At 36.1% G+C, this 140,198-nt stretch overlaps 17 protein-coding genes, 1 long non-coding RNA gene, 1 other non-coding gene and 1 pseudogene across 23 annotated transcripts in view; 15 read left to right on the top strand and 5 right to left on the bottom strand.

Moving 5' to 3' along the window:
* Window positions 1-9,832: 9,832 nt before the first annotated feature.
* Window positions 9,833-12,700, bottom strand: LOC125209972 (histidine--tRNA ligase, cytoplasmic-like). The gene is made up of 6 exons (XM_089066609.1): window positions 12,446-12,700; window positions 11,973-12,137; window positions 11,623-11,757; window positions 11,188-11,373; window positions 10,560-10,694; window positions 9,833-10,271 (listed from the first exon to the last, which is right to left on the bottom strand). Exons 1-6 carry the CDS (start codon window positions 12,698-12,700, stop codon window positions 9,963-9,965), a joined length of 1,185 nt encoding a protein of 394 aa, XP_088922735.1. The 3' UTR covers window positions 9,833-9,962.
* A 3,835-nt stretch (window positions 12,701-16,535) lies between these two features.
* LOC125214436 (uncharacterized) lies at window positions 16,536-17,333 on the top strand. The gene is made up of 2 exons (XR_007175114.2): window positions 16,536-16,874; window positions 17,080-17,333. It is a non-coding gene; the product is annotated as an uncharacterized LOC125214436 (long non-coding RNA).
* Window positions 17,334-17,562: 229 nt separating this feature from the next.
* On the bottom strand, window positions 17,563-21,135 carry LOC148930765 (histidine--tRNA ligase, cytoplasmic-like; annotated as a pseudogene). Its single transcript, XR_016136268.1, has 4 exons — window positions 20,914-21,135; window positions 18,741-19,928; window positions 17,768-17,947; window positions 17,563-17,689 (listed from the first exon to the last, which is right to left on the bottom strand). The product of XR_016136268.1 is annotated as a histidine--tRNA ligase, cytoplasmic-like (transcript).
* A 32,441-nt stretch (window positions 21,136-53,576) lies between these two features.
* Window positions 53,577-57,154, top strand: LOC125209563 (ATP synthase subunit gamma, mitochondrial). The gene is made up of 9 exons (XM_048109161.2): window positions 53,577-53,760; window positions 54,925-54,968; window positions 55,078-55,230; window positions 55,667-55,780; window positions 55,866-55,993; window positions 56,160-56,282; window positions 56,373-56,492; window positions 56,600-56,721; window positions 56,849-57,154. The coding sequence occupies exons 1-9, from the start codon at window positions 53,660-53,662 to the stop codon at window positions 56,916-56,918; spliced, it is 975 nt and encodes a 324-aa protein (XP_047965118.1). The 5' UTR covers window positions 53,577-53,659; the 3' UTR covers window positions 56,919-57,154.
* Window positions 57,155-57,835: 681 nt separating this feature from the next.
* Window positions 57,836-61,627, top strand: PSP (3-phosphoserine phosphatase). The gene is made up of 8 exons (XM_048112613.2): window positions 57,836-57,975; window positions 59,021-59,261; window positions 59,433-59,565; window positions 59,662-59,769; window positions 60,139-60,232; window positions 60,301-60,450; window positions 60,538-60,591; window positions 61,321-61,627. Exons 2-8 carry the CDS (start codon window positions 59,030-59,032, stop codon window positions 61,444-61,446), a joined length of 897 nt encoding a protein of 298 aa, XP_047968570.1. The 5' UTR covers window positions 57,836-57,975; window positions 59,021-59,029; the 3' UTR covers window positions 61,447-61,627.
* A 2,096-nt stretch (window positions 61,628-63,723) lies between these two features.
* LOC125215722 (uncharacterized) lies at window positions 63,724-67,004 on the top strand. Its single transcript, XM_048117245.2, has 3 exons — window positions 63,724-65,113; window positions 65,639-66,042; window positions 66,250-67,004. The coding sequence occupies exons 1-3, from the start codon at window positions 64,237-64,239 to the stop codon at window positions 66,961-66,963; spliced, it is 1,995 nt and encodes a 664-aa protein (XP_047973202.1). The 5' UTR covers window positions 63,724-64,236; the 3' UTR covers window positions 66,964-67,004.
* Window positions 67,005-67,297: 293 nt separating this feature from the next.
* LOC125210635 (glycine-rich RNA-binding protein 3, mitochondrial-like) lies at window positions 67,298-69,365 on the bottom strand. The gene is made up of 5 exons (XM_048110180.2): window positions 69,242-69,365; window positions 68,598-68,742; window positions 68,443-68,511; window positions 68,009-68,115; window positions 67,298-67,908 (listed from the first exon to the last, which is right to left on the bottom strand). Exons 2-5 carry the CDS (start codon window positions 68,731-68,733, stop codon window positions 67,546-67,548), a joined length of 675 nt encoding a protein of 224 aa, XP_047966137.1. The 5' UTR covers window positions 68,734-68,742; window positions 69,242-69,365; the 3' UTR covers window positions 67,298-67,545.
* A 1,170-nt stretch (window positions 69,366-70,535) lies between these two features.
* Window positions 70,536-72,159, top strand: LOC125212409 (large ribosomal subunit protein eL42). 2 transcript variants are annotated; one of them, XM_048112575.1, is made up of 4 exons: window positions 70,536-70,633; window positions 71,458-71,637; window positions 71,776-71,850; window positions 71,935-72,159. In XM_048112575.1, the coding sequence occupies exons 1-4, from the start codon at window positions 70,631-70,633 to the stop codon at window positions 71,992-71,994; spliced, it is 318 nt and encodes a 105-aa protein (XP_047968532.1). In that variant the 5' UTR covers window positions 70,536-70,630; the 3' UTR covers window positions 71,995-72,159. The 2 variants fall into 2 exon arrangements, with proteins under 2 accessions (XP_047968532.1, XP_088923822.1); XM_089067696.1 differs by having other exon boundaries at window positions 71,776-72,159.
* A 2,804-nt stretch (window positions 72,160-74,963) lies between these two features.
* Window positions 74,964-75,066, top strand: LOC125217306 (U6 spliceosomal RNA). The gene has a single exon (XR_007175719.1). It is a non-coding gene; the product is annotated as a U6 spliceosomal RNA (small nuclear RNA).
* A 2,031-nt stretch (window positions 75,067-77,097) lies between these two features.
* On the top strand, window positions 77,098-79,883 carry LOC125212249 (COBRA-like protein 4). Its single transcript, XM_048112357.2, has 6 exons — window positions 77,098-77,239; window positions 77,315-77,394; window positions 77,511-77,967; window positions 78,340-78,487; window positions 78,613-78,890; window positions 79,448-79,883. Exons 1-6 carry the CDS (start codon window positions 77,173-77,175, stop codon window positions 79,738-79,740), a joined length of 1,323 nt encoding a protein of 440 aa, XP_047968314.1. The 5' UTR covers window positions 77,098-77,172; the 3' UTR covers window positions 79,741-79,883.
* An 882-nt stretch (window positions 79,884-80,765) lies between these two features.
* LOC125212410 (RHOMBOID-like protein 12, mitochondrial) lies at window positions 80,766-84,003 on the top strand. The gene is made up of 8 exons (XM_048112576.2): window positions 80,766-81,223; window positions 82,078-82,198; window positions 82,276-82,395; window positions 82,485-82,598; window positions 82,849-82,890; window positions 83,104-83,208; window positions 83,286-83,327; window positions 83,499-84,003. Exons 1-8 carry the CDS (start codon window positions 80,886-80,888, stop codon window positions 83,595-83,597), a joined length of 981 nt encoding a protein of 326 aa, XP_047968533.1. The 5' UTR covers window positions 80,766-80,885; the 3' UTR covers window positions 83,598-84,003.
* A 1,241-nt stretch (window positions 84,004-85,244) lies between these two features.
* LOC125211480 (RHOMBOID-like protein 12, mitochondrial) lies at window positions 85,245-88,113 on the top strand. Its single transcript, XM_048111297.2, has 8 exons — window positions 85,245-85,630; window positions 86,429-86,549; window positions 86,627-86,746; window positions 86,837-86,950; window positions 87,198-87,239; window positions 87,451-87,555; window positions 87,633-87,674; window positions 87,844-88,113. Exons 1-8 carry the CDS (start codon window positions 85,278-85,280, stop codon window positions 87,940-87,942), a joined length of 996 nt encoding a protein of 331 aa, XP_047967254.1. The 5' UTR covers window positions 85,245-85,277; the 3' UTR covers window positions 87,943-88,113.
* A 1,305-nt stretch (window positions 88,114-89,418) lies between these two features.
* Window positions 89,419-92,285, top strand: LOC125216320 (RHOMBOID-like protein 12, mitochondrial). Of its 2 annotated transcripts, none has more exons than XM_048118011.2 (8): window positions 89,419-90,174; window positions 90,702-90,810; window positions 90,888-91,007; window positions 91,106-91,219; window positions 91,482-91,523; window positions 91,664-91,768; window positions 91,853-91,964; window positions 92,087-92,285. In XM_048118011.2, the coding sequence occupies exons 1-7, from the start codon at window positions 89,846-89,848 to the stop codon at window positions 91,928-91,930; spliced, it is 897 nt and encodes a 298-aa protein (XP_047973968.2). In that variant the 5' UTR covers window positions 89,419-89,845; the 3' UTR covers window positions 91,931-91,964; window positions 92,087-92,285. The 2 variants fall into 2 exon arrangements, with proteins under 2 accessions (XP_047973968.2, XP_047973967.2); XM_048118010.2 differs by having other exon boundaries at window positions 89,421-90,174; window positions 91,853-91,894.
* A 273-nt stretch (window positions 92,286-92,558) lies between these two features.
* Window positions 92,559-94,642, bottom strand: LOC125210853 (protein SPIRAL1-like 1). The gene is made up of 3 exons (XM_048110460.2): window positions 94,494-94,642; window positions 93,287-93,597; window positions 92,559-92,901 (listed from the first exon to the last, which is right to left on the bottom strand). The coding sequence occupies exons 2-3, from the start codon at window positions 93,575-93,577 to the stop codon at window positions 92,824-92,826; spliced, it is 369 nt and encodes a 122-aa protein (XP_047966417.1). The 5' UTR covers window positions 93,578-93,597; window positions 94,494-94,642; the 3' UTR covers window positions 92,559-92,823.
* Window positions 94,643-105,384: 10,742 nt separating this feature from the next.
* Window positions 105,385-109,852, top strand: LOC125215300 (protein LONGIFOLIA 1-like). The gene is made up of 4 exons (XM_048116675.2): window positions 105,385-106,124; window positions 106,559-106,617; window positions 107,046-108,837; window positions 108,919-109,852. The coding sequence occupies exons 1-4, from the start codon at window positions 105,989-105,991 to the stop codon at window positions 109,725-109,727; spliced, it is 2,796 nt and encodes a 931-aa protein (XP_047972632.1). The 5' UTR covers window positions 105,385-105,988; the 3' UTR covers window positions 109,728-109,852.
* Window positions 109,853-110,424: 572 nt separating this feature from the next.
* On the top strand, window positions 110,425-112,132 carry LOC125217156 (Tetratricopeptide repeat (TPR)-like superfamily protein). Its single transcript, XM_048118991.2, has one exon. It carries the CDS (start codon window positions 110,464-110,466, stop codon window positions 111,769-111,771), a length of 1,308 nt encoding a protein of 435 aa, XP_047974948.1. The 5' UTR covers window positions 110,425-110,463; the 3' UTR covers window positions 111,772-112,132.
* Window positions 112,133-117,302: 5,170 nt separating this feature from the next.
* On the top strand, window positions 117,303-119,128 carry LOC125212741 (uncharacterized). The gene is made up of 2 exons (XM_048112983.2): window positions 117,303-117,697; window positions 117,939-119,128. Exon 2 carries the CDS (start codon window positions 117,978-117,980, stop codon window positions 118,812-118,814), a length of 837 nt encoding a protein of 278 aa, XP_047968940.1. The 5' UTR covers window positions 117,303-117,697; window positions 117,939-117,977; the 3' UTR covers window positions 118,815-119,128.
* A 5,120-nt stretch (window positions 119,129-124,248) lies between these two features.
* Window positions 124,249-126,403, top strand: LOC125210962 (uncharacterized). Of its 2 annotated transcripts, none has more exons than XM_048110613.1 (3): window positions 124,249-124,380; window positions 125,709-125,835; window positions 125,913-126,403. In XM_048110613.1, exons 2-3 carry the CDS (start codon window positions 125,722-125,724, stop codon window positions 126,303-126,305), a joined length of 507 nt encoding a protein of 168 aa, XP_047966570.1. In that variant the 5' UTR covers window positions 124,249-124,380; window positions 125,709-125,721; the 3' UTR covers window positions 126,306-126,403. The 2 variants fall into 2 exon arrangements, with proteins under 2 accessions (XP_047966570.1, XP_047966571.1); XM_048110614.2 differs by having other exon boundaries at window positions 124,258-124,380; window positions 125,714-125,835.
* Window positions 126,381-126,989, bottom strand: LOC125210963 (uncharacterized). The gene is made up of 2 exons (XM_048110616.2): window positions 126,840-126,989; window positions 126,381-126,772 (listed from the first exon to the last, which is right to left on the bottom strand). Exons 1-2 carry the CDS (start codon window positions 126,927-126,929, stop codon window positions 126,401-126,403), a joined length of 462 nt encoding a protein of 153 aa, XP_047966573.1. The 5' UTR covers window positions 126,930-126,989; the 3' UTR covers window positions 126,381-126,400.
* A 6,688-nt stretch (window positions 126,990-133,677) lies between these two features.
* The window catches only part of LOC125211846 (agamous-like MADS-box protein AGL8 homolog), a 7,811-nt gene continuing 1,290 nt past the window's right edge, over window positions 133,678-140,198 (top strand). Inside the window, exons 1-7 of the mRNA XM_048111786.2 lie at window positions 133,678-133,941; window positions 135,941-136,019; window positions 136,612-136,676; window positions 136,788-136,887; window positions 138,346-138,387; window positions 139,139-139,180; window positions 139,562-139,695. Of these exons, the coding sequence (XP_047967743.1) occupies window positions 133,757-133,941; window positions 135,941-136,019; window positions 136,612-136,676; window positions 136,788-136,887; window positions 138,346-138,387; window positions 139,139-139,180; window positions 139,562-139,695 (647 nt within the window). The 5' untranslated portion in view covers window positions 133,678-133,756. The remainder of the gene's footprint in view (window positions 133,942-135,940; window positions 136,020-136,611; window positions 136,677-136,787; window positions 136,888-138,345; window positions 138,388-139,138; window positions 139,181-139,561; window positions 139,696-140,198) is intronic.

Below are 140,198 nucleotides of genomic sequence, written 5' to 3'. Positions count from 1 at the left end.
TTCCAAAAACACTGAAGGTTGTGTTGAAGATGCTTATCTTCACCAATATTACTATTTTTATTTTCCTTGCATCAGTACTTACACCCCAAGCTTTTCTTCACTCAAAACGATGGGAATTCACAATGTTAAGTCATTGTGTTTTCATTTGAGATATTTTGTATTTTCATGGATTTTTGTAAGTTTGTTTCATTAGGAACTTGTTTTTAGTTTCATATATTTATTGTACTGAGTATTTCTTTCGGATTCAATCCAAATGTATCACAATATATAATTTCGCGTGATGTACTTTGTTTCCAACTTGGCAAAATAGTAGTAGTAGTAATTAGGAACATTAGATATAAATAGGGGTGCTTAAACGGTTCTCCGGTTCTCGGTTAATCGGAATTGGAACCGGAACCGATCGGTTAATTGAGGAACCGGAACCGGATTTTCCGGTTCCGGTTCCAACTTTTTAAATAACACCGGTTCCGGTTCGGAACCGGAACCGGATTATAATTTTTTTTATAATTTAATATACTGAAAAATCTAATTTATTGAATTAATTTTGAATTAAAGTAAAATAGTTTGAAACATTGAGTGATTTTTAGATTTAAATGTTTAATCTGTGATACTTTGAATCTATAATTATTTCCCTAATCCATTTTTTATGAACTAACTACAATGAGTAGAACATCATAAGTTTGTTTTTAGTTTTCAAAAAAACTTATACAAATACAATATCATTTCATATGATATATTTATTACAAATTTATGTAACAATTCATTTAACATACGATTTTAACATATTTGTGAATAATTTATTAAGTGTTCCGGTATAAACCAAATAGTCACAACAATATCAATTAGTATTGGAAATTCCAATGAATACCATGTTTAGCCAAAAAAGGGAAAATGAAATTAAATTTTAAAACTCATTTTTTTTAGAAAAATTGCTAAAGTTTAGAACTCCTATTTTTGTATTAGTAAAAAATTGCTAACATAAACTAGTCCGACCCGACCTACTACACTTGGCATCACTCTTATCCATATATGAATATTATTGTATTGTTGGTTTGTATTTTGTGTATTTATTTTAATTTTTAGGTATTATTTGTTATAATTCTAGATGTTGGATTATTATTGGAGAAGTATTGAACTATTTAAAATTATAAATAAATTCGGATTAAAATTACACATCGGTTCCGGTTCGGAACCGGAATAGACCGGTTCTTAACCAGCCGGTTCCAAACCGGAACCGATCGGTTCCGGTTCCGATTCCGGAATTTATGAAAATTTAAAACCGGTTAACCGGTCAACCGGTCCGGTTAGAACTGGAACCGGCCGAATAAGCAGGCCTAGATATAAAGGCCCAGCCTTAATAGTTAATACCTCAGGTTCTTATAAGTGATTTATTATGGTAATTTATTGATTTTTGTACGTGAAACAACGCAATGCAAGAGCTTAAAGTACACATTAATTGGAGAAAAAATGCAATTCCTTTTATTAATGGCAGAGGATCTTGCTAAGAGGCAGAGAAACCATGAGAAGACATCAATGTTATTAATGGCGTATCCAAAAAAACATGATGATGATGGCCGTTCTGCTCCAGTCGGGTGATGCCTCGATGGCATTGCCATTCACAGCAAAGCATGCTGAGAAGTACTACATGCCAGAGGAATGCATCGAACCTAACTCAGAGTTCCACCCGAATACCGTTTGTCCGTTTCCTATATGTTGGCCACCCTTCCTCTCAGAGTTCTAGATCGGTCTTTAAAATTAGTTCAACAATATCACAATTTTCATGATTTTGCACTATAATAATATATTACTACATCTTAATTTAAATAAAATGCATAAAGTTAGTTGTAGTATTTATTAGACTGGTAGACCACACCAAATCTATGAGTCCAACTAAATAGAAAAAAAAAATAGATTTAATTTCATCCATTTGCATCCTCACTAGTACAATATTTTTTTTTCAAAGACATGTATCTCTATCCGACATTATTTATGACATACTCCCATGGCATTACTCTGTTTTCATGATTTTTCACTATAATTTACGTAAAATTACTTATTACAACTTGATCCGAGTAAAATGCATATAGTTGTCTATATTTTAATATTAAACTTGATATAAGATTAAAGAGGCATTGGGTTGCTGTATCAAGGCAATGATCGGTAAGAGTGTGAGAATTAATGAACACAGTGACCAAATGCTATCTATAGTATATAAAAGATCTATAGTATATAAAAGAGGAGTTTTAGGAGGTTTTGAATAATCATTTTATGCTGAGGAATGAAAATGCAATTAATATAAAATTCAAAAATTAATTTTAATAAATATATAATCCTACTTAATTAGTTTTCCACGTTTCTTTTTAATAATGGAGATTAATTTCTCATATTTCATATATACGTGAATAGGAGGCTAGCAAAGATAATTTGATTCAATATAATAAATACCGAAGCAAACGTGTGAAAGGGAACTGACCCCATCTCTGATCTCTCTCTGCTACTCATCAATTTTCATTATCAATAAATAAATATTTGATGCTTACTATATTTCCCCTCTGGTTCTTGCTTTCAAGAAACGATTTTTGTTGATGGGTTTTAGGCTAAAAATCAAATGGGGCGGTCTTTCAGTTCAGTCGCCTCTCTCCACAAGTTCTTCATCTTTGCTGCCTTCATATTCTTATGAGTCTCGTCACGGGAACAACAACTTTCATCGACATTATCGTGACTATTCTTCTTCCTCCACTTGATGTTTTACTCAAGTTTGGCTATGAGTGTCTATTTATCTTTCTAATTAATATTCTTTTAATTTGATAGTATACAATTATTTCTATATTTATATATATTCTCACCCAGTAGACATTCACCTCCCTCTCACATTCTCAGGTAAATAAATACTTTTATTCTCTATTTATCACTTTGATTGATGTTAATTTGTAGTCACTATAACTTTATCTTCTTGATTTGGATGGCTAGGGAATCCTATACAAAATTATATGGTGTGAATTGTTCGATTGTGTACTTTCATGGGTTTCATACATCTTATGTTTTTGCTCTACGGATGATCGTTTTAATACATATTGATCTTTGATTTTGTGCATTGATTTTGTGCATTGCATATTGATTTTGTTCTTTATATTATTGTAGTTTTAGGTGAGGCAGACGACTTTACCTACGAGTTCTGTTGAAGAGTAATGAAATATGAAGAATTGAAGGTTTTAGTTTATAATGATGATTTTAATTTTAAAGTTAATGTAGTGTATAAAGAAGTTTTAAAAATGATAAGTAATTATTCATTATATTTAATTCTTTATTGTGATAGATTTTCATCTTCCTATTCCATGATTTATTATTTAAACATTATATTATGTGATTTGTTTCAAATTTATTATACTTCAATGTTGATTTGTATAGATTTTTTATTCTCATATAACTAAAATTGTTACTCATATTGTTCATTGTTAATGTTGATTCTAATTTATTTAATAAATTGAAAATTGAAAATTAATGTTGTAAAAATATATTAATATGTGCATAGCATATGCGTGATACTGGTAACAATAATATCGAATATGAATTTATTCCTGAAGGATCACAACTTCAAGGATATAGTGCGAAAAAAACATGGAGATGTATGAGTGAGGCCCTAAGAATTGAGTAAAAATTCCATGACATCTATTAATCATGGAAAGTGGCATTATATTACTACTATTCCTAATAAATATGGAAATTATCATTATCAAATAGGCGTACAAAAATACTATATGCATATTGACCTCTTAATATATTAATATTTTACACATAAAAATAATAATATAATATTACTTTTGATGTTAAGGGAAAAATATTACTTCATATAATATTCCATCTGTCCCATAAGAATATGCACTTTTTTCCTTTTTAGTCCGTCCCACAAGAAAATGCACCTTCTACTTTTGGAAACTTTTTTCTCTCTATTGAGGTGAGACTCATTATTTACTAACAATACTTTAATTACTTTTTCTCTATAGCTCTTTCTTACTTTACTAATTTTACATTAAAACTCGTGCCGAACCCAAAGTGCATATTCTTTGGAAACAGAGGGAGTAACTCTTTTTGATAGTACTATTTTGTTATTTAATATATATCCTCTTCTAATTTGTTGTATCAAACATAAATTTAATATAACAATCGAAATTACAAAATTTAAATGCTATTATTAGAATTTATTGAAAGCGGTCAAAAACAAAATTTTCGAACCGGCTATTCGTTGTCAAGTTTCGTCCAATTTTGTTCGATTATATCTTCTTGGAGTTGGATTGGGGGTTGGCATCGCGCGTCAATTCTAGAATGTTTATCTTCTCGCGCAATGATGTTGGTGCACCCTGGCGTGGGGGACTGCTTGCGATTGAGCTTCTGGGGTATCATAGTCGAACCAATTTGCCGCAGCCGGTCCTTCGTCCTCAACTACAACTAAGTATGATTCAAAAATAAAAAAAATTTAAAAAAAAAGGAGGAAAAGGAACATACGGAGTCACAACAGACATGGTGAGAAAGGAAAATGAGATCTTTGAGCCCAACCACCTTAGACAAATGTCGGCGTAGTAGTAGTAAGAGCATCCGCAACGCTGCCTCGTTGCGGTCTCGAGCAGCGTTGCGGTCTCGATCTCGTCTCGACGAGACGAGACGGCATCGAGACAGCGTTGCGGCTCCCGTCTCGTCTCGATGAGACGAGATGTCTCGACGCCCGACGCGTCCTAGCGAGGCCAGCCTCGCGCTGGCGAGACACGCGCCCGGCGCCACGTGGCGCGCGCGGGCGGCTGGCGTGACGCCCCCTCGCCGACCCGCGAGTGGGCGTCAGATTTATGACGTCATAATTCAATTTTTTTTAAAAAAAATCAGATTTTTCGAAAAAAAAAATTTTTTTTTAATAAAAAAACGGTAATATGACCGTTGAACGGTCATATTTTTAATTTTTTTTTTTATATTCTATATATACTCTTCTCCATTCTCCATTTTACACACAAACACACATCTATTCTCTCATCTCTCTTTCTTTCCTCTCCAATCACTTCTATAAAATCATTCTTTTATTTTTTTCTTCTCCCAAATTTAATCAATTATGGATCCATTTGAGCAAATGCGTCGAATAATGGAAGAATCGCTAGAAGAAGATCGACGTAGGGAGGAGGAAGCCGCCGCGCCTCCTAGGCGACGCCAGACATACATCCACCGTAACCGGGAGGAAGCCGCCGCAAGGTTGGAACGTGATTACTTCAGTCCGAACCCGGTGTGGGGAGATATCTACTTCCTTCGCCGTTTCCGTATGTCACGCCCGCTATTTTTGCATATCGCGAGTACATTGGCGGCACAGGAAGAGTTCTTTAGAGAAGGGTTCGACGCTGTTGGCCGTCCTAGCCACACGACGCTCCAGAAATGTACTGCGGCGATCCGTCAGCTTGCTACTGGACAAACGGCGGATGCGTTCGACGAATACCTACACGTCGGAGAATCCACTGGGCGACTTTGTTTGTTGAACTTCTGCAAAGGCGTCCCGGCAGCCTTCACCGCCGAATTTCTGAAGAAGCCAACCACCGCAGATTGTCAGTTTCTGCTCCGTCTTCACGAACAAGTGCACGGATTCCCCGGGATGCTCGGGAGTGTCGATTGCATGCATTGGCAATGGAAGAATTGCCCTGTGGCGTTGAGGGGGTCATACACGAGCGGCCACAAAGGCACCCACCCCACCGTTATACTCGAGGCCGTCGCCGACTACCGGCTATGGATTTGGCATGCGTATTTCGGGGTTCCCTGCTCGAACAACGACGTCAACGTGCTCAACAACTCCGACCTCTTCGCTGAAGTTCTGAATGGTAAAGCGCCGGCCATCAACTTCGTCGCTAACAATCGCCAGTATAAAATGAGGTACTATCTTGCCGACGGCATCTATCCGAAGTGGCCAACCTTCGTGAAGACGTTCAACAGGCCTGCGGACGAAAAGCAGTCTCTTTTTGAGCAGAAGCAAGAGTCTGCTCGCAAGGATGTGGAGAGAGCGTTCGGGGTTCTCCAAGCTCGATGGAACATTATCAAAGCCCCGTCTCGACAGTGGTTTATGGAGAATATGGTTGACATCATGTATACGTGCATAATCTTGCACAACATGATTGTCGCCGACGAAGGACCTGAGGGCGGGAAATTGGTTCGACCCTGAAACCCCGGGAAGCTCAACCGCAAGTAGTCCGCCTCGAACGGGAGTGCATCCGTCTTTGCAAGAGCGGTTGTCTATTCGGGTAAGGACACGTGATTCTACCGCCCACGCCCAACTCCAGGAGGATCTAATGGAGCACATTTGGGCAAAATTTGGCAACCGTTAGATGATCGTCACTAGAGAACTCCTTCTGCTTCTTTGCCTCCATTTTTTTTATTTGAGTTTAAGTGTGCAATTTGTAATTTCTAGTTTTTTAATTATTTCTTTTTTATTTTTTTAGGTATTTAAATTGTAATTTTATTTTATTTATAATGAAGTGTGTTTTTTATTAATTGAATTTGTTGGAATTAAAAAAAAATGAAATTGAATGAATAGTTAAGAGATGGTTAACAGATGGAGGGATGTAGGTGTTGTCTCTTAGTTAAGAGATGAGGTGAAAAGTACAGTGGGGCCCATGAATAATGAAGAGATGAGACGGTTAAGAGACGGATAAGAGATAGCGTTGCGGATGCCCTAAGAATCACTCAAATGACATTAAATTAAATTTTTTTTAGTGTTTTTACTTTTTATAATGGTTCAAAGCTTCTTGGGAAGCCAACTTTATTTTAAAAATTATATTTTGAACTTGGCACAAGAATTTTTTATTGGACCGAATTTTATTATTTTGCATGCTCTCTTTCTTGGTATATGTTTTAACAATAAATCTTGTTTATAAATTGGAACACATGGCTCAAGGAATGGCTTTTGCAGTAAATTATTTTACCAATGAATAATTTTGTACTATCAATAGGCAGTTGGTTTCCTCAATGAATAATTAATACTCCCTCCGTCCCATAAAAGTTGAGACAAAACTTTTAGGCAAAGAGATTAAGAATTTATATTAAATAAATAGGAGAGATGAAAAAAGCAGGAAAGATAAGAGAGAGTAAAGTAAATGATAGAATGAAGTAAGAGTGATTAGATGTTTTGTCTTTAGTTAAAAAAGAAAATGACTCAACTTTGTTGGGACGGACTAAAAAAGAATACGACTCAACTTTTATGGGACGGAGGGAGTACTATCAATGTGCAATTGGCTTTTTCAGTAGATGTACTATTATAACTTTAAATCACGAATAAATAAAGTTTGTCCACATTTTATCATGTTTCCCGCTAAAAATGATTTTAGAAAACTGTCACTTTATATACTTCATTCGTCCCGCTTAAAATGACACGTTTTCCTCTTTAGTTTGTCTCAATTAAGATGACACATTTCATTTTTTGGTAACTTTCTCTCTCCAATTAATACACTCAACCACTTTTTTTCTTACTCCTATTAAAATATTCATCTTTCTTTATCTCTCTACTTTAATACTTACATTCACCTTCTATCTCTCCAATTAAACAATTTAAGCAATAACTCCTAAAATCCTGTGCCGGCTAAGCAATGTGTCATCTTAGCCGGGACGGAAGGAGTAGTATACTATCTCCGTCCCACATAATTTGGGACATTTTGATCCAGAATTAATTTTAAGAAATCTAATGGAAAGTGAGTTGAGAAAGTTGGTGGGATGTAGGTCCTACTTTTAAAATATTAGTTTTATAATAAAATGTGAGTAGAAATGAGTTAGTGAAATATGAGGTCCACTACCAAAAATGGTAAAAGTGAAATGAGACAAATTATGTGGGACGGTGCAAAACGAAATACTGGGTCAAATTATGTGGGACGGATGGAGTAATAGATAGATTATCACTTTATTTAGTCTAATCCTTAGTCTTATTTTTTTTATGTAGTTATTCTCTCTTTTTTTCAATTTAATTATACAAAATCTTTTTCTTTCTACATTTTTTTCATATTTTTTATTAGGAAAAATTAATGATATAAATATGCATAAGAATACACTATACATTGAAGGAATGTGATCAAATGCAAACTCTAAATATTGTACAAACTCCAAACTATGATCTGCACCATTAGAAAATGTCAACATACGATAAAATAATAGCAACAAAAAATGTCAACACAATATCAACGGTTGATGTTGTGTTGAAATTGTGTTGACATCAAAATCTTGAAATTTTACATTGTGTTGAAGTTGTGTTGATACTGTGTTGGAAAGTGTGGAGTTTGTACAATATATGAGTTTACATTTTATCACTGCCCGTACATTGAATATGTAATTTAATTATATAGATCATTCAATAGTCGTTTTCATAATTTGAAACTTTAAAAAGTATTAATAATAAAATAATTTGATATGAATGACTATAATTATTTCATTTGATGATATCACTAAGAAATTAAGTATATGCATGTAGTCATTTTTTTAATTCATAAATTTAAAAGTTATTTAATACTAGTAAAATAATTAGATGTGAAATACTAATATGATTTCTTTGGGTGATAACACGAAAAAGAGTAAGTATACCTGCATGAGTCATTTTTATAACTTGGAATTTTAAAAATTATTTAATAACAAAATCAGTGGATGCGAATGACTGTGGTATTTCATTTGATGATACCACTAATAAATTAAGTATATATACATGTAATCAATTTTCAATTTAAAAAATTAAAAGTTATTTAATAATAAAATAATTGGATGTGAATGAGTATGATTATTTCGTTTGATGATAACACGAAAAAATTAAGTATATGTGCATGTAGTCATTTTTTATAATTAGAAATTAAAAAAATATTTTAAAATAAAATAATTAGATGTGAAATACTATTATTATTTCTTTGGATGATAACATTAAGAAATTAAGTATATATGCATGTAGTCATTTTCATAATTTTAAATTTTAAAAAATATTAATAATAAAAAAATTAGATGTGAATGACTATGATTATTTAATTTGATGATAAAACTAAGAATTAAGTATATGTGCGTGTAGTCATTTTTAAAACTATTTTGTTATTTTATGGGTAAGACTTTTTTTTCTTGTTTTATATCTATATTTATACAAAAATTTTACAAAATTTAAAAAGTACTATCCTCGTCCACAAAAAATAAAATACGTTTACCATTTTGGGCCGTCCACTAAATTTAGACTAATTTTAAATATGAAAAATTTTAAACCAAGTATTAACCTTACACATTATTTAAATACGGACCTCGAAATCCATTAACACTGCTTCCATACTTTTTTCCCTCCATCACTTTTATTTTATCAATTGCGCATTAAAATCATGTCATTTACAATTTTTTCTATTTTGTTTGGATCAATGTAGTATAACTTATACTTTTGTTAGCATACTAAATTATCAATTATAATTTTTAATATTGTCTTATTACCTTCGTTCTACAGTAATGAAGACGTTTCTTTTCGGCATGGAGATTAAGAAAAATTATGTTAGGTGAGTTAAGTAAAGGGAGAATAAAGTGAAAAATGAAAAAAAGTTGAGAGATAAAGAGAGAAAAAAGTAAGAGAGAGTAAAGTAAGTGTAGAAAAATGTGTTGACTTTTACTAAAAAAAGGGAAATGACTCTATTACTATGGAACGTACTAAAATGACAAAATGACTCTATTACTATGGAACGGAGGGACTAAGAAGTACCATATAAAAAAATAAGAAATTTTAAAAATAAGCAAATCAAAAATCCAAAACGAAAAATTTTAGTGCTCCGTATCATATTATTTTAAAATAGAATGGCTTGATGATCACGAAAAGTTTAGTCATGTCAAAATAGTTGTTCAGATGCCTTGAATTCTGTGTCTATTTACATTCTTTTGTTTTTCGATTCACAATTGCCCTATTTGTCACAACAATAGTACTATCAAAGAGTGATCTTGGCTGTCTATTAAGGTGAGATGTTCAACCGTCTCTGTAGCTCTGCCACGAGTCCGGTTCTTGGAACTTCGTCCTTGGTTGCGGCAGTGACATCTCTCAGTGTGACGACGCCTTTACTGAGCTCCTGGTCGCCTACTATCACCATGTAGGGTATCTTGGACCCTCTGGTGGCACGGTCTATGTGCTTTTTTAATCTCTGATGCACCATAACTTCAGCCTTTAGCTTGGCATCCCACAGCTCACTCGCCAGTTCGGCGCCTAGTGAGATGTCGTCGCCTAGGATGCTCACCAGAACCTGAGTTTCAGTTGCTCGTATTTCCTGAGACGAGGGCACATAGGATGTCAGAGGTCCGAAACTAAGAGTTTACTGACCTAAGAGAAAACACTCAGTCACAAGCAAAAACTATAGGAAATTTTTAAGAGCATGCTTCAAACAGTGAACACAAGTTAGCTGCATCAGAATTCTATGAGGTTGGCATATTGAAGTTGCACTATGAGACTACCTCATAAACTCGACATGTCTTTTAATTTATTCAGATGAGACAGAGTTCGAATGCATTTCTTTTCCTTGATAAAGGTAGATTTGTAAATAATGAGAAATGCATACCTGGTCATTTTGGAGTTGCTCCATGATAGCAAATACTCTCTCTATTCCTAAGCTGACTCCAACAGCAGGAACCTGCTTTGTGCCGAACATACCTATAAGATTGTCGTAGCGTCCACCGGCAGCAACTGAACCAACCTGAACAAAGTTTTTTTAGAATCCTTCAAATAAGACTCGTGTGGTATGATTCACATTATAACTAAAAAGAAGAGCAATTGGATAAGGAAGGGAGAAGCAATGTTGCAGCAGACAACTAAACAATTCTCCATTGTGACGAAAAACAATGAAGAATACCAGTACAAGTTCTTGCAAGAGTTATAGGTGTAATAAGTTGATTGAGTACTGAGCAGATTCAATTTTTCGAATTCATGTTAACGAATGATGGATAGATAAAAAATATCCAAGCTAATCTACCATTTTTACTTTGATGAATTGATTGATTCTGAACTTATTTGATCTTCTTTTCCTTCAAATACTCAATCATATGTTATAGGAGTAGTATATACTCCTGTTTTTGATAGATAGTAGTAGTATCTAGTACTATCTATCCTATCAAGTAAATGCCCCTTAAATCGTCAAAATGCTCCTGTTTTTGAGGCAATAATTAAATGTACATAAAATTGATATTTACCTGTGCACCCCCCCCTTTAAAAACAGTTTCAAATATGACTCCTGTGTAGTAATCCAGACCCCTTGCCAGACTCAAGTCGAAAACTACTTTGTTTATGCACTTGGACTTCAGTAGAGCTTTAAATAAAATCTCCAATTCATTCAATGCAAGCTCTGCTTCACTGTTTGATAAGAACTCACTGCCTTCCTGTTTTAACTTGGACAGTAACTCCATAGGCGATCCTCTATTTTCAACAAAACTTCCAATTTTATTGGCTGTCTCCTCTCAGTCAAACCTTTTTCTTCCACCTGTAAAATTGAAATGTATGCAGTCTATGAATCCACAAAGGATAGGATAATCCCACAAAATGAAAATCAAATATCATGTCATGTAATGGGATAGCTATTCTGCCAGTTTCACTTTGTCAACCTCTCGTGATCAGATCCACGCACTCACCATTTCCTTTTTAACCTTCTCAAATGTTTGCTTGTCTAGCTTGTCAATACTTGAACAAATAGTTCTAAATTTCTCTTGTGGCACCCCACAGATAGCCAACATGCCATCAAGTAACTTCCGGTGGTTTAGCTTCACCTGAAATGAATACTTGATACGGTTAAACACGAAATAATTTCCTTAACTATTAGCAACACAACCAAAACTTCAGAGGTCCATAAAGCAACGTGAGCAAATAATTTCACACAAGTAAAATATTTATTCAGATACAGTGTACAAGATAGAAAACGTATAGTGTCATCCAATTTTGTATTACTAAAATAACACTATCATAAAAAAATAGTTCTTTTAACCTCGTAATCTCCAATAGCTAGTTCATCAAGCAACTCTGTCAAGATTTTTATGACCTCAAAGTCTGGCAACATTTTTCCAAATTGACCAGCAAAGTCAAAGTCACATTGATAGAATTCACGATAACGTCCCTTTGATGGATTGTCCCGTCTGTTAAATTTTGCAATCTGGTACCTTTTGAAGGATGTCAAGCCATTCATAGCAACATATCAAGCAAAAGGTATTGAAAGAAGATGTAGGAGACAATGTATTGTGTTGTGTTTTCATTAGAATGATCCATCCCCCTCAATATAGGAGTTGTTACACTGTAATTACGGCATACAATCATTCTAATTCTTAGGCAAATATGCTCCCTATCAATTACATATTTCTCCTTTAATTATGTCTCCTTATTTGGTAAGTTGGGAGTATGGTATATTTGACACTCCCCCTCAAGTTGAGCAACGGCATCCCCGATACTCAACTTGCCTAGTACCTCAATTAAGGTTTTGGGATTCACTGCCTTCGTGAGAATGTCTGCTAGTCGTTCTTCTGATCGGACGAATGGGAGCTCTATGACTCCCCCTTCGATTTTTTCCTTGATAAAATGGCGGTCAACCTCCACATGTTTAGTCCTATCATGTTGGACTGGATTTTCTAAAATGCTGATCACTGCTTTGTTGTCGCAGAAAAGCTGACTTTTCCTCATCGGTGGAAATCCAATCTCAGTGAGTAATCTCCTAAGCCACATTATCTCCGTTAGACCACTCTTGATTCCTCGGAACTCTGCCTCTGCACTGGATAAAGCTACTACTTTCTGCTTCTTGCTTTTCCAAGTAACCAGGTTTCCTCCTACAAACGTGAAGTATCCCCCAGTGGACTTCCGATCTACAGGATTACTAGCCCAATCAGCATCAGTCTATCCATCTATCTCGAGATCTTCACTCTTCCTAAGTAGCACTCCATATCCCGTGGTTCCCTTGAGATAGCGTACGATCCTCAATGCAACATCTAAGTGATTTTGTTGAGGACGATGCATGAATTGGCTTACCACTCCAACCGCATATGAAATGTCAGGTCTTGTGTGAGACAGATAAATGAGTTTGCCTACCAACCGTTGATATTCTTCTCGGTTTGCTAACTTAGCGCCGTCTTCAAATTTCAATCCATGGTTCACCATCATTGGAATGTCTGCTGATTTACAGTCCAACAGTCCAACTTCTGCCAGTAGATCAAGCACATACTTCTTCTGTCGTAAAAATATCCCTTTCTTTGACCGAAGCACTTCTATTCCTAGAAAATATTTGAGGGGCCCAAGATCTTTCATCTCAAACTCCTGAAATAAGTTTGCTCGGAGATTACTGATTTCCTCTTCATCATCCCCCGAAATGATCATGTCGTCCACATAAATTAGCAGACAAGTCATTTTCTCCCCTCGCTTCTTCAAGAAAAGGGTATGATCTGAATGGCTTTGGATGTACCCATACTTCTGCATTGCTTGTGAGAATCTACCAAACCATACTCTTGGTGACTGTTTTAGTCCGTACAATGTTTTCTTAAGTCTGCACACCTTTCTTCCCCCTGAGTATCCAGGTGGCATCTCCATGTACACTTCTTCATTTTTTTTCAGTTCACCATGCAGAAATGCGTTGGTCACATCAAACTGGTGTAGAGGCCAATCTTTACTTGCAGCAACTGCCAGCAGTGTTCTGACTGTGCTCATTTTTGCTACTGGGGAGAAAGTCTCTTCGTAGTCTACTCCATACGTCTGCGTGTACCCTTTTGCCACCAGTCTGGCCTTGTATCTCTCAATCGATCCGTCAGCTCGTCTCTTGATGGTGAATATCCATCGGCATCCTACTGGTTTCTTTCCTTCTGGCAAATTGCATTCTTCCCAAGTGCCATTTCTGATAAGTGCATCCATTTCCTTCTTCATTGCCTCCCGCCAGTGTTTATGCTTCATTGCCTCTATCCATGAACACGGAATCTCCTCGTCTTCATATAGAGCTGCCTCAAATGCCTGTGCCATTTCTGTTAGGTAGCCTTGTGCAGAATTGACAATGGAATATTGGGTTTTCCTTCCTTTCCACTCTGGGGAGTATCTCTTGGGACGTATCCCCCTTTTTCTTCGTAGGGGAAGTATAAATCCTCCCATGTCGCTTCCACTTATTTCCACTGGTTCACTGTTTGCAGCAGTTTCCTGTCTCAGATCATCAATATCAACAATATCGCTTACCATAGGAATCGCAGGCGGGGAAGATGGTGTAGGAATGTCACTCAACTCCTCAGGCTGTGTATGAGACTCTGTAGACGGCCCGTTGGTACTGCAGTTCACTTCGTCTGGTGGACCAACTTCAGTCACATGGTCTGTATTTGGTAAGCTATGGAGATTTACGGTTTGAGGTAGGGAACAACTGAGCGGGCCACTAAGTGGAATATTATCACTCTCCTCCCCTTGACCGCGAGGTTGGGTAAAGAAATACTCAATCTCAACGAAATCACAATTCATTGTGGTGTACAGGCTATTGGCTTTTGGATCATAGCAGCGATATCCTTTTTGATTTGTTCCGTACCCCAAGAAAACACACTTAACAGAGCGGGGAGCAAGCTTGGATCGGTTATGTTTTGGGATATGGACATAAACAGAACAACCAAAGATCCGCGGTTCAAGGTTAAGAGGTGGTGGTATTTGGTGCATAGATGACATAACATCGATGGGTTTTTTGAGATTTAGGATGCGGGTAGGTAATCTGTTGATAAGGTAGACTGAAGTGACTAAAGCTTCGGGCCAGAAATTTTTGGGGACCCTAGATTCAATCACAAGGGCTCTAGTCATTTCGAGTAGAGTCCTATTCTTTCGTTCAGCTACCCCATTTTGTTCTGGTGTGTGTGGACAGGTTGTTTGATGGATTATCCCTCGTTCAGAAAAAAAGTTTTGCATATTGGCATTAACAAATTCACCCCCATTGTCTGACCTAAGGATTTTAATTGTTTTTCCATATTGATTATGCACTAGAGTATAAAACATACAGAATTTGTCAAAGACCTCAGATTTTGACCGTAGAAAGTAAACCCAAGTCATACGCGTGCAATCATCAATAAAGAGAACGAAATATTTAAACCCTAGACCACCCACCACAGGGGCAGACCCCAAACATCAGAGTGAACAATGGAAAAAGGAACCTTCTCACGGGTATTACTAAATTTAAACGTGTGTCTGTGGCTCTTGGCCAAAAAACAAGTTTCACAATTCAAATGGGAAAGATTGCTAGTAAGTTTAGGAAACAGAAGACGTAAATATCCTATAGACGGATGTCCTAACCGGCGATGCCAAATCAAGGCTTGTGATGAAGTCGGTCCGTGAGTCAGCATCGCAGTACCGTGGTGGGCCATCCTGTCTACATAATAAAGCCCTTGTTTTTCAGTGCCACGCCCAATCATCATCCCCGTCTTGATATCCTGTAATTCACAGAAATTGGACTGCATTAGTAGTTTACAATGGAGTTCTCTGGTAATATGACTGACCGAGACCAATTTATTTGCCAAAGAAGGGACATAGAGACAGTTCGAAAGTCTCAAAGTGGGTGACAGTGTGATAGTGCCGGCTCCTGCAACAGGTATTGCATGCCCATTTGTTGTGCGAACAAAACTTTTACGAGAATCAGATATGTCAGTGAAATCAGATGCCTCAAAAGACATCGTGTCTGTCGCACCACAGTCAAAAATCCAATTTTTATCTTTGTTTATGGAAGTAGTCACGGAGGAATTTGCTAGGGCCTGGAATGAATTGTTGCAGCTGATATTTGGTGTAAAATCAAGTTTTGGGGTATTTTGTAATGTGTTTTCGGATTTATGTAGAGTTGGGACTTTTTTTGGCAATAAGTTGGGGCTTGGAGGGGGTCTTTGTAATTTTTGGTGTTTTGTGGGGTGGGTTTGGGAGATATTTCCTGGATGGGGTATCTGATGTAATTTGTTTGTTTCTGTGGGGCTGCTTTGTAAGGGAGTTAAATGGTGGGGTTCGAAAAGATATTTGTCACAACTATTGGGGTCAAATGATAACTTCTCATGAGTTGGGGGTTTTATCCCCAAAATCATACCTGACATTGACATAGCCCTAGCCGTGGAGCACACAACCTCCTCACTGCCGCGCTGTTCGTTTCCTGTTCCGCCGTGCGTCGCACCGGCGCTGCCCGCCGTGCCCCCGGCGTCGGTAGCCCGGTCTCCGACCACAGTGGCGACCTTTCCTCCTCGATTCGCGGCAGCTCTTGTTGCTCTGTGGTACACGGAAGAGAAAGAAGATAAATAAGTGCGAGATGAGAACAAGAATAAGCTGTTGCGGAGGTGCACGAGAGTGCATGCAGCACGTAAACCAGACGATCTAGATCACCATACGCACACGTGGCAAGGATTCAAGTTAGTTAGTCAGTTAGAAGTTGTTATAGTTGGTTAATTGTTGCTTACGTGGACATGAGAGGTTATATATATACCGAGCATGATTGTAATTCAGATATTATGTGAATGAATTGATGCAAGTTGTTTCTCTCTCTTCCCTCTCTTCTCCTTCTAGTGGTTCATTGCGTATCGGTGCAATACCGGTCTCTGTTCCTATCACCGGAGGCCCCTATTCCGCACCACTCTGTTTCGCTTCATTTCGTCCCACCAATCGGGAAATCCGATTAGTAGGAAACAACCATCTTTGGTGTGCTTTTTACCACCACAATGGGTACAGGTAAGTCGGCTTCGATCTTCGTCCGGTCGTTTCTGCCATGGGCGTTGAGTCGCCTGCTGTCCAGTGGTTGAGCGGTTTCGAGCGGTGGCTGCGAGGCCAGAGGCGAGGCCGGCTGGATTCTGTGAGGAGCCTATGCCCTGGATTTGGTTGTTGACTGATTCTCGTCTGACGCGTGCGTATGCCTCGCGCGCCGATGGTAATGGGTCAAGCCGGATGATTTCCTTTTTGACAGATTCATACTTGTCATCCAGTGCGGTGACGAATTGATAAAGCCGTAACCTTTCCTTTGTCATTGGTATTATCTCTCTGCGATCTATCGAGATCCACAGAGATTGGAACTTATTCCAGAGGCTCTCGAGGGACATTTCATCTTGTTTGAGTGTGTTTGTCTGTCGGTACAGGTCGTATACTTGAACGGGGTCTGCGCCGCTGCCGTAGGTGATGGCCAGCCCGTCCCAAAGATCCTTGGCCGTTGCATATTGTGAAACCTCATTCACAAGATCCGCCGCCATGTTGTTGATAATCCAAGTAAAGACGCAGTGGTCTCGTTGCTGCCATTGTTGATATGTTGGGTCATTTCGGGATGGAGGGACAGAAACTCCATTGATGTGAGATGTCAGTCCCCTCCCCCCAATTGCCCGGTCCATGAGATCGGCCCAAAGTGGGTAATTATCCCCATCCAGTTTCGCTCTGACTGTGATATCACCCAACGATTCGGGGTGATGAGTCTTTTCTGGAGTTTTGTTGGGGATCGAACTCATGCTCAGCCGCAGGAACTCCGCAAATTGTGCGGCGAGTTCCGCAGGGAAGGGTGAAGGGTTTGGGTGGGAATCGGTGTTTTTGTTGTTGGTTGTTTCTGACATGTTTTCTGTTTCAGAATCTGACATATTGCTTGTGTTTGCTGTAGGATTGAAAAGAAGGTTAGGAGAGGTATATTACGGGCGGTGATGAAATTTTTCTGAGCCCGAACCTGCTCGTGATACCATATCGGAGTGAACAGAGTTCGCCACCCTGCAAAGTAGATGGTATTTGTATTGAAGTTAGACCGAAGACAAAAAAGAGAAGGTTCGGTGGAAACAAGAAGCTCACCTGATCAGCAAGGTCATAGATCAATTTTGAGTCTTCTCCATACTTTCCCATAAGAGTCTCTCTCATTTCAAAGACCGGGGTATCTAAAGCTGTGGCGCCATGCCTTTTAAAAACCTCAGTTATAATTTTGAAAGCTTCCTCTCTGACTGCCATCTGCTCTTTTGCAAAATCACGGGTACCCTGCACATGAAAGCAAGAGTCTATAATATAATGCATAACGTCTTTGTTTTCCATGTTGTCTTAAGGTACAATATGAGCAGATACACGAATGACAGTCAAATCATGGGCACACAAAATGAACCACAAGACAAAAAGGAAGGGGAAGCCACATTCATGGAGTGCCATTGCTCATAAACTAAAACACCTCAGTAAGTTTGAGATTGTAGTAATACTTTTAAAATGAACACAACAACCAAGCATTCACAGATCATCTCTTCAATCAAGTATATTTTATAGAAAAGAAATCCAGGCTTTGTTATGCATAACTAATAATGTGATAACACTCCTCCGACCATAAATGAGAAATCAGAGTAACATGGAAATCAGTTCCAATGGCAGAAGTAAAGTTGAATTTTTGTACTATCTTAGTTTAAACAACTTCTCTCTGTATCATTATATCTTCCTCTTGAAAATGGCATGATTTGTGCAATGCAGAGGAGTGTGATAGCAAATTTGTTTGCTTCACTTCTTGAAAATAAATAGGCCATATATAAGAAACATAATAAAACAGTCCGTCCTTTACATGAATAATTTGAGATAAAATACTACTATCGGCTTTTCTAGAGCAATGCTTATGGTTTCTTCTAAAGGGAATCAATTTTGCTTGATCATCAAGAGATTAAATATGCCACCTCGATTATTCAAGATACATAAATTTTGCAATCAATCCAACAAGAGAATGCTTACGCTTACCAAATATTGTAACAATGACAGACCATATACAAATACCCAAAAAAAAATGTCAACATTATACCTTAGGTAGCTTCGGAAGCCTTCAACTTTCATTGGTTTCCACAATCTCTTTTACTTTCACGACGAGATCATCAAAACATGGACCCTCTGCATCCAGTAATGACTGGAAAAACTGAGCGAATTTTTCCAAGTCAAAATTTGCAGCTCCCCTGAGCAACAGCAACCTGTCTTTGATAAACTTCATAAGAGAAATTGTTCCCTTCCCCATATCAACTTCATTCTTCTCACTTTCCTTATCAGCTTTAGGATTATCCCCAATTTTAGGCTCACTCAAACTCCCATTGTCCCCTTGAATTCTATCGCCAAAAATCTCGCTTCCTCCAAGTGAAATGAACGCAGCTGCAGCCTCCCACGAAACTACATTCGTCACCACGTCGAGTAATTCATAAATTTTGTGGACGAATAACAGACAATCCTCTTCCAAACGAGCAGTTTGAGAGGATGCGTACAGCTCCTCCAGAGCAGTTCGTTTGGAAGAGGATGCGTACAGCTCCTCCAGAGCAGGGCGCAAGGATTTAGCAGCTATCATTTCCGAGAGACGAGAACACAATTCCACATCAGAAATTGAACTGGAGAGAAGAAGATGGGTTGACGCACGAAGCCAAATTCCCCAATGCCATCGACAAAACCTTGGCCGAGCCAGCTCCGAATCCGGAATTCAACTGAACTCTAGCTCTCAAGTGCAGCGATCGAGAAACATCCCTGAAATCCCCATGGAGCGACGGAATCTCCGCCACGGAATTGTCCGAAAGCTTCTTCCCTGAATTAACCAGGTTTGAACCGTTAAAAAACACCTTGAAATCAGCTGCCACAGCAACGGCGAAGGTCGCCGTTGAACCATCTCCGGAGTCCGTCAAATTGAAGGGCGACACGTCAGCTCGAAGCGCCTCACACGATAAAGCTGCAACGGCATCAACAATAGAGACCAATGCAGAAGTTCGGTGATCCAGAATCGCAGAAACGTCAGCAAGCGCAGCAGCTGAGTAATCGACCATATAGCCAGATCATCCGATGCAACATTGTCGATTGTATAGTCCAAACCTAAAACATTCTGTTCGAGAATTTCCACCAATTGAGCACAGGCGGAGGAGGAAGAGGAAGAGAGCAGCAGCTTATTCAATAGAAGGATTAGAGACGCCCTAGCTTCCTTCGCCGTGAAATATTCAGGAATTGATGTGAATCTCCAAAATTAGGTCAAGACTTGTTCTTGTAAAAGCAACGACACAATTAAAAACTAGTACAAACTAAAAACACTACAACAATAATATAAAAACACGTTACATTGAAACTTAAATAAATATTACACTAAAAAGGATAGGCGTTCCATCCCACAAAAAGATAGAACAAAAATAGAAAGGGCGAAGGGGATCGAAATGGAAGAAATTGAGGAATGAACAAATGACCTCTTGAAGACCGAAGGACCTCCACCAAAAAGATGATGGCAACCCTTGGCAACTTTCATCCAAGTAACCATTTATATCGACTCACTCGCTAGCTACACGACACTAGGGTATACTTTCGTTCGAGCTCCGCCACTAGAGGTATACTCTTTCGAGCTCCGCCCCTAGGGTATACTCTCACTCAAGCTCCGCCACTAGCTACATGGTGCTAGTTGTGAATTTACCAAGTGGCTAACCCTGGACTAACCACAAAGTAACCATAGCCCGGCCATGGATTTTTCCAAAACATTCATATCACCCAACATGGGGAGGGACTCTCACAAAGGAGACACTCTTTTTTTCTAAACTCAACTCTAATCTCTAATCTATTACAAAAGATACAAAAGACCCTATTTATAGATGTGGGAGATTGGAAGATGAAAAGTCACTCAAACTAGGGTTGGAATATGAAAAGGCACTCAAAATAATTCAAAATCCCGCCTTTTTGAAGTCTTCTCGGACATAAAACGCTCGGCCGGGCGTTTTGGGGCCTTGCCCGGGAGTTTTCACTGTCGTCGGGCGTTTTGCTTGTTGGACTGCGCAGTGTTTGTAAAACGACCATAACTTTCTCATCCGAGCTCCGATTGAGGCGTGCAAGGTATCCACGCGAAGCTCTTTCGATGGAGAAGAAAATGGTGGTCTTTGAAAAGCATTTGAACATCATATGGATAGGCGAATCTTTGCTCGAATCTGACCCCAGTTGCGGCTTGGCTCTTTGTCACCTCTTCACCTCACTTTCCTTGGTTTAGCGCTACCCGGATTCGTATCAGGAATGGTAAAGGAGAACTTTGCAGCGGAGCTGGTTGAAGAGGAGGAGCGACGACGAGAGAGTGCTGAGGAGTCAATTGTGGCGCGAGCTTTGCCGATCGCCACGTCGAAAACGGAGGATGAGGTCAGCGAAGATCCTTTTCCGCCGAGAGTCACCGTGCGTCCCTCTGCCGCCGCCGCCATCGCCATCGCTTGCTGAGAAACTATATAGAAAAGGTATACTATGTATTTACTTTATAAAAAGTGAAATAAACATTCTAAAAAGTACTAACATATTCCATAGATAAAAGTGTATAGAAAGGTAACGTATTTTTTTTAAAAATAAATAATAGTAAAAAATGCATAAACAAAACATAAAATATAGTAATACATTCTCAAATACCTTTGCCTTTGGAAAAGTGTTTTTCATGAAAAAAAGAAGGCAAATATGGTAGTTATAGAATTTTACCTCTCCATTGATGGCAATGTAAAGATAATTGAAAAAAGTATAATACCTTCTCAAATACATCCCCCCTTAGAGCATGTGAGAAGTAGTATGGAGAGACATCCTTCCACGGGATGCAAGAAATATGTATACCGCAAGAAATATGGACAGATATCCTTGCGAGACTCTCGATCAGATGCATCATGAGGTGTTAGAGCGTTTGTAAGTCATGGCGCGATCTTATAAAATCGGATGGTCGGTTTGCAAAACAATTCATGGCTTTCGTTTCTCAAGACAATATGGGGTATGGAGTTGCTGATGAGGACGGCCAGCCACTTTTCCGATTCGACTTGCCCTCTTGTCCAACTCCTCCTCACCATCGTTTGGTAATTAGTTCCGTTAATGGGTTGTTTTTGTTGTGGGATGGATTATATGATTATAATGATTTTCTTTCAATAGTCAATCCAATGACTTGTGAATATATTGAGCTTCCTCCTCAGCCTACATGTAGGTGTATATATGGATTTGGAGTGAGCAAATTAAGTGGAGAATATAAGATTTTATGTATCGATGAATCTAGGTTCTGTCATGTGTATACTCTAGAAGGAGAATGTTCGTGGAGAAGGATCCCAGCACCACCGACAACTAGATTGCCTACCATACCATCATCGATGGGCTTTACACCTAGACCGTCACTCGATTCTGCTATATTTTATAATGGAAATATTCACTGGGTTGTTTGTGATTTTGAGAAGAATTTTTTGGTTTGTTGCTTGATCTTGAAACGGAGCTCTTTACCAATTTTCCTCTTCCGCCCCTAAATGAGCAAATCTTGATTCATCCTGAGCATATCTGTTTGGCTTTATTATATTGGGGATATCGGTAGGGATGTCAATCTAGCCCGAAACCTGCGGGTCGACCCGAATAATTCGGTAAATCATAGGGTTAGGGCCGAAAAATCGCAACCCAGATACATAATAGGGCTACACGGGCTAACCAGTTCGGGTCAGCAGGTTATGCGGGCTGGCCCGGGTGGGTTGCGGGTTAGCCCATGGGTTGAGCATTTAAAATAAAAATATAATTAAAATTTTGGGTTATATACTTTATACATATATGAAGTATATATGGTAATTACAACATTAAAAGCAACATTGATATGAAGTATATATACTAATTATGTATTCTCTCTCAAATTGAAAGTTAGGGTCATATGGATTATAGATGTTATTGATATTTACTCATATTAAATGCCGCATTACGTCTTTCCTCTTGAAAAGAATGATCCGGTCGAAGCTTCAAAAGTTATTGATGTAGAAGAATGTCATTCAACTTCATAGATTTTATTTTTGACTTACTACTATCTATACTATCTTTTTTAACTACCTATAATTTATTTTATGGGTATATAATTAAGAATGCCATTCAACTCCTTTTAAATGCATGATTTCCATTTAATTGTAGTCGGATTCACGTGCACTACTAATTAGTGATATGTTTATGTATATTGTTTCAATTTTCAATTGTTATTATTTTATTTCTCTTGATTACTATTTGTGATAATCTGTAGTATTTTTTTTATAAGTTAGAATATTGAATTGGATAGAAAGTAACACATAAGATCACTTTTGGCCCGAATAGCCCGTGGGTTAGCTCGAAACCCGAAGATATAGGGTTAGGGCCGAAAATTTATAGCCCGAAAAATTTACAACCTGAATAACCCGCACCCAAATAGCCCGACAACCCGAGTGAGTTGGCCCGACCCGAGCGGGTTAGCCCAATTGACATCCCTAGATATATCGGCTATGCATTTTAGAGGACAAGCTATGGTTATGCGATACATCATATCCCGTAGATAATCCTAAAATTTGGAAGATGGACAACTATGGAGATGCAAGTTCTTGGATAATGGAATATAACTTCAAACCACCAATGGAACCTAACACTCCGATCAAAGTTTTGATGAATGGTGATTTGTTGTTCTGTGGCCAAGGTTCATTATTTATCTATTCCAAAAACACTGAAGGTTATGCGAAAGATGCTTATCTTCACCAATATTCCTATTATTACTTTCCTTGCATCAGTACTTACACCCCAAGCTTTTCTTCACTCAAAACGGTGGGAATTCACAATGTTAAGTCATTATGTTTTCATTAGAGATATTTTATACTTTCATGGATTTTTGTAAGTTTGTTTCATTAGGAACTTGTTTTTAGTTTCATATATTTATTGTACTATTTCTTTCAGATTCATATAATTAGGAACATTAGATATAAAGGCCCAGCCTTAATAGTTAGTACCTCAGGTTCTTATAAGTGATATATTGAGTATAGTAATTTATTGATGTATTGAGACTTGAACTCCACCCAAATAAATTATTTATAATCTCTCAATCTATCTATTAATATATTAAGTGAGAGTTGTCGAGAAAATCACAGAAATGCCATTATGACCACTTCTGAAGTGGGGCTTCAATAAGTATTGGATCTTAGTATGAGCGCATGATGTATGTCAAAGCCCAATATTTAATAGGCTTTACATTATTTAATTTTTTATAATATTTTTGATTATTAATAAAGTTGCATAATGATCAATTCCGTAAATGCATACCATTTTCAAATTCTACCAGTATTCTAACAATTAATTAAACCCATTTTATATCTATCTATACATATATAAAGCCTCAGTTTTTGTAGACCCATTTTTGCGGCCAAATATCATGAAATATTTGATGATCATATTACATAATATAGTAAACATTAGTATTATCACTTCTGGATCTAAAAGTTGAATTTATATGGCATGATAGGAGCCATCAGATCATGGGGACTTTAAATTTTCTAATTTCAATGTACATAGCAGAATTTATCATCGTCATTTCTGTAAGTAATTCTTGTATTCATCTAATGAGCGTAGCGGAAATTGCATACATGAATAACTGATCTAGATTCATAAAGTAGTTGAGCATGTAAAACACAATAGAACTAAATCTTACTTGTTGTGTTGTTTTCTTCTACGATTGAATCCTGCAAATTGAATCCACTACTATAGAGGTCCACGTGCAATCCAATCCGATGCAGGAACTATCGTAGTACAACTGCTCCTTAGAAGAATGCTAGGAATTCTCTCTACAAAGCTTTACGTATTTTCTCTCTAATGTTACACTATTTCTCATGCCGCACAATAGAGAATAAATAACCATTAAATAGATGAAGAGTCACTAAGGTTCCATGATTGTTCGGCTTATGGACTAATATTATTGTAGCCCAACTATAATTATTTAATCCATATTAATCTAGTTCTAGCTCATTTCCTTTCAACTTCAACTTCATAATTTTTTTGGTTAAATTTTATTTTATGAGCTGTGAAAAAACTCAAAAACTTCTTAGAATATTTCTTCTTTTGCATATATTGAGTATTGTGCAAAGCATTGAGGCAAATTTTATCAGCTTTTGATCAATCGAGTAATTTACAATCAATCAAAATATATAATTGCACATTGGTTAAGGTATAGTACTCCTAAACAATAAGCGACGCCCATATAATGTCTTTGCACATGTATTAATTGCACATTGTTTAAGGTATAGTACCATAGATGACAAAAACAATATGAATTACATGAGACAAACAATAAGAATTTCGACAAATAGATGACAAAATGTCGTACCATTACCATATGTAAAATGTTGTACCATAGATGATAAATAGAGAAATAACAAAAATCAGAAGGCAGTATTCAAAACAACATTTTCATTTCCTTAATGAGCACATTTGCCATTTTTGGTTATCCACGAAAAATAGAGCACATCTAAAAAAAGAAAGTTTTCAACAACTTCTCTCTTACTTTTTCCATTCTCTCTTACTAATAATATGGAGCATCACATTCCACTAACACTTAGCACTATATACGATGTAGCCACTGGATACTATAATAGTTGTGGTGCTTAAGTTAAATATACTGATAAATCTTGAGATCTCACTAAATATCATTTTGTAGATAAGGGTCCAAATCCCATTTACTAGCGTCAAGCCAAATACATTGTTATAAAAAGAACATACGATAGGAGAATGACATTATTTCATTGGTGCGATTTTTAATTCATTCAAGAAATGCGACTAACAAAAGTTACTTTGAAATTGAATAACGATTTTTGTACTGAACAAAAAATAATCAATTACTGTGCTAGTATTTGATAATGTTTTGCCTGCCGAAAGAAGATAGAGATAAGCAATAAGATGACTTCACAACTATTAAAAGGATTGATCAAAGATTAGATATTAGAGAGACATAAATAAAGTGGGCTATTTGTGTATAGTGTGTGTAAAGTGTGTACTGTGTGTCTAGTGTGGGTACTTTGAGGAAATCGATACTTTGAGGAATTCGATAGAGGTTTCTGAGTAATTAATCAAGGGTTTAGGTTTAGAGCATGGATGAGGCTTTGGGTTGGGAGAAGGTTCTGTTCGGTTATTGTGGGCCTGGTCAGATTAATGGCCACACCTGTAACTCCCAAGGTGAATTTATATATGTTTTTAGTGGTCGCGGGAATGATCATCGTTTGACCAATCGCCTACATGTACTCAATACAGGTACTTTCTCCAAATATTTTATTTCTTTAATGATTTTTTATCATGAATGGTTGAAAAGGTGTATACTTAGTGACCTCTGCTACTATGTGTTGGGAGGAACCCAATGTGATTGGTACACCACCAACCCCAAGAATTGGTCATAGCTGCACAATAGTTAAAGATGTTCTTCTCGTGTTTGGTGGACTTGCTGAAGAAAATATTCTAATGAATGATTTGCATATTTTCAGAATTTGTAAGTCTTTATACATCATTAAAACTTTGTTTGGTGAATACTCCTTATAGCTTCCAATGAGTGGATTGCACCGGTTGTCAGGGGTTTTATTCCACCAGCAAGGAAATTCCACAATGCAACTTTTATAGATAGAAATCTAATATTCATATTTGGTGGAGTTGGATATGGTGTTAGCTATGACGATACACTTTATGTTTTAAATACTGGTATGTATTTGTTCTTTGTTTCTTGAGCTTGCCACCCAACCTACACACTAATGATCATATTTTATATTCTTTAAAATGTAGATACTTATGAGTGGCGACATGTTATCTAGTGGTACTCCTCCATTTGCAAGAGTGGGTCATACTAGCACTGCATGTGCAAATAAAATTATTGTTTTTTGGTGGATTTGAGTCTCTTGACTCTTATGAACTTTGCCCATTTCATGTATACATATTTGATAAATGTAAAAATCTATTTTACTTAATTTGTTGTGGATTCTTATAAAAATTATCTTCACAGTGCTTCATTCATTGAATAAACAATTTCTCTTGCATGGATCAAGTTAAAGATTGTTGGCCAACTATTGCCACCCTGAGCTATGCATACATCATTTTGTATGGGGAGAGATGTGTTTATATTTGGTGGATCATCAAATGATTGGAGTTTACACAACGATATTTATAAGATCAACATTCGTAAATAGCTAGTGTGTTTTGACTATGCTTTTTTGATGTAAACTTTGGCTACATAATATAATATCTAGCTGCAATATGCAAGAACCGGTGCTTGTGTCAAAGTATTACTGTTGGAGTAGGCTCGTACTCCAGATTTGGAATGGTTGGTTGTACTTTAAGTCCACATATGCCCACATATGCATGGAGTTTTATTAATAGGCGGCTGCATTGGAAGGAAAAGTAGTAGACGACATGTATTACTTGCATATTATATAGTACGTAATTATAGTATAATCTGTTTGCAATACTCCAGGTTCCATCATAGAGATGGTTTGGGGCCACACATGCAATGCGATTGCAGAGGGTAAATTTCTTTATATCTTTGGTGGCAACAGGGATGACGACCTTCGCTCGAATCAAGTCCATGTTCTTTATACAAGTGATGCTCTTGTTGACTTCTTGCTGATTCCACAATTGAGATGTGTGGTTATCTTATGATTTTTGACCCATTTTTTTTTGTCTTAGGTCGTATATAATTAATCAATGTGTAGAGTTGATTGTCATATAGCAAAATTCTTGGTTATGGAAAATGTGTGGCCAATAGATTTGTGCTTAGATGGCTTGAATCAAAGTTGCTCGCTGACTGTTGTATCTCGTACGCAGTTAATATGCATTGGAGCAGCCCTGTTGTGCTTGGTCAACCACCTACACCAAGAGATAATCACAGCTGCACCACAGTTGGACAAAATATGTTTGTCTTCGGTGGTACAGATGGAATAAGGCAACTCAATAATTTACATATCTTCAAAACTTGTACTTTAATCCTCTTTGTTTCTTTGTGTGTTAATTCACGAGTTAAAGTTTTAGACATACTTTTATTTATTTTTCCTTTTTATTCTTCAATGTCTATATATAAACTGACAGTTTTTGCTCATTATAGACTCCAATAGGTGGATCACACCATTCGTTACCGGTGATGTTCCTCAACCAAGAGAAGGCCATGGTGCCGTACTTATTGATAAAAGACTTTTTATTTTTGGGACGTAGCATCCTTAACAACAATAAAGTATTTTACAATGATGTTTATACGTTTCATACTGGTATGAATGAAATATTATCCCGTCTGAATTACCAAAAGACATATTCAGGCTTATGTTCTTTTTTGGTGTTCCTCCAAGTGCAAGGTTTGCACATACATTCACATCTTCGAGCAACCAAATCATTGTTGTTGGGGGCCAAGACTCTGCAAATAATTACCTAGCTGGTGTACACACACTTGAGGCATGTATACTTGAAGATCCTTTGTTGAAAGTTAATTAATAATCAAGGTGGATTCTAATAAAATTATGTTTGGTAATTAAATTTACACTTATATGATTATATTTCCTTTTTGAACAAATAGATCATTATATTTGGTTCATGTTGCACACTTTTGGCCAGAATTTGTCACCTTGAGCTGGGCACACATCAATTTGTTTGAGAAATAGATTGTTTGTCTTTGGTGGTTTCTTAGATAATTGGAACTTATATGATGATCTTCATATTCTTGAAATTGGTAAGTTGTATTCTTATATGTATAAACTGGTGGGGCTTTTATTAATATGTAGCACTCTTCTGTCTGGAATATTGAGAAGAATTCAACTGTTGGGGTGAAACCATCTTTAGGAGTAAGTTTGACTGGACAAGTTTTAGAGCATATGAATGATGTTTTGATTTTTATTGGTGGTCGGAGATACCTTGATCCACTGAATGAAGTCTCTTACCTACTAACCGGTACTACTTTCTCATCTTTAATCATCTTAAGTGGTATTTAGTCACTACGTGTTATTAACTCATAAGTCACCAGGTATAGTAGATGGAGCAGACGAAATATACAAACCAGTGGTAGATGGGATGGTAGTCTTTTTACATACTGAGGCTACATTGTTTTTTTTTGGAATGGTATCCATATGTGACCTATTTTAATTTGTTTAAACCACTTCTCATACAAAGCACCTTCGATGGGTTATCATACATAATTAGGGCAGGGTCGATACGACATACTGTATCAAAAATTTTGTATAGTTATCGTATCGAAAATATCGATATAAAAGAATTTCATATCGTTATCGTATCAAAAGTTTCGGTATACCGTATTTCAGTATGGATAATATCTATATCGTTATCGTATCGAAATTTTGGTATATTGTACCGAACTTGGGTATACTGTTGGAAGGTATATCGAAATTAAATGGATATCTATTTATATATTTTTAACTTTTAATCTTAAAAAAATTAAATTATATTATTATTATTATCAATATAAATGGTATGTATCGATAATTCAATACGTATTGATTTTTGATATATTTCGATACACCGATAAATATCGATACATATTGTATATTCGATATAAAACGATATACCGCAGTATAAGAAAATTCATATCGTAATCGTATCGAAAACTTACGATACGGTATTGTATCGTACCAAAAATTTCGGCATACCAAAAATTCGATATTTTTCGGTACGATACGGTCGATATACCATTTTTTCGGTATATTTTACCAACCCTATACATAATGGAGTTTGAGTTGTCAGAGGATTTAACTTCTCTTAAACTAAGAGGATATGCTTGGGAGAGTTGTTTGAACGTATCATTTCGAAGAATTGCTGGTGGAATGATTGAAATGTATCCCATACATGTTTTTGACTTTTAGATGCATTATGTAAACTGTTTTTCTTCATCTCGGTCTTTTGTGATACCTAGGATAAGAGTCATGCTCTATTTCTAAGAAGTTTTTTTCTTTTGCAGGCTGACATGCTGATATTTGATAGGGTTAAATGTTAAGAATTTTGTTGCTGAAAAATAACTAATTTAGTATATTTTAATATTATTTCTAATTCTCATGAAAATTTCTTTTTGAAAATACTTATTCCGTACATGATGGTTCTGTTACTAATTATCGTTGAGTTTAATTGTAGTACTATTACTGATTTATATGGAGTTTTCTTGTTGAAAATACTTATTAAGATGATTAAGAAGTACTCTTTCTTGTTGAAAATACTATTACTGATTTATATAGTAGTCTTTCTTGTTGAAAATACTTATATGGAGTTTTCTTGTTGAAAATACTTATCTTGCCAAATCTAAGAAGATCTTGCCATATCCTAATTAAATTAGGATTTGATTTTTATTCCTTGTGAGAAGAGGCAAAAATCGCCTATTTCCTTTTATTCGGAGGGGATTTAATTATTTATTTTCTTGCTCCGTGATATATTATTCTACTCCGTGAAATATTTGAATTAATTATAGACTAATTAAAATAGCCTATAATTTTCGAAAATCCCCTTACTTCTCAACTAAATCAACGCCATTCTCTACTATCAAATCTCTCCAAATCTTCCAAATCTTAATTTATTTAATTATTGGAGTATATCTTGCACTCTATAAATAAGAGGAGAGAAATCAAAACCCTAGCACTACAGAAAACCGCCCCCACTCCCAAAAATCTCGACATCTCTCTTTCTCCCACTCTTTCAATTTTTTCTTCTACTTTCTCCATTAATTCTTCATCTTTTGGAGAAGAATTGAAGCTGCAATTCAAGAATTCATTGAAGAATCAAGATTTTACTTGTTTCTACCGTTTGTTTTCGCAAGAAAAGGTACTTCTATGTATGCATGTATGTGTGTGTGTGTGTATGTGCATGCCTCGGTAGGCGTGCACATGTGTGTGTGCGTGTGCATGTGTTGTGTGGAGAAAAGCACTCATGCGTGACACGATTTGATGATAAATCTGGATTTGTTGTGTGAATAAAAACGATATGATAATCGTACTTTGATTTTGATTGTTGATTTTGAAAATAATCGAAGGGAAAAGGAAAACGTGAGATCATGCATAATTTTAATCTATGATTTGAGACTTATTTGAAAAATATGAACTAAAGGTGATAGTTCGCGTTCCCGGTGGGATATCAAGAAGAAGTGCATTTTTGTTGAACTCGAAGGAAATCGAGGTGGGCTTTATTCTAAACTCTCTTCTATGTGCAAATTTATGATGTTGGAGAAATAAGGGTGGATTGAACTGTTATGCCATGCCTATAAATTATTTTGGATATTGTGAGTGCCTGATGCCTAGATTGTGAGTACGCTCCAGTAGGCTACAGTGGCTATATAAACGAATTCGGGTCTGAGTAGGGCCGCAAACCCTACCAGGCTGTGTACACGGTGGGATCGGGAGCCGTCCTTGCTAGTCGGCCGGTCTCGTGGGCGAAAAGTGTGGCCACACTTTCGTCGCACTATGAAATGATGATTGATGAGAAAATGGGAGGTATTATTTGACTGGCCAGTCCATGATATATATTTTGTGATACTTGATGCTTATCTTTAAATAAATGCAAAACCTCGAGTTCACTATGGTAAGGGTGGCATAACTATAAAATGTTTTGGCATGAGTCCACTGAGTATGTTTAAAATACTCAGCCCTGCATGTGTTTTCCCTATGTGCAGGTTGAGCGGCGATGGGCGGTCGGTGGTGTTGAGAAGATTGAATCGAATAAAATGGATGTTTGGAACTATAAGTGTAGTCGTGTCTTCATACATGGCTCCGCTTTCTCTTGATATGCTTCCGCTGAATTTTTTTTGGAAAACTTATTATCTTTGGTTGTGGTGAACTTAAATTCTTTATTTTGGAATGAGGGGAATTATTGCGTTTTGTTGGAATTAGGCTAAACCTTTGACTTTTGAACCTAATCTATTAAGTCTTGATTCTCGTAAGTTAGCCGTTGACTTATTGCCTTGATCTTCATTAATTGCTAGGGTAAATCTCTTTAATTGAAACCCTAGTCTCTGTTCTTGTTGTTTTTAAGTTCGCCTTAGTAGCAGTCGCTGCATTTATTATACCCTAGAAATGCCGGACTGTTACATAAATATTTATACACACTACTTTCTTCTTCACTCTCCCGAAATACATCACCTTTCTAAACTGTGATCTGCCTCATCCCACCTCCTCCATAGGCTCGTTGCGCCCCTAAAGATCCACCACACAAGAATAATGCATCTCTGAAGGCCTCACTCATACGTCTCCATTTTCTATACATATCTATTTATGATGACAAACACAATCCATGTTTTTTTTCACACTAAATCCTTGAAGTTGTAATCCTTCTTGAATAAATTCATCTTCGATATTATTGGTAGGAGAGCATTGGTCATGGTGTTAATTAATTCTCACACCCTCACTGTTCATAACCTTGAAACAACCCAATGCCTCTTTCGTTAAATCCCTATACGAATATATCAAGTTTAATAGTAAAATATAGACAACTATATACATTTTACTCAAATCAAGCCGTAATACGTAATTTTATTGTAAATTATAGTGAAAATCATGAAAATAGAGTAATGGGAGAACGTCATAAATAATTTCTGATAGTCATGTCTTTGAAAAAAAAAAATTTCTAGTGAGGATGCAAATGGATTAAATTAAATCTAAATTTTTTTTATGCAGTTGGACTCTTTAGGACTTGTTCACTTAGCCATTTAGAAAAACTCATATATATAACTAGGACGGAATTGAATATGGGTGTCCCACCAATTAATGGGTCAAATATGTTCATTCGGTATATGAGATTTGGGTGAGTTATCACGTGGGCCCCACCAATTCTGGTTCAACTTTCAAGCATAGAATTGAAAATCACGGACTTCAGGAGTTTTCAAACTGGAGAATGCTTAGATGAATAGTGCGGGCCGTGATTCATATATTGGGCTTCACAGTTTTATAACTCAAGGGTGTGTTTGGTTCAGTTTATGAGCTTTTATTAAATATCCACATAAACCTTTTTGCAGTGATAATAAATAAGTAATACGACTTTATCCTTCATTTGGTAGAATTTGGTTGACTTTCTTTTCTCACTTAATCCTTCATTTGGTAGAAATAGACATTGTGCAGACAAAATACAAAAAACATTGTGAAGACTTTTATGTCCCTATTTTTTTTAAGGAAATTACTCGTACACCCTCGTCGTCCCTGCTACATTTGCAGAGTGGCGCGGATTCCTCTCCACTTTCGCGCCATCTTCTCCACCTTACCACCATGTAAGCACCTTCTCCTTGCATTCCTTCCACCGCAAATCCACTTTGAAGAGTATCGTCCAAGTGAAGCTACTTCGATCTTCACCTTCCAAAGACGTGGCGACCCCTTTAAAGTTCTTCACGATCAACTTGTGCAAATCCTCACCGGACCAAATGGGGAAAATGCAGACATTCATGACTAAGCAGACACCAGCGCCAACTGCGATCAACACCAGTCTCAAAACAGTAGTCTGAAGAAACTCCGATGAATCAGAAACCAGCACGATGCAGAACGTCAGCATGAACACCCTGAATCCATATTCATACTGCTTCACGGCCGGATGCAGCTTCAGATAACTAGACAAACATAATCAGCTTAAATTTGCTCAAATTTGGCAGAGGTCTGGTGCAAAAATACAAACCCCCAAGCTTCACATTACTCTAATCAATTACCAAAGAAAACAAAAACAAAGAAACCGAAATCCAAACAAAAGCCAAGTGATCAAAATTGAGAATTTCACTTGAACTCAATTACAACTACAACAATCGAACACAAACAAACCTAAATCAAAACAAAATCACAACACCCAGCACAAGTGATAAAAAATTGTTGAGTTTTACCTATGATGAACTCGAAAACAACTACTACTCCGTACAACAGTGAGAATGGCTACTCTATCAATCACCATAGAAATAGAACACAAAGAAACCTAAATCCAAAACAAAATCACAACACCAATCCCAACTGATCAAACAGAGTTTTACCCTTTTTCCCAACAAAGATGACTACTTTTTTTTTTCTAAATACGAAGATGACTGACTACTTAATTCTCTCTCCTACTTTATTCATCTCTATTAACACACAAAACATAAAATCTGGTGATCAAATTAACATATCAATTAGGAAATAGATTCAACACAAATGAAAACAAAATGAAGAAACCTGAAATAATCGACACTACACCACTGTGTGAAACCCAAAAATTGAAAATTGAAGGTTTCATACAAGCTTCAGTGTGGCGGCTTACCTTACCTGTGGTCTGTGGAGGTCAGAAACCTGAATCTCACCGCGACTGAGCGTATTGTGAATGTTAGGTATTGTGCTGTTTAGACGAGGATTGCAAATAGAAGGGTGGAAGGTCAGGTTTTCTTTCGGGTTTTCGTATGTAATTGGGAGTGTATCCAACTGATCAGGAAGAGATTCCCGACCCAGCTGAGTCGTTGGTACGACAACCGGGACCTGGCTCCAACAAGTTTCCTCAACCCACTTCTACTAATCAGTATAATGGAGATAAGGGTCAAATCCCACGAGGATGGACACGTTTTGATAACTGCGGTGACTTTCCTGGGTGTTTTGGTTAGCTACCACGCTTGGGTTGAGATTTTACCTAGGCGAGAAATAAAGGTGGTACTCTACTGACTAGTAGGCGTGAAAATAACAAGCATGTGGTGGTGTGCGTGAAAATAGGGGACAAGGTGTCTTAGAGGTATATGGAAAGTAGACAGTTACTAAAATAGGAAAATTAGACAACAAGGTATATCTGGTGGCTGGTGGCTCTCTGACAGGTCTGGATAGTACAACTGAAAAGTAGGGAACAAAAGCAAAAGTAACTTAAAAGTAAAAGTGGTCCAAACTAAAGTTGATTTTAACGTTTTGTTCTTCACCAAGTATTGACAAAAAATCATATGAACACAAACACCATAACTAAACTCAGATTCATAACCTCAAACTCAAGATCCATTGATTTAAAAATGCTCAACTTAGGATAAACAGCGAAACTGCAATTTTACTTCTACTGACTGACATGCAAGGCGGTGATTATAATGCAACGCGAAGACTTCAAGCACGAAGATTAAACTAAACATAACTACAACTTCAGATCGACAACTCCATGCAAGAAAGCACTTAGAAATTAAAAGCAACAACTAGATCTAATTTTCCTAGGCAGAATGAAGCAAACTCGAACCAAAGCGACATACGAAATAGAAACTTCATAATTTAAGCGTTGGAACTTCACAAAGTATTTCAAAAGGCAACAACTATGAGTGTTTGCAACAAAACCAACAACGAAAGCAAGTAAATATTAAACTAGAAAGCGAATAACGATTGTTTGGTCACTCCGGGCGATGATACTGCTATACTACTACGATAACTAGCTGGAATGGTGGATCGATGACTTCTCCGGCAGACTCTGGACGTCAAGTGACATGGCTGTGGCGAGGAACGAGAGATTGGACAATGCTGAAGGAACTGATCTTCTAGAGAGAATTCTACTAAGTGTATCTTTGAACCGAGAACTAAAAACCGAGCTCTCAAAAATGAACCCTCTCTCTCTCCAAGTGGCTTCTTTTATAGGGAGGCTTTCCCTTGCTTTTAGGGTAGACTTCCTTCAAGTTTTGACTTTTATGCCCTTGTTAATGATCATCCCAGCTATCCTTCTTCTCCATCTCGAGCCTTTTCTCTGGCATGCATCCTGGTCAGTATTGCACCCTTCTAGCACCCTTTTCACTTGCGTCACCTGAATCGTCTCCTACTGACTTGGATCCCTTAATCCTGCACACTTGAGCAACTATTTTGCAGATAATACATGCATTTCACTACATACTGACCAGTAACCAAGGCTCAGAATACGACTTATCAAACTGCTCACACTTACCACATGCTTGTCCTCAAGCGTTAAGACAAACAAAAAGAAATAAGTCGAATTCGAGCCTGGTTACTCCCCCTGACCGACTCTACCTAACTAGACTCAAGTCTCTGATGCAAAAGAAAAGAAAACAAACAACGACACAAACACATAACACATATAGTTAACTTAAACACATAGAACAGGCTATATTTTCAACCACCCTTTCCCTCGAGATCAGGTGCAATCCGGCCTTAGGCAGCCTTGAACTTTCGCCGCCCCCCTTTTCTTCCCCAGTCAGTATATCTGCTTGTCAGGATCACCCAATCCTAGGCCAAACACTAGGTTCACTCAGTCACTCATTCCTCACAGGGGATGTTCAGACTGTTTTCTCTCAATGCTAAACCACAGATGTTTCGGACTCAGATCTCACGTGCAGCTCCTGAAGGTCTTTAAGGCTTGTAACGGGGCTATTGGTTTGTAATGTTTGGGGTAGTTGTCCCTAGGGCTCTAGGGTTCAAAAACTAACTACTTATTTGATGAGGGAGAACTGTGTGCATTCGGGCTTCTGGCTAGGGCTTCTTCTTCGGCTGGACAATTTCTGACATTGGCTTCCAACTGGTCAGTAGCTTCCTTGTGGCTTCGCCACCCTTATTCCTTCTTCTTCCTTTTTCTTTTTGTGGTCAAGTATCTGCGACCATTTTCTTCAATTTTCTTTTCTGTGGCTTTGCCACCCTTATTCCTTCTTCTATTTTTTTGGATCTGGAAATTTTCAAATCAATTTTCTCCTTCTTTCTTTGCTTTTCTTTTCTTCAGCTGGTTCCTTTTGTATGTCCTCCTGGGCAGTTGCTTCCTTGCCTTATGCCTTGCACGCACACAGTTTCAGTGGCTGATGGGTTATTTCGGGGTATAAGTCAGGTTAGAAAATGAGGTTCTAAGGGTAGTTTTTTTTTTTTTTTTTTTTTTTGGGGGGGGGGGGGGCGGGGTTTCCTACTACCTTCAGGGTTTGCTACACGCGGTCACCTTGCCCTAGACATCATGTGGTAGCCTCTCTTCTTTTTTCAGTATTTAGTGGAAAGTAGTTCCACTTTGGGGTTTCTAACTCACCTTTTAAGAGGGCTTTCGTGTCTGACCTAAGGGATGGGTTTTTCCTTCATACTTGCATCATCTATACTGACTAGGGGTTACTGGAGGGGGTGGTTTCTGTTTTCCGGCATGCCTTATCTCCCTCAATTCCCCTCACCGTCAGTTCGAGGCAGTTGAGTTTTAAGCCCATTCATGAAACATAACACATAATTCCTAGACCTAAACAAACCCTAAAAAAAAACTAACATGCACTGACTCAAGTAACACATATATACATGTCATACTGGCCATTTGTTCCCCCCTCTCACTTCACAAGTGTCTGCCCCAGATACGGGCTGTGAAGTGAAAATTGGGAATGGCTAGTGTGACAGACACATATTTACAACAAACACATATTATATCTAAAAACTTCTCACACTTGGACTATGCAATAGGCTAAGTGGGAGAGTCTCAGATATATACCTAGATTTATAAAACGAAGCAGAATATTTTACAAACATGTTATATAAACATATAAACTCCTCACACTTAGACTACGCAGTAGGCTAAGTGTGAGTTAACATGCTTATGACACAACACAAAAACATAAAAAAACATATGCACCGAAGTAGCAAACCCTTTACTTCTCACACTTAGACTATTAAATAGGCTAAGTGTTATGAATGGGGTTTGCTAGCAATTAATACACATAATACTACCTATTTAATAAAAGTAAGAAAACATAAACAAAAGAAAAACTTAAAAATTAAAAAGAAAACTAACTGGTCAGTTGGGGGTGGTTCGATCAGATGTTCCTCCTGCTCCTTCTTGGTGCAGGGGTCTGTGCAGATGGGTCCGTTGGTTCTTCTTCAGTAGGTCCGGGTTGGTTGTCATCGTCCTACTCTTGTTCATCACCTTCTTCTTCCTCAGGTCCGGTGGGTTCTTCTTCCTGTCCTCCATGTCCGCTTGTTCCAGCTCCAGTGCTTGCCTTTCCTCTTTCCAATTCCTTTAGGATGCTCTCCATTAGGGTTGTCAGCTTCGCCATCTCTGCCCGTGATTGTCTATTCTCCTCAGCCAGCTCAGTCACTGCCCTCTCCAGATTTTCTTGCCTCAGCCTTTGCGCTTGGTCGATCTGCTCAGCTTGCACCTCCTGGCCTTGTTGTGCCCTTCCCCCAGGGGCCTCTCCCATTGGGTAGAACTGGGGTACTCCTTCTCTGTAGTATACCAAGTTGGTGCGGACGAAGAAGGGTATATCAAACAGGCCAGGAGCGTCGACCATGTACATTGGAGATAGGTCTTCTGCCTCTGTTATGATGATGTTGTTGCGCACGAAGGCTCCTAGTATGTGGCAGAGGGACAGTTTCTGGCTGGGTAGGTGGCTATCAGGTGGCATTGGTAGGCTGTCCAAAATCCTAAGTGCAGTTTTCTTCCACGCTTAGCGCACCATACCAAGTACAATTCGGTCATGGACGTTCTTGCAGCTGAATTACTCTACCCTAGTAGGTTATAGCCTAAGTAGAGTTGCACCAATCTCAGCATGGAATTGTTGAAGTGGGTGGATCTAGATTTAGTGGAGGCGAACTGGCCAGCATCGGGGTGGGTTAGCTCCTCCCAGGCTTCCTGGGGCTCAAATTCTATATGTCTCCTTGGTGCCCCCCTCTCACGGCTTCTCCAGTCCGGTCCTATAGCCTCCTCCAGGCTACACATACCCAGTCGCACAGTCCACTCTATCAGACTCATGGACAGTTCTCCACCGAATATCCTAAAGGAAATTGACACCTCGTCTAGGTCCGTAGTGAGTTGGAACCTAAACGTGATGAAGAACTCCTTTGCTAATCTCACAGATATTTACGGGTCCCTATTCTCTAACAGCCATTCAAAACCCAATGCTTCCATACTGGCCAGGAAGGAATCACGAACAGATAACTCATCCAAAGAGGGTATGTGGAGTACCTTTCCGCATTTGACTTGCTTGCTACTGTCGTACTTGTCGTCAAATGCGTCTTGAAGCTTTTTGGTGTCGTAGTGCTTCATGTCCTCCATAAGCTCATCAATGAGCGTTACCCTCCACCGCCGGTACACGATCCTCTCTACTGGAGGATGGACTAGTTCAAGGTGGTTGTCGGGGAGCTGCTGCTCATGGTATTCTTCTCCTTCTAGAGAGATATCACTCTCCAAGTCAGACTCCTCGCTGGAAGTGTAGTCGCTGTCGCTTGATCTCCCTCTCTCTTCCGGCTCTCTGATCACTATGCTGGCATTGGCAGTGCGCTGTTTCTTCATGACTTGTTTCTTCTTGACAGGGGCTTTCCCCTTTCTTTTCCTTTCTTGGATTTACTTGGTTTCTTCGATTTCCATTGCCTCTGCTTCTTCGTCGGCTTGTGTTGAAACGTCCTCCTGGGTGGTAGGCTTGGTCACCACCCGGGTACTAGTATCACTTCTTGCTGCCTCCACCCGACCTACTGACTCTGATGCGAGGTCCAGACCCTCAGCCACCTTGTCAGTATTCTCCTTCTGGTCAGTCGGCGTTGATGATACTGTTCCTGTTGCCATTTGGGTGTCCTCCTGGCTAGCTTTCGAGGGCTCCTCCCCAGGTTTTGTAGGAGTAGTCTTCTCGTCTTCACTCGAAACCTCCACTGCATCTGCTGCTGTGTTTGCTCCTGCCTTGTTGGACTTCCACTTTCCTAAGCATCTCTGTGACACTCTTTGGGGTTTCTGCCTCTCTGCCTTGGGATCGTTTTTCAACACTAGCCTCCTCTTTACTGGCTTGGGTTTAGTTACCACTGAGGCTTCCTCTTGATGTGTTTCTGGCTCTTGCCTCTCCTCCTCAAGTTGTTCGGCCTTTTCCGGTTGTTCGTCTGTCTTCTCCTCCACTGATTGGTGGACTACCCCTTCCGACCTTTCCGCTTCCGTTGTTGCTTCCCCCCTCCCTACTGTCTGGGATGCAAGGTCCAGTACCTCAGCCACCCCTTCAAGGTTTACCACGATCCTATCCCCCTTGCCCAAAACCGCTTGGAATTCATCATCCGTCATTAACCCTTGCTTTCTGGCCATTTCGTTCAGATCTATCTCTTCCCTCTCTGCTTTATCGATTTTGGCCTCAGTGGCCATTATCTCCTCTGCTTCACCTTTCTCGTTCTCGCTTGCTCTCCCCCCACTCTCCTTTTCTTCTGTTTCTCCCCAATTGGGATCTTGATAGGCGGAAAGAGGGCTGACGTCGAGCGGCTCTGTTTGTTGTTGTATGGGAGAAGGGTGGGAGGGTTCTGATTGTGCAGTTACTATTGGGGAGGTCCTTTGGGATGTCGGAATTGAGGTTTTTGGGGTGGTGGTGGGTGGGTTTTCTGTGGTTGCAGTTGGGGTAGGGTTTGATGTCGCCGGCATTCGTCCGGTCAGGCTAAATCCGGCCAGGGTTGTTGTCCAGTCTTTGTTGGGGTCTTGTTGCCTTAGATACGCTGCCAGTGCGTCTAAAGGAACCATCGCCGGAATTTGTGTCGTCGGCGGTGGTTGTGATCGTTGTGGGCTTGGCGGCTGTGACTCGGCTGTTGCTTGGACTCCTGACGGGGCTTCGCCGGTGGTAGATGCTGGGTTGTTGGTTGCCTTTCTCTTTGCCATGGCTATACCGGTGGTGGTTCTCTTTTTCCGGTAGTGGTTCACGGTGGTTTTCGTAGTGGGTGTTAGTTTTCGGAGTGGGATAGCGGTTGTGGGTGAGAGAATGCAGGCAAGGGTTTGTAAAGTGAAGGGGAGTAGGCGGTGGGGTGTTTTATAGAGGGGTGGGTAGTTGAGGGTTTTGACCGGTGGTAGGCAGTTACCAGGTTGCGACGCTTCGTGTGGAAGGCGGTTGCGAGTTCTTGCAGCTGATTGGACGTTGCCTGTCACGTACCTGCTCCACGCGCCCTCCCAGTCTCTGCACTCGCCTGCAAAGCTGCAACACGCACCAAAATTCAAAATTTACTCATCTCCCCCTTCTCAATTAGCTAGAAATAGAAATAAAGCAAATAAATGGCTCTTTAATATAATTTAGAGTTTCACCCAAGTGGTATCCTCGTGGTCAGTACGAACTCCAAATTAATATTTAAGATCCGAAAAATCTTTTTGTTGTTTTTCCTTCTTAACTTAAGTTAAATTACTGAATATTTACAATATTTACATCATTACTAGGGGTATTTGAAGTTTTACCCGGTCAGTAAGTACAAATCATATGACGTTGACCAGGTGGAACCTATCAATATAGTTGACTGCTAGATAAAGCAATTGCGAAGAAAATATATTACAATGATAAAAGTTCTTTGGAAAAATCACGGAATAGAAGAGGCGACTTGGGAAACAGAGGAAAAGATGAGGAAAAACTATCCACATATATTTATGGATTAGCAATTTCTTTGAGTACGTTAACATAGAGAGGAATGAATTTTGCGGACAAAATTCTTAAAGGAGGGAAGATTTGTAACATCCCTAACCCGAAACATGCATCATTTTGCATTATTGCATATTTTATTTATCATTGAATATTTTTTTGTGTTATTTGGATAATTATGTGTTATATGTATAAGTGTGTATTTTTATGTATTAGTTTGTAGCTCAAGTGTTTAAAAAAACTACACGGTTTTAGTTCTTCTATTATACGTGTCTTCCTTAGAAATATATATAACAAATAGAAGTAACAACTATATATATGAGAGTGGTAAACGAAGAGAAGGAATCGAGCTTTTGAGTAGTTTACCTATCTTAATCAGGTATGTATAAATCATACTTTTAATTTTACATATATTATGTGATGGATTGTTATGTGTTAAATTGGAGTAAATATTTGAATTATATGATGTGAGCCTGAAATGGTTATGTGTGGAGTATTTGATATTGATGTTGTGAATGATGGATATGTGATTTGTGCAATGAATATGTTTATCTATAGTATTGAAGTTATTGATGGATTATATGGATATGTAATTGGTGCAATGGATATGTTTAATGCATGGTATTGGAATTATTCGAGTCATGAGATTAAATAGGATATGTGACTGTCTTGCTCTGGATCTGATATACAATGACAAAAGACCTACAGGTCATATACAATGATAATGGACCTACGGGTCAAAGAAAATATGCAAAGAGGGGCCTTCGTGGAAAGGTCAAATCAAAGAGGGGCCTTCGTGGAAAGGTCAAATAAATAAAAAGGAACCTGCATGTCGTATACAATGGAAATCCCGGGCAGATACCAGGCTTGTTCAGTCACAGAATATTAAAAGGATCATAGAGGCATATGCATATGAATATTAAATTATTTATGATATTTATTATTTCTGGGGATATATTTTGGTGAAAGAATGTGTTTGATATTTGTGTGTGAAATTAAAGGTAAGGTTTATATGCACTGAGTTGTGGCTCATATAAACCACTAATATTTTTCAGGAATAAGATATCAATGATGCGTGGGTTGATGTGAGTTACAGTTATTATAAGGGTCGGCGGCTGACGCGTTTTGGCAACCTTCTCCTCCTCATCATTTTTGCATGTAGATAAATGTGTAGTACATAGAGTGGCGAGAGGGTCCCACTACGGTTTAGAATGATTTGAAATATGTACATGATATAATATGTGGATTTTATATAGTTGACACGTGGATGATTTATTTTAAAATTTTAATTTATTTATAATAAGTGCATAAGTCATAGGAGTTGGGGTGTGACAGCAGCACCCATCTGATCAGTCGGGGTTTTGACTCCTTCTACGCAATGAGATACTTAATCGTCGCATGATCAGTATAGACGATGACTCTGGATCCCAGTAGGTACTGCCTGAACTTTTTGAAGGAATAGACAACCGCCAACATCTCCTTCTCGTTGGTGTCATAATTCCGTTGGGCTTGATTCAAGGTCTTGGATGCATAGAATATCACGTACTTTTTCCCATCGATCTTCTGACCCAGTACGGCCCCCACTGCATAGTCACTAGCATCGCACATCACCTCGAATGGGTGATCCCAGTTAGGAACCTAAATAATCGGTGCAGAAATCAATTTTTCCTTAAGGAGGTTGAAAGCAGCCTTGCAATGTTCGTCGAAAACGAACTCCACCTCGTTCTGGAGAAGTCTGGTAAGGGGTTGGGCAATCTTGGCGAAATCCTTGATAAATCTCCGATAAGATCCAACATGGCCAAGAAAACCTCTTATTCCTTTCTGATCAGTAGGGAATGGTAGTTTGGATATGACATCCACTTTAGCTTGATCCACCTGGATCCCCTTTTCTGACACCACGTGTCCTAAGACAATTCCTTCTGTAACCATAAAGTGGCATTTCTCAAAATTTAAAACCAGACTCTTTGCTTGGCACCTTTCTAGTACCACATCCAAATGTTGCAAGCACGAGTCGAAAGAGTCTCCATAGACAGTGAAATCATCCATAAAGATCTCTATACAATCTTCAATCAAATCCGAGAATATGCTCATCATGCACCGTTGGAAAGTACCGGGGCCGTTGCATAGGCCAAATGGCATACGCCTATACGCATAGGTTCCAAACGGGCATGTGAATGTGGTCTTATCTTGGTCCTCCGGGTTCACGTAAATTTGAAAGTAACCACTGTACCCATCCAAAAAGCAGAAGTATTTCCTCCCAGCCAGTCGCTCCAGCATTTGATCGATGAATGGCAGGGGAAAATGGTCCTTCCTGGTTGCAGTGTTCAGCTTTCGGTAATCTATACACATTCGCCACCCAGTAACTAGTCTGGTGGGCACTAGCTCATTCCTCTCATTCTTGACCACCTGGATCCCTGATTTCTTGGGGACCATATGGATTGGGCTGACCCATTCACTAGTGGTACCGAGTATATAATGCCCAGTGAGAGCAACTTCAAGATTTCCTTCAGTATCTCTTCCCGCATGTTTGGGTTCACCTTTCTTTGAGAGTCTCTATGTGCCTTGGCTCCATCCTCCAGCCTAATGTGGTGCATGCAGACGTCCGGGCTTATACCTACCAGGTCCGTAAGGCTCTATCCAATAGCCTTCTTGTTTTTGCCCAGCACAGTTAGTAGTCTTGCCTCTTGCTCTTCAGTCAGCCCGTTATTGATGATTACAGGGAATGAGTCTTCCTCCCCTAGGTAGGCATACTTAAGGTTCGCTGGCAACTTTTTCAACTCCACTTGCGGGGGTAGTGTGTCTGTAGGTAGAGGGTTCTTCTTTGAATCCTCCTCTTGCTCTTGTTCAGCATCTGATTTTTCCTCCATACTGGCCGGTACCACGGCCCCTACGGATCCCGCTAGTTCTGACTTCTGACAAAATTCCGTAATTGCTTCTTCGATCTCTTCGTCAGTCAACCCTCGGCTACTGATCAGATCACACCATGCAGCTGCTTCCACATCAGCCTGGGCATACACATCCAAAGCTTGGAGCTTTTCCTGCAATAATTCGGTCTCAAGAAATTCTTGGACTAAGGGATCAATTACATCAACACAACATAGATTTTTAGAATCTATTGGTTTTTTCATGGCTTCATTGATGTCAAAGATAAATTTCTCACCATTAAAGTCAATGCAGATTGTCCCTTCAGCCATATCCACAATTGTCTTAGTCGTTCTTAAAAATGGTCTTCCTAACAATATCCCGCTAGACTCCCTAGCTTCTGGTTCACTCATTTTTATGACATAAAAATCAGCGGGATAAGTAAAGTTTTGTATCCTGACCAACACATTTTCTAAGACACCCTCAGGATGTATACATGACCTATCAGCCAGTTGGATTAACACCCTAGTATTTGACAACCTTACCCCCTTTAACCGATTATAGATGGATAACGGCATAACATTGATTGATTCTCCTAAATCACACATTGCATGCTCGATTTTCACATCTCCAATTGTTATGGGTAGGGTAAACATACCTGGGTCGGCTCTCTTGGGTGGTAGTTTCTCCTGTACAATGGCTGACGCTATTCCTTCCACCATGATTTTCCCATCCTCCTGGGCCTTTCCGGCTATAAACTCCTTTATAAACTTCCCCAGAGGGGGCAGTCTCACGGCTTGGAGGAATGGTATGGTGACATCCAGTTTCCCAAAGATCGACATGAAATCCACAGGGTTTTCCTTCTTCCTCTTCGTCACAAACCGATATGGAAACGGTTTTTCTCCCTTAGCCTCTCCAGTCAGTCCTTGTGGACTTTCCCTTGGTGCCTCCTGGGTTTGAGGTTCCGATGTGGGCATTGTTCCTTCCGGTTACTCATTTCCAGGTTGTGTTTCTCCCTCCTTTCCTTCCACAGTAGGCTTCTCGTTTAGAAAAAACGGATCCTCCATCTAAGGCAGAGGCCTCTTGAGTTCTTCTGCTGAGATGGTGTCGCTCAGCACCCTTTCTCTACTAGACTCCCCAACAGGGTTCTTGAGTTGAGGTCCATTGTAGGTTGTTCCAGATTGTAATCTTACTCACATTTGCCTTTTCAGGTACATGGACTGTAGATGGGAGTTTCCCTGATTTCCCTTTCATTTCGCCCACCGAGTTAGTGAGCTGGGCCAACTGCCTGTTCATCATATCCATATTTGCCCTATGCTCCTTCTGGGCACTTTGCATTCCTTGCATAGTTTCATTACTGGACTGCAAGTCGTTTTTAATGCTTTGCTGCGAGGCAAGCATCTCTCCCATCATGTCCTCCATAGACCTCCTCGGCCTGTTTGGGTGATGGAATTGGTTTGAGCCCTGGTGCTGGTTATACTGGGGTGGTAGGTTTGACTGGTAGCCCGAGAAATTTTGTTGGTTTTGGTTCTGTGGGTACTGGTTATACTGGGCATGAGGGTTGTACTGGTCGTGGTTGTGCTGGTACTGATTTTGGTTTTGGTTGTGGGTGTTATGTTGAGGCCCTGGGTTAAATTGGTTCTGGTTTTGGTTCTGGTTGTTTCGCTGATGGGGTGGCACATAGACGGGGTTCGGGTTCTGGTTTTGAGGGTTTTGGTTCTGAGGATGCTGATTTCTTCCTACCCAGTTAGACTGGTAATCGGGGTTTGTTGGGCCACGATTGGGATTTTGGTTCGGGTGGGGATTGGGTTGATTTGGAGACTGATTTTGGTTCTGATTTTGATTTCCATCTCCCCAACGGAAATTTTGGTGGTCCCTCCACGGTGCATCCCTCTGCCTTCCTGGAATCCAATTGCCGTTGGAATTTTAGTATCCTGCGGCATTTGCTTGCTCCACATCCAGCGAGTTGTCCGGCTGGTCATATGGTGGTTCTGGGGCCTCCTTGCCTCCAGTCGGAGAAGGTGGTGGAGTGTTCTGCTTGATTGCAGTCAGCAATTCCTTCTTTAATTCCTCCATCTTCAAATCCATCCGCTCCTCCTGGTCAGTAGCCGAAGCACTTGCTACCCTTTCTCTGTTGTACCCATCCCTCGCGTTGTCGTACGTCTTCTTCGCATTCAACAGCTTGCGTAACACTTTTTTGGCTTCACTTACTCTCAACTGGGTGAAATCGCCTCCAGACGATGAATTCGCCAATCCTTGGTTTCCTTGTTCATCCCCTCATAGAAGGTGTGGTGCACCTCTATCTCCTTCATGCAATGGTTGGGGCATGACTCCAGAAGGCTCATGTACTTCTCCCAGTACTCGCTCAGGGTTTCATCATATTCTTGCCTTATGCACGATATTTTCCTCTTCAATGCACTTGTCTTTGAAGACGGGAAGAACTCGGCTAGAAAAACTGACTTGAAATCGGCCCATATATTGATAGAGTCGGCTGGCAGGCGCATGAACCAAGTGTTGGCCTCTCCCTTTAGGACAAAAGGTAGGGCCTTCAGTCTGTAATCGTCCTCGCTTGCTCCTGCTGGCCGCCTCTGCGCCTTACAGATTTTGCAGAACTCATTTAAGAATTCGTATGGTCCCTCGTAGCTCTTCCCACAGTACGTCGGTAGGATTGCGATAACGTGGGGTTTCACATCACAGGCAGTCTGGCCTAGGGTAACCACTATGGCTTGTGGGGGATCTCCGTCGGCGTGTGCGGTAAGTGTTGCGAGCTCGGGATCGTCCTCACCTTGGTCAGCCATTCTCACTAGTGTTCTTACTGGTTGGGGTGGAAGCTCTGGGAATTGGTACTCTAGCTCCTCTTTCTCCTCGTCGCTACTCGTGCCTAGGTCGGACAGTGCTGTCGACATGCCAGAACGAGTGGTAACGAGTATTGTTCCTCAGGGAAGTATCTTTGGTCTCGGAGCCGAGCCACTTCTCATAAACTGAAAACAAAAAGAAAAGGAAAATTATAAACAGTATGTACACCAAAAAAGATCACACACAATAACAGGTATGAACGCCATCCATCCCCGGCAACGGCGCCATTTTGGAAGGTCAGGTTTTCTTTCGGGTTTTCGTATGTAATTGGGAGTGTATCCAACTGATCAGGAAGAGATTCCCGACCCAGCTGAGTCGTTGGTACGACAATCGGGACCTGGCTCCAACAAGTTTCCTCAACCCACTTCTACTAATCAGTATAATGGAGGTAAGGGTCGAATCCCACGAGGATGGACACGTTTTGATAACTGCGGTGACTTTCCTGGGTGTTTTGGTTAGCTACCACGCTTGGGTTGAGATTTTACCTAGGCGAGAAATAAAGGTGGTACTCTACTGACTAGTAGGCGTGAAAATAACAGGCATGTGGTGGTGTGCGTGAAAATAGGGGACAAGGTGTCTTAGAGGTATATGGAAAGTAGACAGTTACTAAAAGAGGAAAATTAGACAACAAGGTATATCTGGTGGCTGGTGGCTCTCTGACAGGTCTGGATAATACAACTGAAAAGTAGGGAACAAAAGCAAAAGTAACTTAAAAGTAAAAGTGGTCCAAACTAAAGTTGATTTTGACGTTTTCTTCTTCACTAAGTATTGACAAAAAATCATATGAACACAAACACCATAACTAAACTCGGATTCATAACCTCAAACTCAAGATCCATTGATTTAAAAATGCTCAACTTAGGATAAACAGCGAAACTGCAATTTTACTTCTACTGACTGACATGGAAGGCGGTGATTATAATGCAACGCGAAGACTTCAAGCATGAAGATTAAACTAAACATAACTACAACTTCAGATCGACAACTCCATGCAAGAAAGCACTTAGAAATTAAAAGCAACAACTAGATCTAATTTTCCTAGACAGAATGAAGCAAACTCGAACCAAAGCGACATACGAAATAGAAACTTCATAATTTAAGCGTTGGAACTTCACAAAGTATTTCAAAAGGCAACAACTATGAGTGTTTGCAACAAAACCAACAACGAAAGCAAGTAAATATTAAACTAGAAAGCGAATAACGATTGTTTGGCCACTCCGGGCGATGATACTGCTATACTACTACGATAACTGGCTGGAACGGTGGATCGATGACTTCTCCGGCAGACTCTGGACGTCAAGTGACATGGCTGTGGCGAGGAACGAGAGATTGGACAATGCTGAAGGAACTGATCTTCTAGAGAGAATTCTACTAAGTGTATCTTTGAACCGAGAACTAAAAACCGAGCTCTCAAAAACGAACCCTCTCTCTCTCTCTCCAAGTGGCTTCTTTTATAGGGAGGCTTGCCCTTGCTTTTAGGGTAGACTTCTTTCAAGTTTTGACTTTTATGCCCTTGTTAATGATCATCCCAGCTATCTTTCTTCTCCATCTCGAGCCTTTTCTCTGGCATGCATCCTGGTCAGTATTGCACCCTTCTAGCGCCCTTTTCACTTGCGTCACCTGAATCGTCTCCTACTGACTTGGATGCCTTAATCCTGCACACTTGAGCAACTGTTTTGCAGATAATACATGCATTTCACTACATACTGACCAGTAACCAAGGCTCAGAATACGACTTATCAAAGGGCAATTTGGGCATAAATCTGGAGAACACGAATCGGCGAATTGGAGAATATGTTATACCACAACATTACCCCGATAGTGATATGCCGGATTCGCCGATTTTATTACGCAATTCACTGAGATCCGAAACTTTTGTACCGGGTTCGCTGATAAAATCGGCTGCTACCAAATGCTGGAGAAGGTGAGATATTGACCACTTTTTGGGCCTTTTTTAGGATAATATGAGTTTATACGAGCTACCAAACGAACCCTAAAAGGTGAACACCCATATTTCACCAGTTTTGAGGCCAAAACTGACCAAAACTGACAGTGAACGAGTCCTTATATTTGGTGAGGTCTACTAGTCTAATAAATACAACTATATGATTTTTATTTAAATTAAGATGTAGTAATATATTATTATTGTGCAAAATCATGAAAGTTGTGATTATTGTCGAACTAATTTTAAAGGCCCAACTAAAGACCAAATTAGGGCCATTAGATCTAGTTTTTTGATGATATGTAAATTATTTCGGTATTCATTACAAACTCATTTTACTTAATTGGAGTAGGTTTATTTCTTTATTTCCGTGCATAATACCTTGAAAATAAATACTACAGTATAGGGGTGGCAAATCGTGCTTCGTGTCGACACGATAACAACAAACACGAACACGGCCCGTTATAAAAAAATCAAACACGAACACGAACACGAACACGACCCGCTACCCTCAGACACGAAAACGACACGAACCCATTAATGACAAGAACCACTTCGGGTCAACACGACACGATAACAACACATATATTACACAACACAATAACGACACTATAATAATACGAAAAATGAAAACTATATTTTCACGCTAATACTAAGTGCTCCATTAGACTAAACCTAATTTAAGTTTTAAAATAAATTAAAAAATAATAATATTATAATATATTAATATTATTTCTTAACGTGTAACAGAACACGACACGAAATATTCATGTCGTTATCGTGTCGACACGATAAGGACACGAACCCAATAAGCTTTGACACATACCCATTATTTTCACGCAGGTTCGTGTCGTATTATCGTGTCGTGCTAAAAATTGTCAGCCCGCTATAGTATGTTTTTACTTTTACTTCCAGTAGGTTTGAAATAATTCAACAATCAACACATGCTTCATTCGAATTCATTGTACTGGAATTTTGTTTTATTTATTTTAAAAAATACATTTTATTCCAGTAGGTTTATCACTTCATTCAAAAACATTATTACTTTACTGAACAAGTTTTTACTTTATTTCAGTAGGATTTTAAATGATTTTACACATACTTGAATACTTCATTCAAATAGTTTATCACAACATTCCATGTGTTTATTACTCCATTCAAATAGGCAGAGCTATCACTTCATTTTATTGTCACAACTGGAATTTTTGGAATTTTGGGACTATCACAGCATCGACGGGATGGCCTTAATGTCTCCGTTCGCCAACTCTAGCCGAGAGAACGAATGAACCGATCATGCTAGAGGGGGTTTTATCTTTGTTTTCGGAGGCCGTCGATCTCGTTGGCAGCAGTCAAATGAGCTACATATACTGAATTCCAGTAAGAACTGCCGAACTTTACCGTTTTCTTTACAAGTCTTTAGCTTGGATTATGTTTTCTTCATATGAGTCAACTTTAAATGACGAGGAAGTGTTTTCTATTTGCCTTTTTTTAACCACTTTTGTTTGGGTTTTTATTTTCTCTTTATGATACCGTGATAATTTTCTTTGGCTATTTTTGTTTGGGTTTGTTTTCTTGATAAATTGTCCACAACTTATAAAGTTATACTCCCTCCGTCCCGGATTAGGAGTCACTAATTGTTATGACTCGGATTTTAAGAAATAGTTGAAGTGTGTAATAAATGAAATGAGATGGTGGAGTGTGTAATAAATGAAGTGAGTTGTTGAAGGTGGGTCCCTTTTGACTTTTTGGATTTTTATTTTTGTTTTGGTTTATTTTAATGTAAATAATGACATTTTGATGTAATTTTGATGAACAATGAGGTAAAATTGTATGACCAAATTAATATGAAAAATTCTAAATGTAACTCTTAAATTGGGACGGACTTTTATGGCAAAAAGTGACTTTTAATCTGAGATGAAGGGAGTAATGTTTTGTGAAGATTATTTAGCTAACATGATTTGGGACGATTCAAATCAACTGCGATTGGTACGCCTAGCGAGACTTGGACATAGTGCCACAATTTTTAGAGATGAATTGTTTGTTTTTGGGGGACGCGATAAGCGAAATAATCTGTTGAATGACATACGCGTATATAACATTTGTGAGTTCTTGAAACTTCAAGTTGACTCTTGATCAATTATAATATGTTGAGCGACCTACTTTAATTTTCTCTGCCCATGTAGCTCTCAATGTTTGGCATTAGGCCTGTCAAATCGGATATCTGCGAATACTCGATCCCGAATTTTCTAGAATCTAGTACCCAATATCCGATCCAATTTTGATTTCGGGTACCCGGATACCCGACTCGGGTACCCAATTCCGAAAGATCGGGTATCTAGTCCCGATTTCAATTTCAATTTTGATTTTTTTATTTAAATATTAACTACAAACTTTTAAAAATTCAAGCATGTAACTCGAATTTAATAGTACAAACTTAATGTAATAGTCTTTAAGAGAAAATAACTACAAAAATTTAAACATATAGATTCATACATTATTTTAATTACTTAGTAACATTAATTTAGTAACGGTAACCCTAATATTTACTTACTTCAATTTAAAAAAAATAGAATTAATACATTCTTTTAAAACCTATAACTATGAGCAGTTAGACTATTAAGCGGAGAATTGGGTTTGTAAAAGTACAGTAAAAATATTCTTAGTACCTAGGAAAATTAGAATTAATACAGTCACCTCGCTGTCTTCAATATTTAATTATTTAACTTTTAGAAAATTAGAATAAATATGTTATATATATTAATTTTAAAAAAAATCGGGTAATTCGGGTATACACGATTGGGTATCAGGTTACCCGATATCCGAAAATCCAAAGTTCTCAATACCCGATTCCGATCCGAAATCCGAAAAATCGGATTTCGGTATCCAATTACCCGATTTTTCGGATTTGGATAGCGGGTATTGGATACCCGCTATCCATTTTGACAGGCCTACTTGGCATGCACCTATCGTTAAAGGTTGTGTTCCTCGAGGAACACAATATCATAATGCGGCATTATTAGGAATCATGTTGTACATTTTTGGCGAGACGAGTGTTGATGGTTATCAGGATACCCTCTACCAATTAAACACTGGTATGCATTCCTTTAATCGTTAATTTAAATGAATTATCATTATACACCGTAATTTGAATCCTCCCACATCATGTTTGCAGATAATTTCACCTGGTCTCGTGTGAGTCCTGCTGGCGGTCGTCCATCTGCCATACAGGCTTAGCATTTAATAATAAACTTTATATCACTGGGGGAGTGGATGCCACTATGTTGATCAGTGTAGATTCTTAAAAAATATATTTGCATTGCCATAACCAACTCTCATTCTTTTAAAAATAGATACACATGAATGGACAAAACTAAGTTTGTTTGGCCAATAATTGGCTCCACGGGCTATGCACACATCAGTGTGTGTGGAGAACACTTTGTTGCTTTTCGCTGGAGCATCAAATGACAAGACACTTTATAATGAAATTTACGCCATCAATCTTCGCAAGCTTTTCTTTTTTTATCATAATTATTTTTATTTTGTTCAAACTATTTAGATATCTTTGGTTTCGTTTGTGCAGAGACGGGTTTTTCCTTTGGGTCTGGGCCGTCCAATAGATATAGAGTGTTGGGATGTATCTTGGATCCGCTTCCTGGTGTAATGTTTTTCATTGGCGGTTGCACAATGTTTACGTTGCACACTGCTCCTATTAAGGAGTTGGTTTGGCTGAAAGCCCAGGTACTTGGTTGGCCATCGAGGATATGGGGCCATACTTTGAATAATGTTGGAGATGGGAACACACTTTTTATGTATTATCTTTTTGTTTGAATTAATCTATTTGCTTATTAATCTGTTTGTATCCAGAGTAGGCAACTTCTCAAGACGTATTCTTTATGTTTGCATGAAAGATTTGTGAAGTAATATATGGAGACATCATTCCACGAGTTTTTAATATTTTTTCACTCATAATTCTAAAATATTCTATAATTCTAAAAATTTACTCATAATTCTAAATATTCTATAATTCTAAAAATTTCCCAAAAAATTATTAGGGCATGATTAACAGTTTTTGATTTTTTTTTTCTTAATGTAGCATGTAATAAATTCGAGATTTTTTCTAAAAAAATTATGAAATACTATTAAATATAACTATATGCATTTTATTTATATTAAGATGTAGTAATTTATTATCATGAAAGTTGGTGATTATTGTCGAACTAATTTTAAAGGTTGAACTAAAGACCAAATTAGGGCTATTAGATCTAGTTTTTTGATGAGATTTAAATTATTTCGGTCTTCATTACAAACTCATTTTTCTTCATTGTAGTAGGTTTATTACTTCATTTTTGTACATAATACCTTGAAAATAAATACTATAGTACGTTTTTACTTTTACTTACAGTAGATTTGAAATAATTCAACACATGTTTCATTCGAATTTATTGAACTGGATTCTTACTTTATTTATTTTAAAAAATACATTTTATTCCAGTAGGTTTATCACTTATTATAGACGTTGATGTATGTGGAGTCGATTCACATCAGCGGCCAGAGAGCGCCGCAACGGCGATTGTAGACGTTGGAGAGAGAAAGACAGGTACATGACGATGAAACTGTCTGTACGTGCTGGAATGAAGTACCTAAGTAATATATTCTGAATGAAGTTAAATCCTCTTAATATATTATCACTTATTTGCCCTGGGCTGAAATGAAATAGGTTTGTGATGAAGGCGAAAATAATTTATATATCAGCGCATCTCATTCATAAAAACTAGTTCTAAGAACTTTAATTTAGTCTTTAATTATGCAGCTATGTAATAAAATAGTGGATTTGTATATAATGTGATTTTATTTAATGCAATCAAAGAAGGATACAATTTGATATACAGATATTAAAGATTCCAATTAATTCGATTAATTATAGTAATTCGTCCGGAGTCAAACGATGTCGTAGCATCATAGAAGTAGTCATAATCAGTCCTCACCACTTCCATTTCAAAGCAATTCACAGAAACCCTAAAGCTCGCATTTTTCCGATCTAATTTTGAAGAGTTACCAAATGGCGATGGCTGCTTTGAGGCGCGAGGGCAGGCGGATCGCCGCCCCTATCATTTCCCCCCGCCCTATCAATCCCCTCCGCTCGTCTATCGTGCCTTCTGAGTACGATTCGATCTGTTTTGCTTTCACTTATTGCTCTGTATGTGTTGTTGTTGTTTTTGATGATAATGATATATATGCTCTCGCGTGTGCGTTTGTTTGATTCCGTTTTAGCTTCACTTTTTTTGGCTCTAGCTTCACTTGGATTTGTGCCATTCTTCGCCGTTGCAACCAATGTTAGGGGTATCTGATTTGTTCTTCATCGCGTTATTAATTGCGAATTTGTGTTAATTTTACTGGTATGTTGGTAAAGCAGAAGATTTGGTGTCAATGTGGCACCTCTTGTAGCTTAATTGTCTCCCTTCCCTGTCTCTGATTGCTAGTTTTTTTGTGAAGCTCATTCTTTTGTGATCTCTGGTTTCCATGTGTGGCTATGGGTAGTAGACATATAGTTGTTGTCTCATATGGAGAAAACTTTGGTTGATAATTTTGAGGTTGTGCCAATGAAAAGAAGTATAGCAGTATATATTTTTTCCTGTTTCGTCGGGTTACATGGTTGTGAAATGTGCAGATGTAATGGGGTTCCTCACATTTGTTTCTTTGGCCTCATCTATTTTGTTGGGCCAGTGGCTTGTATCGAAGTTGGAAATCGTTCTATTGATGTTGTTTAGAACCTTGACCGAGGCATATCTTATATTCTGAATTAATTATTCACATCTCAAATATATCAGTGCTATGTGTATTCAAATCTTCTCGATGTTACTTGTTAGCCCGGGAAACATTACATCTAAGGATATGTTTTGAAAATGTTTAGCTAAAAGCAAAAGTATGATGCTCAAAGTATGGGGATAAGTTGTTTCTGATTATAAACTGGAGGATGATAAGCTACACAATTATAGACTAAGCGCATTGATGGAAAGGTGGAGCCAGGATTTAACTGATACTAAATGAGTAAAATCATAAGAAATAGATAGCTTCAAAGAAAATATTAGCTGTTTACATTGATTAGATAAATATAACAATATTGGACCTACGCCGTGTATTTTATAAAGAACATGTTACTCAAGGTGACGCAAAGAATAATCATTATTGTATATACGACTCCCCATATGTTATTTATGGGCTATCAATGTTTTCACTTTGTTTGCATTAGAGAAGTTGCATATAATATTCATAATTGCTTCACCTCTTTGTTTCTAACTAAATATGCTCATTTCATGCCAACAGGGATCAATCTTTCTTGGGAGTTCGATCTGTGTCAACTCAAATCGGTAAGATGACTCTTGAACCACCAATGATTTCATCAGCCAGTTAGCAAAATATTATGACCTTTTTATGTTTGACTGAACTATTGTGATGGAAAAACCCACATACCTACAGTCCGCAATCGTATGAAGAGTGTCAAGAATATTCAAAAAATCACAAAGGCTATGAAGATGGTTGCAGCTTCAAAGCTCCGAGCTATTCAGTCAAAAACTGAAAACTCACGTGGTCTGTGGCAACCATTCACTGCTCTTCTTGGTGACCTTCCAAGTAAGTTTGTGTACAAACATTTTGGTCTCTAATTGGGCTCAGTGCATCATGCTGTCTACGGAAACATCTATGATGGCTTCTGGACATGACTTTGTCATTAGGGGGGAAATTTAATCTTTCAAAAAAATCTGTATGGTGTATGTGTGAATATTAATAGTTCAGTACAATTCTGTATCATCATTTGTTTTCTATGTTTTGGTAGCACTTGGACTCATCTCAAGAGCATCACATTATCTTTTTCTCATGGCATAACTTACCTATGACAGTGATCTGGAACAATCCTTATCCATCCTACAAAATATGTTTCCAAGCATTAGATGTCATTAAGATTACTTCCATCAGATTTTATGATTTACTCATTTGGAGTTAGGACCATCCCTGCCAAGCTCTTATATTTTTTAATTTTAGACTTATTGACTTCCATCATTTACATAAGGTGTTGATGTGAAGAAGACTGTCGTGGTTACAATTTCCTCAGACAAAGGTCTGTGTGGTGGTATCAATTCTACTTCAGTGAAAGTAAGCAGAGGCCTCAGGAAGTTAAACTCTGGTATCTTCTGTCCCTCCTTTCTTTCTTCCTTCCTTCCTATAGCAAAATAAGCTAGTAAGTAGTAACCATAAGTCACGTTGTTTAGGTCCTGACAAGGAATGCAAGTATGTTATTGTGGGAGAGAAAGCCAAGGCCCAACTTGTGCGAGACTCCAAGAATGACATTGAGCTAGCCCTGACTGAGTTGCAGAAGAATGCTCTGAACTATACTCAGGTTGTCTTTTCTCCATGCTTTATCCCCCCCCCCCCCTGTGATTGCCTCTCTCTCATATCAATCTCCTAGATTAGATGAAAATTCTGACCATCTAATTCTCGAATCTGAATCAAGTTTTCTCCTGCCACTTACTGGCTTAATATTCTAATCCTACTGGTCTGTGCAGGTTGCTGTGCTTGCTGATGACATCTTAAAGAATGTAGAATATGATGCATTAAGGATTGTGTACAATAAGTTCCAATCAGTGGTCCAGTTTATTCCATCAGTATCTACTATTTTATCCCCTGAGGTCAGTTATTGCATCGAATGAATTTAATGACAACTCATTTCGTGAAAGTATACACATGCTGCATGCTAATTGCTTCCAATGATGGTATAGATTGTTGAGAGAGAATCTGAAGCTGGGGGTCAACTTGGGGAATTGGATTCTTACGAAGTCGAAGGTGCTGAAACAAAGTCTGAAGTGCTTCAGAATCTGACAGAGTTCCAATTCTCTTGTGTATGTTTTACCTTTCGGAATCTTATTAAATACTGGATTCGATAAAATAAGGCTAGGACTGATTTCTACTTCAGACCTGATATTTAAACTCTTAATATGTCTTTCAGGTTATGTTCAATGCTGTCTTAGAAAATGCTTGCAGTGAACAGGGAGCTAGAATGTCTGCTATGGACAGCTCAAGCAGAAATGCCGGAGAGATGCTTGACCGCCTCACGCTTACTTATAACAGGTTTCATGCATTTCTCTTTGCATTATTATTAATACAAAGGGCAAGGGGGTGTTTACTTTGCTGATTGGTTTCGTTTTGTTCAAATCTTCGCCAACCAATCTGATTGCTCTTTTTTGTTTACAATCAGGACTCGTCAAGCGACTATCACTACAGAACTGATAGAGATTATATCTGGAGCATCGGCATTGGAGGGCTAATTCAGCAAAGGATTCAATTGCTTCTCTAGTGAGAAATTGATGAAATAATATTTCTTGTTTTGCACTTTTGGCGATCCCTCCATTTGAGGTTTCCGGATACCTGAAATAATCCCCTTGCTACCTTTATGCAAGGGATACTGGTTTGTGCCTTTTAACTATGAGAGGTCTGTTTGTAATCTATTGTACTAAAAAAGTGTTCTTGAATTTCGAAAATACATCTTGCTTGTTTTCGACTATCGATATTGTCTGTTGGTGTGTGGGTATGACTCTCGTAGAGTTCTTTTTTTTGCCAAAATATGGGACTTGCACATACTCCATATAGTAAAGGCATAGTTTTTATCAGAAGTAATCACATGTATATAAATATGTTATTAGACTATGGAATTCCATTTTGAATTTTGATCAGGAAGACAATTTTTACAAGAGCCCTTATGTATTGAGTGCATATTTTATACATTTAGTTCTTGAAACTGTTAAATGGGATTATGTTTTTTACTCTAATTAGGTAAATACTACCTTTGAAAAAGTGAAAACTGCCTTCCACGTTGTAAAGTTGTTTAATCTGGTTGCTAACTGTAATGAGTATAGGATCAATCCTGATTTTTATTAAATTTATCATAAATCATATATATAAATTAAATAATTTATTAAGTTGACTTGAGATTAGCAATGGAAATATATAAACTAACTTGTTTTCTGTTCATAAAACTGTCTCATTTTCTCATTTTATTCGTCCACAAAAATCAATCTCATTTTATTAAAATATGTATAGCCCATAAATAAAGCTTTTTTTTTAAGGAGGGAGCATTAAGTTGAGGTATACCTGATCAAAAAATTAAATTAGATTAGACTAAATAGATTCTAATTTTGCCTTTCTTCTTTTTCTTATAAAAATGGAATACTAACAATATTAGTATTTCTAAAATAAAGAAATGAAAAAGTGTAGCTATATGGTTGGTGGGTTTAGCATCATAAATTCAGAGAGCAAAGATCCCATTCATAATCACTCTCCCTCTTCCACTGCAAGAGATCTACATTTCTAAGAAAAGAAAAAAGGGTAATCTCTATTTCCTCAATCTCGTTATTATTCGTTGAGTTATTTCTTCAATCGAGTTCCTGTATTTCTTCCTTCAATAAAAGATTTGATTTTTTTTGGTATGTGAATACAATTCAAGGCGTAATTTGGTTTGAATTTGTGTGTGAGATTTTTGTTTAGCTAGCACGAGCTGAGCTTGATTCAAACAAGCCTCTGCGGCGCTGCATTCTGCATTTTTTCCTGAGAAAGTTTGATTCTTTATTCACGAAGTTATTATTTGGATTAAGTTGTCCTCATTTTTTCCGTGATGGAAAAAGCCCTACTGAATTGTGTTTATAACTCCTAAATTCAGGAGCTTGTTCGAAAAAAATAATTGAAGGGGAATGTATTATCTACTGTTAGAGTTAGAGATTTTGAAAATATAATTTTCATGTGAATTGGCTTTTGCATCATGATTCGCATAAATATATGAGTAATTTGTCGATTTTATAGAATAAGGCATGAAGCTGAGCTATCCCGACCATTTCCAATGCAGCTATATGTATGCGGTTCTTAGGCATGATTTTGTGTTCCTTTTTTCTTTTAGCCGATGGAGAAAGCGTATGTACTGAATTGTGTTTATTACTCTGTCTTTCATGTAATAACGTCAGGACCTTAAGCGGAAATAATCATTGAAGGGGAATGTGTTTTGTGTAGTTACTAGTTAGAGTTTGAGATTTTGAAAGGACATTTTTTCGTGTGACTTGGTTTGGTGGGGAGGGTCTATTGCATCATAGTAATTATTAATTCGCGTCGTGAATATATGAGCAATTTGGTGATTATTTGAAAAGAAAATATGGCATGGAGCTGAGCTATGCTGGCCGTTTCCAATGTAGCATCCCACTCTCGTTTTATGAATGTATTTCCATGTGGTTCTTAGTTGTTTGGCTTATTGAGAATGAAGATTGTGTATGTTGATGGGCTCGGAAAAACATGTTTCAGGCAGTCTTAGTGAGCATGAAGATTTTGTATGTTGTTTTTGTTTTTTTTGGTGGTGTATGTGCTCACTTTTGATATGTTACGACAGATACTTTTGATGGAGAGTTTGATGTGTGCTCGGATCAATTTGACTCCGGTTCGCTCTCTCTGTAGTTGCAAAAACAACCCAATACACGTTCCTTTATTGGCTCCCAGAGTTACAAGGAGAGTGTTGGTTTCTCCAACTGTGGTAATGGGAAGCCCAAAATCATTCAATTCGGTTGCTGCTTCTGTTCAGCCAGTGGAGGACTCAGCAACGAGCCGTTTTGACAACACGTTGCCTTCTAAAGGTACATCTAGACCTGGACTTTAAGTAGTCTTTTATTTGCTTTATGTTCAGAAAGGTTTCGATTCTAGTAATGGCCAAAACGACTGCTTGAATTTCCTCACAAATTTAACGATGGTTTGTGCGGTTGTGCCTAATACATGCTGTTATTAATTGCTTTGTTCTATTGTGTAAGAGATCCTTGATGTGTGGAGAAATGCGAATGCTGTATGCTTCGACGTGGATAGCACTGTGTGTGTGGACGAGGGAATCGATGAGCTGGCAGAGTTCTGTGGAGCCGGAGAGGCTGTTGCAGAATGGACTGCCAGGTTTAGTGGCTTTCTCTTCATTATCTTCTTGTTGTTTTAGTTTTGCCGAAAAGTTTTGAACCCAACAACATAATCTGTATGTTGTTGGATTGATAGGGCAATGGGCGGTTCTGTTCCTTTCGAGCAAGCACTGGCTGCCAGATTATCTCTTTTTAGCCCATCCCAGTCCCTGGTTCAGGAGTTCCTCGAGAAGAGACCTCCAAGGTACAAATGTTTATATTCCGAAGCTTTGCTTTTCGAATTAATGCGAGATTTACTGGACTAGAGTCTATTTAGTACTACTACTACTAGTTTACACGTACATAAATTTGGAAGTAGGAAACGAAATATGCCATCATTTTTACATCGCACTTGATCTCACATACATAAATTCAAAATAGGCAGTTTGTCTTGCTGTGCTCGACTGCTCGTGCCATGCTTGGTGCACAGTCTGGACTAACCGACTCCATATGTATTTATGAGAAAATTTTTGCACATTGCTATTACTTTTGTGAATGTTTAGAAGTAAACAACTTCCAAACATTTGCCTTTCCTCTGATAATAAACGAGGCTTAATTGCTTTCCGTTATATAGGCTCTCGCCTGGAATCGAGGCACTTGTGAAGAAGCTGCATGAAAAGAACAAGACTGTCTATCTCGTGTCTGGAGGATTTCGTCAAATGATAAACGTAAGCTGAAAGTCTCTACTTTTCGTTTTTCCATTTCTAAGATATGTTCTACGAAAATCATTTTGAAGCCCATCGCTACACTACTTGGGATACCACTCGAGAACATATACGCCAATCAACTTCTCTTTGGAAGCTCTGGGGAGTTTTCGGGTTTTGATCCCAACGAGCCTACTTCAAGAAGTGGTGGGAAAGCCGTTGCTGTTCAGCAGATTAGGAAGGTCTGTCTATGATCTCACATTTCCTGCTTTCGATACTTCTTTCGTCTGTTTTCAGCCCTCGTCAAAACTTTCCCCTTCCGTTTCCAGGCCCGAGGTTTCAAGTCTCTAGTCATGATTGGAGACGGCGCAACTGATCTTGAGGTGAGAAATATCATATCTCTCTAATCATGGTTCGATATCTAAACTATTGCCTTTTGAACGAAAATGTCCTGAACAATACATTATTGCAATTAACTACAAAACCTATTGACAATCCAGCAAAAAAAGTTATAAAACATACATAATTAAACTACCAAATTTAACTTCACCCATAAAAAGATTACATGGCTCTGTTAGATTTTATCATCATCTTTGGTTTAGGAAGCGAACGACGTTGCTTCAATGTTCGCTCATGTTTGTGTTAAAATCCCTGACACGGTGACACCGTACATCATATGCAATCTTTCCCTTGTCAGAGATTGAATTTTGGTTAATTTTTGTTAGTCTTGTGACAATCCTTTCATTAAAATGACTATAGTTAGGATACCTAATTTGTTATTGGACCCGTTCGGCTCCCACTATTGCTCATAATTCGAATTTAGAGGCCGTGTTTATTCTTATCTCGGCCTGTCTCCTAAGTGCTAAGATTACATAGTATATCTGCCCGTCTCCACTAATTTAGAGGCCGTGTTTATTCTTATCTCGGTATTATCTAATCTAGTGCATCGACTGTCGCCATTATGTATAGTTCATGACTTCTATGTTAAAAAAGTAGTTTATGCATCAAATCATTATGTTCCCTATATTTGCATTTATATCTATTTTTCCCTTCTTTCTAAAGCATATTTGTGCATTGTCGTATTTATCGTCTTGTGTTCATCGCTGTTTCAGGCTCGGAAGCCCGGTGGGGCCGACTTGTTTGTATGCTATGCTGGAGTTGTGCTCCGAGAGCCGGTTGCAGCTAAAGCTGATTGGCTGGTCTTCAATTTCAAAGACTTGATCAACTCACTGGACTAGGCATGGTTGAATAACCCTTCATTTTCTGTTTTCTTCATTTTTCTCTTTTTCATTATTCTATAATTATTCAGTGAGTTTCCCTATATTGATGTTTTTATTCTCGCATATTTGTCTGATTTTTTAGCCATAGTGAAGAAATTTAGGTCCAGTTTTTGGACAAATGAAAGTGATAATTAGCTTATGATGATTGTGTTAGCAAAAATAAATCTTGATGTTATATGATCTTGGACAAATGAAAGCTCAATTTGTTCATATTTTTTATTTTATTCATTTATTTGAAGTAATAGAGAACACAAACAAATCAAGCTTTGAATTTTATGAATTTTAGAAAATTATTGCTCTCTCCGTCCCTTAATAAGAGTTACTAATTTCCATTTTGGTCCGTCCTCAATTAAGAGTAGCACTTCATTTTTATCATAAATGGTAAGTATGTCTCACATTCCACTAACTCATTTCACTCACATTTTATTATAAAATTAATATAAAAAAGTGAGTCTCACATTTCACTAACTTTTTCAATCAACTTTTCTTTACATTTCTTAAAATTCGTCCCGGTCAAAGTGTTACTCCTAATGGGGAACGGAGGGAGTAATACTAATATTTTTAATATATTAATATTAAACTAAATATATAAAATAAATTAAGCTAGAGGTGTACAAACAATTTATTTTTGTTATTTTAATACGTCTATAAATATTAATCACTTTTATTTACAGATACTATCCCCAATCATGTTATCAATAAAATATTTATGTATTTACATTTTTTATCATATGCATTCATTTTTTTTTATATGGTGAGTTAATTTCTTTATTCTTAAAATCAGTATTTTAAAACTGGTGTACCCATTCTTGTTTATATTAAAGAAAGAAAGGTGAAGGGGACGTTTTAAAAGAAAAAAAAAAAAGCAAAATACAATGTGGGTGCCATGATTTGATTCATAGCCAACTTTAGTTGTTGGAAATTTGGAATGAAAAGGTTGCTTTATGGTCTCATTATTTGGTTGGACTCTTTTAATGAGATCGACATGTGTATATGTGGGGTTGGTTTAATTAATTCATCAATCAATTCTCATGATTTAATTCTATTTAATTTTATTTAGTTTATGTCAAAATCATTGCAATTCACTTTAATTTCTTCTTTAATAGTGCATTAACTGTAATTCCATTAGTATATAAACATGCTTAATAATTATATTTGAAACTAACACACTTTCTTTTTTTCACTACTGATGCAAGAGATATACCAAATCGGTTTTAAGCCTAATTATATAGTTTCTTATTTAGGTTTAATTAGTCAAATATTATGTGTTTTTTTCCTTAATTATTGTGATTCTATTCCAAAATTTACAAAACAATAATCATATATCTTACCATAGTTAAGTTGATTTCTCAAACATGATATACCTTGCATGATATTTTCAACATTACAATAATGAATCCAGATTATTCGTATAGCTATATTTAGTATTGTGTCATGCACTAGTTGTTTGGTGCACCCATGTAAACCGTAAGAAATAAAAACATATATTTCATTCATTCATAAAAATATGTAAATGCTTCGGTAAGTTTCAGTGAATAATTAATAAAGTATGAGGGAGAAAATTAAAGAGAGTGAGAAATAAATAGTGAAAAGTTTTTATAAAAAGAAATATGATTAATTTTGGTGGACAAACTTAAATGGAAAAAATTCCTTTCACAATAAAAGTTATTTTTATTATTTTGATTCATTCCATTATAAGAGTTATTTTTCATTTTTACTATAAATGGAAGTAAGTTTTAGAATCTACTAATCCTATGTCATTTCACTCATATTTTATTATAACAATAATACTTTGTAGGTGTATATAAAAGTAAGACACATACTTCCTCCGTCCGTGAAATGTTGTCTAATTTTGCCATTTCGGTCCTTTCGTGAAGTGTTGTCCACTTTACTTTTTTACCTTTTTTTAGTAAATGAACCTCACTTTCCACTAACTCATTACACTCACATTCTATTATAAAACTAATAACTGTGGAGCATATATTTCATTAACTTTTTCCACTCACTTTTCTTCACATTTCTTAAAACCCGTGCCGAGTTAAACATGGACAATATTTTACGAACGAACGGAGTATTATATATTTACTTTTTCCATTATTTTTCTGCCCTTTTCTTTAAACTCGCCGAGTCAACGGCGAGCTTAAAAGTAAATATCCATAAGGTTAAAGCCCAGTGGGCCTACTTCCTTCAACTCATTATCTTCTCGGCCCACTCTCTCTGTTTTTCTCTCTCACACACAACATTTCTACCTCCGTCACCAACTATTCCCATTGTCGCTCTATCCATTTTTCTCATCAATCCCAGTCAAAGCTCGCTTCAACTCCTCATTTTCCTCTTTTCCAATCCGTTGATTGTTTTGTCTGCGTAGATTCGTCGCTTATGCCTTTGGATTAGATGTTTCAGTTTGCAGTTTATCGCGCGGGATTAATCTCTTTCAATGTTATTGCCGATACTTCAGTTTATGCTAATTCGAGATTTTTCGTGTAGCTGGATGGTCAGTTTGTGAAAATCTAAGCTGTGGTTAGTTTTTGGCTTTAATGCTTGATGTGTGCGAGTTATTGTGCTAATCATGTTGACTCGTTTGAGAATTTGGATTTGGGAATTTAGTTGAGTTTTGATGTGTGGTTTGTTTGACCTAAGCTACATTGGATTTGGCTTTGTTAATTTAGTTGGTGGTGATGGATTAGGAAGCTGAAATATTAGGGTTGAATTTGTATGGTGATTTAGAAGTTTGTTTATTTGGGGGAAATGGATGTTTGGGTGGTTGCTGCAGCTGCTGGTGCTGGCTATGTAGTTCAACGTCTCAAGAATCTCGGTGGGGGTAAGAATAAATGGGTAGATTTGTCGTCTGAGAATCTTAACGGTGTTAAAACTAAGTCCTCCGGTAGCAGACACAGGCTCGGGGACAAGACCGGTCCATTTAATAGTGTGTTGTCGAGGAAAAGTAATGGGGAGGAAATGTCCAACAGAGAACGAGACAAGGGTTGTGAAGCTGTTTCTGACCTTGAAATCACTTCTACTAGTGGATATGAAGATGATAACATGGTAATGGGAAGTTCTTTAGCTCAGAATCCAGACGTTGAAGACGCTCAAGGGGATTTGGAAAGTAGATTACCTTTCGACAGTAGTGGAGGTTTTGCTAGTGATATATCGCCTCGTCGTTTATCAAGTGAGATAGTGTTTTCCTCTAGTTCTAGTAGGAGAAGGAGAAGTGGCCTGAAGAGTCGGAGATTTGATAGTCAATCCATAAAGCCACAGACTTCTCTCCAGAGTTGTCTTATGGCCCAGTTGTACGAGGAATGCGATGAAAGTGAAGAATATGCGCGCAATTCATTGGGGAAACCACGTTTGAGGCCATTTCTTGTCACTGATGGAAGTAGGATAATTAGCACGGCACCGTGTGAATCCCTCACTGAACCAATTGGAACAGCAGGAGGGGAACGGTGGGTAAGGAAGGATGGGTACTCACAAGTAAATTCGGCTGTATGTGGCATTCCAGCACTGCCTAATATCGAACCTGCAGAGTTTGGGAAGAGAGCTAAAACAAGAGAGAAACAGAAGCATGTGTTTCAAGGAATTCACTCTAGCAAAGCTTCCCATGGTGATCACCACGCCAATGCACAAGGTGGTTTTTTATCGAACCATTACCTCAGTTTCTGTTAGTGATAGAGAATAGGCATGTGGTTTATCTTTTAGGAGAGAATAGATTCAAACTTGCTTTATTTAACATGGTTAAGATTTAGTTATCCTTATTGCCAATGCTAATTCACCAATGATTTCTCACTTTGTCAAATTGTTTTGTTATTGCATACTGCCTGTGGAATTTATAATAATAGGGCATTTCTATGCGCGCTATTTTTGAAGGATCAAAGCCAGTTCAGAACATTGTTTCATCACTATGGTGATGAGAAGTGAGAACTGCTGCATTCTTCATTATGTCGGAACTTTTAAAGGAACTTCTGTCATGGTGGAACAGAATCTTGTTTTCTTTTAGTATATGAATTTACAGAATGTAGCTTAATAGGGACCCTATTCTAATTGTGACATTTTTTTTACCAGAAGTATTTGATTTATTAAATAATCCACCAATCATGTTGCTATTTTTATGTTTGTAAATGTTATTCCTAATATCCTTTCCTTTCTTTATCAGGACCATCCAACAGGGCTCTTCTTTTCTATTTCGGGCTAACGTTGGGTGTAGTATCTTCTTTCATGGCAAACAAACAAGAAGTCGAACGGATGAAAAGCTTGTTGAAGCAGAATGAGAATCTGGTCCAAGATCTACAGGAGGAACTTGAGATGAAAGATTCCTTAACTGTAAAGGAGCTTGCTACGAATAATTACGAATCAAATGATGTACATGTTGATTATTGCACCAATGATACAGTGCTTCCTTCATCTCTCAAAGAGAAATTTGATGAAGAGTCTTGCCATGAGAAACCCGAGGAGCAATCATTATATGCAATCGAAGCAGAGCTTGAAGTGGAGTTGCAGAGATTGGAATCAAGCATGAATTCATCCAGTTTGGAAGGGAAACTTTACAATCTATCAGGGGTAAGCGCGTACATTTGTTCTTCCTGATTGCTGTCTTTGATCGAATAGTATGTCAAATAATATTGGTTCTGGCATCTTTGAATTTTAGATATTCTTGTGTAATATTTGTTGGATGCAGTCGATTGCTAACACGGATTTAAGCGTATTATTTCTTCGGAGTGGTTTTTGACAGTTATGTAATGGGGCTTAATATGTTGCACTATGCAGTTTGATCCAGACTTTGTATCAGATTTTCACGAGGGAAAGTTGAGGTCTCGCTCGTTTGCTGCCGAGTTTCATGGTGAGAGTGATGAAAGCCGAAGCTCCACCCCACGCTCTTGCCCCTATCCAGTGTCCCCTAGAGAGCTGAGTTTGCGTCTGCATCAAGTCATCCAATCAAGACTAGAAGATCGGATAAAGGAGCTTGAGACGGCGCTTCAGAACAGTCAGCAGAAGTCGAAGTACATGGGATCCAAGCATGTCCATCCCTGGAGAGAGCTATCAGGCTCTGGAACACAAAACTCTTCTACACGCGACAGCCCAATTGCTAGAAGCGGACACGAGTCCATGGATGAACCTGTCGTCATCAGTTTATCAGGGGAAGCACTGGCTGCCTACAATGAGGCCTATGAAGTGTTCACAAAGGTCTCTGAGTCAGACGACGAAGATTTCCAAGCTGGGTTCGAGAATGGATATCATGCCGAGTATGATTTGAATGAGGTTCAGGAAACGGTGTTTGATCAGCGAACGGAGGAAGATCTTTATTCACCGCAGAACAATGCCTTGGGCTGCAGAAGGGACGAAAGCGAAGATTGTGACGAGGACGACGAGATAGAGAGACTGCTGATAAAGCAAATAGTAGAGAAGGCTAAACAAGGCTCTCCTGCAGTTTTGAAAGCTCAGAGAGAATTTTTGTTGTTGAATATTGAAAATGAGCATTGACATAAAGAGTAATAGAGGCTAATCTGCATAAAGTTTAATTACTGAGTTTTCAATGTTGTTTGTTGCTTGATTTTAAAAATGATTATTTTAAAAAAAACAATCGAAGAGAAATACGTATTTATTTTGATTCGAATATAAACATATCAAACAATCTAACACAAGACACTCCTTTTTTTTTAGACACATTTAGTTCTTTCACATTATATGAAGTCAGAGTAATCGGAACTTGATTAAATGACTTGAGTAATTCAATTAAAAAAAATTGCATTAAAACAGCTGATTATATCATTTGATGAAAACAATCAAAATCAAAATAAAGAGTAACGAACAGCTGTTAAAACTTAAAAGTAAAACATTTGGATGAATAATGTCGTTATTTCAAACACCAAATATAGATCCAAAAGCTTAATACTAAAAAACCTAATAATATAAACTAAACGTGACCAGACAAAAAATTGAAACATAACAAGAAAAGTTCTAGGAATTCTGGAAGATTACACAATCAGATAATTTCATATATCAGTGAATAATATCTCTTGCAGCTTCCATTCTTGCTCGAACCAATTAGAGGGGATCGCTATATCAACCCCGTTTATCAGCAAAATTTTCCGGGGCATCGTAGTCTCTGTAGCTTCCACTATCCGCTGCGCCTGAGGCATAGCTACCAGAATCGCCACCGTATCCCTGAGCATCACCACTGGTTTGGCTCTCTCCAGCTGCAGGATAGCCTCCACCACCATAACCGCCACCAGCTCCACCATAGCCGCCGCCACCTCCATTGTAGCCGCCACCACCATAACCGCCACCACCTCCACTGTAGCCTCCACCACCATAACCACCGCCGCCTCCACCATAGCCACCGCCACCACCTCCAAAACCTCCACCACCGAAGCCTCGTGGCCTATCATTTGCATAGTTGACCTTCACTTGACGACCATGGAGTTCCTAGAGGTAATCAAAAAGAAATTATGATAAGCAGTCAGATTGAGAAATTACGAGAACCCAACTGTTAGAAACAAGAAGGAACAAAGCATTGTTAGCAAACCTGCTGATCCAGAGCCTGAATGGCAGCTGATGCCTCCTCAGCAGTAGCAAACGTAACAAACCCGAATCCTCTGGATCTCTGAGTTTCACGGTCAAGAATCACCCGTGCTGCATAAAAACACATTATCTTCAATCATTTAGCAATACAAGATGGAAAACCCTTACCGGTTTACCAAATATCAATACAGAAAGATAAATAACTAGGCACGGGTCAAACACTTGTCATTAAGAACAGCCACTAATAATGCAGTTTTTAAGAGTCATGCTACGAGCTTACATCGAACATCTAATTGTTTTTAATTCTTTGAGGAAAATTTGAAAAATGAGTAAGAAAGACGCATATACAAATGCAAGAAACCTATACAAATCAAGAAAGTTCCAACTATTCTACAGAATTCACAGGTTTACAAATCAAGAAAGTTCTAATTATCTTACCTTCCACAACTTGTCCATACTTGTCAAAAGCCTCTCTAAGACTGTTTTCATCTGTCTGGTAAGAAAGTCCTGCGACACGAATCAAAGGGAAGTCATAAGAAATTCCACAGAGCAGTGGACAAGTCATTTACTGCTAGAGACAAATGGCGACATACCTCCTACAAAAACCTTTGAACTTGACATGCATCTTATTGCTTGAAAAATCGAGGGGTTGGACACTGATGTTTCCCGACTCACTCGGCTGCCCACGGTCCTCCCCAAAAGACTCGCAGCTTTTCTAAACAAAGCCATCGCTGCAACCTGAAAAGATTGACAAAGATTATCAGGCAAAGCAGAAGCACTCCATTGATATATGTCAAAATCTAGATCCAACTCCTCTCACATCATATGCAAAAATAAACTGATAATCGAGAAACAATACAATCCTCATACCAGAAAATCGAACAGTGAAGCCGAATTCAAGCATTTTCGTTGGCTCAAAACAGTAAGCACTTTTTAAAATTGAACGGAAATGCACATCAACATAAAAACACAAGCAAAATCATACACAAATTGAAATATAAACATGCTTTCATTCTTATTTATTCAGCTCACTTCCAAAACATAAAAAATTACAGCTAATGCCGAAGCCACAGATATTAAACTAATCGGAAATCAATCCGATACCAAACACGGATAGTAAACGGAAAACAATTCACTAAACAAACAGCAGATAAATCGGACTCATATGCGAAAGCTCATGCTGCGATTGGGAATGGTTTGCTGATCAAAAAGAGGAAAGAGAAAACGAAAATGATACCTGCAGCCCTTGGATCGTAGAGAGAGAGAGAGAGATGTTAAACCCTAGAGTGAGAAAGGGGAAGGGTTTTAGGAGTGAGTGTGGAAATGAGAGGATTTATATATGCAAAGCGGATGGGTAGCTGCCAGCCGTTGGATGGAGAGATCATGATGATTTTGTGATAATTGTACCATTTTAATTTGGTGTGAGTTTTAAAAAAATTGTGAATAAATAGATGAAATTATCTGTGAAATGTGAATCTCGTTTTTCATATATTATTAATAATAATGTTTTATTATGAATAGTGATTAGTAAGTGTAACTGTGCAATGCTTTTGTGTGGAGTGTATAAGATCATAATATCTAAAATAAAAAATAATAAATGACTTAATTAAAGTAGTTAAGTGGGCTGGGTTGGGCTGTCACAAGCGAAAGAGGCCCACTTGATTAGAGGTTAGGCCTAGTTTGAGTCTATGTCTGAACTGGGCTAGGCTATATTGAATTTTTATCTGTTTCTATACAATTGTAAAAGTGATTTTTATTTTCTTGAAGACAATAGGATTAATTAGAGCAGATTACTTGGTTGGGGTTTCGATGAATTGTTCGCGGTTTGATATTCTTGTGGATATGGTCGTAGGCTGTTTATAAGTTTATGAACAAGCCTTGATGGAACCTTTAAGTGTCACCAGGTCAACCCATACTCGCTTCATTTATCTGATGGATTAGGCTAAGGCTTGATGCGAATTAGGCTAAGATGGCTAGACCTAGTTGACAATTCTATTTTTAATTGCGAATGCACCAATAATTGCTATATTCATGGTATTCTCCTGTACGAGCGCTTTCCATCGGAGATTGAGTTGGCAGGAGTGGAGGCGGGTGGGGTGAAGGCAACATCGATAGAGGCAGGAAGATGAGAGAAGAATATGTGTCATATGTACACTGAGTGCATTTGTATTATATCCAATCCATTCTCATCAATTTTATTTTATTTTTCCTAAAAAAAAAGGAGGCAAATCTTGATTATAAATTAACGGATGTAAGAAACATACAACTATAATCTCGTTCGATTAATAATTTTGCTTTTAAAAACTACATTAATCCTAAAATAAATGATATGTATTGTTAATGTGACTTTCAAGCTAAAGTCACATTTAATTTTTTATAAAATGACTTTTTAACCATATTTTATTGGATCTCGATATACTAGTATTATTTTATTTTACTTTATTATCTTTCAATTAGTTTATTAAAGTAGTATATAGTATTTTATTAATTATTTACAAAATGAAATGCATATATCTTTATAAGTGGGCCGGCCCATATTAAGCACCATTTTATATCACTCTAAACCCTAATTATACTTCTTCGTTTGCAAACCGAATTTCTGCAGAGATCTACCTAGCTGTAAATCATGGTAGATGCCTTCTCCATTGTCTCGCGATATATAGTTTTCTACGATTGCGTTTGTTTTGTTTGCTACTATTGAATTAGTTGTTTCATCGTCTACTTTGTTGGATTATCGGAATTAGGATTTAAACAGAAAAATCAGTTTGTATGTCAGTTTCACCGAATTTGGTGCTTCCGATTTATGTGGATTTTGAATTGCGCTGGAAATTTTGTTTAATATGTTCATTTTCGGTAGTTTGCGACAGATATACTTGTTGAGCTGGAAGCTTTGTTAGATTTGCTTTATGAACAATTATTTTCATAGTTTAGTTGGATTATGTGTTTATCTTTGGTAACGATTTTGTTAATACTGTCAGTGAAAATGTGCTTAGGCGTTTGCAAAACTAGCAATTCAAATTTATATTGATTTTGTAAGGGAGTGCTGATTTGTTTGTGATGTTAGTTCTGATTTGTGAACATTGAATTTCATTGTGAACATCTTCTTGACTGAAATTAGGCATTCAATCTAGAAGCTAATTTGGTGTTATTTTGCACAAGAGCTTAATAGAAATGCCTGAACAACAAGCAATATTTTGGATGCTAAGTTAGTGTATTAGATGCAGATGGGGAATTAATCCCTTCTCTGGCTTGTGAAATTGCATCTTTTTTGCTCGTTCGAAATATTTAGGAAGAGTGTTCAAACTTTCAATCTTTTTTTCTTCGTGTCAGATTTTGTGCATGGTTTTAAATTTCTGTGCATCTTGTGCTTGAGTTTTGCAATTCAGAATTACTTTCTATCTGGCCTTTGTTTTAAATATCGGTAAGTGATTAATTCTGGTTTCAAATTTGCAGGTGAACGTTCCAAAGACCAAAAAGACTTACTGCAAGTCAAAGGAGTGCAAGAAGCACACCTTGCATAAGGTCACCCAGTATAAGAAGGGAAAGGACAGCTTAGCTGCTCAAGGGAAGAGGCGTTATGATCGCAAGCAGTCAGGCTATGGTGGCCAGACCAAGCCCGTCTTCCACAAGAAGGTGAAATGTTCATTCTTCCTTGTTATGTTTTATCAAACTATTAAGCTCGGCAGCGACTAAGATAATGAAGTAAATCCCATTGGCTCTCAATATTATGATTGTGAACCGGGCATGCTAATAACAACGATTCTTGTCTAGGCCAAAACAACCAAGAAGATTGTGTTGAGGCTGCAGTGCCAGGGCTGCAAGCATGTCTCCCAACACCCGATCAAGGTATGTGCCCTTTTACATACATCTGCTCTGATGCATCTCACTCCTCGTGCTAATGGGGCCTCGTTTGCCATCTATTCTTTGCAGAGGTGCAAGCATTTCGAAATCGGTGGGGACAAAAAGGGCAAGGGAACGTCCCTCTTCTAATATGGTAAATGGAACCCTTGGATTTGCTTTGTTATGTGGGATGATTATAGTGACATTTTTGTGTTTTTGCTTATAATGTTTGGTGAAATATGAGACATCTTGTAACTGACATTGATTAGTTTCCAAATTTTATTCTATTAAGTATTCAGCATCAATTTTCTTCAACATTTTGTTTGTTTGCTTAATTTTTGATTAAGTGCATTAGGTGAGGTTTTAGTGTTATTTCTTAGAGCTTGAGTTCACAAGTTTAACAATTTTTCAATAAAAGTAGTTGAAAATTTTAAATTTAAAATGATCTTTCATCTCAATATTATGTAATTAGATATTTAAATATAACATAATAAAATGAATGCCTATCTACATTTGTTTTACAACACGACTAGTTTGATTATAACTTTTGAAATTCTTAGTTTATAATTTATGTAGATCTATAATCTTATTAATGATGAAAGCGTAGCTTAGTTGATAAATGTTTTTTCTACAATCAATAGGTAAATGTTTTTTCTACAATCAATAGGTTGAGAGTTTGAGTTTATTTCTTGTGAGTGCTGCAACTCTGAAAAATGTGTATTTTATAATCTTCTTAAAACAAACTATGTCTCTTCTAATGTTATAAGACGTCTATATTAGTTGACTAGTCTTCTAATTTTACCACCCTAATTATGACTTTGGAGTAATCCCAATTGAAACAAATTATATTTTTTGGATTGCACATTGACTCATAGGTGAAAATTTTATGTCCAATTAAACGAAAAAACACCCTCAATGGCTGAACCGAGTTGGGCTGTCTTAAGCTAAAAACAGCCTAGTCTAGCATACGAAAGCCTTAACCGACCAAATTTGGCCAGTCGAGCCTGTGTGTAATAGTCCGGTTCGGCCCGAAACAACGTTTAATTTTGTTAAATCAGGCCGAACGGGATTTCAAGGGCATGAAGAAAATTGCAAAAGACAGATCGATGATGAGACATGGTATAAAATAAAAATGGCATGTAGTTACAAGTTGCAATTAGTTAAGAAAATAAATAAGTAAAATCAAAGGAGATGCAATTAATATGATTAATAGCATATTCTTTGGTATATACTATAGTATTAAATCCGGCTTACAAAAACAAGGTGCGGAAAAGCGGTAGTGTCAATACCACTTATAAATATAATTGTCTGTACGTCTTCGACTTGCTTCTTCTCACAAATCACAAAATATCCTTAAAAGTAGAAAAAAAAAAAAAGAAACTCACTATATGTGCTTTATCTTATATTTTTTTCATCCTTTAAAAATATATTTATGGATGTGACACAAATTTTAATGAATAATATTGATATATTGTGAATTGAAACCACACATTTTCCTTAAAAGTAGAAATACCCACTATATGTGTTTTAGGTCTTATAATTATATAAATATCTTATATTTTTTTCATCCTTTAAAAATAGATTTATGGGGTGTGACACAAATATTAATTAATAATATTGATATCTTGTGAATTGAGAAAGTATCTTCCTATTTTATCATTAGTTAGTGCTAGTTGGGACATAGTGGGATTGGTATGTAGATTAATGTAGACTATATAAAGTGGAGGCTTGAGGTTGAATTTTAAGTTATATTCTTTTTATCTTATGGATTTTATTTTTTTATCAAGTTGTTTAATGTTTAAGTGATGAAAAATTTACTACTACTATGCTAGTAGAGAATAAAATGGAGAAAATAATATATATTTTTTATTTTAGAAATGTGTGACTTTGAGTTGGTCATTCATAAAATGTAAACGTGTTATTTTGAATATGACAGAAGTGTATACTAAGTTTAATTTTATATTAGTATATATTTGCTAGACTTTTCTTCTCTAATTAATAAGTTAAATATTCGAATCACCTAAAAATGATTAGTGTGTGAGTGTTTTATTTATCTGATTGTAATATTTATGAACTCTTACATGTTAAGGTGACCAAGAAAGACAGACTTTTTATTCGCCTTTAGAAAAACCAAACCACATAAATACATAGTACAAATAGTAAGATAAGAAATTGAATAGTATTTATAGATATAAAGGGACCACAAAATTTCTTGTGTTAGGTAAAAACAACAGCATTGATATAACAAAAAACTATATATTATAATAAAGAAAGAAAATTATTGTTGGACAAAGCAACCAACAAATCAACGCCTAATCTTTATCCATTAGCCTCTCATCTCTTTATATAGACATGTATCATTCATTCTTCATTGCCTCTCATCTCTCTCTCTCTCTCTCTCTCTCTAAAATGCAGATACATCTTTGGGCCGAGAGGTGAAATGGGGGTTGATTTCGGGCCGAAATCTGTCGGGATCGGGTGGATTGGAAATCGAACTTGCAATTGCAATTGTCTTCTTAAATTTGATTTCCAACTCCACCCATTCCGACGGATTTCGGGGTTTCCCCTCATTTGGTCTCTCTGTTTTCTTCCTCATTTTTTTACGTGAGTATTGTTTTCGGATGTCTTAAAGTTTGTGTTGGCGCTTGTGTTATTGTTTAATTGTAGTGTGAGATTGTTGCATGAATTATTAGTCCTGTCGTAATTCCACTTAAACATTTTACCTTATAAAAAGATTGTGTAAATATTCTTTGTTCAACTGAATGTACTTTATTTTTCTCAATGAGTTCTTTGTTTTGTGAAATCCTTTAGTAAACTATCTCATTTTTAAAAATAAAATACTGTCTAAAACAAATTTAGAATTTGAGATCTCGCACCTTCAAAGAGAAAATATATTAATTTTATTTTAATCGAATGAGTTGGAATAGTGATAATTGAAATTTTCTATTGACTCCAATTATAAGTCAATGCATATAGGAAAGTCGTGTTGGGTGAAGCTGCCTCACTATAATAGAATTTTCACTCCTTCTAGACCAACGATAAGGTCGGTTGACCCATATGACATTGTAACATGTGAAGAATTAAAATTATAATCATGTGAAGAATTAAAATATAATTTAGTACCCTCGGGGACATCTGATAAAATTGGAACGATACAGAGAAGATTAGCATGACTCCTGCACAAGGATGACACATATAAATCAAGAATTAAAATTATAATTTATAAGTATATCAATTAAGTTTTTCGGACCTCGTAGGCTGGCGATAAGATTGGTGTGTAAGTGTATTAGTATCGGTGATTTGATTAGACTAAAACTATCACTAAATTAATCACCAATCTATGTATTTTTCCTTCATGGCATATGTACAACAAAAGTTCTAAATAATTTTGGGTTGATTTAATTTGTAATTTTAATATGAACTTTGAATTCACTTTAAACATGTAAGCAGCAAATTAGACACGTTCGAATTTTTTCAACCACTCTAAGTGGAGAAAAATCTATAGGACGACTATATATGTCCCAATTCATCTCACAATATTTGTGGAGCAACAATTTGAAATAAATATCTACTATGATCTTGAGTGGCTGAAAAAAGTAGGTGTATATTTTAACATTTAAAAAATTATAAACTGAATTAATAAGATTGGTGTGTAAGTGTATTTTGTACTCCTTTTCACGGACCAATTCGCTCGCAAATTATTCGGAGTAAGACTAGACGAGAGCTCGTTCAATATTCGTTCATATAGTAATGAGTCGTATTCAAACCTCAACTCTAGCTCGATAAGGTTGTCGTTGTCGAGCCTAGCTTGAGCCTTCCTGTGTCCGATTGAAATTTAAGCGATCATGTTCACAAATAATATGTTTATTAGCATGATCACACGTCTGCTCGCAAGCATATTCGTGATTATATTGCAAACGAAGCGAACAAATTCGCGAAAATGAAATAAATTTTCAAAATAATTTAAATCAAGGATAAATTAACTATCATTCACTAGTAACTAAACAAAAAGCAATAACAATTGATAATAACAACAAATTTAAATTGTTTACACATATTATTATGATAATCATATTAAATCATAAAAATGAAAATTTTAGGCAATGAAAGTATGAAACATATGTCAAATGGAAACAAATATTGACATGATTAATGCTCATGCTCCTTATTCTATGTTTTTGAGCTCAAACCTAAAATAGCATGTTTCACTATAATATATGAGCTCGATCTTAAGACAAACAAATAATTGTTGAATTGAACTCGAACCAATTTCGAGCTCATTATCCAATCGCCAAGCCGAGCTTGAGCCGGCCCAATATAAATTTTCGTTAGCCGAGTCCAACCTTGCCGGCTCGGTTTGGTCCACCAACAACCCTACATGAGAATTTAAAATAGAAATGTGGTGTGACTTTATCCCATTATCATTTTAGCTTAGAAATTAATCTACATATTATTTTGAATTGACCGAAGGCCCGAAAAAGCCTATTCTTTTTTGTAATTATCAAACTTTTCGCGTATTAAAATAATCACAACAAATGATTACTTATGATTGGTAAAATCTTTAAACAATTTTTTTAGACTCATTGGTGAATGTAAGTTGAAAAATATGATTGGCAATTTCAAATTTAAATTTGTTTTGATCCAACCAAGTCAAATTCATTTCTCAAAGCTGTGACAACTCAAAAGTTGGCAATGTAAAGACATGTTATTTTCTTTTTTATGATTGCAATATGCCAAAGTTAAAAGATTGTAGTAATTTAGAATAGAAATGGTGAAATTAGATACTTCTCATTTCCAAACTTAAATGAGACATTTTATTTAGAACAAGAACTAAGACAAATGTGTTTTAGTAAATTAAATGGAGATAACATGAAGTAGGAGAACAAATTAGATTTTTAGAAATTAAGTAAAAATGAAAAGAAACTATATATGCCTAGGTGTTGGGAACAAAATATCATTATATTGAATAATCTATACATAACTTAAATTGATCACACTAATTCCTAATTTCGAAAAAGTAAGTAAAAAATGATTGCAATTTATCAGTATGATAAAATGATGTAGCACCACTAAGACGTGACGCTAATTGTGTTTTTATTAAGTTCAAGTGTCTCATCTCTCCCTCCTATTTTCTCCACAGCCAATTATCAATTATCAAATTAATAATCACACACAATCAAATGAAATTTCAACAACTATTAGGTGTGACATGAAATCATTGGGCATACCAATTCATCATCACACACAACTACATAACACTCCCAATCTTCATAAAATCTCTTCACTACTTAGAACCACTTGCAATAATAGAAAAAAAAAATCTTCCAAATGAATCAAAATATATTGAAGTTCACCTTATGGGCTATATTGTTGTCCATGATCATTTCTAATGCAGGTATTTTTTCTTGAACTTTTTAGTATTAATCTTTCTATTTTTGTGTAATTTATATCCTTTCTTGAAATTTTCTAGACTCGTACGACCCGTTGGATCCATTCGGGAACGTAACAATCAAATGGGATGTAATATCTTGGACCGCCGATGGATACGTGGTGAGCCTTGTGACGCGACTCGTTTACACCCCTAATTTACGCACAGACATAATGAATGGGTGCAATTTCAATTTGAAAGCATGGCACGTGACTAAAATCAGTATATATGTCGACAGGCGCTGGTGACGATGTTCAACTTCCAAATGTATCGACACTTCATGAGCCCCGGGTGGACTATGACGTGGGGTTGGGCCAAGAAGGAGGTGATATGGTCGATGGTCGGGGCCCAGACGACCGAGCAAGGCGATTGCTCGAAATTCAAGGGAAATGTGCCACATTGTTGCAAGAGGGTTCCCACGGTTGTTGATTTGCTTCCTGGGGTTCCGTACAACCAACAAATTGCCAACTGCTGCAAAGGCGGGGTCATGGCCTCGTGGGGCCAGGACCCTGCATCAGCCGTTTCGGCCTTTCAGGTTAGTGTCGGTCTTTCTGGGACCACCAACAAGACAGTCAAGCTCCCCACCAACTTCACCCTCCTAGGCCCCGGACCGGGATACACTTGTGGCCCCGCCAAAATCGTGCCTTCCACCGTGTACCTAACTCCGGACCGGAGAAGAAAAACCCAGGCTCTAAGTAAGCATGCTTTTGCGTTATTTTATTAAAAAATTTATTCCATTATTTATTCATTTCATGCACAAACTAAAATTTCCTTCTCTCACGGTTTTTTTTCCTGCATTTTTACCTTCACAAACTTTGGTATATTTTGTACTTCAATTATTTGTGTTATAGTTTTTACTAAATTTTATTTTTATTGTATATTGAATATATAAATATTTTTTATTAAAAGATAATATTTAATGAAGTTGAGTTGGGGTCACAGCTAGAAGTAAAATTTATATGGAGTATTAGGTTCCTTAAATGATAAATGAGATCGGGTCGGGCAAGTTTCAACAACGATTGTGGATAAACTAATGAAGTAATCGGATAGTATTCGTGTTCATGCAGTGACGTGGAATGTGACGTGCACTTACTCACAACTCCTGGTGTCGAGGCACCCGAGCTGTTGCGTCTCGTTGTCGTCCTTCTACAACGAGACCATCACTCCTTGCTCCAAATGCTCCTGCGGCTGCCGCAACAAAAAGGACTGTATCAAGTAAGACCTAAATCAATCCTCAATATGAACATTGCATACACACACACAATATTGATAATTCTAATGCATAACTAGAGACCAAACCACGCGAATAATTTTTTCTGCGTGATCACTCTTGTATACAGGCCCGATTCGAACAAGCTGAAGATGTTGGGAATCAACACGCCAAAGAAGGACAACACCCCCTTACTGCAGTGCACGCACCACATGTGCCCGATACGAGTCCACTGGCACGTGAAGGTGAACTACAAAGACTACTGGCGAGTGAAGATCGCCATCACCAACTTCAACTACAGGATGAACTTCACACAGTGGACCCTCGTGGCTCAGCACCCGAATCTCAACAACGTCACCCAAGTCTTCAGCTTCGACTACAAACCCATCGTCCCTTACCAGTCCATCAGTGAGTCCTCTGTTACAAAACTCTAATATCTCATATCTGATGTAGGATTTATACACCAAATTCACCCTCTTTCCTAATAGGTTATTCTTTCGAGATAAGTTTTCATGTTTGGTCTTTAATATACTCCACATAAGTCAATTGATGTGAAGTTTATAAACGAAACGGTTGATATTGGACAATTAATTAGGAGTTAAATTACCCAATAGGCTCTCTATTCCAATAAACTAGTCTTTTGGGATGATTTCTCATGTTTGGTCTATAATACATACTTAGTCTTTTGGTATGAATTCTCATTTTTTGTCTCCCACACATTTATAACGCATGGCCTTATTTTCGCGTAACTAATGAGCTAGTAGTTTTTTGGATGAGTTCTAACATACTCCACACATATCGATACAAGACAATTAATGTGAGGTATATAGACCAAACGGGCTACTTGTCCTAGCATGTCAATCGTTCTATGTTTAGTCTGTAACATTATATTCTCCCACACGTAAATAACATATGGCCTTATTTTCGACCATCTAACTTGTCGATGTGTTTGGATTGATCGCCAGATGACACGGCCATGTTCTATGGGATGAAGTTCTACAACGACCTGCTGATGGAGGCCGGGGAGTCGGGGAATGTTCAGACAGAGATACTGCTGAAGAAGGACAAGGATGAGTTCACTTTCAAGCAGGGATGGGCTTTTCCGAGGAAGATCTACTTCAATGGGGATGAATGCATGCTTCCACCACCTGATGCTTACCCCATTTTACCAAACTCTGCATATATAAAAATTCTAACCCCATTTTCAAGATTTGCAGCTTTCTTGCTTTTGATCATTGCTGCTTCACAATTTCTGTAGCATTTTCTGTGAAATTATCTTTTAGTTTTGTATTGCAAAAGGTTTTATATTTGCTCTTCTCTTGATTTTTGAATATTAAAGAGTGGTTGATGTATATGATATGAATATGAAATTAATGATTTCTTTGAGCCATAAGCATACTACGCTACTCACCTATTTTTTCACATTCTTGTTATTTGTAATTCTTTCTTATTTATAAATTTCAATTAAATTGGTTTACGAATAAACAAAAATTACTAAATAACATTAGAGCAATGAAATTTACATAATTTTAGAAAATGACGAATTTTAGTAGGAGGTGAGCTTGAATTCCATGGTATTAGTTGACCACACCTTATAGTCGATGAGGTTAAATATAGCAGTGATTGCGCTCTGGTTTTATTGATTTCATATCTAAGATTGAGAAATTTCAAGAATATGCAAAAAAATGAACTTAGATTTTTAAAATGTGAAGGAGCAATTTAATGAACTAGGGAATGAGAGTATTTACAAGTGAAAAATATTAGATGCTCCATTGTTAATTGGTCTTAGAATATGCGCTCTTAAGCATGTAATCGCCACGTCCTTTACACTCTGTAAATCGATCCAATTTTTGTCATTTTTTATTTTACATGTAAATTTGCCTATGCAAATACGAACTTTCGTCAAATGTTGATTTTGCCTATTAATTGGCCATAGTCGATAAGAACCTTCGTCAAAGTTTGATTTTGTCTATTATTTGAAGAGTGCATCCCCACGTGCCCTAAACGCCGCAACATCGATCAGTTAGAAGGAGACGCGTTCGTGTATTATACCCATAATATTTGGTCAAATTTTTATTTTACATATAAATTGGCCTATGCAAATAAGAACTTTTGTCAAATTATAATTTTACCTAGCCATGCAAACTTTAGTCAAAATTTTGATTTTGTCTTAATTAGCCGTTAAAGATTTGAGAAAAACCCGGTGCAAAATATATGAACAAATGAAACAGAGAGAAAGAGAATAAACAGACTGAATCCATTATTGAGTCTTAGTATTTGGTTGATGCATGATAGTTTAAGTGTTTTTCTTTTTTTTTACGTTCGTTAGTGTGTAATCGGGCTTCGTTTGCTTTTCTTACCCAAAAAAAAAGAAAAAGGGGATAAATAGAGCGAAAACAAAAAATGCGAAGGCAGCTCACTAAAGTCGCCAAAAATGGGGATTCAACAAACTCATTGCTGCAAAAATCCGCGTCTCCATCGCCATTTCTGAAGCTCGATTCGAGCCGATTTCATCACCAACGCTCTTCCTCGGAGTATTCCACTCTCTCACGTTCCAATTTATGGAAATTATGCAGTTCTAATGGAGTTAGAGGGACGATCCAAAATGGGGTTTTTCCGAACTCCGTCCTCGCAAAAAGGGTTTTTTCAAGCGCCCTTTTGCAGGGGCGATCGAAATTTCCTGTTGCGATGCGTGACAGAAGATTATTCAGCTCGGTTTCACTCGACCACCTCCGCCGCGGGTACTTCTCTCAGTTTTAATTTGTTGAAATTGATGCTGAATTTTATTGTGATGGTGATTGAGATTTTTCGTGAATTGTGGAAGTGATTGGATCTCTCTTTCTCAGTTTGGATTTGTTGAAATTATGGAATTGTATGTTGGTATTAATTGATTTGTGAATATGGTTAATTGGTGTGATCAGCCATGATTCTATAATTCTATACAATGGTGTCAAATTAGAGTTTTGTGATGAACTTGATTTGTAAATCATGTACTATATTAGTTTGTGTTTAAGGCTTTCTTTTGTTTTTTTGTTAATTGTTTTTTTATATGTAAGAGAAGGCCAATGCAAGTTGGTGGATAAGGGATTTTTAATGATAATTTCACTGATTGAATGAGTAATTTCAAAATTGTGGGCAGTCTTTCTTGCACATTGTTAGCATTTTAGAAGTTTCTATAGATAATAGATATTGTGATGCGTCGAATGAGTAAGATATAGGGATCTTAGATATGAAACTTTCTTGTACATTTGTACTAGGAATATTTCACAGTCTGTACTATAAAGAGGATCATGCTTCGTTTTGTTTTCAATTGGAAGAAAATTGTTTTGACGGAGACATCAATGGGAACTTCAAACATCACTATTCGGTCATCTTTGTCTATATCTGATTCTTCGTGTTATCCAACCCTGTCACGTCCCTCAACAGTCGAGTTTCTTGGTTGTATACCTAAAATGTGCATATATGACTTCAAGTATTACTTTACTCTTTGGTGATAACGAGTGAGTATCTGTCTGCCTATGCCTCCTTGATTCTATCTCGCATAGGCATTGAAATTACACGAGTGAGAACATCATTGTTCTTTTTCACATTACAGGGGTTCATTTTTCAGAAGATTTACAGCCAATGGAGTTGTGCTAGGATTAATAGCGACGAATGTTGCTGTCTTTATACTATGGAAGGTTGCAGGAAATTCGTTTATGGGGAAGAATTTTATGGTAGGTTGTTCATAGCATGTGTGTTTTTAAAAAAGCCGACACTAGAATTGTTTATTCCGACTATTGTTACTTCTCAGATATCTGTAGACCACATTCTAAGTGGCCGGCTCCACACGCTAATAACCAATGCATTCAGCCACAGAGACGCGATTCACCTATTTTCAAATATGATCGGACTCTACTTCTTTGGAGCAAGTGTAAGATGAATTGAGTGCCTTTCGTTATTTGATTCAGTTCTTTCTTCATCATAATTATTTTATAGTAATATACTGTATTTCATTCACAGATAGCACAAACTTTTGGACCGCAATATTTGCTTACGTTGTATCTAGCCGGTGCACTTGGTGGCTCAATATTTTATTTGGTATATCAAGCTTTCATAGCACCATCAATCTACAGGGTAAGGTTGTCGAACGCATTTAAATTCATAGTTTTCTTGCAGTTGTGAATGTAATATAGTTGTAATGAACTCAATCATAGTTTGTCCTTTAGTGATTAGTCTCTTCTATCGAGCACTTCTATTTCGTCTCATCTGGAAATTGGTATCACGGTCATCATACAAACCGTTGTATAGAATAGACCAGACTATGCAATCTTGACATTAAGAACTTCGATATACTTATTCTTGTTCACTCTTTTTTCATCTCTAGGATGATCTGCAAGGTGTTTCCCACTCGAGAGTTTCAACAATGGTATGCAATTCTAATCAATTTTGCCTTGTTTTCTTCTCGGTCCACGTTGTCTTGCCCATTCAAGATCTCCCGTGAAACTCTTCCAACTCTTGCATCCGTGAAACGGAAATCTGCCTTCAAATTTATTTCATGATGATAAATCGTTCTTTAAGCATGAATCAAACTGACCCTTTTATTATTTGGCTGAAAATGATATTTTTATATAATTTGTAGGGTTCAAAAGCTGCTACGTCTGCGATAATGCTGCTTGATATCTTTCTATTTCCAAAAAGGATCATCTTTCTCGATTTCATTTACCCACTTCCTGCTTTTTTAGTGGTGAGGTTAAGATTACTTCTCTATGAAGAAAAGGAAAAATGTCGATCTTCTCATTTCTCGTCCTAATGTTTTTCCAGGGGGGCTTTATCGTTGGCAAGGACATTTTGATGGTACTGCAGGTACGTTTACCATTGAAATTCGATTCATCGTTGTAATACTCAATAGTTGAAACGCGTATTTAGTAATGCTGGTCCTCCGTCTGCTCGTGCTCATATAATTGTCTCTTTGTATGAAACTTTTGAGTATGTTTGCTGCTCTGATATTAGCATTGCTGTCTTCTTTCATGTCAGGGCGACCGAGAAGTTGCCGCGTCTGCTCATTTAGGTGGAGCGGCAGTGGCTACCGTTGCGTGGCTGCAGAAGAGGAAGGGACGCTTAGGACGATTCTGAGATTTCTCTTTAATATATTAAATAGAGTATTTGATTTTACATGGTACTCCCTCCGTCCCACCACACATGATGGATTTCTTTTGGGCACGGAATTTTAAAAAATGATATATCGTGAGTTAAAGTGGAGAGAATAAAAGTGGAGAGAATAAAATATTTGAGAGGAAAAAGTAAGAGAGAGAAAGAGAGAATAAAGTAATAAAGAGAGAATAAAGTAAGAGAGAAGAATATAGGAAGAGAGAGTTAAAGTTTTTTTTTTGTTAAAAAGGGAAATTGATCACTTATGGTAGGATAACCCAAAATGGAAAGTTGATCACTTGTGGTGGGATGTTTATGATTTTTTGCATGAGCAAGTCATTGTATGAAATTTTTTGGTAGTGTTGAATTAAACAATTGGTTTTGATATTCATTCATGTTATTAATCACAATATACAAGCCCTCTTGAGAAACATATAAACATGGTAAGACTTGCTCTATAAACAAAAAAGACAATTTTCTAATTTACGTGATCATCAAATCTTTCCTTCTTTAATTGATTTCTTTTCAACACTCTCCCCTCAAATTAAGTAATGGGATCACTCATTCTTAACTTTTCCGAATATCCGCCAATTGGTCTTAAGATTTCACAAAAGGAAGTTCCACTGTCTTGGCTTCTATGTTGTCCTTGATGAAATGACGATCCACCTCCACATGTTTTGTACGGTCATGTGGATTGGATTTTCAGATATACTAATCGCCGCCTTATTGTCGCAGAATAACTTACACGAATTCCGTGAATTCAAGTTCAATTCTGTCATCAATTTCTTCAACCATAGAATCTCAGTCAATCCACTTTTGATTCCTTATAATTCTGCTTCAGCATTGGATAATGCTACTACCTATTGTTTTTTGCTTCGCCATGTGACAAAATTTTCCCCTACGAAGTGAAATAACCAGCAGTTGATTTCCTGTCAGTTGGATTTTCTGCCCAGACAGCATCTGTAAATCCATGAATCTCCAAATGTCCATGATTCTCGAACCGAATTCCATGGCATGCTGTTCCCTTTAGGTATCGCACAATCTTCAGTGCTGCTTCCCAGTGAGCTACTTGAGGTGCATGCATGAACTGACTAACTACTCCAACTGCATAAGCTATGTCAAGTCTTGTGTGTGATAAGTATATCAGCTTCCCAATCAGACGCTGATATTGGTACGGTGAGTAGCTTCAGCTCCTTCTACTATTCGCAGACTGAGATTCTGGACCATAGGGGTCTTAGCTGGCTTACAGTCAAGTAGTCCTGTTTCGGCCAACAAATCAAGAACATACTTTTTTGACTGATTTTGATTATTATACAAATCAAGAACATACGTTCGAGTATTATACTCTAAATGAACTTTTATCAAATTTTAATTTTACATATAATTGGCCATAGTCAATAAGAACTTTTGTCAAATGTTGATTTTGTCTACCAATTGAAGAGTGCATCGTCGACTCAATTAAGAAGATACACGTTTGTGTATTATACATAAATTTTGTCAAATTTTGATTTTATATAAAAATTGACCTATGCAAATAAGAACTATCATCAAATTATAATTTTATCCATTAATTTGCCATATAAACTTTAGTCAAATTTTGATTTTGTGGGTTTGAATCAAATAAAACAGAGAGAGAGAGAGAGAAAATAAACAGAGTGTAAAAAAATGCGAAGGCAGCTCGGCGTGGGGCTGCTCACTAAAATCGCAAAAAATGGGGGTTTAACAAACTCATTGCTGCCAAAATCCGCGTCTCCATCGCCATTTCTGAAGCCCGATTCGAGCCTATTTTCTCACCAACGCTCTTTCTCGGAGTATTCCACTCTCTCAAATTCCAATTTATGGAAATTATACAGTTCTAATGGCGCTAGAGGGACGATCCAAAAAGGGGGTTTTCCGAGCTCCTTCCTCGCAAGAAGGGTTTTTTCAAGCGCCCTTTTGCAGGGGCGATCGAAATTTCCTGTTGCGATGCGTGGCAGAAGATTATTCAGCTCGTTTTCACTTGACCAACGCCGCCGCGGGTACTTCTCTCAGTTTGAATTTGTTGAAATTGATGAATAATTTTATTCTGATAGTGATGGGGTTTTTCTGTGAATTGTGGAAGTGATTGAATTTCTCTTTCTTAGTTTGGATTTGTTGAAATTATGGAATTATTATTATTTGTTGTTAGTAATTGATTTGTAAATATTGTTAATTGGTGTGATCAGACATGTTTCCATTCAATGGTGTTAAATTAGAGTTTTGGGATGAACTTGATTTGTGAATCAGGTACATATAATAATTTGTGTTTAAAGCTTTCTTTGTTTTTTTGTTTGTTTTTTTAATATGTAAGAGAAGGCCAATGCAAGTTGGTGGATAAGGGAATTTTAATGACAATTTCACTGATTAAATGAGTAATTTCAAAATTGTGGCGAGCCTTTCTTGCATAACATTGTTTGTGTTTTAGTAGTTTCGATAGATAATAGATATTGTGATGCTTCAAATGAGTAAGATATAGGGATCTTAGATATGAAACTTTCTTGTACATTTGTAGTATTTCACAGTCTGTACTATAAAGAGGATCATGCTTCGTTTTGTTCTCAATTGGAAGAAAATAGTTTGACGGAGACATCGATGGGAACTTCAAACATCACTATTCGGTCATCTTTGTCTATATCTGATTCCTCGTCATTGGTTCAACAATTAGTTATCCAACCCCGTCACGTCCCTCAACAGTCGAATTTCTTGGTTGTATACCTAAAATGTGTATATATGACTTGTTCCGCATAGGCATTGAAATTACATGAGTAAGAAAATCATTGTTCTTTTTCACGTTACAGGGGTTCATTTTTCAGAAGATTTACAGCCGATGGAGTTGTGCTAGGATTAATAGCGACAAATGTTGCTGTCTTTATACTATGGAAGGTTGCAGACAATTCGTTTATGGTGAAGAATTTTATGGTAGGTTGTTCATAGCATTTTTGTTTCTAACAGATGCAACACTAGAATTGTTTATTCCGATTATTGTTACTTCTCAGATATCTGTAGACCACATTCTAAGTGGCCGGCTCCACACTCTGATAACCAGTGCTTTCAGCCATAGAGACGCGATTCACCTTTTTTCAAATATGATCGGACTCTACTTCTTTGGAACAAGTGTAAGATGAATTAAGTGCCTTTCGTTATTTGATTCAGTTCTTTCTTCGTCAGAATTATTTTATACTAATGTACTGGTATTCATTGCACAGATAGCACAAACTTTTGGACCGCAATATTTGCTTAAGTTGTATCTAGCCGGTGCACTTACTGGCTCAATATTTTATTTGTTATATCAAGCTTTCATAGCACCATCAATCTACAGGGTAAGGTTGTCGAACTCGTTTAAATTCGTAGTTTTCTTGCAGTGAATGTAATGTAGTTGTAATAAACTCAATCATAGTTTGTCCTTTAGTGATTAGGCTCTTCTATCGAGCACTTCTGTTTTTTCTCGTCTGGAAATTGGTATCACGGTCATCATGCAAACCGTTGTATAGAATAGACCAGACTATGCAATCTTCACATTATGAACTTCGATATACTTATTCCTGTTCATTCTTTTTTCATCTCTAGGATGATCTGCGAGGTGTTTCCCACTCGAGACTTCCAGCACTGGTATGCAATTCTAATCAATTTTGCCTTGTTTTCTTCCCAATCCACGTTGCTGCCCATTCAAGATCTCCCGTGAAATTCTTCCAACTCTTGCATCCGTGAAACTGAAATCGGCCTTCAAATTTATTTCATGATGATAAATCTTTCTTTAAGCATGAATCAAACTGACCCCTTTTTTTATTTGGCTGAAAATTCTATATATATATAATTTTAGGGTGCAAGTGCTGCTACGAGTGCGATAATGCTGCTTGATATCTTTCTATATCCAAAAAGGATCATCTTACTTGATCTCATTTTCCCAGTTCCTGCATTTTTAATGGTGAGCTTAAGATTACTTCTCTATGAAGAAAAGAAAAAATGCCGATCCACTCATTTCTCGTCCTAATGTTTTTCCAGGGGGTCTTTATCGTTGGCAAGGACATTTTGAGCGTAATGCAGGTACGTTTACCATTGAAATTCGATTCATTGTCATAATACTCAATTGTTGAAACGCGTATTTATTTAGTAATGCTGGTCCTCCGTCTGCTCGTGCTCATATAATTGTCTATGAAACTTTGAGTCTGTTTGCTACTCTGATATTTAGCATTGCTGTCTTCTTTCATGTCAGGGCGACCGAGAAGTTGGCGGATCTGCTCATTTAGGTGGAGCGGCGGTGGCTGCCGTTGCGTGGCTGCAGAAGAGGAAGGGACGCTTTGGACGATTCTGAGATTTCTCTTTAGAATATTAAACAGAGTAGTATTTGATTTATCGAGATATGATTTTTTGCATGAGCAAGTCATTGTCTGAAATTCTTTGGTAGTTCAATGAAAGGTGAATTAATGTGGTTAATAACTGACTCTTAAATTCTTAATTAATTGATTAGGGGTGTTTTTGTGAATTTTAGGATATGTATATTGTTTAAGGTAATATATAGATTTATTTTTAATAAAAAATAATAATTTATGGTGATGGGATAAGGCTATAATAATTCCTAAAAAATGAGTTATTTTAATTAAAATTAAATTCGATTGATTTCATTGCCTATATCGGTTGGCACGTCAATGATGGGCATATGCCCGACTTCAAGAAAAATAACTCGTGGGGTTAAACGCAATGAACGTTGTTGTTGATAGAAGTGTTTCTCTTTTCACGGTTGTGTCAGACGTGATGAGGTTTGAGATCATGCTGAGGGATCTCTGAAAAATGAAGAAGGGGACGATGTTGGAGATTGTATCGCATGCAACATGTGTCCCGATGGAGAAGATCTTAGGCGTGACATATGTCAACCCCACTACAGAAATGCACATCTTCCTAGTAAAGCATCCCATACATACAAAAATATAATCATACAATAATATCCAAGCTTCTGTATTTATGCATTTAAAACATCTTAAAAAGAGAATTAGTTATTCATTCCGGATTATTAGGGTGCGTTTATAAACTATAAGCTTGCAAATATGATACTATTGACCTGTATACGTTTGCATACCACAATGTAGGCATCATTATTAATACTCTTACAAAATTACAATAAAAGTACGTATCTTAGGTATGATAATTGATAACTCCATGATAAGGGAGTTATCTACCATAGCAAATGAACTTTTAGGGATGTGATCATATCATAACCTATATTTATAGTGATAATCTAATAACCCTCATTTTATGGACGAAAAATATCATTTTATGGAATAAACGTATCATTTTATGCATGCTGAAAAAATATCATTTTATCGTGTATAAGTATCATTTTTAGTAAAAAAGATACTTTTGACCCATAAAATGATAGGGTTATTAGGTTATCACATAAATATGAGTTATGATATGATCGCACCCCTGAACTTTTAAGTATATTTAATTTTACTACTACTATATTATAATGAAATTATGTACTATCACTTAAAACGAATTAAGCCATTGTTGGATTAATTGGGCCGCTTGGAATTTACATTGGACCCATAGATGATGGGCCGAAAGGCCCAATTCATCAATTCAAATCGTTAATGATTTTCATAAAAGCCTCGCGCCAAAGTGTATTGAGATAGAGAGAGAGAGAGAGAGACTGAAAAATGAGGAGGCAGCTCGGCGTTTGTCCAGCTCCATTTCACTCGATCACCGCCGCTGGTAACCGATTCTTCTTCTCTGGAAAGTGAATGCTAAATCTTAATCCAATATTGATAGAGAATTTGAAATTGTTGTAACTAATTGTGGAATTGAATTAATTAGGGTTTTGTTGGTGAAATAATTAGTGAAGATGATTTGATTGGTGTGATCATACTACATGGTTCCGTTTTGGTATTCAACTGCGATTTCTCGAATTAAACACCAAAAGTTGTTTTCAATTGTACTAGTTATAGCATGCTCAACGGCGTCAAATTTCGGTTTGACGGCACAGTTTCCATTTTTGTGTTTCTCTCTCTGTACCAACTCCGAAATCTCCTGTTGTTTTAACTAGAATAAGATCTCTCTTTATTTCTCTCTCTCTCTCTGACACTCATGCATTCTAGCTTGGTTGTTCATACTATAATTGTTTTACCTATCCATCCCTTTCTAAAATTCTAATTTAAAATCCATTACATGCTTTTTCAATCATACATAGTAGAGAGAAAGAGTTAACAGAGTGAAAAAAAATGAGAAGGCAGCTCACTAAAATCGTTGGAAATGGTCGTTTAACCAAATTGGTGTGGCCAACATCTGTGTATTCATCGTCATTTCTGAAACCCCCATTCCATCAATGCTCTTTCTCGGAGTATTCCACTCTTTCGAGTTCCCATTTATGGAAAATGTGCAGTCCCCATGGCGTTAGTGTTAGGGGGACGATCCAAAGTGGGGCTTTTCCCAGCTCCCTTCTTGCAAGAAGGGTTTTCTCAAACTCACTTTTGCAGGGGCAACACAGATTTCCGGTTAAGCATTGTAACAGAAGATCATTCAGCTCCTCTTCACTCTACCACCGCCTTTGGTACTCTCTCTCTCTATGTATATGTATGATATGTATATTAGTTTTTTTTTTTGGGGGAGGGAGTGCTAAATCTTGTTCTAATATTGGTGGAGATTTTCCCTGGTGAATTGTGTTTCTTTCTCAGTTTGGATTTGTTGAAATTATGGTGTACTATTATTTGAGTTTTGTAGTAAAATTAATTTGTAAAGATGATTGATAGGTGAGATCAGACATGCCTCATTTTGTCTCAATTAAAAGGAAAATAGTTTTGACAAAGACATCAATGAAAACTTCAAACATCACTTTGCTGGACCGTTTCTTCATCATTGGTGAAGCAACTAGTTATCTGTTTTTTGTTGTAGTTGTCTAGTCTTGATACATTGGGATTGGCTTGTGCAGGGTGATGGCAATGATTCAGTTGAGTTTCTTAGCTGTGTACCCAAAAAATGTGTATATGTGAATGTTTATTGTAGACCTTCTTGATGCTATCTTGCATAGGCATTGAAGTGATATGAGTAAGAAAACCATGATTCTTTTTCGTGTTATAGGAGAAGGCTTACAACCAATGGAGTTGTGCTAGGATTGATAGTGACAAATGTTGCCGTCTTTATACTATGGAGGGTTGCAGGCATTCCGTTTATGGTGAAGAATTTCATGGTAAGTTGTTCATAGCATGTGAGTTTTTAAAGAAGGTGACACTAGAAGTGTTTATTTTGTTTATTTTTACTTCTCAGATTTCTGTAGACAACATTCGAAGTGGCCGGCTGCACACGCTAATTACCAATGCTTTCAGTCATATAAAACAGCTTGACATTATTTCAAATATGATCACACTCTACTTCTTTGGAACAGCTGTAAGATGACATGGCTTTCGTTATTTGATTTTCAGTTCTTCTTTGTTAGGGTTATTCTGTAGTGATGTATTTCAGCTGACTGCAATCTCATTTCACAGATAGGAAGATATTTTGGACCACAATATTTGCTGAAGTTGTATCTAGCTGGTGCACTTGCTGGCTCGATCTTCTATGTGGCATATAAGGCTTTCGTAGCACCATTATTCCACAAGGTAAGGCTGTCGAATTCGTTGAAATTTGTAGTTTCTTCTATCGAGCTCTTATGTTTCTTCTCGTCTGGAAATTGGGACCACGGCCATGATACAACCCGTTTATATGTTTCAAATCATAAAACGTTATATAGAATAGACCAAATTATGTGAACTTGACATTATTAAATAACATACTTGTTGAGTAATGTCGTCAACTGTGCAGTACTTGCTAACAAATTTTGCAAATGATGTCTTATTCTTGTTCATTCTTTTTTGTGCCTAGATTGATAAGCGAGGTTTTCCCCACTCGCATGCTCCAGCACTGGTACACTATTCTAATCAATTTTTTCTTGTTTTCTTCTTGATCACATTTGCCATGATAGATCTTCTTTTAAGCATGAATGAAACTGGCTGAAAATGAGACTGCGATAACAACATTAGTGATTCTGTCCCTCACTTTTTTAGGGTGCAAGTGGTGCTACGACTGCGATACTGCTGCTCTATATATTTCTATTTCCAAAAAAGACCATCTTTGTCGATTTCATTATACCAGTTCCTGCTGCTTTAGTGGTAAGGTTAAGAAAGACTTCTATATGAAAACAAATTAGAGGAAAAATGTTGATCCACTCATTTTTCTTCCTAATGTTTTGCTAGGGGGTTCTTATCATTGGCAAGGACATTTGGAGGGTACTGCAGGTACGTTTACCATTGAAATTTGATTCATCGTCATAATACTCAATAGTTGAAACGTGTCTTTGTAATGCTGGTAAAGTCCTCCATCTGCTTGTGTTCTAATGCTAGCTAATGTAATTATCTCATTGTCTGAAACTTGAGTCCTTTGCTGCTCTGAATCTCTGATATTAGCGTTGTCATCTCCCTTCATATCAGGGTGACCGAGAAATTGCAGGATCCACTCATTTAGGTGGAGCAGCAGTGGCTACCGTTGTGTGGCTGCAGAAGAGGAAGGGACGCTTTGGTCGATTCTGAGATTTCTAACTCATTATAGTCTAGATCCATTGTCTTATTGGATTATCTTTCACTGGCTATGAGATTTTAATTATGAAATGAGTTGCTTGCATTTTGCCAATTTTATGCTCTTTCGCATTCCCTGCTCGAGCTGAATTCGTGCCGGATCTAATATTAAAACGGGACAAGTGCTAAATACACGAACTTTCGCTTCATTCTAGTTTTATGCATGAACTAAGTTGTCTCTGAGTGAACGAAGGGAGTAATACTTTACAATGTTGGCAAACATAAATTATAAAGTTGAATAATAACACCCTAACTTTGTAGTGTAGCTTTATTATCCACCATTATTGGTTAAAAGAATTAGTGATTGATAAACATAATACTCATAAACTCATCAACACAATCGACATTTCAATATGAGAAGCAAGCTATTACAGTGAATAATCTGCCATTAAGCATCCAGACAGCAGCAATTAACTTCTTCGTTCGAGGAGCAAGGGAAGAAGCAACACTCGATTTAGGAAACAGAAAATAACATTATATTACAATTCACAATGTCTGAAGCTACTAGATGCCGGCTCCCTACATCAGATGGGAACCAAGCAAACACAGCAAACGACAATTTCTTCTTTGAATTGGTAGAGGGGTCGAAGATACTACTTGCCATCTCCGAAAAGATATCCCAGTGAAGATCCGCCTCCTGGCGCAGCATGGACTTTGGTGGATGGTCGGTCCTGTCAAACAAAGTTTATCGCACATCATTCAGATGAAAACCTCTCAAGAATGACACAGTCAGCCCCCACAAATATCATCAATTGCATCAAAATCAAAAAGTAAGAAGCAACAAATCCAAAGCTGACTTATATTTGATGGGAATGTGTCATATAGTGATTCAAACAAAAATTTATGCAGATTTACTGGATACACATTGTTATATATGCCATAAAGCTTTGCGGGAGAACAAAGAAGTCTGAAGATGATCTACTGTGCAATGAAATGACGAGCATTCCAACTAAATGAAAACTAGCAAACCCAAATCAAGTATCACTTGCACACGGACAGAAAGCTTAACAAAATAAACTTAAAAGACACAATATGTTAACAGAGGCAGAAATATACCGTGAGGAAGTTGCCGGTGTTCTGACCATCAGCGCGGAAATAGTTGTTGTTTGTCTGGCTGCCTTGGATGCCAGCTGGAATCTGCTTGGGGGCATCACCACCAGATGGTGCTGCAGCAGATGGCTTCACAGCAGTTGGGGGTGGGGCTGCATTCCTCGTAGGAGCTGAATTCCTAGTAGGTGCGGGCGCCTCCACATTGGTTGCAGCTGGTCTTGGTGCAGGAGCTTCGTTGCCTCCGAATAGGTACCCCAGAGAACTCTGACCTCCACCGCTACTAACTCCACGACCCATTATCTCTCAAAATTCCTGAACTGCACCAAGCAATCGCACGAGATTCAATCAGTTCCTTTACCAATTACTCCAGATCACAGGATTCAACATGGTAAACAGAGTATTAACACTAGAAATAAATAAACAAATGAAGCAACAACACAAATTTTCATTCAGTTAGACATAATTCTTTATCTTCATATCAATCAAAAAATTGGTACCGAATCCTGCGAATCAAACATTAATCCTTAAAACTCCTAACTTTTTGCACAAAAGCTTGAGTTTTTCCACATTTTGCCTCTGATTTCCACCAATCAGTAGTCCACAATTACAATTATTCAGCAAAATCAACTTGCAGCTCACATAATTTGTAATAATTTTACATCATCACTGTTGATTGAAAGAGATCCACCAAATGACAAATGAAACAGCACAAATTTACATTCAATTATACATAATTATTTATCTTCATATCAATCAAAATTGGTACCAAACTCTGTGAATCAAACATTAATCCCTAAAACATATTTTTTACACTCAGCTTGAATTTTCCCCCATTTTACCTCTACTTTTCCACCAATCAGTAGTCCACAATTACAATATTCCGCAAAATCAACTTTACCAGCTCATAAACACAACTTTTAATAATTTTACATCATCACTGTTGATTGAAAGAGATCCACCAAATCACAAAAAAAGCGAAAAAATAAATAATGATGATAACAGTAGTAATAACAAAATTAAACAATAGAACACCAATTAAAACATAATCAAATAGAAAATGACAGCGGTTTCCACAAAAAATGTTGTCTACACATTAAAATCGGCACCTAAAACGGTAGATCTGGAAACAAACAGCTGAAACAAACGCAAATTGCAACGAATACAGTTCAAATGAATAAAAATAGCAAGAGAGAGAAGCAGAAAGACGACTGACCTAGATCGAAATTCAGATCTACAGTGAGAAGTTGCAATCAAATGTAGAGAGAGAGAGAGAGAGAGATAATAGCTGTGAACTGAGGTGTGAAATGAAAGCTAACTCCACATACATTGTATTTAAAAGAGATAATTTGAATATATTCCCGTTAGATTAAGTTGATTTTTTTAATTATATTGTAACTGTAAATATAAATGGAACACAGCTGCAATTTAAATTTTCAAATGAACTCATCCACAAATAATTTGATAAATTTTACTACTATCATTTAATTGTATAGTATAATAAATTCTTAGGAAATTAATAGAGAATAAAATATAAAAGAAACAATAATCCCCATTATTCGAATCATTCGTTCATTCTAAAACTAGTTTATTTTTGTCGTTTTGATAGCACATAAAAAAATTACTAGTTGATTTAGAACATATTATCATGAATATATTAAAAAGAGATAGTGTCTCTTCTTATGATTATTATTTATAAATGAAAAGATATAGAATGTAAAAGTAAAGGTATTAAAAAATTGCACTAATTGATACGATAAAGTACATAGAATTTGATTCGCAAAATACTTATTTGAATTAATTTTTTGTTCTTTTGTAAAGGGGATTCCAAGAGAAAACATTGCTTAAATAATTAATTTTTAGATTGGAAAGTTTTCATTACTAGTATAATAACTGTCGGTTAGTGTAGTTGACTTTGATATAATGAAGACATAATGTTAGTACTTGGGTAATGTCAAAATTATATGTGAAATATGTTCCACTTCAAGTTATAATATTTTCAGAGGTGGTCGAAAAATGAGATCATTGAGAGAAGCATTGTTGATGACAAATCGTTGCCTAAAATCACATGAAGAATGATTGAAATCTAGCCGATTGTAAATGCTTTGGACCTTCACTAAAAAAACTAACGTAATACATGAATAAATATAGATGTGATTTGCGAGCATGCGAACACACATTGTATTGCACCTTCGAACATTTTTATTTGTCGTAACATATAGCATGTCGCTTACAACTACTCATATTACCCGGTTTGAATATAAGTACTTGTACACACAAAAATATTATGCGTACCTACTACTTTAAGACATGCACAAATTCATTCTTTTTCATTTCATCTATATTATATTTAGTTGGGAAAATTTATTGAAAACACTACCTCCATTAAATTTACACAATAGAGATAAAATATAAAATCATAAAATTAGTGGAGTACATAACTTTGCATAAAAATTTATACATATTTGAGCTAATCGAAATAAATAGACTAAAAAATACATTTGTGGATATTGTGGTTAGGGTCATATTCTAATGCTTGTAGCAGCACCCTAATCCTAAATCAAGACAGAATCTCTATCCATAGATTTTAAAATGAGTAGATGAGATTAAATCTTACGAATCTCAATAAATAGTACATAAAATATCAACAAAAGGGTAATATCGTTATTATGTTATCATATGATAATTTTCGTGAATGTTTTTTTATATCAACATAGTGTATTACAAATATCAACAATATGACATAAGAATATAAACACTAGTACAAGAAAATATCAACACATATTTATTGAGATTTTTACATGGTTTTATTGAGATTTTTTGATATATTTGTTGATAAAAATCTTGTTATCAACATTTACGAAAACTAAAATAAAAAATATCAAATTTCATCATCCGAACGTCGTCGGAACATATGCAATTGATCTCGTTGGAATCCTTATAAAATTATCTTTAATTTGATATATTTTTTGCGAAAAAATAATTTAAATCGTGAAAGTTACGTAAATTTAAAGTTTTAAGATGATTTTAATGAGAGGGAATTGACATTAATACCCTCTAATTTTATTTATTAATTTTTTTAGTTAAAAATATAATGCATGTGACATTATTTCAACCACTAGATCTTCTAATCTAATGTCTAAAATTTAGTCTTAGTTTGAGATTGTTAATTAGTTAGCAATTTATCACTCCCCATGGTCATATATATCCATAAATTATAATTTTTAATATATAATTAAAGCATGAGCATCATCCATCTCTCGACTTCAGCTTTTGGTTTCTCGATTCCCTACTTAACTTTTTTCTTCTCTAGAAAAGTTATATCGTATGTTCCGCAGTTCTACTATGTTTAGTAAATGGATGGTTAATTCAATGTGTTATGGTGTATGATGAGATAGTGATTTTCAATTGGAAGACATACAAAAGAAATACTACTATAAATTGGTGGAAGAAATGGGTGATGTGGTATGTGTTTAAAAAAAATGCCACAGTACATAAAATGATTTCAGTGTGGAAAATTAATTTACTAAAATTAATACCTCAATTACTCAATAAATTTAGCCATTATTTATTGCTACAAGTAGTGTTTAGAAGTTGTTAAATCAATCACAATACAATTCCATTGTAGTTGGATCCAAAACTCTACTCTCCTCTTTGTGGTATCTTTTCATTTGTGTTTATTTCCTTTTGTTACTTTTAATTTCTTTTTCATTGTTTTATGATTATAGTAGTGTCAGAACAAAACCATTTCTCTTTGGATTGTCTAGACAGTAGTCGAAATTTGTTCGTGGTACTTGAGAGGATATAATCTTGTCTCTGTGGGAGACGATACTCTTGCTTGCTAATTGTTACACTAGCCCCGTACACTTGTGGGTATTATTTGTGTTAAAATAAGTTGAGTCAACTATGAACCATCAACTGGATTGTTTGGATTGTTCGGCAGGTAAAAGTACGTTTGGATTTGGTGGTTTCTCTGACAAGCAAATAATGAACATGAAGCTGCACTGTCTCGAATTTTGTAAGTAGTTCGTTGTACGTTTTAGTCTTGATAGTTGTTTGATCTTAATTTTTTATTTTATTTTTTTTGTAGGGTTGGATGCTTGGGGTAAAGTTCCAATTATTGGCGAAGTCCCCCGTGAATGATATTCACTGAGTGATGATGGTTTGATGCTGGCTATGCTTGTCTCTGGTGTTCCTTGTGAAAAGGGTTATGCTACATTTGATCACGTGCATTGCTTGCACCCAGGTAATACACCTTTTCTTTGTGTTTATTAGTTATCTTTTCATTATAGAATAAATTTACTAACACATTGTCTTCATCATCAACAGATGATGAAAACATTATTTTCTTCACACACTCATATGTAGTGGATGAATTTCAGAGAGAGATGTTGTAGCCCTTTTCAACATGGGCCGTAGAAATGAGTTGACATTGTTTTCTATGGAGTACAGATACTTTTTATATCACTTATGCGGTTGATAATGTCAATTAGTGTTTGCTTTATGTTGGCGCCACGGGTTGAATGAATTCAAAGGGGATTTGTTGTATTCTCAGTGATGGAATTGCCTTAGAGAAAAACAATCACATTTTTTCCTCTTATGCTTTTGCTATAGATATATCAAATAATGATAGATTTATGCTCTGGACATGAATATCATTTACTTCTAATACTAATTTAGTCTTTTTCCTCTAATGCTTTTGCTATAGATCTATCAAATAACCATAGATTTATGCTCCGGACATGAATATCATATACTCCTACTATTAATTAGTCATTCAAAGTTAAATGAATAACTTTATTTGTTAGCCCCAACTTTTGGTCAAGATTTTCTACTATTTTAATTTCTTGTATTTAGATATTTTTCAGTTTTTGTGACAATATTACAAAAGTTTTTGTAGAAAAAATGCAGAACGATGTAAAAGTTTTGACAATGTAAATTGTGTATTTTAATTGCAAATACAGATTTCCACTTCGTTCATATTATTTCAGCCCATTTCATTAATTTATTTCTTCATGTATTAAAATCACTATTTCAAATGATCTAAATAAAGAGAAACTCGCTTATTTGAGAAACGAAACCTGCTTATTTGAGAAATAAAAGAATAATACCAGTAGGACTTTACTATTTTACCCCTTCCGTTAATTCTCTTTTGTATTCTTTCACCATCTATTGTGTTACTTTTATTTATGATGTTAATGTATAGCATAGTTTTGATTTTTCTCTCATAATAATATCATATACTTATCTCATCTTTTGATTAATATTTCCTAGTTTTCTTAGATTTTCGCGCGTTATTTGTTTAGTTTCGGTTTCAGATTCATGTCTTTGAGAATTAATTGTGCATCATTGTATAATTATACTATTATATTCATTATTTTATACTATTAGTTTTATCTTAAATATTAAAAAAACACATGCATTTCAAATTACCATATTAATACACAAAAAGACGACATGATGCGTTCATTTTAAGTGGTATGAAATACACACACATTGTAGTTCAATCTCTCCATTTCTCTCTCTCAATCCCTCCCTTCTCTTCTCCTTCAGATTAGGTTTCTTCTCTATTATAAATTTATAATTTTCCTAGCATCACTATTTCCACCCCAAGTTTTTTTTTTTCGCTCATAACATATTTGGGCTTTACGATGTTCAGTCATTGTGTTTTCAGTTATTACGTGATCCTTAGGAACACTTTTGTAGTTTTAAAGATTTTGTAATTTTGTTCAACCATTTAAGTTTCCCTTAGGAACAATTTTTTACTTCTATAGATTTTTTGTAGTACTATTTCTTTCGGTATTCAATCCACATACATCACATTATACGATGTATTTTTTCCAGTAGAATCTACATGCAGGTTGATTATTGGATTCATTCATGTATGATTAAGATAAAGTGGCAATTTCCTTTTAGTGGATTATAAAATTTGAATCTTAAACCTTGCTTCTTGCAAATTTAAATTGATGACATGTTTTGTTGGGGACATAATTTCACTTTCATTAGTTAGAAAATACATACTCCCTCCTCCGTTCACAAACAATAGATCATTTTTGCCATTTGGGACGTCCAAAAAAAATAGATCACTTTCTTAAAATGAAAAGTTTACCTCTCATATTTTTCCTACTTTTTTTTCCTCTCTCCTACCTTACTCACTTTTTCTCCCTATCTCTCTTACTTTACCTACTTTTTTTCCCCCTCTCTCTTACTTTACCAATTGTACATTAAAACTCGTGCCATACACAAAGTGATCTATTTTTTGTGGACGGAGGAAGTATAAAATTTCAACCCCAACCGGCTGAGCTACTTGGGCCAAAAAGTTTTCGGAAACAAACTCTCATAGAACGAGGATTGAGGCAACGAGATAAACTCATAAAACCAAAATACATCTTAAAAAAAAAAAAATTAAAACAATAGTAAAAGTGATTCTAGGTTTGGTAATTACTAGAGTAAAGGCCAAAATTGGTCCTCAACATATGACCATTTTACGTTTTTGATCCTAAACATTAACTTTTGGATTTTTTGTTCCTGCACATATGAAAATTTGATTATTTTGGTCCTCCATCAACATTTCCGTTAAAAACTAACGGTCAACAGGTTTAATCTCGATTTTGACCAAATTAAACTTTTAATTCTGATTTTTTACTTCCTAATTAATTCCCCAATTATTTTTATAAATATTCCCCTTCAAATTTTTTACTGCCGATATTTATATTTATAACTCTTCTTCCAATTAATACCCAATTCACCTTGAAGAGCATAACAAAAGTAATGAAAGTGATGTCAAAAAGTCTGTGAAAACCGAATGTGTTTGTGCATAAGTAAGACTATTAGTGATGGCGAGGTGTGGGTGAAGAGGAGAGGGAATAGAGGCCGTTCCAGAAGTCGGTGAAGGCGCGGACGATAATCCCGCGATAATAAGGGATCGTCTGACTCCTTCTCCACCGCCACGCGAGGAGACAGCAGCGGCGGTGGCTGGCGAGGGCTGATCCGGCGAGCTGGGACAGCAGCGACGGCGTGATACCGGCAGCGTGAGGAGGAAGGCGACGAAGTTTAGGTTGCCGATTTGAGTTTCTCTTGGAGAATTTGTGAAGAGAGTATATTTTGGTATACATCATATAATTAGGAGAATATTTATAAAAAAAATTAAGGAATTAATTAGGAAGTAAAAAATCAGAATTAAAAGTTTAATTTGGTCAAAATCGGGATTAAACCTGTTGACCGTTAGTTTTTAACGGAAATATTGACGGCGGATCAAAATGATCAAATTTCCATATGTGCAGGATCAAAAAATCCAAAAGATAATGTTTAGGACCAAAAACGTAAAATAACCATATGTTCAGGACTAATTTTGGTCTTTACTCTGTAGTATTACAAAGCAGGCCCGCTGCTTCTCCAATTCTAAAAAAAAAATTATAAAATAACTAAAAGATAATCAAAATCTCGCATATATATGGTATATCCTAATTTTGTTAGGATTTGATGCCATTATACGAATTTTATCTTCCTTAATTATAGTCAGGATTTAATTTATTTCCATGTTGATTAGGATTTGATATAGGAATCTCTCCCAAATCCTTTAACTACAAATATGTACGAAACTCTCTTGTTCTTATCCCTAATTTATTCTTACTTTTTCATAAGCCGCTCTCAAAGTAATATGGAGAGAGATCCTTGCAAGAAATATATATACGGCAAGAAAGATTTGCAAGAAATATGGATACCACAAGAAATATGGAGACAGATCCTTACAAGACCCCGTTCAGACAACTTACGAGGTGTAGGTGCGTTTGTAAGTCATGGCGTAATCTAATAGTAGAAGATCAGTTTGCGACTCCAAAACAATTCATGGCTATCGTTAATCCAGACAAGAAGGGGTATGCAGTCGCTGACGAGGACGGCAAACCACTTTTCCAATTCAACTGGCCCCCTTATTCAACTTCTCACCATCGTTTGGTAATTAGTTCAGTTAATGGTTTGCTTTTGCTATGGGATGGATTGAATGATAATTATGATATTCTTTTCATAGTCAACCCAATGACTTGTGAATATACTGAGCTTCCTCCCCAACCTACACGTAGGTGTCTTTATGGATTTGGAGTGAGCAAATTATGTGGAAAATATAAGATTTTATGTGTCGATGAATCTAGGTTTTCTTATGTGTACACTCTAGAAGGAGAATCTTCGTGGAGAAGGATCCCAACACCACTGACAACTAGATTCAATGCAACAATGTCAAACTGGGACTCAGTTACGGTTAGACCATCACTTGATTATGCTATATTTTTTAATGGAAATATTCACTGTGTTGCTTGTTATTTAGAGAATACTTCCTCCGTCCCACAAAGATTGTCCCATTTTGACCGGGCACAGATTTTAAGAAATGTAAATATAATGAAAAGTGAGTTGAAAAAGTCAGTGGAATGTGGGTCCTACTTTAATATAGTTTTATAATAAATTGTGAGTAGGAATAAGTTAGTGGAATATGAAGTCCACAACAAAAAATGGTAAAAAGTGAAATGGGACAAACTTTATGGGACGGACGGAAATGGAAAAATGGGACAACCATTGTGGGACAGAGGGAGTAATTTTTTAGTTTGTTGCTTTGATCTTGAAACAGAGTTGTTTACCAGTTTTCCTCTTCCACCCCTTGATGTGCGTATCTTGAGTTATCCTAAAGATAGCCGTTCGGTTTTCTTATATTTGGGATATCGGCTGTACATTTTAGCGGATCGCCTATGTTTATGCGATACATCATCTCCTAGATATGTTGCCAAAATTTGGAAGATGCACAACTATGGAGATGCAAGCTCTTGGATAAAGGAATATGACTTCAAGTCACCAACATACTATACAACTCCTCTCAAAGTTCTGACGAATGGTGACTTGTTTTTTACTGGCAATAGTGGATTATTTATCTACTCCAAAAACACCGAAGCTTGTGCTGGACGCGGTTTTCTTCATCAATATTACTCCTCCCGTCCCGCTTAAGATGACACGTTTTCCTTTTTAGTTTGTCCCAACTAAGATGACACATTTCCTATTTTGGTAACTTTCTCTCTCCAATTAATACACTCAACCACTTTTTCTCACTCCTATTAAAATATCCATCTTTTTTTATCTCTCTACCTTAATACTCACACCCACATTCTCTCTCTCCAATTCAACACTTTAACCAATAACTCCTAAAATCCCGTGCCGGCTAAGTAATGTGTCATCTTAGCCGGGACGAAGGGAGTACTATTATTACTTTCCTAGCACCACTATTTACACTCCAAGCTTTTTTTCACTCAAAACATTGGGAATTAACAATGTTCAGTCGTTATGTTTTATTAGGAATAATTTTGTACTTATATAGATTTTTTTAAGTTTCTAATATGAGAAAGGGTTTTTGGCATTTTAAACCAAAACCTTTCCCCGAATTTCGGTTTTTCCCATGAACTATGAGATTTGTTTTTAAAACCACGAACGTTCATTTTGTTAGGATTTTCTCCCGACGGGTCAACGACGAAACTCGAGTAGTCTACATGTCAATTTTAATCCTATTTGTCAATAAATTGATTACTTGGATCCTATTTGGCACAATAATACATACAGTCACAATTATTACATAACAAATGACAACTTTTGAATAAACAAAACACAACTTTAACATTTTGAATTATGCTATTCGGGTCGGAAATGTGCTATTCGGGTCGGGTTGGGAAAATCCTAACGAAATGAAAATTCGTGGTTTTAAAAACAAATCTCATAGTTCATGAGAAAAACCGGAATTCAAGGAAAGGTTTTGATTTAAAAAGCTAAAAACCTATGAGAAACTAGTATTTTTTAGTTTTATAGATTATTGTACTCCTATTTCTTTCAGATTCAATCCAAATGTATCACAATACATACTTTTGTGTGATGTATATTGTATTCAACATGGCAAAAGAATTATGAACCTTAGATATTAATCATGTCTTATCTTTTGCCATGTCTTATCCTTTTTCTACTTATGAATAACATAATTGTGAATAAGGAGATTATATATTGAAGAAGGCTAGGACATGATTACTTATCAACGGAGGAAAAGACCGAAGAAGTTGGGCCTGTCTGATCTTCCAAGAAATGATCTGGAAAATGTGCACGAAATTATGGAACATCGTTCTTTGGTCCAGACCTCGACTTGTTGCACGATTCAAACTCGAGCCTATTTGATCACGAAAATGCTTGAGTTCTTCAAGGTTGGCTTGAGATAAGTTAGCTTATTTAAAACCTCGAACTACTAATTGGAAGAGAAGCGTTTTACTGTTCTTACCGACTAAGTTGCACTTCTTGTCCTTATTCGGTTATTCCCATTAATTAATGTCACGCTATTCATCTATTTTTGGTGGGTAAAATTGATGCCTCACCAATTTCACACCAAACATGTTCATGCAGCTCTAGACCTTTTAAACTTTTAACTTTAGTTACCTTTTCGCTCATATTTTTTTGATGATTTTATCTATATATTTGAAGTAGCAATTGTTGCCAACCATATAGTTGTAATAAGTGCATTTCAAGAAATAGTTACGTAATGATTTGCATTTGTTAAAGCCTCAGTTGCCTATGTTATTAGCATTTATTAGGCTATATATTCTGTTAGGTTTACACATTCATAAGAAGGTAATTACAATTAAAAATAATTAAATAAAAACGATTCAGTGATTTTTTAAATTATCAGGTTTTCGTTTTAATGTTATCTTAAATGACCTATATTAAGAAAGAAATGAAAGTTAGCATGAATTTCTTTTTCGAAGTAAAAATATTTACAACCTGTACATAGATAAATTGATTTTTTATTATATATAATATCAGGCACGTACAAAATATTATTACACATCATAACCAATTTATAACTACCTATTTAGACAAAATTTATGAAAAATATAGATTTCTAACTAACATGTTTTGTCGATTATGAAATTTTTTAAATTTGACAATTAAAAATAAACACAACTTTTTCTTATAATCAAAGGAAATCTACATCGAGAATCATAGATGGTGATATGTCAACATCTATAATAAAAATTAAATCTAGTGATTTGTCTCTCCAAACTTTATCCTTAATTTAATAGGAGTTGAATGCGTCAGTTACTACTTTGCTATTAAAATACTGTAACATGTCAAGCACTATACATCTTTTAAAAATATTTTATGACCACAATTTTCCTATATTTTAGTTATGACCTTATTTTTGTTCTTTTAAATCAACAAACTTTGGCAGTTTTCAGTTTATTTCCACAAAATGCATATGAAAAATAGAAATTGTAAGCCCTATAGTTATGACTACTGGCTCTTCATTAACAATTTATTAGTGATAACCATGTGATAAGAGAGACATGATAGAAACTGAATCATTGGGATTTTCTTTTGCTTTAGATTTGCTCAAATGTATCTCGGTTCTCGGTATAATTGATCCGTTAAATATTATAAAAAGTTGGATCGAACCGGTCGGTTTGGCGACGAAATGATGCTATGTTCAACTGGGTCTAGACATATAAACATTGCACTAAATGAATCGGTATGAATTGAAAAATAGTTTTGTTCGATAGTAAAATCGATTGACGACTATATTGATATTTTATTTTTGTTTGAATTCATTTTTCCTTTATCCCCCTTGCTCTTCCTTTTTCCGCTGCTAACCACCACGCGTCAACGGTGCCACCATCAATTACTAATAGAAACAAAATTCTCCAAATTCCACATCAAATAAAATGTTAGAAGAAAATCGAAATCAACTATCCAAAAATATCGAAAATTTCCCAATGCAGCAATGACGCAAGACACCAATTACGAGACTTGTTCTATTTATGAAAACTATTTTCTCAACTTTTTCATTTTTCTCTTTCATATCCACTTTTTCTTTTTCATATTTTATTAATTATACATTAAAACTTGCATCATCCACCTATTAAATTATTTCTAATAACTAAAGGAATAAAATTATTTTTTTCATACTTTACAAATTTGACATTAAAATAAATGCTTACATAAATGCAATAGAGGATCATAATTGGAAAATTGAATCACAGTCAATTGGTAGAGAGAGTGAAAGCAGTAATGACAAAATCATTTGTAGATGCTGACAGTTTTCATGGCGGCCGCTGAGCTGGCCTCCTCATCTCCTCCCTCCTTCAATTCTTCTCAATTTAATGCTACTTGCTAGTAGTATATTTTTCACTCTCCTCAAATTTTCCTACCTTTTCTTTCCCATCATGCCTTCCCTCTACACATAAATCACACCCCACACTTCCTTTCAACACCTGACCGCTTCTGCTCTCCGCAATTTCCCCCTTTTTCCCTTCACATTTCACTCACGCATTTCATCGAACACATTCTCTCATCGGATTCAGAAACGCACTGGCTGAAATCGGGTTAGGGAGCTCAATTATCTGTAGATTCTGCCACATTTCTTTCTAATTTTGGCGGTAAAGATCTGATTTTTTTCAACATTGAGCTCAATAAGTTGAATTTTGAAGGGGATTTTGATGGATTTGAGCTGTGTGTTGCGTTGATGGTGATGGATTGTTTGATGAAATGACAAATTAAGTGGATTTTGCGTTGAAGATTGCTCCTGTGAGCACCAACTGTTTGTATTTATTCACTTTTTTGGAGAATATATCTGGTTTTGCAGAGGTGTTGATGACTAGGCATAGTTGGTAGCATTTTGTTTGATTATTGAGAAGAGAGATGGCTGCAAAGTTCTTGCATTCTTTCATAGATGAAAATCAAGATTTGCAGATAGGGTGTATGAATGGGATGTTTCACAAGTTTGAACGTCAACACATGCTGAGAAACACCACCAAGAGGCTGCCTCCGCGTCCCGGTAAAGCTTTTCTTTGTGGAAGTTGGTTTAGGAAAGTTATCAAAACTGTTCATCTGCCTTTTGTTATATTTTGGTTTGATTTGATTACTACTATTGCTATATTGAATGGCTGTTGTTGTTTATGTGATGCTTGTTAATCGTCTTATTAATCTCGTCTTGCATTATTGTGAAATTTGCTTGTTCTGTCGCGGATTTATGTGTTAGCTTCGGATGGTGGTGTTTGTGGCAGTGTTGTTTCAGGAAGTTTACATAATTGTGTATCTGATTTTGTACAATTTGGTTTGATTTTATTACTCCTAATGCTCTATTGAATAGCTGCTTTTGCTTATGCAATGCTTCTTAATCGTCTTCTTATTGTCGTCTTGCATTATTGTGAAAATTTCTTGTGCTGTCGCGGATTGATGTCTTAGCATTGGGTGGTGGTGTTTGTGCAGGAAGTTCCCACATCAGTGGTAGTGATACATTGCAGAGGGATTCAAAGTCCTCATCACAGGTATTGTCTCTCAGTTTACTTATGATGATAATTTTCAATTAGAATTAGGGAAATTGAAGTCTCTGTTCATTCTTTTATCACGGATGCTGCTTGCATAAAGTCTTATGTGGTTTTCGAAATGCACGAGCTCTATTGCATCTTATGGTTTAGATACGAAAATGCAACCATCCTTTGAATTTGTGGTATCGTCTCAGCCTAATATTGGTGATCACATCTTTCGAATCGTGGTTTGAATATTTTTATGTGACATGATTTGCATTGTCTTGTAAATTGTCCGAACCTGTGGAATTTTCATTTCTTCCACCAACAGGTGTCAATGTATAGCAAGAAACAGATAGGCTCTTAGGTTAAGCATTTTTTTTATGAGGATGGAATCATGTGCATTTCGAATTGATATTATGATATTCTGATATAATTTGATGCTGCAGGATAAGAATCATTACAAAAATATGCAAGACCGAGGAAGATACTCCATCGAATCATCAATGACATCTTTCTCATCTTCATCCCGTTCATCGTCGTTCTCTTCTCTAGACTATAACAAAGCTGCCCGGATGGAAGCTGGATCATTTGACAGAATGATTTTTCCCGAAACAACTTCAAGTGACTCGGCTATGATCGTGCAATCCCAATATAGGCGACACAGTCTTGACCTTCGAGATTTGGTGAAGGAGTCGATTTATAGGGAAACTCATGGTTTATCGATGAAAGTCAAGCCTACTGAGAGAGCTGCAGTTCCTTTCGTGTCATCAAAAACCAGTGATGGTGGCGACAAGACGCCTGCTGACGTCAAGGAATCTCTGAGAATTCTCACTAAGCTTCAAGAAGCGCCTCGCTATACCAATGAGCCCGGAGCACTTTTTAGATCATCGTCCCTTTCAATGTCAAGAGACGCCACTCGGTTTTCTTATGACGGAGACAGTTCCAATTCTTCTGTGAAGCTTAGAGACCTTCCAAGACTTTCATTGGACATTAGGGAGAGCTCGATGCGGAGTGTGGGTGTGGTCCAAGGGAAGGTTCAGTCACGCCCTCCGAGCGTTGTTGCAAAGCTGATGGGTTTGGACTCCCTACCCGATTCTGTCTCATCCGGTGACAGCAACATGGGCGGCTCTACTAGGAGTTATCAGGACGAAAGCTTCGTTGATGCTTCAAGCTCGTTTGAGAAATCGGATAAAGCCAAACCAGTTCAATCGATGAGTCCCTCAAGGAACTCGTGGAAGGAGCCCATCTCGCCACGATGGAGGAACTCTGATGGTTCAGTGAAACCTGTGTTGCGGCTTCCCATTGAGCCAGCACCTTGGAAGCATAACGACGGGACGAGGACTTCCCAGAAACCAGCATCCAAAAGTGCAAAGGCGCTTACCGTGTTTCCTTCTGTTTACAGTGAGATCGAGAAGAGATTTGGAGATCTCAAGTTCATGGAGTCGGGGAAGGATCTTAGAGCACTTAAACAGATACTGGAAGCCGTGCAAGTAAAGGGACTCTCGGAAACGCCAAAGGGGCTCTCGAGATCAGCAGACCAGCGAAAACTACCGGCTGATAAAGTGCTTGCTGTCACAAAGAGAAAGGCCGTTGCTGCACAAAACCACGAGTCTCCTATCGTGGTCATGAAACCGGCTAAATTAGGTGAGAAATCTGGTATATCTGCAGACAAAAGAAAAGGTTCAAACAACGGCAGGGCGAAGTCTAGTGAACGAGAGAGTGCTCCAAATTCTGTAGGTACGAGAAACAACAGAACTGTAAGGACCACTCAGGCTAAAGAGGCATCTGCAGGGTCGGGTAAGATCTCTGGATCAGTCGGCCCGAGAGTGCAAGAAAAGAAGCTCGAACAGGAGAGAAGGTCTCGACCTCCCACCCCTCCCGATTCAAGCAAGTCAAGAAGGCAGCCAAACAAGCAACAGGCAGAGTCCAATTCTCGCGGTGGAAGACCACGAAGACCAAAGCATAGTTCTCCTCAGAAAAGCGATGATCAGCTGAGTGACGTCAGCGTTGAATCAAGAAATTCAAGCTTCTGTGAAATTGAAGATTCTGCTGAGTCGAATGTCGAATTAAATACCTCTGAAAGATCTCCAGGGGCAACCGGTTTCGATAGTTCATCTTCAAAGGTTGAATCTGGTTATGTTCCTCCCGAGTTCTCTAGCCCCATCTCGGTTCTTGACAATGCAGCGTTCGCACACGACTCTCGTTCTCCTGTGAAGTACACAGGGAAGACCCTCAAAGGTAATATCTTTTGTTTATAATGCATGTGTTTTCTTGTAAGTTACCATGTATAGTAACTAGAGATATTGGTTGAACCCGCAGTTAACGAAAGGGATTCGAACGATGTGGAACGGAGCTCAACGGAGAGCTTCGTTTCCAGCTCCACGGAATCTGGCTCTGCATTTGACTACATGAGGGATAGACTTCTGAACATTGATAACTTAGTTCAGAAGCTCAGAAGGGTCAACTCCAGCCACGATGAGGCGCGGACAGACTACATCGCCTCGTTGTGTGAGAACGACGAGAACCTGGACCACAGATACATCTCCGAGATCTTACTAGCTTCGGGCCTCCTCCTTCGGGACCTTGGCTCAAACCTGACAGATTTCCAGTTTCATCAATCCGGCAATCCCATAAACCCCGAGTTGTTCCTAGTCTTGGAGCATACAAAGGCGAGCGCTTCATCCAAAGACGAGTCTTTCAAATCATCAACCCGGTCCTCATTGGACACAAACAAAAAGCTGCGGAGGAGATTAATATTTGAGGTTGTCAACGAGACTCTCGCAAGAAGATTGGGTCCGGAATCGAAGCCTTGGCAGAGCCCGGTTAAGCTAGCAAGGAGGGCGTTGAATACTCAGAATCTGTTGAAAGAACTGTGCCGCGAGATTGAAGAGCTCGAGACGAGGAGTCCAGTGTGCAGTTTGGGTGAAGAGGACGACGGGTGGAAAGCCATTTTCGGCCACGACCTGCTGCTTCGGTCGGATAACTGGATGAGCTTTGATGCTGATGTTTCAGGGGTCGTTCTCGACATTGAGCGCCTCGTTTTTAAGGATTTGATCGATGAGATTGTGCATGGAGAGGCTGCCAGCTCGATCGCCAAACGAGGTAGCCGGAAACTCCCTGCAAAGTGATTTGCATCCTTGAGCTTGCTGGTGTTCTGCATTCTCTACCTTACACAAGAACTTGGCATAATGGAATGTAGAGATACATTGATTTTAATTGATTATTATAATGAAGACTAACTTTCAACTTCAAATTTTTTCAAGAAGACTGCTGATTTTACTAATTATGGTAGTATCATTTGTATTTTTGAGATTAAAATGATATGTTAGGTGTGAACTAAAAAAATACAATTCTTTACTCATCTAGAGTCGATGGTCTTGTTTATTATTGTTTTTATATTAAATAAATGATAGCTTTACTTATCTTGATTAAATAGTTTTATTTTTTCTATAATTTTAAATAAATAAAATAAATTGATTTTTTTAGTTTATAACAATAACAATTTCAATAACAATTTGTAGGATATTAATTGTATAAATCTAAACAAATAATACTAATATAGATTAAATGAGCAAAATACTCATATGATGTTCGATAAGTATGAAACATAGTTAACAATTTCTTAATATAGCGTTTTATCTATGCTTACTCATTGAATTAACTTTCTAAAATATCTCATATTTTGCTAAATTTTGTATATTTAAAAATGAATTAAAGGGATATCTTAGTTGAGGCCAATTTATATTAATATAAACCTCAATATTAATTAACCCTAATTTAAGATGATTAATTTCCCCCCTTTTATTACTTCTTCAATCCTAAAACCCTCAATTTGGCTCACTTCCTCAAAAACCCTAAATTGCAATGTCTCTCCGCCTCGCTCTCCGCCGTGCCCGCCACCTCTCAACCTCCGCCGCCGCCGAAGCCGAGACCACCGCCGCCAAAATCGTTAACATTTCCGGAGCTAAGAAGCGCCTCCGGAAGGTTTACGATCCCGACGAGGCGCTCAAAGTCTACTCCTCCTTCTCCGCCGCCGATGACGCCTCCGCGCCGCCGGCCTCCGCTCGCCACATCCAGGAGCTGGCGGTCCGCCGCCTCGCCAAATCCCACCGCTTCTCCGACATCGCGGCCTTCCTCGAATCGAACAAATCCAAGCCCCAAATCACCGAGGAGCCATTCGTCTCCTCTCTCATCAAATCCTACGGCGTCGCCGGAATGATCGACAATGCGGTCGCTACCTACAATCAGATGACCGATTTCAGTACCCCTCGCTCGACTCTATCCTTCAATGCTCTCCTCTCAGCTTGTATCAACTCCAAGGCTTATGATCGCGTACCTATTTATTTCAATGAATTTTCGGAAAAATTTGGTTTGGTGCCGGATAAATTCTCGTATGGAATGTTGATCAAGGCGCATTGTGAGATGGAATCGCCGGAGAAGGCGAAGGAGACGCTGAGTGAAATGGAGAGGAAGGGGGTTGAGGTTGAGGCGGTGTCGTTTAGCACGATTTTACACGGATTGTATAAGATTGGGAGGGTTGACGAGGCCGAAGCGTTTTGGGATGAAATGGTGAAGGAGAAGGGGATCAAATTGGATGCAGGGTCTTACAATGTGAGGCTTTCGCATATTCGCAATAATCCGGAATCGTTGAAAGCTTTAATCGAGGAAATGCAGAATGAGGGGATAAATCCTGATCCGATTAGCTACAACTATTTGATCACTTCCTACTGTGTGAATGGGATGATGAATGAAGCGGAGAAGGTGTATGCCGATCTGTTGCAGACAAAAGGAGTAAGGCCGAATGCTGCCACTTATAGGACTATGGTGTTCCATTCGTGTAAGGCAGGAAGGTATGTGAGAGCGTATAGGATCTTTAAGCTGAGTGTGAAGGTGGGCAAGATTCCCGATTTCAACACATTGAAGTATTTGGTAAAGGGTTTAACTGAAAAGGGGCGCATGGTTGAGGCTAAAGCTATGGTCCGGACTATGAACAAGAAGTTCCCTCCGGATTTATTGAAGGCTTGGGAGAAGCTTGCTGATGAGCTTGGGTTGGCTCGTGATGGCACAGAGGAGGCTGGCGCTAGCAAGGTAGAAAAGGCGGAGGTTGACGCCAGCAAGGTGGAAAAGGAGGGAGCTGATTCTGGTGTTGAATCAGAGAAGGCAAGTACGTGAGTTTGGTCTATGGAATAAGTTTGAGTCATACTCTTTAGACCTACCTCTGGTTGTGAGATGGTATCTATGAGTTGTCATAAAGCATCAGTGTCTATACTAGCATTGATTCTCGTGGCATGACTAGCTGAGGATTTTCCTTATAGCAACACCAGTCTCTTGCTGTTCACATGTCTTCTACTTTCCCAATTGATTTGATTTGAACATTTCTGTTGCTAGTTTTTTGCTTTATCTCTGGTCTTGGTCTGAAAGTTGGCTGTTGTGTTGACTGTTGAGAGCTTTTAGCCTAACTAATCTCGAAAGTTCAAATATATCACTGCTACGCCTCTTATATTCATTTGGTACATAATTGATTTGTGCTCTATTAGCATCTCTTAAATCTCTACCCTCGTAAATCAGTCTACCTATCTAGGCAGGGGCTCTGACCAATGTGGAGTTAGGCAGGGTAGAGGTGGAGATCCTTGGGGTTGCGAGATCTCAAATGCTGTTTTCTCTACTATCTGGCACCCATTTGATGCTTATAGATGTTATCTAAGCTGTTTAAATGGGTGTCACGTGTTGGGGCAAACAATCTGTGCATATAGAAGGATTATATACACGAGGATTGTATCTACATCCCGCAGCCTCAACCATCTCCACCTCTACCCTGCCTAACTCCACATTGGTCCGAGCCCCTGCCTAGATAGACTGTTTTATGATATGCTTATCAATGATATAGATATTTGCTTGTAAGCTTCATTTGTTTAGATTGTCAGGACTAATTTTAAGTTGCTCAATGTGTTGAATTGAGGGGATTTTGATTAAAATCCATCCCGAGGCATTTATGAGTTAAAATGCACACATTTCATGATTTACTTGTTTGATTCTTCTCATGGTTCGAGAATGAACTTGGTCATAGGTTTGGGGGAGTCTAGAGATGCTCATTTTACATGATTTTATTGTGTTTTTTTTGTTGTTATTTTTGTCGTGATGCACACATTTCACATTACTTGTTTTATTCTTCTCATTATTCGAGACGAACTTGGTCTTCGGTTTGGGGGAGTTTATAGATGCTAACTTTACATGATTTTCTTGTGTTTTTTGCTGTTATTTTGCCGTGTTTGTGCCTCGTGTTAGTAGTATTTTGGGTTGTTGCTTTTGAGTGTTTTTGTCTACTTTTAAACATTGTCGAGCATTGATAGAGTTAGAGGTTGTTTGGATCGAGATTGAAGGGGGCTAAGAACCGAGAAAACGAGCATCATTTGGAGTGAAGTGCCGAGTCGAAGCCATCGGAACGACAACCTAACCTAAAGGGTGGCCATTTTTTCCCAAAACGGGGATGAGTAAGGAGATACTTAGTTGCAGTAAGAATAGAATTTGAAGATAAGGCTCGGCAATCCTAGAATGAACTGCACACAAGAGCCCTAACCCGGTGATCTATGAGACGTTTAATCCAGCGATAGAATGATTAATGTACGAGATCAGAGTACTCGTGTTCGAATTCATGTGACAGTTTAAAATTTAATCTTGTTATTGTAAGTATAATGTGAGCTGTCGAATTTCAAGATGCAAAAAATATTAAAAGGGCAAGAAATAAATACTACATATTTGGGTTGTGATAGTGAAGCAGAGTCCAACTGCAAGAGACGATAAATACAAATTCTGAATCACCCATTATTTCTTATTCATTTCTCTGCACTTTCTGAATGCAATTGCGACCTTTCGAAACTCACATACACACGTTTTAATATATGTACTGTTATAAAATTAAGATTTTCAGTTGAAACCAAAAATGGGACATCAAATAAATAGCATTTTATTGTAAATTAAAAGTTCACCCGAAATGTATGAGGATATATTGAAATTTTACAAGAATGTTAGGTTTCTCATTCATGTCTCTTATTGAGATACTTAAAATATATTATTGAAGTTATTAATTTTACAATTAATTATTTCAATACAATTTTTGAGGTAATAAATCAAAATAAATGTATGGAAAAAATAAATAAATTCAACAACTCATGAATAATGCTCACGTAAGATCTGTACCATAACAGTCTTTCTTCTGTATATATGGTTTAAGACAAATTAACATTTTATTTATTGAACAAATAAGTGATGATGCTCAAGCAACTTGAACTTTAATTATTATAATTATTATAAGATTTACCATTTACTGGATTCCTACTTATTCTTACGTGGATTCTTTTAGCTTGTTATAAAAAACAAATACTACTATTACTATGTACGTAAGTATATATAATCAAAATATGTGGTCAGTATATTTTTGATAAATGAATAAACATTGTTAATCCATCTCAAAACAATTATTCTTTGTACTCCTAGACCATAATTGTTTCACAATAATATCATACCCTTTAATATTTTGTTATCGTATACACTAGTTAGTGTAGGTGTACGACCTAATTGTGTTGTTTGTATTTGTACTCTATCACCTAATTTATTCAATTTGTTATTAGTAATGGTGGTAGGGCTTGATCTTAGCCCACCTCAATGTTATACTTCTCTTTAATTATGTTATTTATGCAACTATACAAGTACCAAAAAAGTTAGAAAAGTTATTAATTTCGTCATGGTATTAATTCTATACTAAAATTGCCTAGAAATAGAAATTTTCTGATTGCCAGTGCCATTTGTGTCCAATAAATATAATTGTTCATCAACCTTAATTAAGTTGCGATTTTTTTATTGGGGTGTAATTAACTAATTGCATGATACAATTAAGTTAGATTTTAAACTTGAACATAACTATTTTTTTTAATGCAAGTTAATTTAGTAAGGCATCAAAACCATTTCATACCAAAATTTAAAGAACAATTATTATCTTCCTAGCTAGTTAATTGATTCCACTGAGACAAGATAATGATGCTACTAGTTAATTTGTAATTATTGAGATTAGATTAATTAATCAGTAGATCATAATACTTTAATGAACTTAGCATAAAGACTCTTTAGAATTTTTTTTAGAAAAAAAAAACAGTATTGATTAATTAGTTATGAAAATATCTAGTCAATAAAAATGTTAATTTGAGTAAATAAGAGTATTAGTATATTAGAAGAAACATGTATGGAACGCTCATAGTACGTCCAATAAAATTTATAATTTTGATACTTTAATTTGGCCCTATATATATAACTGGACTTATTAAAATTATACTCCCTTTTTTTTCAATTAACAAAATGCCATGTGCAACTTTTATCATTCCAATCCATCAATATATATATATATATATATATATATATATATATATACATAAAATAAAATAAAACGTTGTACTTGTTGATAATATAATTAACATTTATTTAATTCGTTTATTGATAATGCCTATAAAGCTAAAACATTACACAACTAACCTAAACATACATGCATTTAATCACTAGTGTATGCGCTTAACCGGAATTAATTAATGATCTAACACATAGGAGTACATTTTTACTTCACTGTGCGAGTGAAATTTCTAATTTCCCTTGTAATTAATCGATAAAAAGGCGTGGATATCTTCGTTTTATTTCATGGCATGGTCCATCTGGAATACTTGAAAAAAAGTGATATTTCAAGGTTTCGAATTAAACTGGGAACTTGAGCAAATGAGTGATAAAATAGTGGCAACAGATATTGTAGTGAAAATTGATGATATAGTTTAGCAATGAGAAGTTGAGTGTCATATGAGTACAAAACTTGATTGGTGCATATGAATAGACTTATAATTATTACTACTAGAGTTTTAGTGCTTGAACACATTTGTCAAAAGTATTAAAATGATATGACTTTTTTGTAGTATATTTTTTCCTAACAAAATTACCAAGATTAAGACAAAACATGATTTGTAGTTTGTGCCTTACATATTATAACAATTTTAATTAAAGTAACATTAATTCATAGTATATAGCTGTGGGCCTTTAGTAAAGATGGTCATATAAACATAAAAGAACTACTAACATGTTATGCATGAAATAAACATAAAACGCGTTTATAATGTTGATATAAATATAGGGTTGGTCAAAGTAAATTAAATTATGTTATTATGTTATTCTAAGAAAGTGGTTGGTTTCACTATGAGATTTTAGGTATTTGGATTAGAGGGTGGTGCACGAGCTTCCCATTTTACACTCTTGAGTAATCTTTTATTGTGTCGCGTGCAACTTGGACTTGGACTTAGTGAGTTTTGAACTTTTTATTTTATAAAAGAAATCATGCAATATTCATATTATATCATTGTAAACACAATGTTTTTGCTCCCAACATATGCCAAGAGTGTGAAAGGAAAAAAATATGAGAAAAGAAAGAAATAAGCAAATCTCACTGCAAAATTTAAAAGTGGTCCTCTGAGAAATAATCAGAAGCTTTAAAGAACCTCCCATAAAATTGGTCCCTCCTCTACTATACTTGTACATCAATAATCTCATCCACCACATCATCTTTCAATGACTCATCTATACCTATTTATTCATTCATTTCTTTAATTTATTGAAGGGGATTAATCAATTATCTTGATAAGCCCTCATGATCATACACTAAAATTGATTGAACCATTCCCTAACTCTCATATACCAATAAAATACATAGCCAGCATATATATATATATATACATATATATATATATATATATATATATATTATATATATATAGGGTTTTGATCTATGAAGACCAGATTTAAATACAGAAACGCAGAACACGGTCATACGTAAGGCATTTTTAGGTCATAGTTAGTTTATTTTTAAGTCATGCTAGCAAAGCATGACCTAAAATGATCTTAACATGACATAAATCCAAATATTATAATATGACCTAAAACTACTTAATTATGACCTTCCGTGTTTTGGATTAATTATTGACCATTAGATCATCTAATCCTAGGGCCAAGATTTGGACTGCATTTCTGGATTTAAATGCATTCTTATTTTGATCATCTCCCTGTATATATATATATGCATCTCCCTCTTTCCTATTCCCCACCCAAAGATTATTAATTAGGGGGACATTTAAGTGTATATGTTTGTTAATTAAGATACCTTGTCACTTCACAGTATATCTACTTCGATTTGTCTCGATGTGATCCAAACGGGTATTTATATATAAATGTTGGTTTATCAAGAATACTCAAGAAAAAAACACTTTGAATTGTTGATTAATCACCATTCACCAATGATGATTGTTAAATCCTTGTCTTTGTTTCTATCTCATCGCACCCCTTTTTCGTTATGCGAGATTTGAAAATTATCCTCTACACCTCAGTGTAGGTCTTCGGTAATCTAAATTTCTCACTATGAAAATAGAAGGCATGTCGATTCTTCTAGAAAGGATGCGGAATATATCATCAAATATCTCCGGATTTGAAAATTGAGATATGCTAAAGCTACACTTTGATTTTTGTGATCTACAATATGATGTATAAAGAAGTCTCTCTCTCTGATTGGAATGTATAATACATTCCATTCAAGCTAAAAAATATCACAGCTGATAAAGCTAGTTGTAGTTGGCAATAAAGCAATTGGTGTTAGCTAGATTGGTCCCATTTAATTTGATGATGCAAGTTTAAAAGTCCATCAATACCAAAGAATCATTAATTATCAGCAGCATGAAAGTATAAGTCATTGAAATTATTTTTTTTCCCACATTATTATTATTTCTTACAACCTAATATCTTAGGTTATTACCAGATTTTATGTGTCGTTATGCACCCACGCCACATGGTTGCAATTGCACCATACCTTTATCTTTTCTGCAACATGGACTGGTGAAATATTCCATCACCATCGTCGTCGTCATCGTCATCTTCCCTCTCTCTGCCTAAATCCCCAACCAAAATTTTTCCTTCAAAATATAGGGTTTTTCCTCTTCAAGAATATTGAGCTGAGACAGTTTCTGCAACTCACAAAGAAAGCAAATTTTTAGTTTCTTGATCATCCACTAGATGATGAAAAAAGGTGAGTTCTTCAATTTAATTTTTAATTTTTTGAAATTCTTCTATTTCTTTCAAAATTGTGACTATATTTGTCACATAACACATAGTATATGTCCATCACTTCCAAGAATTAGCTTTTTTTTTTCTTGTTTCATTTCAAAGAAAAGAAAATGACCTAAAAAACTTTCCTCTTACAAATTTTTGAAAACCTAATTTGATGTTTCTGGCTTGCTGACACGATCTGCTGAGATTCTACCCTGCAGGGGAATGACGGACAACGCCATCGTCGTCGGCATCCAAGCATGAATTCCAACTCCGGAGAGAGAGATCCGACTCCGAGGGTGAAGCAAGAAGGGACAACGAGATCGCGGTGGTCGTCGACCCACAAAAACCCCCGAATAGTGCGCGTCTCGCGCGCCTTCGGGGGAAAAGACCGGCACAGCAAGGTGTGCACGGTCCGGGGGCTGAGAGACCGGCGCATCCGCCTCTCTGTCCCCACGGCCGTCCAGCTCTACGAACTCCAAGACAAGCTCGGCCTCAGCCAGCCGAGCAAGGTCGTCGACTGGCTCATCGACGCCACGAAATCCGACATCGAAAAACTCCCCCCTCTCCCCTCCATCCCAGGAATCTTCCCTAACCCTAATCAAGAATTCCCACCCCAAGCCTCATCCCTCTCCCAATTCCTAGCTTCGAAGCAAGGGGTGATCAAAATTGACAATGAGAGAGAGAAGGAGAAGTGGATTGAGCAAGAGAATCATACCCAAAATGAGGGTTTTGGGGGATTTGTGGCACAGAATCTTTTCCCATTAGGACAAGTGAATCAAAACCCTCAATCCCAATTTTTTCAAAACCCTTATTTCCATTGGGATCAAATCTCCCAATTTGGACCTAATTACATCAATCCTTTGCCAAATCAAGAAGATCATCAATCATCATCACATCACAACATGATCATCAATAATCCTTCAAACACTCATCTCTATTTCAACATCCCCCATTTCCCTTCCTACTTGCCTCCTTCAATGGAGCCGAATCCCGGCTTCTCGACGGCCCTCCACCTCACGAGGCCCTTCGCCTTCAAGCCGGCTACTCAGCCGCACCATGGTGAAGCCGGGAGATCGGAGACGAAAGAGGGCTGATTATATAAGCAAATACATACACACAATTGGGAAGGAAATGGGATTCTTGCAGCTATACAAATGCTACATATACAGTAAGGAATATGATTAAATTTTCTGCCTTTTTATATGTTTTTTTTGTTTTGTTTTCTGATTTTGCAAGAGATATACATTTATACTTGGAATTAATGTGTGATTAAATACTACACCTGTATGTACTTGTTAAATGTCACATTTGTCAGGGTTTAATTTTGATTGATGTAATCAATAATTGAGGTTGGATCTGTTCTCTTGAATTTACATTAGAGATATATGGAATTATTTTTGAGGTGTAATTTTCTCTTACTATTTTTTTATTTACATCCTCCTTCATAGTTCATAGTCTTAATTACCTGACATTAATCTAGACGATGATGCGCAATTTAGTTGGTAATACGCTTCCATTTCAGCCAATTTTAGGCTGGGTTCTACTCACTACGGTCACAGGGCTATAAGAAGACATTATTGATCATTTTCATTTTAAAATAAACTGAAATTAATATAGGGAATTAAAGTATGTTGTATAATGTATTATGGCTAGCTAGCTTTATATGGAGTTATTAGTTAATTTAATTTGCATGACATTTCTCCTTTTTTACTTCTCTGTACTTGCAAAGATCAGATAAGTGTTGGTAGTTTGATTCAACATATTAGTTGTTGCTTATAATTATGGTTTCACATTTTTTAATGTGAAGTGCATATATATATCAAGTTTTTTTTTGAGAGGTTGAAATTAAGTTCTTACTACATAATATGCCTTATTTTATATTAGTAATTAATTAAGATTCATTGCTTGTATATAATAAGCTGAAAGTGTCTATAGAAACAATGAGGTATATTTTTGTACATATCCTTAGATATATAATATATTGTATGCAAGATTATTATAGTAGCATTTCGTGTATTAAAACAGGGTACTGAGCTCTTTCTGCTTCTACTTTAAAGGTCAATAGTAGTTTTTCATTCAAAAAATGCAGTTGAAATTACTAAAGTATTACTATTACTAGTAATTAGGAAAATGAAATTGAGGTTGAACATTGAATGTTTGAATGATATGAATTCCACATGCATGGTGAAGATAGGGTAACATGAATTTGTTTACTGTTGCACTAGCTGTGACTGTTGTTGGCTTGTCAGAAATGCAGCTTTTAATTATCAGTTGCCAATAATATTGGGAACAAACATGAATTTCTTGTCTTCATCAATTAAATATTATGGATATCAACAAATACTGCAACAAAATGTTGATATTCAAAAAGTATTTTTTCTGTTTACTGCATGCATTCAGACTTTGGTTAATTGCATGTGATGCTGCTGCTGCAATGGCAATATGTCTTTGGTAGTAGTATTAATTGTTCAAATAATTTAACCATTTAAAATTAACTCAAAAATTATTGTTATTTATTCAAAATTAATTTGTGGGTTTTGTAACATGAAATTTGATCTTAATATCTGCAATTGAAGAAATAATATAATGACAATAATTGAATGCAATCTCCATGTCATATCAATATACAAGACAAATTGTATATATACCAATAAAAAGAGAAGTGAAGAGCAACTAACAGTGTCCCATGCAATGTATTTATGTTTGATGTCAATGATATCGACTAGAGCAAGAAAAAAGACAGAATGGAAGTTCAGAAAATCTGTTTTTCCTCACTCATTTTTAAATTATTTTTGAGATCATGTGACAGTGGCATTTCTCTTTCTTTGACAAGTGTTTTAATTTGTTCATATTTCTTTGTGCCCTTTTTATTTTTTACTTTCTTATTACTCCATATAATTAATAACATTAAAAATATAATAAAATTATGAGATCGCATTATTGCTTGCCACACAGTTATTTTACATAAAAATAAAAGTTACAAATAATTTTAATTAATGTTCAATTAGTTTTACAGATTTATCCCACTCGGGATTATGACTAATATTTTTAGCTCATTCTTTTCACTAAAATTATTTAGATAAACTATTATTGTAGTAGTTTAAAATCTAAAATTTTATATTTTACATCACAAAACTGAAATTTAGTTTTTTTTTCAAATTGTCAATTATATATATATTTTTTAAAAGTGTGTGGGCAATCATAATGTGGCTGATTAAGATAACTCCAAAAATAAGATGAAAATGGATGTTTCAAAAATAAATTAACAATGAAAAAAGAAGGGGTATTGTTTATTAGCAAAATGATATACTCCTATAATAAATGGATTACTTTTAACATGTTTTACTCAAACATGGATGTTTATGGAAAATTTTTAAGCTCAGTATTATAAGCAATATGACATTAATTATTGTTGAAGCTAATTCAAACTATGAAAACCCTATTTGGGTAAAGTTAATAAAACTTAGTAGCTACCTATATACCAATAATAGACATGCACGTACAAATTTATTTAGTAATAGCATAATTAGCCTTAATTAAGGTCGACGGTTAAAATGTACAACACCAATGTGAAACCCTAGAAAGTATGTCAAGCTAGCCAAAAAAGAAGCATATAGTCTAGAGATAGAGAGAGAATCAAATAATTTCTGTAAGAAAGTTTTTGATGAAAAGGAAATAAGATAATAAAGTGATAAGAGTGTGACTGCATTAATATTGGTATGTTATCACAAGATCCAAGAATATTTAAAGAATTGTACAGTCACAACTTGTGGCTCACCAAGCATACTTTATTAGTGGACCTATTTCATCCTAACAATATTTATTTCTATAAATGCATTACACTATGCAATATACATATGGTTAAAATAAATTTATGAAATAATTATTAGTACTTTTATTTAGATCACGAAGACAGCGTTCATTGTTCGGGTCATTTAGGTGGTAAAATTTCAATTTTGAATTTGTCATTTTTACTAGCAATTGATTACACTATTAAACTTAATTTACAACTTTCAAATTATTAAAAAAATGCTGCTATTAACATAAAAGAAACATTGTTTGTTGCGATTTTGTCTTTTAATTTGTTTATTTTGTGTTGCTCTTAATTGTGTCATTCTGTGTTTATTCTATATTGCTTAGATTGTCGCCATTTTTAGCGGACTCTGCTGGCTGATTCTCGACTTTGAGTATTTTTACACTCATAAAAAATATACTACAAAATCATTAATACTCCTACTATTTTATAAAAAATATATATATCATATTCAACCAGCTTGGTGGAAACCACTTATTTAATTATAACCAAACCCTAAACACATACTATATAAAGTATTCTTATAGTCATTGGAATATACATATGATGACTTTCATTTCGTTTTGTCATTTATGCATATGCGAACTTCCAAGATGTTGCTATCTTGATTGCTCTTGTCATCTTCGAATTGAAGTCAGCTTACTCATAGTAATAAAAATTTTAAGCTTTATGCATGTATATACTAGTCTACTACAATGTTACTGTATCATTATTTTTTGGGGGAATAATATATTTGCATATATGAGAAAGTGTTTTGGGTGGCTTGGGTTTCAAATTGTGGATTTCATAACCATTTTTGGAAGAATAATCAATACTTGGTTATTAGATAAGCTTATTATATGTGCATTGAACCTTGAAAAAAAAAAAGAATTGAAATCCTATCAATTTAAGTAGTTTATTACAACTTTGTCACAATAAGTATCAAATTTTTAACGTTTAACCATCCCAAAACTTTAATAGCTAATTATTTAACTTTGCTTTAAAAATTAGCATCTTATAAATGGTAAATTAAGCCATCTTGTAGTGTAAAGCATTTTTAAATAAACTTATTAACTAACTTAAGAGGGATTTCCTTGAGCTTATAATAGACGATATACCTAATTTAGTATTTTTCATCCTTATTATTATCATCAACTTTGGGTATTTTTTTAAAGGGAATCCATAATGATTTCTATTTACTCCATGGTGATTCGAATCCTGGTGAAGGTGAAGCTTATGACCAATTAAACTGCACTTCATCATCTTATCGGTAGTTTCTCGGTAATTAACGACGAAGTAATATCCAGTCTTCAATTTTAATTTTTTTGTTTTTTAAAGTGAAATACGTTGTAAATGTGCATAAATGATAATCACATGCGAGCTGCTACTGCATGCTTTAAAAAGTTTTATTGGGATTGATTAATCTAGCTAGGTGGGGAAAACCCTAGCTATTTCACTCTAAAAAGCTGATGTCTCTATTTATTGCTATTTTGTTATGTTTCATTGCTATCTTAATTTCTTTCATCCATTTCATAAACAAAAATCATGTCAAACTACTAAATCATATTATAACGTACTGTTTTTTGAAGACATATATAGTTAATTTAAAATCAGTCGACTAATCAAATCATCTTCTTCATTTTTACAAAGACTAAATCATCATATCTATGTTTGTGTTAAAGAGAGTCAATGAGCATGCTTAGAAGACTGTCATCATCTTTATATAACTGCCACTTGAAGTATTTTCAGTCTCATCGACTCATTCCCATCACCATATAATATCATTTATTCTTTTGTCATCTTGCTTTTATAAGTATTCAGGTTGAATTAATGCATGCGTCGATTCAGGATTTATGATTTGGGGTGTGATAAATAATTACATAATCGGTCAGCAATGACACAATGCAGCAACAACAACAACAGTGTGAGTATCAGCTTTCTTTTTCTTTTATTGAATTAATTATATTACTATTGTTCTTTGTTTCATTTCTTCTGAATAAGTTGTGGAAGTGTAAATAAATAGACTATGGATTATGGATATCGATGATAGGTTGTGAAAGTGTGAATGAATGAGGTATAAAGTATGAATACTTGATAATGAACTTTTAGATTAAAACTTAAGACACATGATTTGATTTATAATAAATAATTTGTAATATAAAACACTCAAAAAGACATCGATGTACTATACCTTTGTTCCTACGTAGATCCGCGACTGATTCCACCTCTCTAACTATATGTATTAAACCAAATTTCATACATAAACTAGTTTTCGAAATAATAACACCAATAATCTTAACATAATACACATTAATCTATATTTTTTTATTGTACATTACTTTTGAAGTTTTTGCAATTAAAATACTCACTTTCTATTTATTTTTTCAAAAAAAAACTCCAAATTAAACCCATAAAATTCTATTAGGACATCCGCAACGGGGAAAAACGAATGGATCGGGTGTACGGGATACTATATGTTGGCGTTTCGGAGGGTGTGCCGATCCGGGAGCCGTGGGATGAACCGCTGCCGCTGCGGATGGTCTTATATTTCTAAAATCCTTTAATAATGAAAATAAGGGGAAAATTCGTTGGGCCCAATTATTCAATCAAACGATCATTTTGGGCCCATTAAAAAGTGATTTTGGGCCCATTTATTCATTCAAAAAAAAGATTATTGGGCCCGAGTGAGAACATTACTATAAAAAGGAATTTTGTAAACAGAGTTTCAGACTCTTCTCCTCTCTTAATTCCAGCGAAGTCAGCCGTCCAACGCCCCCCGCCGCCGCAGCCCTCGCCGCATCTTTTCTCACTTTCGCAATACTCAGCTCGACATTCATCGGCTTAATTTAATTTCTCTTTCCCAAAAGGTGTGTGTAATTTTCACCAACACGAGCACTAGTTTTGGCTTCTCAAATTCGTTCACTTTCCCGATCGTTCTTATTGAATTGTGCAAAATGAAGCTAATTCACGAGAATATGTTTCTGATTTATGAATAAATGCAGTTGATTGTTTTAATTTGGCCTTTTTAGAGCTAGTTTTATATAATTACTAGCGTTATTTGGTATTTGTAGCAGGCATTGACTGATTAATCTGTTTTAAAATGCTTGAGAACTTTCAATCTACATTTTGAATTAGGTCGTTTATTGGCTGTGAACATTCCAGCTCTTATACTGATGTTGAGGATTAGCATCTTCTGTTGTCAAATTATGAGTTCTTATTCACAATTACTAGTTCTAGAAAACGAATTTGTTTGTATGAGATAACATCAATGGGAATATGTTACAATTAGTATCTCTAAATGTTAAGAGACTATTTTTTATGGACGTATCAAAATGTCAAAAAAAAAGTAAATAGCATAATGTTTAGTATCCTCGTGTAGAGATTTATATTTGTTGCTGCTATGCTGTTTTAGCAAGTTAGTAATACTGATGTTGAGGATTAGCATCTCTGCTAGTAGGTCTTTTCTTATGTTGTCAAATTATGAGTTCTTAATATTCACAATTACTAGTTCTAGAAAACGAGTTTGCTGGTATGAGATAGCATCGATTACTCCCTCCGTCATCAAAAATTCGTATATTGAATGTACAAATTAGTATCTATAAATTGAAAGAGACTAATTTTTGTGGATAGTATCAAAATGTCAAATTCTGATCAGTATCCTCATGTAGAGATTTATTTTTGTTGATGCTATGCTGTCACATCCAACATTTGTAGATGAAGAAGGGAATTGAAATGCTGTGATCTGACTTCCCTAGTAGTAAAGCTTGGTTTACCTACATATTCCTAGCATATAATTTATAGCTTTATTTATCTGTCTTTCATGGTTCTAATTTGTTTGAGTCTTGTGCCATCCAATTTTATTGAAGGGATTCGGTTTATGTTCTAATTATTCCATAACATGCTGGAATTGGCTGACTCTTCTGATCTTAGCTTTTGTTGATTGAGCTGAACACTATTCGACGATTTATTATGTTTTCAGCTGCGTGGTGGAAATCTGTCTTGACTATTGATTTTTTTGCTGATTCTATGGTGCAACATTAGGTGCTGGGCTGTCATTTTCTTCTTGGTTGTGCATCTCAATGTTTAATCTGTGTTTCTCACTGCTATGAATTTGCTCTAAGATGAATTAGATGATTGTGGATATTTTGAATGATCCATCTGCATACAGATATTAACAAACTGAAATCTTGCGCAGCGTAGCTCAGAACATGAAAGGAGGGAGGAAGAATCTCAAGAGAGCAGTTGAGGAAGAGATGATGGCACTTCAACACGGGCAAAACATAATGCAGGTTGTCGATTTGAGGGGTTCTAATCTTATTGAGGTACAGATCTCTCTAATCCTGTCTTTATTTCTCATATTGAATGTTATTCATTATACTGATTAGCTCCATCCCCGAAGGTAATGGATGCAAAAGGGCAACATCTACTCGCAATATTCCCCGCGAAATTCCAGAAAAGCATGTGGATCAAACGAGGGAACTTTGTGGTTGTCGACGAAAGTGGGAGAGAGGAGGCCATCGAATCCGGTAGAAAGGTGGCCGGCATTCTCACTCAGGTGCTTTACCACGACCAAGTCCGCCTCCTCCAAAAAACACCCGAATGGCCTGAGATTTTCAAATCCTCGCCTCGGGAGACCTCAAAGCAGGACACCTCCAAAGAAGAAGAAGAAGAATGTTCGAGCGATGACGATGAAGGGCTTCCGCCTCTGGAAGCGAACACTAACAGAGTAAACCCTCTGCAGTTGCATTCGGATACCGAATCTACATCTCATGATTCTGATACTGAAGAATGATATTCTTGGATCATCCAAATTCTTTAATGAAACAACTTAATTATGTATGAATGTGGAATTTTTTGTCACATGAAATTGAATCTCAACTAGATTTCTCATTTCTGCAAAGTGGATACAAGATTTGATGCAGCAAAAGCAGCAGAGCCACCAACTATAGATACAAGAGCAACCGCAACCTGAAGGCCGATCTCCCACGGGTAGTCCTCCGGCACGAGGAACACGAACGCAGGTCCCGATGCCAACAACAACAGGCTCAGGTTGAGCAGTCCCGTTGCGGTCCCGGGGTCCGTGGCGGCCGAGAGCACCCCGAGCCCCTCCGCCTTCGAGAGGAGGCCGAGCCTCTCGATCGCCGACAGCGACAGCCCCGACTTCTCGGCCGCCGAGAGCAGCCCCGCCCTCTCCGCCTTGCTCAGGAGGCGCAGCTGCTCGACCCGCGTCAGCAGCTTCGGCTTCGACGCCACCGTGCCCTGCATTACTATCAAATTAGACCACACATCCAACACACATTATGTCAAACAAGAGAGAGAGAGAGACTTTTTTAGAGGTGACAGTTTTGGAAGCCATGGATTTGATGAGAAGAGGTGAATATGGTTTGGCAGAGGAAGCCATCGTCATCTTCATCATCGTCTATCTTTTTTTTTTCTCTCAACAAAATGAATCTTCACATTTATCAATTTCAGTGGTTCAAAATAATACAAATAAAATTTATTCCACGTGGCGTTATTTCATTCACTGCTTTCATATTTCTATCATCTTTGTAAAGAGTGGAAATCTGGGCTTTATTTAGTGGCGAGGTCCGATATATCCTGAAGGGCCCAGTCCGATATCATCCGATTCCATTTTATTTTTTTTAAATGCTTTTTTTTTACTATTTTATTCTTTTCTTGTACTGTCATTTTCAGCTTATAGTTTTCAACCTTTGCACCATCTATTAAAAATTGTAATATTACAATATAACGTAATTTTCGTCCATCTTTAATCAAATAATCAGGAGTTCGGTCTATGTTTTTAGGTATGGAACGTACGAAATACTCATAGAGTCCGCCAATGACTCTTGGTGTAATGAATAATTTGACAATTTAGAAGTTTTTTACAAAAATGAATATGCATAGAACAAATTATGTGTGCAAATAAGAGCATGCATTTTGGAAATGGGTCTATTTATATTCTTGTTCAAACTATGTGCTTTAATGCTAAAAGTATTTTTCTATTCTATCGTTGTTGAAGGATTGTTAAATTACTAAGTATGGAGTACATTATCCATTCATGTGTCATCCTAACAACTTATTTAAAGCAGGATGCATGATATATTGATATCTCCAAATGCAATAGAGAATATTATTTATATTTATAAAATCTAGAATATTTAATAGGAATAGTTTTGAAATATAAAAATGACATTTAATTATGTTTTCAGTTATTGAATGATTTAATATATAAAAATAGAACAGTGATGGATCTAAGCATGACCAAATACTTAATTTAAGATTCGTAAAATCTAATTGGTCGTTTAGTTATAGTATTTTCAAAACGATCATGGTATAGTTTGTGGGTCATTTTAAATTCTAAAATTTTGTGCTCACCCCACTTTTAACAAGTGAAAAATAGCTATATTTGAATTTTAAAAATATATCTAAAATTTAACTATAGCAAAAATTACTACTATGTGGGTGACACATATTTACTACGAGTAGTACAAATATAAATATATATATATCAGATACGTCAATCCTGATACGGTCAAATTGATTAAGACATTTTTATTCTTCTTTTTTATGAATATTTGTACTATTAAAACTGATAATTAGATTTCATTGAATTTATGACTCATTACTTTATCGAATTGCTACAAATCTACTTTTTTTTTTCTTTTTTTTTTCTCGTCGTCAGATGACACTATTAGCATATGTTTATATACAAATCACAATTAAATTACTACTATATTTAAGTAAATTGAGCATTGCATTATTTAGTTACTTTTATTATTTCTTGTAGCTTACTTTTAATTATTTCTTATTTATAATTTTCAATTAAATTAATTTATGTCACTTGTATGTTCTGATTGTGCAGCAAGGCTCGTGGTCAACGGCCTATAACGTCGATAGAGTGGGCCGATGCTTGATTGAGAGCATAGACTACTAACACACCGGTGCTCTAAATACCACCATTTTGGTGAGAAATACTCCTTCTGTCCCACTAGAAATGAAATGTTTTCCTTTTTGGGTTGTCCCATAAAAAATGAAATGTTTCTTAAAATAAAAATAATTTTATCTCTACTTTTCCTTCTCTCTTACTTTACTCTCTCTTCTTTAACTCACAAAACAACACTACATAAAATCTTGTGCCGAAAAGCAAACGTTTCATATTTATTGGGACGGAGGGAGTACAAATTAATCCAAATTTTAATATAGTTTTCCATTATAATTTTTAAATAATTATTTGCAAAAATTAGTATATACAGCTTGTTTGCTTTAATTGGAAAGAATGACCAACTATCTTATTGTACGTTATTACAAACCATGCAATTTAATTGTTTGTCACTTGTATATTTAGTGTGCAAACAAATGGTCAAAGCCACACACACAACACAATAATAACGACAAACAACGAAAATAGAAAGCGAAAGCTGCTTGGTTCAAACACCAAAACACGATCAAGATGTCATTCGAATTTAAGGTCATTCAAGTCGTCCGTAAGTTGTTTCCCCAAGAGGAAAATTCTAGCACTAATCTCTACGTCGAGAATGAAGACGTCAAGTTAATCGTTGCTTTATTGACCATATGGACTACGAGACGACATACAACATCGTTATCTACAACTTGTCAAACTTGCAGAATGAAAATCCCAACCAATTTGGGAAGCACGCCGTTGATTATATGGGTAAGCACGAAGAAGAGATGTTAGTATCAAAGTTGTAGCTGAAATTCATGTGTTCCATAGTCTCTCACTCTTTATTGTAAAATACACATCGATAATCTTTAATTCCAGAAATTTCAAAGCAATCTATTCTAGGTGAGTCCTCCTAGCAACACATTCTTGCCCACTGCTGAGATTTTCGTTATGGAAGTGTTAAATAACCTACAAAACAACACACTCAACTGCATTTTCCAAGTGTTTAACTCTATTTTTCTCTCTATGTGACCATACTCGACAAATTTAAAAATCACATTAACTTAGGAGGTGGGTCATCTTGAATAGTACATAGAGTATTATTTAAAATTTGATTGTTATTTTATCACAATCCTCTCTATATTCCCCAAATGAAAAAAAATTGTGACCTACATAGAAGAAATGTAAATGGTAAGTTGGTGACAGGCAAAGTGGGCCTAGAGTGCCCTCTCCAATTTGTACAAAAGCATTAAAATGCATGATTAAACCATATAAATTTTGCTACCAACATTAGCTAGGACAATAGAGATAACTGTCACATTACAATTGTGTAACGCATTAAAATAAATGTTGCAAATATTGAGCAGACAAATGATATGTCGACAACATAAAAAAAGTACACACTTTCACGTGAAATTTAGTCAATGGACCCAACACTATACGACTAAGAAAGGAAGGTGTCATCTAAATATATGATAACTAAATTGGTCACCCAATTAAATCCAAGTATCCAACCCATACTTTCTTCACTTTTCTTGTTTCAATTTTGTAATAGATTAAGTTGTTATAAAAAGTCATGAATTTTTTGCCTTGATTATCATTTTCGACATGCTGTGCAAATTATTGTGATCATTGTAACACCTTTTTGTGGAACTTTTAAGTGATATAGGCATGCTCAAATATTTTTGGTGATAAAAAATCGGATTCGGTTGGATAAATAAAGTATACTATGTCTATTTTGCAAAAAAGATAAATGTTAATTGCTAAACACATCAGACAACAACAAATACGACCAGAAAAAATGATAAGGTACAATTTAGTTGATAAGAGACTTCTCATCCACCAAATAGATCGAATTCGAGTCATCACAAAAGTAATTGTGGAATTACTATTATTAATCTTTAATGCAAACAAAGATGACCATAAAAGAAAGCACGGGAAGAAGAAGCGGAGAGGCACCCAGGATTGGACCACATTCACAGAGATCGGAAGTGGACCACATTCACAGAGAGTTGGGGTGGAGTTGGCGCAGGATGGGATCGTTCGACTCCTTCGACTCCACATGCATCAATTTATTTTCCTAACTTTCTCACCCCTTAATACTATGCTATCTTTTTGGATTTTTCTCACCAAACACATTTATGATTATAGTGACCTTTTAATTTCTATTTTTCGAATGAAATGAAAACAAATGCAATTGCAATCGACATATAAAGATCTATTTACGTGCTAGCATTTTTCGTGCCAAAATGTTGTGCCCAATATGAATATGGCAAATAGTCTATCCCAAAGTGCAACTTTGGTAGATACTACAAATAAACTACAAGCTACATAAACAGATTAATTAAAGAGATATTATGGTAATTAATCATCTCTCATTGATAGATAACCCACAAGTATCCTTTGGTTGACTTAATCTATTTACAGTTTCAAGACTAAATACTCTTATTTTATTAATTATAACAGTTTGTATTATAATGTATTGACGTATGTAAAATAAAATAGTTAGATTGTTAAGTCATCTGGATCAGCGTACTTAAAGGCCATGTTTGGTAGGGATGATAACTCATCTAGAGATAAAATTTTATGAATAAATATTTATTTTATAAAATTTCATCCCTAGATGAGTTATCACCCCTACCAAACATGCCAAAAGTTTATCCGTTCAACATGCCACAACCAATGGCTAAGTGTGCACTTCCTCTATGCCAATGCATGCTTAAGCACGCTGTGAAGGCAACCCATCGTGGCTGGCCACATTACATTTTTATTTTCCTTACTTGTTTAATTTCAAAAATCCAATTAGTTATGTTTTTTAATTCTAAAATTAAATTTCTATTTAATTTTTATTGTACTTTTCAAATATCTATTAATAATTGTGTATTTTTTTTGTTGTTTTCATTTTGTTCTTTTCAATTTTGAATTATGTAAGTTAGAGTTGTTTGAATGGAGTTATTGATTTATGTTTTATTCATCTAAGAAGATTATTTCATTTTATTGTTATTAATCGACCAAGGACAATAAATGTTAATCACCACAATGTAGGTGTTACAACTAATTACGGACTCATTATGTATAACTAAACTAGGACAGTCTATTTAACCAACTAACATTAAGGAATCATTAATATGTGATCTCACAACATAAATGAAAATTCCAAATGTATCTCATGAAGTTATAAATCTAATTTTCGTTGATTTCACATAAGCATTACAGTAGAAATCAGGATATAAAAATGCATCACGATTGTCAACTCTATTCAAGACAAAGACTCTAGTCCACGCGATCATCTCGATTTATAAACATCAAAATATCTTTAAAATATTTTTTCTAGCATCAAACCAATGTTGTTCTAATACCTAATACGTTTCATCACGATCTACAAAATAAATCAGAATATCCACATCGGTCGTATTCGGATTTTCACATTAGTGTTTGAGTACGAAGTCTGAAAGAAACTAAATTAGTCCAAGATCACAAGTCAATACGATGTATTTGTCGGTGGTACATGTATATACTTCAGCGTTCAATCCCAATAAATTATATCGAACTGCTAAACAATTATTGGATCTATTCATTTATATTCGTGATTACTTGTACAATATTTGTAACTCATGCCCAGAGATTTTTAATATTTATAATTCAACCTCAAAAATTTATTGATAATTAGTCCCTAAACCTAATGCTATAAAGCATTGCCGCAAAAGCTAATTAGTACGATCATTGAGACTTTTCGCGACTCTATTTTGAGTAGTAGTAGTATTTTTTTTCGCAATCTCTTAATTCACATTATTCTTCTCTGTCAAGTAAATTTCCCACAATCAAAATCGAAATAAATAGTCGTAATATAAAAATATATAGACAAATCAATATAGCAAAAAAATAAAGTCAGAGAAATATTTCTGCGACCGTACAGCGCTCACGTGGCCGCACCGTACGGAGACGAAGGTCGCATGAAATGGAAGTACGACACGTGGACCAAACGCACCTCCTCAGCCAATCAGAGCGAGACAGCAATTTCCTAAAACCACCTCCGGTTTTCGAAAACCGCTGTCGTCTACATCTGAGTACTGTTCTCTCATATATTCCAAAACACACCCAACACACACTAACCTATGCATATACATATACGTACAAATAAATGCTTCTCATAAAGGCACCCAGATACATACAGTAACAAGCAAGGTACATTCCCGTTAATTGAAGAGGAAAATTGCCTGAATAAATTGTGATTTTTCCTCAAATTTAATGGAAACTTCAAAAATCAGTAGGTCTAATTTGAATGGAATTGTATCTAATTTTAAATATTCAATGCAATTTTTGCTAGAGATTTTATCTTTTTTTTTCTACAAACATTGCAAGTAACTCAACAACGTTATCAATTGGAAACACGTACGACCTTAATCAACGGCATATTACAAATAGAAAACACTTCCATGGGAAAATTGAGTTAACTTAACCCTGTCTGTCCGTGAATACTTGTCCAACACTGACTAGGTTCAAATTTTAATACACATAGTGAAAAATATGATTAGAAAGTTAATGGTGTATAAATCTCGTTTTTAAATACTTATTCATGTGTAATAAAATGTGAGTGAATGAGTAATTAGGAAGGTAAGATCCACTAAACTAAATATGAGCGAATGAGTAATTAGGAAGGTAAATAAGACATTTTTTTTGAAAAATTAAATCGATCAAGCCACAAGAAGGCGAGTTGTGCATCACATAATAACACGTAAGTCACGAAAAAACAAGCAAAACAAATATGGGGAAAGACAACCATCTACGAACCTATCAAAATAAAAAATGAGACATATAATAACGGACATCTAAAAAAAAAAATACGAGACACATATTCACCGACAAAGGGAGTAAAAGTCATAGCTTACCCACTGATTATCAAAATTGCGAGACAAACCATAATTTGACCAAAATTCTTAATTTTTTTTGACAAATCTTCCTTATATAAACATACAAAAAATGTTCCTCACAAAAGGTACCGAGAGAGACACAGCAACAAACATCAAACAATTGCATCCTAATTTACACACATATATGTATATACTTCATGTAATTTTATAACTATAATATGGAGTAATTATACATGTATGTATATTAATATGTGGGCTTTTTTACTAAAATGAGTGAGGAAAAAAAATATGTGAGTGGTGGGGAGTGCGACAGAGCATGTACATGGAAACGGTAAAAACGAGAGCAACTCCTCATCATCATCATCTTCCCCATATATATACAACATCCACATACATAAACATAAGTAGGTCACGCTTTTTTCCCCTCTTTTCCTACACACACACATACACGCACTCGGGGTGAGAGAGAAAATGGGGAGAGGGAGAGTTCAGCTGAAGCGAATCGAGAACAAAATCAATCGCCAGGTCACCTTCTCCAAGCGCCGATCGGGATTGCTGAAGAAGGCGCATGAGATCTCCATCCTCTGCGACGCCGATGTCGGGTTAATCGTCTTCTCCACCAAGGGGAAGCTCTTCGAATACGCGACTGATTCGTGGTATGATTTTTTATTTTTTTTTTCCGATTTCTGCGATTTTCGATCGATTGTTTCGAGTTTTAGCTGCGTTTCTCTCTCACAAACACGTGTTTTCGATCGATTGTTTCAGTTTGTAGCTGATTTTGATTATCCTTTCTCTTTATGCAGTGTGTTTCTCTCTCACACACACATATTTTTCAAATTTTGGGGTTTTCGATCGATTGTTTGAGTTGTAGCTGATTTTGATTATCCTTTCTCTTTCTCTCTCACACACACATATTTTTGGAATTTTGGGGTTTTGGATCGATTGTTTGAGTTTTAGGTGCTTTTTTATGCTTGATTTCCTTTCTCTCTCACACACTTCTGGGGTTTTCGATCGATTGTTTAAGTTTCAGCTGTTTTTAACTGATTTTTAAATATATTTGAGTTTGTTTCCTTCCTGTTTATGAGGTTTCTCTCTCTCTCTCTCTCACACACACACACACATATATATTCTGTGGTTTTGGATTGATTGTTTGAGTTTCTTATGCAGTTTGTTTCTCACACAAATTTATATATATGTATGCAAATTTTATGTATCTAAAGGGAAAAAAATGCTGTGAATCATTATTCTGGCTACCTTCTTTTGCTGTTCTCTGTGTTTTGTTTGGTTTTGGAAGTTGATTTAGGATATAGATATATAATTGAAGGTTTTTTTGGAAGGTATCCAGAATAAAGTTTGTGTGTGTGTGTGTGTGTGTGTTTTTATGTAAGTACATATAATCAAATACTACTACTGAGTTTCTGATTGATACAAAGCAGACTGTATTTTCATGCAAAACTTTCATTTCATTTCATTTTTATTGTTTTTTGTGTCCTTTTTCTTTTACTCCTATATATTCATTTTTTTATATAACACACATTATTCCATCATAAAATTCAAGCTTTCTTTGGTTTATTGGTGTATATATTAGTAAAAATATTTGAAGGAATTTATGCCAAGCAAAACAAGTATAGATATTTATTTATCTTGGATTTGAGAAATTCAAAACAACAAATTTAACCATGTTTATTTTGCTTAATACATGGTTTTTTAAGAAAATGCACTTGAAGTTTACTACTAGCACTTGACTTCACTTAAGCTTTAAGAATGAATTTAATTATTTCTAAAATACTAAATTTATATGAATATTTGAGAAGGCATGTATACTAAATTATTTCTTTAATATAGAAATGTTTTAGGGCACTGTCCCCGATTGGAATTTTTATAATAATTAGCATGATATAATATTTTATATTTTTAAATTAAAAATTAGTTTATTGACTTTGTTTATTCCGGCAACAATCAAATATCCATATTTTTTTAGTTTAACTTGACTGTTTTTTTTGTTGCTCTTTTATACTCTTTCTTTGCCAAATTAGGTGAATTTGAATTTAGAATTACTTTCTGTAATGAACTAAAAACAAGTACAATATGAGTTTGAAATGTACATTTTTTACACTCAATACTTGCAATTTACTTTTTATGTTGGATTTTTTAAATATATTACTACTATTGTATAATGAATTGTTTATTGCTCGATAATAATTTGAAATTATAACGTGATTGTAATTACGTGGAATTACTACTAAGATATTATTATTAATATACTTTGAGTGAATATTTTAGTTTTAATTAGTTGTTATATACTACTCCTCTTGGTAGTAGTAAAATGGAAATCTTCTTTGTTGGATATATATTTGTCTGTATGAAATTGTTAATGAGTATTTATTTTATTACCTCACATTGAAAGAGATCTACTTGTAACTGCTATGTGTAAAGCTTTTATGATAATTATATAAATGCAATAAATATACATGAATGTGAAAGATGCTACTAGCTGTTAGTATTTTTTTTTTGTGGTGCACTATACTTAATAAAGTTGTGATTTAATTGCAAAAATTAATTTCATTTGCAAACAACTTATGTACTCCTATATTATTATTTAAAATAATTAAAATTTTGTCTCTAAATCCTAACTCTTGTTTTAATTGGCTGCAGCATGGAAAGGATCCTTGAAAGATATGAAAGATGTTCATATGCTGAAAGGCAGCTAAAAGAGCCCGACCTTGAATCACCGGTATGGATAAACCTAAATTATCATTTCATTATTGAGAAACAAAGTGTTACATTCTTAAAAATAGCATTATGTTTATGCATATATACTAGAATCACTTTCCTACAATCTATAAATTAAATTTAGTTTTTCATATTAATATTGTTATGATAAATATCTCATTTGTGCATCATTCATGAGCATTACTCTCGTTTAGTCCAAATTAAGTAACAACCATAAATCGATTCGTTCATTATACATATCTTTGTTGCATATTTTACATGAGTAGCATCCGTAAGCACCATTCTCAGTTTTACATTGGCACTGCTTGTTTTGTTTTATACATTTAGTTTAACTCAAATACCTTATAAATTGAAATTGCCGTTTTCAATTTTATTAATAACATAAAATTCCAGATTTATTTATTCACTTATTGGCAGTTATAGGTAAAATGAACATATTAATCTTTAAGTAATTTGTAAATAAAAAAATACATCTGTAAATAAAATAAATAATGCTAAAACATGAATTAAAATGGTCAAATAATGTGTGGATTATAACATTTCTTTATTTATAGTGTGACATATGGTATATAAATAAACTTTGATTTTGATAGGTAAGCTGGACTTTGGAGCATGCTAAGCTTAAGGGTAGGGTGGAGGTTCTGCAGAGAAACCAGAGGTGGGTCATAATATTAATACATATATATTGGTTAATTAATTTATAATGTTTAGTATTAATTTTACTATATAAACACAATCAATTTTATTGTATTTATTTAATTATTTGAAGGCATTATATGGGAGAAGATCTGGACTCTCTAAGCATGAAAGAGCTGCAAAACTTGGAACATCAACTTGATGTTTCTCTTAAACACATCCGTACTCGAAAGGTAAATTTTCAGCCTTTTTTGTTTCTAAAATTGAAAATTAAATTCATATCATATGATGAAAAATAAATATGATATTTCCAAGAAGGTAATAAAATTATGAAAGATAAATTGATGCTATATATTCCATATGTGTTTCTTGTTTGTAAATTGTAACCAAAACATTGAAATTTGCAAGTGATATTTGAGTACAAGGATACTTATTTATTTTCTAATATAATATATTAATATTTTATCAGATATATTGGAATATTGGCAATATTAGTCCATCATATGATAAAGATTATTAAATTATATACTGTATAATGTAAATTCTTAAACTTTCATTATAATATAGTGTTTAAGTTTATTTGATGGGATTGCGATGTTAATCACATATACCACTTACAAGCGTGTTGTGCAAATCTTATATAGATTAGAAAGAATAGTAAATAATGGGTATCTCTCTCAATTACAAGGATTATTTGTTTACTTTTATGATTAGTTTTAATAAATAAAATAGTATGGTAATTTTGGAATATCTCAAGGTATTTAATTGTAATTTTATTATTTGCATTAATTTTACTTAATTTATAGTATTTCATTAAGAATACATAAGTGAAAACTCTAATGAAGAAAATAAAATTATTCAATTATTTATTTGATTAAATGTGAAAAGTAGCTTCCCCTAGTAGCTAAATCATCAGCATGAAAATAAGTTATGTGAGAAATGAAAGAGGACATAAATAGTTCCCTTGGAAATTGGAAAAAGAACTATTAATACTGTATTTAAGACTTATAATATGGATTAAAATTAAATACTCCCTCCGTCCTAATAAATATGAAACATTTGGTTTTCGGCACAAGATTTTATGCGAGTGTTGTTTTGTGAGTTAATGAACAGAGAATAAAGTAAGAGAGGGAAAAGTAGAGAGAGTGATGTTTCCATTTTAGAAAACGTTTCATTTTTAGTGGGACAACCCAAAAAAGAAAACTTTGCATTTCTAATCGGACAGAGGGAGTATTTGACAGCAAAATTAGTCATATCAAATATGTCAAGAATGTATTTATGAGGTCAGGGTTATATGTCTAATCAAAGGTGTCAAGAATGGTTCTAAAAGTAAATGAAAAATCGAAAATAGGTTGCCACTTGTCAAAAATTCATTTTGCGTGCTCAAACACAAAGTCGGATCAGCCGCGTGCTTAGCGCGTAAGCACGCGAATGTATGCTTACTTATCACAAGCTCACAACCACTAAGCACACGACTATAGATATTTTTACTTTCACTTTAATTATTTATTTGATTTTCTCATGTTTTATTTGTTCCTCGTTTATTTATTTATAATTTTTACTTTTACTTTTTTTCATTTTAACTCACTAAATATCGACTTCTTTCATCTGCATTCATAGGAAGCGCCTTAAATAAGACAGGTCGGAGTATAATTTATTTATTATTATATGTTCTAAATTCTTACCTGCAGAACCAACTCATGAATGAGTCCATTTCAGAGCTCCAGAAAAAGGTAACAAACGAATCCCTCTTTATTAGTTAGAGATAAAAATCCATGCATGCTTTAATATTAAATGTTTCGATTTACATAATATAAGTACACAAAATTAATTCCTCAAGAAGGAATCTATTGAAATTTAAGAAAAAAATGCTGGTGTTAATTAATATTCCAAAGAAACTTATTCCACAAACTTTGAAAATGGTCTTAAAGTTCATAAATTTTAAGATTAGTGTCAATTTTCTATGGTAGGATGTCATTCTTTGGCAGCTCTACGCGCCTATTTTATACTGTTAGACACATATTATTCGATGTCGAATTCAAGAACTAGGGTGTCAATATAATGTCATTTCATGTATTTTCAAACTAAATCACATGTAGATTTCACGGCTGGCTAGTCATGTAAGTTCAAAATTTGCTGAAATTAATTGTAGCTCAAATTACTTTAGTTTTCATATCAAGTTACTTTAATTTTTCTAGATATATTTAGTAATGAAAATTGTCTCTAGCATTCATGTAGTACAATAAATGTTTCTTGCCAACCAACCCAGCTGCACTCATGTACATAAGAAAGTAAAACCACTCTTGACCAAAGAAATAGATTCAAATGTAGAAGTTTTGAGGTAAAAAGTTTAATTCAAGTTTCATTCTACAATACAAGAGTTTAATTAGTTTAAATGTCACATTCAATTTGACCAAAAGCTTGTACTATTATTTCTTCACATACAATCACATGATTCTCTGATGCAAACCTGCATTGTTTCAGGACAAGGCATTGCAGGAGCAAAACAACATCCTAGCCAAGAAGGTAATATTAGAACATACTATGGTTTAAGAATGTTGTGTTTCATGATTAAATAGTATAGTAATAGAATAAATTAGGAGATATAATAAATTATTCATGATTAAATAGTATAGTAATAGAATAAATTAGGAGATATAATAAATTAAAAGAGATTTAATATATTATTTGTTGTCATAATAAATGGAAATGACTCAAGTAATATAAGACAACCTAAAATGCAATACGACTCAAGTAACATGGCACGACGAGAGTAAGTTTTCGATATTTATTTGAAAAGAACACAAATTATGAAAAGAGCAAAATCCAGCTTATAAACCTAATGTATTGTATAGCTAGTCATTGTTTGTAGTGAAATTTAGCATTTTAGTTATTATGTATATACAGATAAAGGAGAGAGAAAAAGAGATGGCGGCGTCGGCAGCGGCCGCAACGACTGCGGCGATGGAGCAACAGCAAAACCATGACTTGAACGCTTCTGGTTTTGGTCAGTCACAGCATATGGGAACCTTGAACATCAGGTAAATTCAATAAATGTTGTATACTATAAAGTCTATAACTTTATTATTAAAAAAAATAAAATAAATAGGGTTGGTCTAAAATATGGTTGTCACATTGATGAGCAGTCTAGGGTTCGTACTATATTACACTAGATTTTGTTGGAACTTAGAGCTATACCTGGAAACGTACGGTCAGGTACTTTTTTGTTATATAAATTGGGAAAGGGAATCAAATGCAATAAAACATGATAAAAAGTTATAACTAAAAAATACTATTCGAAATTTATTCACAGAAGAGTGTAGATTATTTGGTTCTAAATATAGTTCCAAATTTTTTGATGAGTACAATAAACCTAGTTTTGAAATGGGCAAAATTTATACTCCCTCTGTTATTGAAATTTCACTTTATTTCCTTTTTGGTTTGTCCCTAAAAATTTGTTATCTTTCATTTTTATCATTTTTTTAGTAAAACTTATACTTCCTCCGTCTCTGAAAATTTGTCACCTATTTCCTTTTCCGCCCGT

The sequence above is a fragment of the Salvia hispanica genome, chromosome 3 (assembly GCF_029641045.1).
Source record: "Salvia hispanica isolate PSC_SH4W2 chromosome 3, Shi_PSC_v1, whole genome shotgun sequence".
Taxonomy (NCBI): Eukaryota; Viridiplantae; Streptophyta; class Magnoliopsida; order Lamiales; family Lamiaceae; genus Salvia; species Salvia hispanica.
This window is presented reverse-complemented; position numbering and strand designations above follow the sequence as displayed.

What these genes read in the sequence shown, in the direction of transcription:
- LOC125216320 (XM_048118010.2), top strand. Translation starts at nt 89,846, where the DNA reads ATGAGAAGGCAGCTCACTAAAATCGTTGGAAATGGTCGTTTAACCAAA. An exon ending in CAGTTCCTGCTGCTTTAGTG is followed by an intron (nt 91,769 to 91,852) that starts GTAAGGTTAAGA and finishes ATGTTTTGCTAG; the next exon opens with GGGGTTCTTATCATTGGCAA. An exon ending in ACATTTGGAGGGTACTGCAG is followed by an intron (nt 91,895 to 92,086) that starts GTACGTTTACCA and finishes CCTTCATATCAG; the next exon opens with GGTGACCGAGAAATTGCAGG.
- LOC125217156 (XM_048118991.2), top strand. Translation starts at nt 110,464, where the DNA reads ATGTCTCTCCGCCTCGCTCTCCGCCGTGCCCGCCACCTCTCAACCTCC.
- LOC125210635 (XM_048110180.2), bottom strand. Translation starts at nt 68,733, where the DNA reads ATGGCTTTGTTTAGAAAAGCTGCGAGTCTTTTGGGGAGGACCGTGGGC. An exon ending in TTCAAAGGTTTTTGTAGGAG is followed by an intron (nt 68,512 to 68,597) that starts GTATGTCGCCAT and finishes TTCGTGTCGCAG; the next exon opens with GACTTTCTTACCAGACAGAT. An exon ending in TTCAGGCTCTGGATCAGCAG is followed by an intron (nt 67,909 to 68,008) that starts GTTTGCTAACAA and finishes GATTACCTCTAG; the next exon opens with GAACTCCATGGTCGTCAAGT.
- LOC125211480 (XM_048111297.2), top strand. Translation starts at nt 85,278, where the DNA reads ATGCGAAGGCAGCTCGGCGTGGGGCTGCTCACTAAAATCGCAAAAAAT. An exon ending in TTATGGTGAAGAATTTTATG is followed by an intron (nt 86,550 to 86,626) that starts GTAGGTTGTTCA and finishes GTTACTTCTCAG; the next exon opens with ATATCTGTAGACCACATTCT. An exon ending in CAGTTCCTGCATTTTTAATG is followed by an intron (nt 87,556 to 87,632) that starts GTGAGCTTAAGA and finishes ATGTTTTTCCAG; the next exon opens with GGGGTCTTTATCGTTGGCAA.
- LOC125212249 (XM_048112357.2), top strand. Translation starts at nt 77,173, where the DNA reads ATGAATCAAAATATATTGAAGTTCACCTTATGGGCTATATTGTTGTCC. An exon ending in GGACCGCCGATGGATACGTG is followed by an intron (nt 77,395 to 77,510) that starts GTGAGCCTTGTG and finishes ATATGTCGACAG; the next exon opens with GCGCTGGTGACGATGTTCAA. An exon ending in AAGAAAAACCCAGGCTCTAA is followed by an intron (nt 77,968 to 78,339) that starts GTAAGCATGCTT and finishes GTGTTCATGCAG; the next exon opens with TGACGTGGAATGTGACGTGC.
- LOC125209972 (XM_089066609.1), bottom strand. Translation starts at nt 12,700, where the DNA reads ATGTGGCTTAGGAGATTACTCACTGAGATTGGATTTCCACCGATGAGG. An exon ending in AGAAGGTTAAAAAGGAAATG is followed by an intron (nt 11,374 to 11,622) that starts GTGAGTGCGTGG and finishes AAGTTAAAACAG; the next exon opens with GAAGGCAGTGAGTTCTTATC. An exon ending in AGCAACTCCAAAATGACCAG is followed by an intron (nt 10,272 to 10,559) that starts GTATGCATTTCT and finishes CCCTCGTCTCAG; the next exon opens with GAAATACGAGCAACTGAAAC.
- LOC125210963 (XM_048110616.2), bottom strand. Translation starts at nt 126,929, where the DNA reads ATGATGAAGATGACGATGGCTTCCTCTGCCAAACCATATTCACCTCTT. An exon ending in AAACTGTCACCTCTAAAAAA is followed by an intron (nt 126,773 to 126,839) that starts GTCTCTCTCTCT and finishes ATAGTAATGCAG; the next exon opens with GGCACGGTGGCGTCGAAGCC.
- LOC125212410 (XM_048112576.2), top strand. Translation starts at nt 80,886, where the DNA reads ATGCGAAGGCAGCTCACTAAAGTCGCCAAAAATGGGGATTCAACAAAC. An exon ending in TCTACTTCTTTGGAGCAAGT is followed by an intron (nt 82,396 to 82,484) that starts GTAAGATGAATT and finishes TTTCATTCACAG; the next exon opens with ATAGCACAAACTTTTGGACC. An exon ending in ACTCGAGAGTTTCAACAATG is followed by an intron (nt 82,891 to 83,103) that starts GTATGCAATTCT and finishes TATAATTTGTAG; the next exon opens with GGTTCAAAAGCTGCTACGTC.
- LOC125215300 (XM_048116675.2), top strand. Translation starts at nt 105,989, where the DNA reads ATGGCTGCAAAGTTCTTGCATTCTTTCATAGATGAAAATCAAGATTTG. An exon ending in ATTCAAAGTCCTCATCACAG is followed by an intron (nt 106,618 to 107,045) that starts GTATTGTCTCTC and finishes TTGATGCTGCAG; the next exon opens with GATAAGAATCATTACAAAAA. An exon ending in CACAGGGAAGACCCTCAAAG is followed by an intron (nt 108,838 to 108,918) that starts GTAATATCTTTT and finishes TTGAACCCGCAG; the next exon opens with TTAACGAAAGGGATTCGAAC.
- LOC125210853 (XM_048110460.2), bottom strand. Translation starts at nt 93,577, where the DNA reads ATGGGTCGTGGAGTTAGTAGCGGTGGAGGTCAGAGTTCTCTGGGGTAC. An exon ending in ACACCGGCAACTTCCTCACG is followed by an intron (nt 92,902 to 93,286) that starts GTATATTTCTGC and finishes TTTGTTTGACAG; the next exon opens with GACCGACCATCCACCAAAGT.
- LOC125212409 (XM_089067696.1), top strand. An exon ending in AGCCCGTCTTCCACAAGAAG is followed by an intron (nt 71,638 to 71,775) that starts GTGAAATGTTCA and finishes ATTCTTGTCTAG; the next exon opens with GCCAAAACAACCAAGAAGAT.
- LOC125215722 (XM_048117245.2), top strand. Translation starts at nt 64,237, where the DNA reads ATGGATGTTTGGGTGGTTGCTGCAGCTGCTGGTGCTGGCTATGTAGTT. An exon ending in TCACCACGCCAATGCACAAG is followed by an intron (nt 65,114 to 65,638) that starts GTGGTTTTTTAT and finishes TTTCTTTATCAG; the next exon opens with GACCATCCAACAGGGCTCTT. An exon ending in AACTTTACAATCTATCAGGG is followed by an intron (nt 66,043 to 66,249) that starts GTAAGCGCGTAC and finishes TGCACTATGCAG; the next exon opens with TTTGATCCAGACTTTGTATC.
- LOC125210962 (XM_048110613.1), top strand. Translation starts at nt 125,722, where the DNA reads ATGAAAGGAGGGAGGAAGAATCTCAAGAGAGCAGTTGAGGAAGAGATG. An exon ending in GGGGTTCTAATCTTATTGAG is followed by an intron (nt 125,836 to 125,912) that starts GTACAGATCTCT and finishes CCATCCCCGAAG; the next exon opens with GTAATGGATGCAAAAGGGCA.
- PSP (XM_048112613.2), top strand. Translation starts at nt 59,030, where the DNA reads ATGGAGAGTTTGATGTGTGCTCGGATCAATTTGACTCCGGTTCGCTCT. An exon ending in GTTGCAGAATGGACTGCCAG is followed by an intron (nt 59,566 to 59,661) that starts GTTTAGTGGCTT and finishes TTGGATTGATAG; the next exon opens with GGCAATGGGCGGTTCTGTTC. An exon ending in CTGTTCAGCAGATTAGGAAG is followed by an intron (nt 60,451 to 60,537) that starts GTCTGTCTATGA and finishes TTCCGTTTCCAG; the next exon opens with GCCCGAGGTTTCAAGTCTCT.
- LOC125209563 (XM_048109161.2), top strand. Translation starts at nt 53,660, where the DNA reads ATGGCGATGGCTGCTTTGAGGCGCGAGGGCAGGCGGATCGCCGCCCCT. An exon ending in TCGTCTATCGTGCCTTCTGA is followed by an intron (nt 53,761 to 54,924) that starts GTACGATTCGAT and finishes TCATGCCAACAG; the next exon opens with GGATCAATCTTTCTTGGGAG. An exon ending in ATCTGTGTCAACTCAAATCG is followed by an intron (nt 54,969 to 55,077) that starts GTAAGATGACTC and finishes ACATACCTACAG; the next exon opens with TCCGCAATCGTATGAAGAGT.
- LOC125212741 (XM_048112983.2), top strand. Translation starts at nt 117,978, where the DNA reads ATGAATTCCAACTCCGGAGAGAGAGATCCGACTCCGAGGGTGAAGCAA.